The sequence below is a fragment of the Microchirus variegatus genome, assembly GCF_963457635.1.
Source record: "Microchirus variegatus genome assembly, chromosome: 4".
Classification (NCBI taxonomy): domain Eukaryota; kingdom Metazoa; phylum Chordata; class Actinopteri; order Pleuronectiformes; family Soleidae; genus Microchirus; species Microchirus variegatus.
Genome location: NC_139805.1, coordinates 8,418,498 through 8,535,782, shown reverse-complemented (window position 1 = coordinate 8,535,782; position 117,285 = coordinate 8,418,498). Strand labels below are relative to the sequence as shown.

The following is a 117,285-nucleotide window of genomic DNA, read 5'->3' as shown; positions in this document are numbered from 1 at the left end:
TTGTTATTTACTGAGATTTACTAAGATTCATAACACTTAAAAAAAAAAAAAAAAAAAAGTCTGCTCATTCAGCTGATTCACATCCTCCCTTTTGTGCATCATGTGAAATGTCTACCCTGGACACAACATTCCTAATTCATGATATCTTTTGGCTGTAGCTCACGCTGCCTGGAGAGAAGCCCGATTTGCATCCTCCCTTTGAATTTGTTTGCTGCCGTGCGTTCGGCTTCTAACTTTTGCTTTGAGTAGTGTGAATGCGCTGGAACCCTTTCCATATCCAGCATACATTTAGAGTATGCAAATGTTGTCTTTGTTTTTTCTTACTCTATTGTTTACAAAATGACTCGCGTGTAATCCTGTTTGAAATCATGGACGAGGTGCGTTGTCGCCATGGTTTTGTTTGATAGCAACTCCTAAACATGCCAAGTGCACCCCCTCTGGATACCTCAAACATCTCAAGGATGTTTACCTACCTACAGGGAAGGAGCACTCCCTGCTCCCCTGGAGGGAGTGTCTCATTTTAAAAGCCACCATTTTGGAAAACAAAACTTGACACCATAGAAACGGCCTCACTTAATTTCTCTCTCTCTCTCTCTGTATGTTTCTCCAAGAGGATAAAGGTGTGTTTACTTTCCGGACCATGTTGTTTCAGGCTGCCTTCTCACGCTTGTTTCCTCCTCCACCCATAAACCATCACATTTGCAGGGCTTGACCAGACGGCCCTGTAGCGAAAAAGGGAAATTAGGGTTTAAAGAGGTGGCTCTCTGCAGCGCTCAGTGGAATTTTACACACTACACCTACACCTGCAGCAGTGCAGACCTGGAATCTGACACATTACACCTATACCTGCAGGGGCCCGAAGCTGCACACAGAACAGTGGAATTTTACACTGAAGTGTTTCCGACCCCTATATGCTCGTGTTTCAGCCCCACAGCTTCAGAATAATCTGAGAAAATAAGTGTGCCGCAGTCGTGCTGCTGCTTCCAGGACCAACAAATCTGCAAACCAGCAACTTTGCATCATTCTATATTGGTTTTTGGTTCAGTTTTGTTTTTCCTCTAGTTGGTAGCATACTATGTTTTATTTTGTACCTTTTTTAAACCACTCTTTTATGGGCTGTTACATGCATAAAAAAGGTCCTCACATGGTGTAGTTTGATATAATAGCAATAAAAAAAAAATCACCACTACTGCCTTTTAAAATTCTTTTAATTGCAATGTCAAAGCAAGAATTAATGTAAGCAAAAAGTACTTTATGAATCCTGTCAAAACAAGCGACACTTTTCTTCGTCTTTGCCGCATTGATTTAGAATAAGCATCATGATGTTATTTTCTTTTGTATGTTTCCTCTTGTCGTATCACATTATTTTAAATGGTCTTTTACAATGTTTACAAATGTATTCTACAGAATCCAGACATGATATTTTACTGTTTGTATTATAACTGGCTATAGGCGTGACATATACGTAAAGTTTATATGAATAAAAATAAAAGAAATAAAATATTTGTTAGTATTTATTTAATTTTTAATTTTTAATTTTTTTTAAATACTTGACACCCTCTGTCTTTATCTATGAGACTCCTCCTGGAATGCTCTTCATATCTGAAACAGCCTGTGTTACTTCATATATTATATTATATCATATTTTTTTGTATTATATTATTTTATATTATATAGTCAAATCATTCATTTGATATATATGTGTCAGCTATTCTACTCTTCTAAGCAGTTTGGATTCCGAGCAGGTTATTCCACTGCAGACCAGTTACCTATATTACGCCAGAAAGCAAATGATGAAGCAAATGAGACTTGAGACAGGAAAGTCAACTGATCTGCCTTGAGGTAGGAGGTAGAGCTACCAATTCAAAGCGCAACCATATATAAGAGAATGGTGCGATCACGCATGGAGTATGCCCTTACCGTATGGGTGTGTGCTTGTGAAACTGAGCTTTGAAGAAGAGCCTTGAAAATGATGAAACTTCCCTCAGCTGCTCTGACCAAGGCACACGCATCCAACCTTTGGACCATCGTAGGAAAGTTGACTCCCTGACTCTCACATTGTCAGGCATAGGAGAACTTTCCTTCTAACAAAAGTGGGACTGTGGAACAAACTTCCAGAGGCTATAGTTACCATTAGAGATAGACAGAAGTTTAAATGTGAAGTAAATTCTTTCTTCAGCGCTCACTGACAGCGTTCTGTCTTTTATCGGTAGTCCAGCTGCTAATGCTGTATGAAAGTTGAAATAAATAATAATTTTAAAAAAAAGCTGCTGATGCAAGTGCAGGGCCAATGTGTTCAAAATGTATTATTTGTTAAATTAAAATATGAATAAAGTGTTCCAGCCCAAGAATAATATGAGAAAATAAGAGTGCTGCAGTCATGCTGCCGCATGCATGACCAGCTAATCTGCAAACCAGCAACATTTGTCTCTAATAATGTGTCAGCTATTCTCAGCTGCCGAGATACAAGTGCAAGGTTGAAGAGGCCAATGTGTTCAAAATGCATTATTTATGCATTTGAATAATGAAATATGAATAAAGTAATGGAACTTGATGAAAGCTAAGAAAAGAAGACTCTTTCTGCACATGCCTCCGAAGTCACAAGCACAACAAGCCACGATTTTATCTCAAAGCTTCACCGGCTCGTTCTTGTTCTCCTCCTATTACAGCCTGGCATATGTTTCGCCTTCAGCCAATCACTCACACGCTGTCACGTTCAGTCTTCCCCTCCTCACAGTCAGATGTCATTTCTAGTAATCCACTCAAAATATTCCACTGTCCAAACTTCCCGCTCACCCGCTTCCATGATGTCTTTGATGGTCTTGGTTTCTTGAGTCACACACACACACACACACACACACACACTTTCCTGGCCTCAGCACACACAAACTGGCACGGCACCAGTCCACCCAGAGTGGGGAGTCTACAGCAGCAGATGTGTGTGATGCAGTGGCAGTGGGCTCTGTTTCTCCTGCACTGTGTGTGGATTCTGTCACACACTGATGATCCTGCGGTTTACACTTGAATCACGCTCAGGTTTTGATTTACAGTTCCCAGTCCCATTAACCTGGGAAATGTCAGTCTGGATTATTGATTGGTTTCTCTGATGTATTTATAGAAGTCACACTCCCGTCACACTTAATCCATTATTAATCCCGTCATAGACATAATCCATCCATCCATTTTCTACTGCTCTATCCTCCACACGAGGGTCACGGGGAGTGCTGGTGCCAATCCCAGCGGACATAGGGTGAAAAGGTGGAGTACACCCTGGACGGGTCACCAGTCCGTCACAGGGACACAGAGACAAACAACCATTCACTCTCACAAATCTGCATGTTACACAGCATAAAATAAATATATAAACACAGTTCATATATGGTAACTTATTTCCAGTGTGGTCCTCTACGGGAAAACAGGATAGCAACACATGATACAGATGCACAAAAGCTCCAACCAGCAACAATTGGCAATTTGCTCATTAACAACCCAACGGCTAAAATCATACGCGCCGCTGGCACGAACGCCTCCGGAGTGGAAGAAGCCACCCACAGCCTCTCCCGGAGTGGAGACCTGCTGCTGCAAAGCCGCACCCGTTAAACCATTACACTGCCCCGATGAAATCACTATTGCGGGGGTAATATTCCTCTCATGTGAGACCACTAATTATGTGCTCAGGATACTTCACTATGATCTTATAGTCCTTCCTCTCTGGCAAGGAAGCATCTGGCCCTGTGCCCTGCAGATTGACACTGACATTAAAAAAGCTGAGTACACAGACACTTAGACGTGCTGCGTTCTCATCTTATCTCTTCTACGGCCTCTATGGTGTGCACTGTACAGGAAATTCTGTCCTTGTTGAAAGTCACCGGGGCTTGTCGAATTACACATTCACGTGAGGGTCATGTATGCGCCTGTATCCTCAAACTTTGATGTGCTGAGTCACTGGCATAGCACAGAAGGGTTGGGGCACTCTCCACAAAGCCAACAATGAGGACACTCATGTCCAAGGCACGCAATATTGTGTGTTTATGTGTGTGTGTGTGTGTGTGTATGGGGGGGGGGGGGGGGGTTATGGGGATAAACGACACTCCTCAGTTTCACAACCAGCTTACTATTCTAATGCCTTACCATCCTCTGTGTTTATGTTGAGCTTTTCTGGTCTTGAAGATCAATCAAAGCGAGATCAATCATTCCCACCCAGTCACTCACTCACAGGAGCAATTTAAATAGAGAGGGAAGTCGAGTGCAGTGAGCAACACTTTCTCCCGTGCTGTAAATGATGTGTGTGTGTGTGTGTGTGTCAAGATGTGAGGTCCCCAGTGGAAAATACATTCATCTGCACTGTGGTTCCTCCTCCAAAGGCAGATGAATAACTTAAAACTGCCACTTTTGACAAAAGGCAGCAGTGATACATTACGTGACCTTTCAGAATAAAAAAGGTCAATGTGTGACGCTCATTGTGCGGCTTTGAAATGGACTCATGTATATAATATGGGTCTGTAGCAACACCAGGGAGTTGTGTGTGTGTGTCTGTGATAACATCACAGGAGCCAGTGTTTAAAATTAGCTCATAGTTTTGGTATGAAAATAAGGGAGGGTTGCCAAAAACGTTCAGCTTTTTCCCAAATGTATTGTCTGCCTCATTCAAGAAGAGAGAAGTGTGGGAGTTGGAAAGTGCACCTTGCCTCCTGCAAAGAAGGGGTGAGGGGTGGATTGCAGTTTCGTGTAACTCAGGAAAACCCTGGCATGTGGGATCACCAAAGAATTCCAGTCAAATAAATACTCACCCCACAGCAATAATAATAATGGTCAATAAGTGTGTGAGTCAGCACACACACAAACACACATACATTCACACAGTATTCATAGTGAGGACTCTCATAGACACAATGCATTTCCTACGCACTTACCCTAACCATCATAACTTAGTGTCTAACCCTAACCATAAAACCAGGGGGTGACAGAAAGTAAGGACCAGCCAAAATGTCCTCACTTTCCCAAAAAGTCCTCACTCCATTAGGTTTATATGTGTTTTTGGTCCTCAGATGCCCATACAAGAACACACACACACACACACACACACACACACACATACTGAGGACCACCATTTCCACTTTATAAATCAACACAATTACATATATCTACTTCATGAATGACATCTATAAAAAACTACTGAGTGCAGTACCATAAAATGTCTGCAGGTGGAGCCGGGTTTTTGTACCAAATTGAGGTCTTCTGTTAAAAAACAGAGTATAGCATGTTTACAACCTCAGGAAATGATTTCAATGAAAACAAAGTGAGGACCGGACAAAATGTCCTCACTTTGTAAAAATGACCTCACTTTGTTGGTTAAAAACCCTCACTGGTCCTCAATATGCCACAAGTACAAGAACATACACACACACACACACACACAAATGCACGCACGCACACACACACACGCGTTTTTGTACAGCGTTCTTAGAGACACTCACAGCCAAGAAGTATGTAATACCACCATACCCATCACAACTAAATGCTTTAGCCTAATCCTCAAACCAATTCTCAACCCTAAATAAAGGTGACAGAACGTGAGGACCAGCCAAAATATCCTCACTTTTACAAAATGACCTCACTTCCACAGGTTTATACGTTTTTTGATGGTCCTCCCAAATATATCCATACAAGAACTCACACACATTCTGGTTTCCATCACTTCAGAGGGCATTACATTGAGTTACATTAATTTACTGGAGACTTACTGACCTAACACCTAACCTTAACTTAACCTAACCTCATTCTAGCCATAACATGTCTTCAACTAAAAAAAAAAAAAGTGTAATTTACATTAAGGGGACTTAGTTGTTGTCCCCATAATGATGACAAGTCCCTGTAATGTGACTGTGATCAGATAGATTTAAGTACAGTAGTCCCCACATAATGAGTAATACCTGGACCACACACACACACATTTTTTTATAGATAGTCATACTGTAATACTTCGCCTGTAACCGTATCCATAACAACTTAATGCTTTAGCCTAACCATTAAAACTAGTCATAACACTTAGAAAGCCCTTAAAAGTTGTGCAGCTCAACCAAAATGTATTTACAAGGTCAACATGTCCTCACAAAGACAGACAAAATATGTCCTTACAGCCTACGGCAGACATGCTCACGCGTGCACACACACAGACGTAGTAATGGCTTATATTTTTACAATAAAACCCAGATTACATCACTGCCATTTAAACGTTATCAGGCTAAGTGTTTATTCAGTCATAGAGATGACTTAATGCACACTTAGTTACCACACGTGCGTGTGTGTGCGTGTGTGTGTGTGTGTGTGTGTGTGTGTGTGTGTGTGTGTGTGTGTGTGTGTGTGTGTGTGTGTGTGTGTGTGTGTGTGTGTGTGTGTGTGTGTGTGCACAGGTCTTGTTTAGTCTGTAACAAAAAACGTCTTCTTCATCCATATCTGGTACAATCTTCCGTCATTTGTCAAGCCCTCTAAATGCCTCCTGAACATTCTTCATCATTGTGAAACAATTTGCCCACTGAGTATGTTTAAATGTGTATGTGTAATATACACACACACACACACACACACACACACACACACACATATATACATACATTAGTTTATAAGTGGTTCTTTCACAGAAATTCACATAACAACAAGTTTAAATAGTAATGGTGAATAATAAAAGTACATCAAATCATAGTAATAAAATAATTTTTAAGATATTCGGAATATTGTCAGTCATATTTATCACAAACTTAACTTAACTTAGAATTCCAGTCAGTGACTGTCATGGACGTGGTGTTTGTGTTTTAGTTTAATTTGTTGTTTTAAATTGTGATGAAAAACAGTGAACAACTATATATAGTTGGCAATAAAAAAAAAAAAAGAAGAACTGCAAGATCAAGTCCATGGTCAATTTTCTGGGTGAAATGTCACGTGTTTAATGTATTTTATGTTTTTATTTATTTGCTTGTTTGTTTTTACATCTGTTCAGTTTTAATTATTATTATTATTTTTTTTTTTTCTTTGGTCAACTGCTGGTGTTTTTGAATGTGCTTCATAAATAAATACATAAGTATATTGGACTGGATTGGTGCTAATTTGGGGGGGATTAATAATAAATTCATACCTTCTACAGTTATTTCAAATGATGAAATGGTTTGCTCGCACTCATTTGTTAGCTGTGATTGCCCTCTAGTGGCCAAGGTGGTAACTTCAGCCTTCAGAAAGTGAGCTGCCGTTTTGATATTTACCACCATGGGGCGCTGTCGTGTTCACGGAGCCGCACACGACGACAGAGAGCAAAGGAGAGGAAGTGTGGAGCTGTCTGTCTGTGGTGCTGTGACAGCAGAGAAAAGAACGTCCACAACAAACAGCTACAGCCTCGTCCGTTTAAAAAAACAAACCCACAGACCTCCACAGACATGTCGGCGAACACCATGTCTGCCCGCTTCAGGCGAGTGGACGTGGACGAGTACGACGAGAACAAATTTGTGGACGAGGAGGACGGAGCGGAGAACCAGCTGGGTCCCGACGAAGCAGAAGTGGACTCCCTCATCAGGCAATATCCTTAACATGGTTAGCTGTTAGCACGTAACGCATTCGTACATATACGACATGCTTACAGAGAGAAAACAGCCACAGTTCAACGATGCGTAGGTTTCACGGCTACTGTATATCTATATTATTCATTGTGTATGTTCACAGTGTAGTCACTGTATTGGGCGTCCCTGCAGCTCGGCCTGTCTCTGTTCAGACCTGCCTGACAGTCACATTCCAGGGATTTCTGCTCCAAGTCACTGCAGGCTGTTCATGCACTGTACACACAATTAAATTAAATGTAAATGAACTTTATAGTGTTGTTATAACAGTGTCTTTTACTCTTTGTTTGTTTTAGTAAATATTGCATGTCTTGTTGTGGCAGAGACATAGCAATGGCTACAAATTTTAACTAGTTACCTTTTATTCATTAAAGTAATATAACATTATGAGCTTGTCAAACCAAACAGCCCCACCCACAAGAAAACTCTTGGGCAAAGTTCCTGAACATAACATATGTGATTATTCAAGTGTATTCTACCAAGTTTAGCAGTTTAAACATCTATCAAGACGTAAGGAAGAGAATTATATCAACATCAATGTTAATAGTAGTAATGCAATAATATATATATATATATATATATATATATATATATATATATATATATATATATATATATATATATATATATATATATGCTACAATTCAAGCTTTGTTGTTTTTCTATAAGAAGAATAGGATTTGGACGACAACGGCATTTAACAATTAAAAAGGACCTGAACAAATTGATAATAGTGAATTTCCTCAATCAGGATAAATTTAATGGACAAATCTGTAAATATGTTTCATTAGTGACTTGAAAATGCTGTCTAGCTCACCATCATACAGTCCCAGTGGTTTAAGTTATGTGCCTAAAGGGAGGGGGGGCTTGTATGTATCTGAGCATTTATGATGGTATTTAAGATTCTTGTTGTATTTAAGATCACTTTGAAATGTTCACTAACAATATGTATCCTCAGTAACATGGCCCAATATAACAGTAACAACAACATTAGTTTACTCAAGCTCTATTTTCTGACAAACCACAATAAGTTAGATTACAGACAGAAGGCTCTGCTCGTTTATGTGGAAGAAACTTTATTAAAAAAAATATTATAAAATATTGCAAATTTCCTACTCCACTGAGGGCTTGTGTTCTGATGTCTGTCATCAGCTGGTCCTGTGCTGTCAGTCTCATGGTCCTTATAAGGCATGAAAGTGTTCCACTTCCTCATTGAATGAGACGGAAACCTCCCACCCAGTACTGAGGAGCCGAAGGTTACACACGTTTTACACAAGTCTGACAGTTTCAACATTTACGCTGAAACAATTTATCATTTCTCCTTTTTGCTCTGCAAAGACGACCATACTTTTATCATATCTATAACAGACATTGTATCCTGCAAAGTTGCATGCCAAAGTTCATTTAAAACTCTATGAAGTAAGATGAGTTTTAGTTGCGTTAGAATTTTTGTCGCGCAAGCTCTTCTTTAGATCTCATCACAGTCTGTTTGCTGGGTTTGCAATTAAATGATTATTAATCAAATACAAATTAACCAACAAATATTTTCATAATCTTTTTTTATTAGCGGAAACAATTGAAGCATCCTTATCATTTTGAGGAAACACTGTTTCATCTTTAACACAACTTTAACATATTTATTTATTATATGAGCTGGTTGTCAGTGTTGTGCATCCTTAACGTCAGTCGCACAGGAAATCTGACGGAGGCTTTAAATGCAGTCCTGAAGAATCCACCAATCAACACAAAGAACCAGAATGCCAAGGTGGGTTTAATTTCTTGCAAACCTACATGAGTTGTATAGTAATCAATGGTCTCCATACACTTTTGTGATTGCTTAACTGTAATGTGCATCCTAAATTTAAGGACGCTTATTAATAACTTTGACAATCTGACTGAAACGGCAGTTATTATTTGCGTTCTCGGTCGTTATCCCGTTTCACTTGTCTTCCCTCTGTTCTCTAGGATCGTGCTGAGGGTCTGGTGGTGAGAGTCCTCAGTGCCTTTAAGAGCAGTGACATTGAGAAAGCGGTGCAGTCTCTGGATAAGAATGGTGTGGATCTGCTGATGAAATATATATACAAGGGCTTTGAGAGGCCGTCAGAAAATAGCAGCGCCGTCCTTCTGCAGTGGCACGAAAAGGTAAATATTTTCTTCATTACTTGGATGAATGAGTTTTATGGCTATCACTATATGTCATTCTCTGAGGATCTGATTACTTATCCACCAGATAAGTCGGAGCTCTGTTTCCCCAAATGTATCGTCTGTTAAATTAAAGCTACTGTCACATTATTTATGATGTTTATTCCAAAAAATATAATCCATAGGAGAAGAGTTTGTAGGGATTGAAGTTTAATCCACCAGAGTTTGTGAAGGATGCTTTAAAGTTTTTTTTAAACGTGTTGACAAAAAGTTACAAAGTAGAATGAGCGACCACAGACTCAATCTTCACACATCTTGTGTCTCCTCCAGGTTCTGGCCGCTGGTGGAGTGGGCAGCATCGTCAGGGTTCTAACAGCGAGGAAGACGGTGTGAAAGAGAAACTAAGGATCGGCTCACTCCACGTCGCTGACAGATAACAGGGGACGTGCTCCACTGTAGTGTTCTCACTGTATAATGTAAGAGATGGCATCGGGGCTAAAATGAAAAACGGAGTTTTAATCCAATGTGATCCTACTGTGATGTAAGCTAATGAGAGAAACATCTGGGTCACATTGCGTTAGACGCTGTTTTTCCTTGTTTCTCCCTATGCATGGTGGGTGCTACAGAAAGCTTCTCGCCTCATGTCTCTGTACCGCTTCCTTCATCTGTTTAATCCCCCTCCAAGTCCCAGTACAGTATGTGTCCAATATCAACACCCAGTGGGTCTCAATATCAATCTGTGGGGTCAAATCCTCACTGAAGCCTGATTTATACTCTGATATTTTGTCATGCAATATAATTGGTAGTTACCAACTCCATGTAGATGTTTGATCTTCATCTGTCGGACCAAAACATCTTCCTCCTATTGATTACTGTCTGTGTGGTTACACAGAGATGACTGAAATGTTTCACTGGAGCATGAATTAGAAAACATTTTAAACTGTAGTGTGTAACCAAGGTGTGTTACATTCACACGATTGTCAAATGAAGTTTACACAATGCAGATTAAGCCTCTCAGCTCCACACGACTCTGTGTTTCTCATCTGAGAAGACTTAAGACTTTGCAAACGTATCATCCATCTGCCTGCGTTTGCCAACCACAGCTGCTGCTGTTTCCTTCACCGCGCAGCTCCAATTATGTTACGCATGATTCAGTCTCTAGAACTCTACGTTAAAAGACAGATTCACAACACATAACTTACTGAATTACTGTAGAAACAGCATCAGGAGACTTCACCTCTTCTCTGTATTAATCCCACTTAACAATTCCTCACATCCTGTGTCTGACTCTCTGTGCTACTGTACAGGGTTTAATGTGGCTCTGCTACCACTCGTCATCGTTTATTCTGTACTGTCATCGCCCTTTCTAGGATTTTTTATTTTATTTTAACAGAAATCTAATCTTGGATTGTACATTTTCCTATTGTAAACCAAACTGAAATTCAAGGCATGCTGTAAAGGAGAGATGATTTAATGGCATTTATGGTTTGGTGTCTGGTGAGAGTGACTTTTCAATTCATTTGAAAAATATAGTTTGCATGATCCCCCCTTTTTGACCTTTTGGTTATTTTCTCAAGCATTTTGTACTTTGGTCTCTTTTGTACATCGTGTCTCTTCTGAGGGAAAATATGTGTTTTGTATTGGAAGTTGTTGAAATCCTTCACACACAGTATTTGTCTTTATACAGTTACAACTTACTACTTTTAATTCCCAAATATTTTATGAAGTGAGGAACATTTGGACAGTTGTGTCTGCCTTATCAGGAGGATTATGTCTGTTGCCAAAATTTTGCTTTCATGAAAATATTAGTTGCTCACATTGATGATTCAGTCACCCGTTTATATTTGAGGAAAAGTCTTAAATTAAAAAGTGAACATGAGTCCATTCTGTTACATTTAATGTAACCTAAATCTATGAGATATGCAGACAGATGTAATCAGTCACTGTGTGAAGGTGAATCACGGGTGTTGCTTTGTCAGCTTTGTGTTTTGCGTGTTGATATTCAGACGTGGGCGATCATGTTTGAATACTGTCATCAGTGATGATGATGCATCTGTACATCAGATACTTTTTTGCTGTCATGCAGTAACAGCAAGTTTGACATGACATGACAGAGAGAAGTCAGAGATGCGTGGAAGCTTCTCAAACTGATGTACAAACTGCCTTACTCAAATATTCCTTTTTTATGTCTGTGCTATTTTAACAGAAAAATAAAAAGTATGAATGCTGATTTAAAAAAAAACATAAACCTGCTTGTTTCGTGTTGTTTTGGATGTAGAATGATGAAGGGCCTTTATTTTACCAACTTCTGAAAGTAAAAGTAACAAACACTCTTAATATAAACCGATTGCTGCAGTATAAAATATCATAAGTAATATAATTTACTTTTCATGCTTATAAAGAATCATAGTTTGAGCCTGTGAGCCTCCTAGCATTTCACTTAAAGATGTTAACACCAATTTTCTTTTTTGCATTGATCAGGATATAAGTTTGATTTCTGCTTCTTGTTTTCTATTTTAGTCGATTTCCTCATATTACATCCTCATTTACGACACATACACTATAAATAATTGGTGCAAATTTAGGCTAATTCATTTTGAAGTAAAATGTTCAAGTCAAATCTCTGTTTTTGAAAGAAAAAGTGTCAAAAGAGTTTCCCAAAGTTTTGCACACATCGATAGTTTGAATCATTACATAATGATGTCACCAACATACAGCACATTAGACTTAAATTCAGTGTATATTCATTTATTACATTTTTATTACAAAATGGATAGATTAAGTAAAATACAGCAAAACACGAGAAAGGAAACGTATGTACAAGTCATAAAAAATAAAATACATCTTGGTATCAGCTACTGGGTGGATCATTATGGCACATGATGTACTGTAGGTATGATGCGCCGATACCTGAGGACGTACGATAGGACGACGGTCGATGACCATCAGTGAGCACCATATCTGACCGGTCACAGCTCCACTTGTGGTGACCAATTTACAGGAGGGATAAACACACGTGGGAACATGTTCAAGCACTTCCCAATAAGTTAATAATAGGTAGATGTAAATAAGAGATGAGCAAAACATTTCTTGAGGAGGGTTGAAGCGTACTCTCTGAGCCAGTGGTGGACGTTTGTGCTTTGAGGAGCAAAATCTTGTTTACCTTATAAATAAAATTTGAGCAAGACAAAATATTGAATGACAGTCCCGACAGACTGATGTGAGTTTTACAGGATTAAAGCTGAAGAATAGCCTGTTTGATCCCAGTCTCCTGTTAATCCCCTTTGGCTGTCACAGACCTCTCTCTCTCTCTCTCTCTCACACACTCTCAGAAATAGTCTTTTTTTCAGTCTGTTTTAATGATGCAGTCTCTTTTAACAGCCACACCACACTCACTCGCATCATGTTGCTGTTGTCAGCATTTCTCTGCCTCACATCGTTTAAAGTGCTCTCAGTAGGGGTAGGCGGAGACAGCGATGTAGACGATGAAGGTTGTCTGGTACTCGATGCCTCCGTCCTCGCTGAAGGAGAGGGCTCGGACCTTCATGCGGTACGTGTGGGGCTCTCTTAAGGCCCGCGTCGTGAACAGCACTCCCTTCAGGTTCTCGTCTCGCAGAGCAAACGGTAGCGTGACGTCCTCGTCCACCACTATGAACGTGGTCCTGGGGTGCATCACGCCATCCTGTGTGTAGGCCACCAGTCTGATCAGGTCCTGATTGGCTGCGATGCCGAAGGGAAGAGACAGCAGCTTGTACTCCAGCGCGTAAGGGCTCAGCGTGCACTCCAGGTCATTTGGTGGACAGTTCTTCAGACAGAACCTATATCACATAATTAATTTTAAATGAATATATAATATAACAATACAAAATATTCATGTAATGTATGGAAAATACATCATTATTTAATATAATTGTATAATTTCAGTGTCAGTTCCATCAAATCCTCCTCAAATAGACAAGGCTTTTATTTGTCATTATTTCAAAAACAGCCAACCAACATTTAGCAACTTGCAGCAGTGGGCATTTTCAAAATGTAATTTAATCACCCTGCTCCGGGCACTAGTCCGGGCACATCCGGTTGCTTACATTGAACTACAGAAGAAGAATAACGTCCGTTGTGGAGGTGTTTCACGAGCGACAGTGTCTTCTCACTCTGGGTCTGACTCCAGGTCAAAGTCATAAAAGGGACTGTGTTGGGGAGTCGTGAAGAAGCTATTTTTAAACATTGTTAAAACAATGTTTTGATAATGAGGAGCAGTGCATCCAACATTCCAGAGGGGGGAGCTGCGCTAATGAGAGCGGGTGTGCTGATTATGTCACTTCCGGGTATTGGCCAATCACAAGACAGCTGGGAAGGCTCTACGCTGGCTGGCCAATCACCACACACTCTGTCTTCTGGGGGTGAGATTTATGTATGAAATATCGCGGCTGAAGACAGCATCAGAAAAGAGAGATTTCTATCGGCTTGTTTACAGCAACTAGGAGGTTTTTGACCATAAAAACAAGTTAATGTATGGAAGTAGACCTCCACAACTAACATATATGTGCAACAGGACCACTCTATGTGAGCTTTAAAATAAACCTTTTTTATACACATTGTTGGTTAAGGCACCAGAAATAAGTGGATAAGTGGAGAGAGTTGTAAAATACATTTTACATCCGTTTGGTGCGAAGGTCATTGTAATTTTCTGAAGTTCTCAAGAAAGCGAGGGGTGACTGCTCTCTGCAGTCTCACCATTAGAGGTCACTAATCCATACACACTGGACCTTTAACACAATGGCTTCTTAAAACATGTGTTAGAGACTTAATCAGAGGTCCAAAATTATCCAAATATATAAACTACTCTACAGCTTTTATATTATGTTTCCCTAAATTAGTGCTGAGTGTGTTTGTGTGCAGGTTTACCCTGTGGCAGAATCCCTCTGGTAGTTTTGTGGACAGGGTGTGTCAATGCACTGGTAACTTCCTCTCATGTTGAAGCACATTTGGTTCGCTCCACACTGGATGTTCTGCTCCAGACACTCGTCGATATCTGTAGACGCAGCACACACACACAGGTTATTATCACAAAAGAAAAGCTCTGCAATGATACAGTTGGACACAGACCATACTTTAGTATGTTTAGGAAAAGTTAAATGATCATTATGATCTCGGCTCTCACCTTGACAGGTCTTGCTGTTGGTCATGAGGCGGTAACCGAGAGGACAGAGACACCTGTGGCTCCCTGGTGTGTTCATACACTCGTGCTGACAAGCATCCCTCACCTCACACTCATTGATGTCTGTTGGTGACACACACACACACACACACACACACACACACACACACACACACACACAGACACAGATGAACCCTCGAGCAGTCGTGAAGCACACCTCTCTCATCTCAGCCCTGCCTGTCCTCCTCCATATTTACCTATACATCGGCCACCCTGGGACTTAAACCCTTCATGACAACCAAGTGGGCCTTGCTGTGAGGAATGTGTGCCAATCGCTCTGCGGCTACGGCTCCTGTAGCGCCCCCTTGTGGCGGCTGCGTAGGAGTGGAAGCTCTGAGAGGCCAAGTTGTGGTAGAGCTGTTGGTAGGAGCTACGCTCAGAAGAGGACTGGGACGTGCGGTAGCCGAATGAGTAACTTTCATAGCTGGGCAGACGCTCCAGGCCAGCGCAGGATTTGCCATCACCGAGCAGGTGGCGCCCCGGCGGGCAGGTGCACTTGAAGCTGCCAGGAGTGTTGATGCACTGGTGGGCACAGGGCTGTGGAAGCCGCTCACACTCATTTACATCTGCCCTCAGCACAAAGAAAGACCAGCACCATGAAGAGAGTGGGGGAAAAGAAGAGTGCAAGGAGAAAAAGGTGTAAAAAAAATAAATAATGCAGAGGAGAAAAGGGGTCAAAGGAAAGTGTATGAAAAGAACAAATGAGGTGGTGCAGTTCAAGAAAATAGAGGAGAAAGATGAGGATGAAGGGAGGAAAAAGGGGATATGTTAGTCACCCCACTGTACAACAACAATACATGTTCATGTCTCTAAGACAGAAATGTATTGAAACTAGAGTATAAACACTGGAGAGAGACTGATAGTATGTCCTCTTTTATTAAACAAAAGAGATGGTTTGAAGAAAACAACTTCATGTGAAGAAATTCATTCTGGTACAAATCTCAACTCAGGTCAGATACTGTACACATTGACAAAGACAGACATCAATGTCCAGGGTTAATGATGTCACAGGGAAACATGGAAAACTTTGCCATTACAAAGCAACACCAGAAATTAGCCAAATTCTAAATTTAAATATAAAAGAAGTGAAAAAGAGTGAAAAGTGAGGAGATGGTGCTGGTCTTTCTATGGTCGCCGTGTTTTTCAGTGTCCCTCCCTAAAGGCCGTTCTTACCCTTTCTTACCCTTTTCTCTTACTCTTATCTGACAGCGAAGACAAGAATCAACCCAGAGTTTTAACACCATGCATTGCATCTCTGGAATAAAACAGTCTTTGATTATATATTGTTAGTTGTTAAGAAGCAGTTTGCAGTGCAACATTTTAGAGGTTAACAGTAAGCAAGTGAGCGACAGAGTCTAATGCCTGGAGGAGACTGAAGATGACATCAGAGTAATGACTTCAGAGTTTCAGCAGGAGTGAGTCACCCACAAAAAGCGGGTAAGTGTGCCGGCAGAAGCGAGAAAGCTGGTGAAAAGTGCAGGCAGCAGTGTTTCCAACTGCTCAGCATGAGCTTTGCAAAGTGTCCTCAACTTAAAATAAGACTGTTACCTGCCTAATCAATATTAAAGAAGCTCCTTTAATGTCATGAGATACTATCTTATTGGTTGGCAGTGACATGTACATACCGAGGCAAGGCCGTCCAACTCCCTGAGATCTGTAGCCACGTGGACAAGTGCAGTGGTAGCTTCCTCTGGTGTTCTCACAAATCTGGTTGTATCTGCACTGATGTGTGCCATCTCTGCACTCGTCAATGTCTGAAACAACAACAACACACATCAGACAAAGACACAGTCACTCAATATAACTCCAGCTACAGTAATGCAGCGGGAAACACTAAAATCTGCTGTGCTGTTTCATTATCGTCTTGTGCTGCACACTCACCCACACATGTCCCGTTGGCACCCTTGGTCAATCCGTTGGGACACAGGTCAATGCAGGTGTAACCACCCCGCGTGTTTTTACACTGTTGATCTGAACGACAAACCCTCTGTCTGCACTCGTTTATATCTGAGGGGAAAATAGATCAGAACGATTACATATAAATAAAAGAAAAGAAACACATGGCAGGTTACAGGTATGCTCCCAATGACCTGGAGGTGCGATGGGCGCCATATATTATGTCAGGAAACAATATAATAGCAAATAGCATTAGATTGGAAAGGGGGGGGGGGGGTGTATAGAGCCACTACGGCTTCCTTAATTAAATAAAGCATTAGAATGACTAACTAAACCACCGCTGCCAAGTCTCAAAACCAGAAATGTCCAGGAGACCCAGAAAACACGAAAGAAAAGGCAAAGGCTGCAAGGAAGCACTTGTGAGGGGGCCCCCTCCTGGGTCTGCCTCCTGCTGTTGAGCCCCCTGAACCACAGTGTCCAACCCATCTCCAAGGTGAGTGGGACAAGGATGCGAGTAAGGGGAGAACTGTCCCTACTAGAACACTCGGTGAGATAGGGCATCTGGCTTCAGATTCTTCGAATCTGGACGGTATGAAAGGTTGAAGGGCCTAGCGAGCTTGGCGAGGATTTATGCGTTTGGCGTTGGATATAAAAGCCAGATTCTTATGGTCTGTCCAGACCTGAAAAGGATGGTCGTAACCCTCAAGCCAATGGAGCCACTCCTCCAAGGCCAACTTTACAGCAAGCAGTTCCTTGTTACCCACATCATTATTTCTCTCTGCAGAAGATGCGGAATCGTGAAGGAGGACCAGTGCTGAAATAGGGACATCAATCAAACTAAAGCCCCTAATGAAGCGCTGAACCTGTTTGACAGAGTCAGGTTGAGGCCACTCCTGCACCGCTTTGTCCTTGCTTAGGTCCATTCTGACGCTGCCCTACGCCACAATGTGCCCCAGAAACTTGACTGTGGGGGCATGGAAGACACATTTTTCCACCTTAACAAAAAGTCGGTGCTCCAACAACTTCTGGAGAACCCTCTTAAGATGAGAGGCCAGCTCTAGATAGGAATCCGGATGTCATCCAAATACACTTGACACTAGACAAAATGTTCAAGCATCTCCCTGAGGACATCATTAACAAATGCCTGGAAAACTGCGAGGGCATTCGAAAGTCCAAAGGGCATGACCAGATATTCTGATCTACTGAACTGGGATATTTTGAGGCAGAGGCGCTGGTGGCAGCAGAAGGCTCAAGACACAAAGGTTGGAGTTGAACAGAGTCTAATTCATAATATGAGATGTCTGGACCCCAGCTCAACACCTTCCCAGTCCTCCAATTGATGTGAGGGTTGTGTTGCTTGAGGTGTTCCTCATGGGTGTCCCAGAATGAGGGGTAACCGAGGTCCCTCAATAAGAAAAAAACTTAAATCTCTTCCGTGTGATTGCCAATGCTAATGAATCGGGCAGGTGACCTTCTCAACATACCCATACCCAAGGGTTGCCCATCCACTGCGGTGATCGCGAGTGGACAAAGAAGATCAAATTTTGGGAAATGGTTGAATCAAACTTGGACAAAAAGTGTGATTATTGGCCACAGGCGGAGAATTATTAATTCCTCCCCATGGTCTGACAAGTCTACTCTGTCTGCTGGCGAATGAAGTGGCCCACCCCCCCACAGTATAGACAAGCTCCACTGCTCATACGCTTCTGTTTTTCCGCTGAAGTAAGCTGTGTGCGTCCTATTTGCATGGGCTCCTGATCATCATTGTTAAGGGGTCCCTTAGGCAGGTTAGAGCTTTCATGAGGAATGTTAAACTCCTCTAACATTGGGCGGGTGTACGCCTGTTTTCTCTCTCTGTTGACAAAGAATCCTCAAGTGAATCCATAACCTTACGGGGAGCAAGCTCATCGGTAACCTTCTCAGACAAGGCATGGCAACAAGTGGTTACCAGAATCTCTGTTCCAACCTGATTCCGTAGCTAAAGTTTGGAATTGAATTGAAAATTCTGCTATGCCCGAAGAGCCCTGATGTAACCTAAGAAGGCTTTTGGCTGCTTTCTGGCCACTTAAATCATGGTCGAACACCCCTCTCAACTCCGCCATGAAGAGAGTGGAGTCAGCGCAGACAGGAGTCTACCTGTCCCACAAGGCTGTAGCCAATAAAAGGCTTGTCTGAAAGAAGGGATATTATATATGCTATATAGGCTCTGTCTGTGCAAAACACAGCGGGTTGTAACTCAAACACGAAACTACCTTTTGTGATAAATCTCGTACACCTTCCTGCATGCCCGTCATAGCGGACTGGGGTTGCCAGCTTGAGCTCCTGAACTACAATAGGGCCATGAATGGAAACAGGAGGTGCTTGGGGAGTTGTGAGGTTTGGTGCTTGTACTTGGGTTGGGGCTGGCCTGGGTGTCTGTAAACATACAAGTATCTCCCTATGCATCTTGTTATGAGAAACCTGTTGCTCAGCGAACGCCTGCAGCATTTGCTCATGACAGCCTAAAAGAGCTCCTTGTGCGGTGATAGCCTGAAATGTCACTGAACTTTTGCTGTGTAACAATAACAATGAGCACTCAAACACACCAAACCAACAATTACTAAACACACATACAAAAACAGACTTTGCACAGGCACTGCTCGAGTTGACATCAAACACACACAAAACTTCTAAGTTGGTGTTTATAGATACACCGACAACTTAAGACGCCACAGTGCAAACTGCTCACTACCTCTGAAGGTGAGACAATGAGTCACAGAGCACTGCAGACTCAGGGTATATGAACACTCCCCACACCTGGGCTTAATCAACACCATTCAGTGCCACACACACCTGATTTGCAGTGAGTTGATTCTCCCACCACTCTCACAGAGCCAGAAGACTGAGTGCCCTCACAATATAATCCCATATAACAGTGGCTTTAAACTACATTTTTCTTATAACAATGTTTGGAACATGACATACAGTGTGGTGCAGTGTTCTAAATCTCATATTTATATTACCGGGTGTACAGCCTTTTTGAGAGAGCTGCTGAATGAAATTGTTTTTTTTTTTTTTTTTTTTAAAGGCACTGCTACTTTAAGCTAAAACCAAGTCTTATGGAATCATCATGTCATTGTCTTCATTGTTTATATGGAGCTGGAGACACTTCAATAAAAAATGAATTGTTTCAATTGCTTCATGCACTGATGATGGCAGAGACATGTTTTTTTCTGTCTTTTCTTCCACTTTTGTTTATTTTAGATTTTTTTTGGTACAAACCTCACTGGAATACAAACTCTGTTTCATGTTTAGAGCACCAGATTTATTTTCCTTTCTTTCTAAAGCAATCTCGATGACCTTGAGAGGTATCGTATAAAAACAAGTTGTCTATAGTCAGTAGTAGTTGTCTCACCGATACAGCGTCTGCTCCTGAGTTGAAATCCTGGCTCACAGGCACAGCGATAACTCCCAATGGTGTTGAGACAGTGTTGGTTACATGGACTAGACTCTTGACACTCGTTCACATCTGAAAACATTCGACATTAAGCATTAAGACAAATGTATAATTTTAAAAGGCGGATAAAAAAAATATTCAGAAGCTGTTGTTGACCTGTGCAGCTGAGCCCGTCAGCCGTTCTCCTGAAACCACGGCCACAACGCATCACACAACGGTAAGAACCGATAGTGTTCTCACAGTCCTGTCCATCGTGACACACGTTCCCACCCAGCGAACACTCATCAATGTCTAAGAGAGTGGAGGGAGGCAAATTATTATCAATATTGTTATTGTTGTTTATAGTTATAATTCTTATTAGAAAATGAATTATCATGTGTATGTATGGAAATGTTGTTTACCCTGACAGGTCCTGCCATCAGCAGAGATTGTGAGGCCTCTGGGACAGGAGCAGTAGTATGTGCCCATGGCATTGTGGCAAGTGTGAGAACACGGATTCCCAACCTCACACTCGTTCTCATCTGCAGAACATAATTCATAATTGAAAACAAAGCAAAACAAAATGCATTAATCAGAACATTCTTAAGCAGTTATGTTTGGACAAGTTGTTCATTTAAAGATGTATTTAAATTCATGATACATCTTTAAATGCAACTTTTCTAAATAATGTTTTCCAGTGAAGACTACATTGTTGTTTAATTGATCGTCACTGAGGTAGAAAAATAACATAACACATCATTACCAGTACAGTAGGGCCCGGCAGACACCAAAGTGAAACCTTGAGGACACTGGTTACTGCGATCACCTGAAACATGTCAACATTTCACCATTGAAAGTAGAAAATAATACGAAGACTGAAGGACGATCATAACAACAAAAAGTAAAATACAGAATGTTAGATGCTGTATATTAGCCAACTCCATCTCTCTCAAGCACAGGTACAATATTATTGCCACTTTTAGTCTCAGAGAACAGTATCCTCTCACCTTTGGTGATACGAGCTTGAATGCTGTACTCTAACACCTCCTCCAGAGGGTGGTATAGAGCACTGATGGCCGAGGCCTGCAGCATCTCTACCAGGTAGGGCATCTTGCCCTTGGACAGATCATAGGTGATGGTGTGGTTCCAGGAGTAGGGCACACTCTGTCTGTCGATGCTGTACATGCGAGTGGACAGAGCATACAGCTGCCCTGGACCTGTCTGGATGTAGTCCTCTGTGTAGTCCTGAAGAAAATACATGTGAGGCACTCTCGGAACGACTATGCCTACTTTAAAGAACATATTATAAGTCAACCACTCAGATTTTTCCAAACAACCCTGCAAAAAGTAAGCAAAATATCACACATGTAACACACACACTGCTTACAGTATATCTGTACCTTGATGCTGATGTCAGCATGTGAGGGCAACTGTAAAATGTGTCCATTCACTACAATGTCCAGCAACAATGCTCCGTCTGAGTCCAGGCCTCTGGCAATGTGGGTCATCCTCAGGATCTCACCTGGCAACATCCAAAAATAAATAAATGACGTGTGTGTCATATTGAGTATTTAGATACCACATATTGGTAAAGACAGTAATTAATGCAACCATATGTACGCAACCTGATGTTAAACACAATACAAACCAACAACCAGCTTTGTTTACAAGTAAGTTTATGCCTGTGCATTCTTACCTGTAGCGAACTCCACCTGTGTCTCTCGCCTAAAGACGCCTCCTGTCAGTGTGTAGCCATTGACAGCCTCTCCTACCTCCTCTGCTGTGGTCCAGTAAATAGGATTTAGAATGGAGATGAGCTTCCTCATGGCAGGACCTTGAATAAAAACCCAGGTGGAAGATGCCCTTTCATTTATAATGAGATTTTTAGAAAACAGCTGAGATGCATTTCACATAAAAATTCTAGCTCAGAGCAGAAGAAAACTGACCTAATGTCCTTGGTACGTTAGTAATAGTAGCCTTGATGATTCTGCTACCAGACTTGCTCTCTGTGATGGTGGCATTGAGGATAGCGATGCCAAATTCAATATCATTGATGTTCCCTATGATGCTTCCTCGTGCCTTCTGGGGCCCACCTGTCAGAGAGACGTTGTATTATTAAGCATTCATGCTTCCAGCGTGTAGAAACCACATACACACACGCAGAGTAATTGTCAACATATAGCTTACCTGGACAGGCCTGATTATTACACCTGGAGAGTTGTGAGGAGTCTCCTGGACACAAACGACCACTGTTAGTAGGAGACGGACTGTTGCAGAGTCGCACACGTGTCCTCTCTCCACCTCCACACGAGGCAGAGCATTGACCCCATGGCTGCCACGAACCCCAGTTACCATCAACTGTAATACACCACAAAAACAACAGATTAAACACAAAGTACAAAGAAAAGTCAGCAATCAGTGCCATTTTACTTTCTCACCCTTGAGACAATGACTTGACCCCAAACTCTATTACAGTAATAAACATGCTGACTCACCAGGGCAGTTTGCTGTGCTGCATCTTTGTATCTGCGTGTCTGCACCAGCACACGCTCTACCGCCGTTAGCAGGTCTGGGATTGTCACATGTCCTGTAGCGCCTCATCTGTCCTCCATTGCATGTCTTACTACAGCTGCCCCAGCTGCTCCACGGACCCCAATTACCATTGACTGACAGAGGGTGGAGGGGGTGTAAAATGAGTCAAAGACGAGTACGTAAGCATTAACCAAGAAAGCAGATGAACGTTCTTACAACAAGATATAAAAGGTTAAAATAAAGTTAACTCACTGGGGCATGGCTCGCTGTTACAGAAGTCAATTTGCACGTCGTTGCCCTCACACTGCCTGCCACCATGATGAGGGGCGGGGCTGGCGCACAGACGTGTCCTCTGTCTGGTGCCACCACCACAGGAAACACTGCAGGCTCCCCAACTCACCCAGGATGACCACTTCCCATCCACTGGACAAATTAGAAGACACAGGAAGATCAGACATTGAACCCTTAACATTGTTAAGAGTAAAATCTCTTCAAGTCTGATGTTATCGTACTCACCAGGACACGGCCTCTCCTTGCAAACTTGTGTTTGGGTGTCTGTGCCCTCACACTGTGGCCCGTCAAAAGCAGGAGGAGGGTTATTGCACAGCCTGATCCTGGACTGCATACCTTTGCCACAGGTCTCACTGCAGTGGCTCCATGGTAGCCAGGACCCCCAGTTGCCTGCCACTGCAATTTAAACAAAGAGAAATTAAATACAGGTTAATAGACGTTAACAGGGCTGGGAGATGGAAGACTTTTGAGATTTTTTTCATTTTTAATACTCAAACCATTATTATTAGTTATTTTAGACTTTCTTGTGTTCACCTGGACAAGGTCTGACACTGCACATGATGACCTCCACTGCCTTCCCCTCACATGGCCTGCCTCCGTGCTGAACTGGAGGGTTACTGCAGGTGCGGATCCGGGTCCTGTTGCCCTGACCACAGGAGCGGGAACACTCCTCCCAGAGAGACCACTCTGCCCAGTTACCATCCACTGAGGAGGGATAACATTTACAGGTTCACAGTTCTGCAAACAACAATTGTGTCGAAAAGAAGAAGGAGAATCCTCTGCTTTAAATCATTCTCACCTGGACAAGGTTTTCCTTGACAACTACGCATTTCTAGATCTAATCCTTCACAGTGGCGCCCTCCATTGGCAGGTAATGGGGTGTTACACTGTCTCAGCCTCTTCTGGGTCCCGACACCACAGGACACACTGCAAGGACCCCACTCAGCCCACTCCGAGTAGCCTCCCTGTACTGAAAAAAACAAATAAAACCACACATTATTTTTTCCATTGGGGTGATTTCTTTCCTCTTGAGTGATAATGTATTTTCCTTTAGATATTGATATCAAGGACATTTTAACACGATTTTTACCAGCTAAAGTGGATAGTAGCTCAAAAATATGGTACAATAAAAATAGCAATGGTATATATGGGTATAGAGCTTTTCTAGTTTGACAACCAGTTAAAGTGCTTTACACTGTAGCTTCACACATTCACACCCTGCCAGCAGATCGAGTGTCACGACATGTAGACGCAAGGAGCTCAGGATCAAACCTCGGACCCGGCAACAGGAAAGACTACATTCTCTGCCTACTGACCCTCAAAAAGAACCATAACACACAGCTCACCTCGTACAGTCAGAGTAACCCTGACCAGCACAGAGCCAAGTAGGTTTCTGGCCACACATTCGTATTCAGCTGTGTCCTCCTTCTGAGCACTACTAATCCTGAGGGAACCGTCGTTCAGAGTAGAGAAGCGGTCGGTGCCCAGAAGAGGGCGCCCCTGACGGGACCACTCTATCATGGGTGTAGGTTCACCCTCTGCCTGGCAGTAGAGCACAGCCGTGGTACCAGCATCCACCACTGTCTCAGTTGGCTCCACAATGATGGTGGGTGCACCTGGAGGAACAGGACGTTACCATAATTGCATGTGGAATTTCACAAAAACAAAATCAGATGTAAACACAAGAAAATGTTAACAGCATTAAACTCTTACTCTGCAAGGTGAGTGTGACACTTCTTTCAACCACTCCAGCATCATTTGTTGCCACGCACATGTAGTTTCCTGCATCTTCACCCTGCATTGAAAAAAAACACCAACACATGAATATATATAAATATAAAGAGCATTGCACATAAAAAAGTCTGTTTTCCTACCACTGTGCCATAGATTGCCAGAGAGCCATTGTCTAGCTGACGGATTCGATTGCTGATCTGGATGTTTATTCCATTTTTACTCCACTGGATGGTTGGCAGTGGGTCCCCTCGCACCTCACAATTTAGGATGGCATTTCCACCCAGAGGTTCAATCCGGTTAGAGTGAGGATCGCCGTCAATGATCGGAGGCTCTGCAGGACGACAAAGAACAATGAGTCACAAGGAAAAACCTTGACATTATGGCTTCAGACCATGAGCTTAAGGACTAAAAATAAGTCAAAATGTTTGTGAGGTTTTACCTTTAACATATACAAAGCCCAGTGACTTGATGGTTCCAACACTGTTTTCTGCCACGCAGGTGTAAGTGCCCGAATCTTCTTTACTCACTCTCTCTATCACCAGCTCACTGTGGCCGTTCATATGGTCATGGTAAACTGCAGCATTAACAAAAAAGCAGAAACAGACAATATGAATCAATGTTTTATATTCTAATGTATGACATGGAGCCCCAGTTACAGAACATAAATGTCCCCAATAACTGGAGTTGTTCCCATACCTGGGACAATGTTGCTGTTGAAGACCCATGTGATTCTTGGTGGCGGGATGCCACTGACCCCACAGGCCAGCAGGAGGCGTTCTCCTTTGCTGAGCGCCACATCTCCGAGCAGCTCGGTAAAGGCTGGGTGCGTATGAACTGACAGCACTAACGTCCGACTCTCCTGGCCGACTACATTAGTGGCAACACATGTATAACTGCCAGCATCATCGGGCTAGAGTTAAGAGAAGAGACAAAGCATGCAGGAAAACATTATTTAACATGCATAGAAACATTTAAGGTCCACTGTTACATTTAGGAGGGTTTATTACCAGAAATGTAATAGTGCTACCCATCTGTATATTTGTGCATGCTTGCTTTAAAGTACAAATAGTTTGGCTTTCCTTAGAATATTATAGAATATTTTTATGTGTTTGAGGCAAGAACCTTGCTTTATGGAGGCCTTGCATCACCATTGTGTTTCTGCAACAGCTCAAATAGACAAACCAGCCAGAGCATGCATTTCAAACAAAGAAGAATTGCTCTCTGCACTTGCGATTTGTCAAATTAAAATTAAAATTGTTTTATTTATTTATTTTATTCAAGGGTGCGTGGGGAGGCATTAAACTGTATACTCAACAAAAAATATAAACACACAAAGTTGAAATGGTGAACAGAAATAGAATGTCATGACATTTGCTCAGATTCTTGATGCATTTGTTTATGGAATGATTTATTTTGCTCAAACCCAGTAGTCCAGTGTCACTTGGCCACTCCTATTGACTACAATCTCAGATTGAGTATTTCAACTCACGAGAATCATGGAGCATGGCAGAGTGGTGGTCAATATGTGTGACCAGTACACAGACACTCCTTATGGTCTGATCAATAAAAGTGCACACCAAAATGTGGACTTTTGTAACCTGTCAATATGCCACAGATGTCACAATTGGCATGCTGAGTGCTGGGTTGAGCGTTACAGCTGTGGCAACAAAACTGAATGTGCATCATTCCACTGTCAGCCACCTGTGGACTCGTTAGGAGTGAGTAGAGAAGTCCTATATTTGTTGAAATCTGCAGACCCACCTTTAGATGTCACTAATTCCTACACACTGGAGCTTGAACATGACACATTGTCTTTTTCTTCTCCTACCTGAGCTATGTCTATGACCAGTTCTCCAGAGGGCAGGATGGTGTACTCTGCTGTGCTCTCACTGAGGGGATGTCCGTCCTTCTCCCAGGACAGACTGGGCTGAGGGACACCCTCCGCCACACACAACAGCTGGGCCTGGGTGTTTTCCACCACCTCTACCTCCTGATATTCACCACGAATGGAGGGAGGGACTGTGAAAGTAAAGGAGATAAGAGATTTTCATAATCATAATATTATTTTGAAACAAAAGGTTCCTCTCAATGCACAATTGTTTTCATATAGTATATGACAGGATACTGACGTCCTCTGAGGCCATGTGCACTATATTTTAATCATATTTTAATGTGTTGATTTGGTAGAATAATCATGCAGTTTGTCATACAGACAATACAGAAGGCAAAATACAGTAAACATGTATTTCAAGTGTGACACATGGAGCGTCAAAAATACACAGTTAGATGACGGCGCCTTACTCTGTACAGTCAGGCTCATCCCAAGGCTGACAGTTCCCGCTGCATTGGCAGCAGTGCACGTGTATCGTCCAGTGTCACTGGGCTGGAGGAAAGTGATCTGCAGAGAGCCTGAACTGAGAACACGCTCTCGCACAGATTCACTCAGCTGCTGCCCGTCTTTATGCCATGTGACAGAGGGAGGAGGGGAGCCATCAGCCTGACACTGCAGCATCACAGAGGAGTCCACAGGTGCCAGGTACTCTCGAGCCTCTGAGCTGATCACCGGGGGCACTGCAGGAAAGTAATATTGCATGCAGATTAAAGAGACATCATTAAGACTAACCAATACAGACTTATTTGCTGGACAATATGGAACTTAACCACTTCTTCCCTGACCCTCTTTTTGGAGTCCCTGCTCGAGAATGACATGACCTAACTAAATAGAGTAAATCCCTGCAATATCACCTTTAAAATATGCAGTAGGAGCTTAAAAACACATGGAGGCCATGTAACAACATGTGAACATGAGCTGTGCAAAGTCTGATGCTGTTGAAATGAAGCAGAGTGAAATTACAGAGGTTTTAGTAAAGAGATGTCTAGGCGTTCTCTCTTTCGGCACAGTTTGGCACCATCTGTGCCATTTGAGATTTCTTAGGTACCAAATTATTAAAAAACCATTTAATTGTATTTATATGTCACTACAGATCTAAAAAGAACTAAAAAGTATAATAAATCGCTGTAAATGGATGCTCCCTGTGCGGTGTGTAATAACAACTCTGTGACTCTGCAGCGTCTTCAGTTACGCAGTGCCATAGCTCTGGCTTACCTTGGTCAATTAGGGTGATTGACAACTCGACAACTTTTTTTGTTTATATAATCACGCTGACACTCCGGTGCCGCTTTTCAATGTGTGCGCTGTAACATTTTTTTTCGCTCCTGCTGGTTTGATCCGTCGGTGTTTTAACTGTGTTTCGTGAACATAAGAATGGTTTATATGAGCATTCAGCTGAGTTTCTGACCTTTCTGTGGGTATGTAGCATGTCTGCGTTTGTTAAAGTTAGACATGGTGACGCTTTTGTTGCTGCGTCTGACCGTAAATTGCAACAATATTTCAAATTACTACTCGTTGCAACTTAATACATACAGAAGAACATTTGCACAACAAATTGAACCTTGAAGACCATTCCTAGTGCGACTCCTGTCGTTGTATATTAGGTGTCATCTGTATCTAATAAAGTGGGAGTATTAGTTTGCATAGCTATCATATTAGATTGCATTTGACCATAAGATATTACTTTGTACCAACCTTGCAGACAACTACATAGTGCTAAAACATTATGTCAATCTGACAGCCATCAAATGGCATGAGATCTACCTTGTACTTTGAGTTTTGTCTTCCCCAGTGCAGTGCCAGCCGGGTTTTGAGCCACACATATGTATGTGCCGGAGTCTGACAGAGAAGCCTTGGAGATCTGCAGACTTCCATTAGGTAGCACAGTGAAAGAACCACCTGGCATAAAACACATGACATGATTTTATGATATTATGTATATGGTCAAATTATTGACACACATAGATATACAGGATGAATTACCTGTGGTTGGTATGTTGATGCCCTCCTTCTGCCAGGTGATGGTGGGCCTGGGTGAGCCTGTGGCCCAGCAGGGCAGAGTGACAGGGTTATTGAGGATAACATCTAAGGTGGAAGGGTGGGACTGAATCGCTGGGAGCTCTGAGAAGACAGACAGAAGGACACAAAAGCATAAATAACTGCAGGTGAAGATAGATTTATATAGCAGTTGGAGGATAATGATATCATTTATACATATAATCAAAGTCTAAGTGATGGCTTTGGCAAACGTCAACATCATCTTTCATGGAGCAGACAATAATGTAATTTTTCCCCACGTAGGCATGCAGGATCTGGTGTGATGACGTCTAAAGCACCCTGTGATATTTTATCAATGTCAGAAGCTGGAATATTGCCAGTTTGAACTATTTTGTTGACGATCTAGGGAAAAGAAAATCTGTCAAGATGTCACCACAGCTTCCCCAACAGCACACAAATCACTGTTTTCTTAAGAGCCTTCACTGCCAGTTCTCAGAGGGCATAGACAGTCTGAGTCTGAGAGAAAAAGTCTGTCCGTGTAAGGAAAACCGAGAGTGTCTGATAAACGAGTGACGAGGCTTCAGATTGTCAAACACAAACAACGGGATAAAAAGCTACTCAAGTTTGAACTTGACAGTTTGTTTCTCGAGATGCTCTCACCCTGCACTGTGAGATGGACGTGGCGATGGGTGGAGCCTGCGGCGTTCTTCGCCGTGCATGTGTAGCGTCCAGCGTGACCGAGCTCAGCTGAGGTAATCTCTACTGGACCTGGGAACAGATTTACACAGATCTGATCAACATCTGGTTTATAAATCAGTCTTCAAAAAGGTACAACAAAAATGCTTTGAATTCTGTTTTATTATATTTGTTCTTCTATTTTGGTTCAGTATCTTCTCTATCACTTTTGAATTAACCTTATTTATTGTCCATAAATGATATGTTATTATTTGCATTACTGACCTGTGGGCAGGAGGCTGTATCCTTGTCCCTCTTTGGGAAGCTTCATTCCATCTTTGCTCCAGTAGATCGAGGGCTCTGGGACACCAGATGCAGTACAAGCGACCACCACTGGGGACAGTCTGATTACAGTAAGCTCTGTGGGTTCATCTGCGATTGATGGAGGAACTATAGAAAGACAAGAACAATTTTTATTCCATTGAGGTCTTCAATATTTGGGAAAATCAACAAAAGGAGAAGTTTTACAGTCAGGTCACATCACTGATATTAAATTAAAAAGTAGCTTTTTTGCTCACCATGTACAGTGAGGTGGATGGATCTGGAGTGTTCCCCTGCCTCATTAGAGACCACACACTTGTACACTGCTGTGTCCTCAACTGTGGGTGCTATAACTACAAGGGAGCCTGATGATAGTAATCTGGAAGCAATTACAAGGTGATGAAGTCAGGTTTCGGAGAGTCTACCTCTGTGTGCTCAAACAATTCATACATCGATTGTGTCTCTCTATAGAATAATCCTAAATTTTAAGATCTTGAATAAGGAAATAGAGAGGGAGAAAACCTGGATCAACCTGTACATATTCTGGTTCTGGTCAGTATTTATGGTGTGGCTGTTTTTTGTCCAGCTGACAGTGGGTTTGGGGATGCCGCTGGCCTCACAAGACAGGGTGGTCTGAATGTTGACCGTCACTGTTACGTTGGTGCGTCCGTCAGCAACTGAAGGAGGAACTGAAAGAGGAGAACCAGTGATCACAGTTATTACTGGTTATTACTTATTTGTGGCTGTATGGAAACAGTTTTGAAAGCACATTCGCAGCCCACCATAAACCTGTAGATCCACTCTCTTGCGCTGAGTCCCCGCCTGATTTGCTGCCATGCACAGGTATCGGCCTGTGTCAGTCACCTGAGCAGAGAGGATGTGTAAAGAACCATCCTCTGCAACTGTGTACCTGTGCACATGTATATACATACAGTGAGATAAGACTTTCATTTATTGGATCATTTATAACCAATGAGAATAAAAGTGTTTTGAGAGCAAACAGCACTTTACCTTGGGTGGTTTCCTGCCAATATTGCACCATGTTTCCTCCAGGTCACACGAGGCGGCGGGACACCACTAACGATACACTCGAGCACGGCTGGATTGCTGATGAGCACTGACACCGTCTGCGAACCTTCCTTGATAGTTGGGGCCACTGAGGAAATTGACAGACACAAGGATTATATTAATTTGAACTTAATATAATCACTTTGGAGGACATTAAATGATTTGCTTCGCTTCAGTCCTAAGTAGACAAGTCATTGATAAACGTTGCAACCCATACCATTAACAGCCAAGTTAAAGTGTCGCGTGGTCTTGCCAGCGATGTTGCTCGCCACACAGGTGTACTGAGCTCTGTCGCTAAGCTCGGCCATGTTGATCTGTAAGTAGCGACCGCTGGACAGAATACGCACTCGGGCAGAAGCCTGCACAAATGCAAATAGTTACAGGTAAATAATCTTCATGTGTTTTAAAGATAGATTGCGTTTGTTTGTGTGCTGGATTTCTGACCTGCAGTGGTCGGCCGTCTTTTAGCCAGGCCAGAGTTGGAGGTGGAACGGCATCGGACTTGCACTCGAGAGTCACCTGTCTGCTCTGCAGCACTGAGATATTGTGAGGTGTGCTCTCTCCCACGATGTTGGGAGGAACTTTAAGAGGGAAAAAAATACATAGCCTTATTTTCAAAAATCTCTTCTTTTTTTCTTTTTTCAATGTTCTGCTAAAGCATATAATCAAAAAATAAAATCAATATATTTCATTAGCTATATCGACCATTTATATACATGTATGTAGTCATAATCACTTTTTGTTTTTTTAGCAACTTGCTCTTTAGATTTGTTTTTAGACACTGAGCTGAGTTTATTTCTGTTAGTGTCTGTGTGTTTCTCTTAGGTTTACTTCCTGCCCTCATGTGTTTCTTGCTTCTCTGATTACCTGTTTAGTTTTAACTAGATTCATCCGTCTTGTTATACTCCAGTCCTGTAAATTAGCCTCTCTGCTTCCACTCTTCTACTACACTGTGGTCAAACCTTTCTTTGCATGTCTTTCTGTGTACAGCATAATTATATTTTACTCATTAGGATCTGTATCAGTTTACCCACCATGCACTCGAACCTGGAACTCCTTGTCATCATCTCCTGCTGGACTGTTGGCCAAGCAGCTGTATCTGCCTGTATCCTCCAACTGAGGATTAATGTTTTTAAAAAATGTGTAAGGATATTTTAAAGAACATAAAGAGCATTTAAATTAACTAATTTACTGTATGAAATGACACAATCACTGACCTGTGCAGAAGCCACTCGGAGAACCTCTCCTCCCCGCAGGAGGCGCAGACTGTCCGTCTGCGGAAGAGGACGACCGTCCTTCAGCCAGGTCAGAGAGGGAGTTGGAATACCCGAAGCCTCGCACTGAAGCTCCAGAACATTATTGACCACCACAGATACTTCTGTTGGTGCACCTGAACCTTTGATGCGTGGAGGGTCTGAACAAGAAAACAGCATTTTATGCACATTTTCTGCTCTAAACAAGAGACTGGTAGTTTAAGGATACTAACTTAAGCTGTGGTTTTTAATCAGTCAACACCTGCACAAAATCTGTCTTACTTTCTGCTCTTTATACTCACCCAGCACTTTCAGGTTGAAGTGGCGACTTGCTTGACCTGCAGTGTTGTTAGCCACACACGTGTAGCGTCCTGTGTCCTCGACCTGGGCCTGGGTGATCTGCACAGTTGTATTCAGGTTGAGAAATCGGAGGTGACGATCGGGAACTAGATACACGTCCTCTTTCATCCAGGACACGGTTGGGGTCGGGGTGCCGTCAGCAACACACAGCAGAGAAGCTACATTTCCTCTGACCACAGTTACATCCTCTGTGCTCCCTGCTCCATCCAGACTGGGAGGGACTGAGGACGGTAATAAAAACACATTGATTATTTATCTTTCACTGCTGAACAGAAACATGGGATTTAATGATCTATTCCTAAAGTTTTTCTCACCATACACCTGGAGGATGTAATGTCTGTTGTCCACTCCAGCCCTGTTTGATGCAACACAGGTGTAGGTACCACCATCAGACACCTGGGTTCGTGTAATCCTGACGGATACAGAATGGTACAAAATGTTAATATCCTGACACATTTTAACTGACACTAAAGATGAAAAAAACAAAAAAACAATAACATGTTTATTACACTGTCTGCCATAGTATGTTGCTCAGTCTCTATGTGTCCATGTAAAACACACAATAAATAAATAAATATCAACATTTAAAAATAAAAGTGCGACTTTCTATGTCCATACTAATATACAATTACTTTCAAAATAAGTCTCAGTTTCTATTTGTCCATGCTAAAGCACAAAAAGTCTTAATCACAATATTCTTCATTGTCATCTGATCATTAGCAAATACAACACCAGTAATTAATGTGTGTGACTTTTGGATTTCCATGTGGATTAAGATGTTTTTGAGAACTTACCCTAAACCTAAACCTTAGTTTTCTAAATTACACATCTGTGATTATGAACTAGGCCTACCAAAGAAAGTCTTACCCCCTGGACATTAATTTGGACACACAGTATTTCATGTCTGTCCACTAAAGTTGCATCACAATGTGTTACAAACTCTCCCTGTGCCCTGTCCACTGACCTACCGTAGCACCTGTCCAGCAGAGAGGAGCCGTATATGGGAGGAGACCGGCAGGGGGAGGCCATTCCTCAGCCAGTTGAGCTGGGGAGGAGGAGAGCCCATGGCAACACACTCAATGTTGACTGAACTGTCCAGAACTGCAGTCAACCCCTCAACTGTCTCACTGTTACCAACTATAACAGGAGGCACTAAAAGAACAAAGAGAGAAGGGTCAGTTACCAGGAGATTAATGTGTACGCCCATCATTAAGGAAATATTTGATAGTTTAACCCACCATACACATTTAGATTGAATATCCGGTCCTCTTCTCCTGCAGAGTTGTTGGCCACACAGGTGTATTTGCCGCTGACAGTGGTGTGAGCTGTGGTCACAGTGAGTATGCTGCTGTCTGGACTGATCCTTAACACAAAGGCAAACATTACATTATCTTCATATTCATCATAAAACCTCTTGTAACTACTTTTCTCTTTGATCTACCTGAGGCCGCTGCTTCCTCCACTCTTAATGACTTCTCCATCCTTCAACCACTGGATTGTTGGAGTCGGGGTTCCCTGGACTTGACAGACCAGCTGGAGGCTTTCGTTGAGCAGAACTCCCATCTCACTGGGCAGCTCTGATCCAGAGATACTGGGCGGCACTACATAGAAAGAATAATATGGTGTTGCTTGAGAGAAATGACTGTACCTTTTGTATCTCTTTAGTGGTTTTCGACTTAAACACGTGCATATATATACCTTGTATGATGAGGTGGTAGCTCTTGCGTGCTTCACCCTCCACATTGGAAGCTAAACACATGTACACGCCACTGTCAGGGAGCTGCGTTCGTGCAATCTGAAGCTTGCTGCCCCCTGAGAAGATGTGCATCTCCAGAGAGTCTGAATTCTCTAGGGATATATATGAAAGACAATTATTATATGTGTCCCATTCCAGTGGAATGTCAAATCATCAGATATTAAACCTATTATATGTGGTAGACAGAACAGAACAGTCTACCTGTCTTGAACTTAAATAATGCAGGTATACCTATGGGTCGCCCATTCTTCAACCAAGTGAGGCTGGGGGGAGGGATACCAGTGGCATCACAGGAAAAGGTGACTGGGTTACTAATGGTTTCCACCACATTCTCTTCTGCTGGTCCATCAATACTGGGAGGAACTGAAAAGTGAGTGTGTGAGAGAGAGATTATAATAATGATTTAATATATACGTTTTATGAATGTTACAAAATTGGAATATATCCATATAATATGTCCTACCATAAATATTCAGGTGGAAGATCTTATCCATCTGACCTGCAACATTGGTGGCTTTGCAAACGTATTGTCCTGTATTAGACACCTGAAGAAAGGAGGAGACAAGACGATTGACTATACATGTGATAACTGACAATGGTGCTAAAAAAATTAAAATATAATGTCTCACTTCTGATTCTTTTATCTCAAGCATCTGTCCCTCTGCCAGGATGTGCAGGTTGGCTGTTTCTGTCACCAACCTGCCGTTCTTATACCAGGTGATGGTGGGAGGAGGTACAGCATTGGACTCACACTCAAGGGTGACTGATTTCCCTACAAGCACATTCACCACCACGGGAGACTCCCCACTACTGTCACGGATACTGGGAGGAACTGGGAAGCCAAAGAGAGAGAGAGGAAAACATTTAGTGCTTGTTTAACTGGAGGCCAGAGTCTCAGGCTCTCAGGTTACAATTCACAATGAGAATGTAGACTGACCGAAAACAGTGAGATATATGTTTTTGTAAGCCTCTCCTGCTGCGTTCATGGCCACGCAACTGTATTTTCCTGCATCAGATACTTTTGCTTTCAGAATCTGTAGTGTACGACCACCTGACAGGATGAATGGAAACACATAATTAGGCATTTGTACTGGATACTGTCTTTATTCATTTACTGCAGTGTGGCTTCCCCTGGTTCTTCTTCATTTAAATTTGACCCTGTAGGTGTAGATTACTCTTACAGTACCTGGCATGATCAGTGCATTGGTGTTGCCTTGGATTGGGCCCCTATCATTCAGCCAACTCAGGGTTGGAGGAGGGAAACCAGTAGCTTCACAAGTGAGGGACACAAAGTTGTTCACCACTGCTGTTACATTCTCACGACTTGGACCAATGACATTGGGAGGCACTAAAAGAAACAAAACAACAACATTTAAAAAAAGCAAAGGGTGTATTTCAACTTAAGAGTAGATTCAAATATTGTTTAAGAGGACCGATTTAGTAGGGCAATTGAGAAAGTCCATGTGACTCACCATGAACATTGAGGTTGAAGGATTTGTCTGCACTTCCAGCCACATTGTTGGCCACACACACGTAGCGTCCTGTGTCAGATACCTGAGCAGTTGACACCTGACATGAAGACGTTAGATTAAACACAGATCGACCAAATGCAGTTATATATTTTACCATATCATTACTGCGCCGTGGTCCTCAGTATTGTGATACCTGAAGTATTCTCCCATTGGACAAGATTCTATGCGGACCGTTAGAGCTTATTGGCTGGTTGTCTTTAAACCATGTGATCTTTGGGGTGGGGTTTCCATCCACATGACACTCCAGTTGGGTAGTTTTGTTAAGCAGGACTGTGACCTCATCGGGTAAGTCGTCGTCTGCTCCCCGTATAGATGGAGGCACTGGTGCAATGTAGAAATACACAACAAGAGACAGTGAGTTCCACTTTAAATTACTCCTATCTGGTGCTTGTACCACAGAGAAGTACTTTTACTCACATAATACTCTGACTTCGTACTGAATGGAGTCTTCTCCTGCTTCGTTGACAGCTACACATGTGTATCTGCCTGTATCTTCAGCCTGGGCCCTGGGAATCTGTAACACTCGTCCACCTGAGGATAACATAGTAAAAAGTATAGTATACACATTGTTCTCAGTATTGTTCCCTCTATTTCTACCTGTTTTCTTCTTCTGTCTCACCTGGTAGAATCAGAACCTTATCACTAGAGGTGAGCATGTGTCCATCTTTGAACCAGGTAAGTGTAGGAGGAGGGACAGCATTGGTCTCACAATACAGAGAGATGGGATTGTTGAGAATTACATCTCGAATGTCTCCTCCAAAACCTGGAGTGGTATCACCATCTCCACCAGGCCTGGAAAAATTAGGTGGCACTACCAAGAGAAAAGAACATATTCATACATTTGTGACATTTTGGAAATGTGATTTCGTAGCCTGGTCGTTAACACAGTCAGATTCATGGCACTACATTTGTCACAAAATACATCTATTCACAAATGTTTAATATCATTGATATTATAAGAAATATCAGTGTAATATTTTAATGTGTGGCTTTAGCATCAAAGTTTAAATGTGTCAGTTAACTCTGCATCAGTCAACCCAGTTCACCTTGTATATTTACATCAAAGTCCTTCTCATCCTCTCCAGCTATATTAGTGGCTACACAGGTGTAACGACCAGTGTCTGACACCTGAGCGTGCTTGATCTGAACAATGCGACCGTTGGCTGTGATGGACACGTGATCGTCGGCCCGCAAGATCTGGAAAGATTCAGAATGACCACAGAGGTTATTTTAAGGACAGTGCAAAAACATTTACTTCATGATTTACTTTACATATCCAGTAGAAATCATTCCACATAGATACAGTAGGCAAAATGTCTACCTGTCCGTCCTTAAACCACTGTAGTGCTGGAGTGGGAAAGGCCTCTGCCACACACTCTAGGGTCAAAGTGCTGTTGACCTTGATCTTGACCTCTTTGGGGGCCAGTCCTTCCCCTGGGATATCATTTTTATTAATCTGTGGTGGAACTAGAGTAAAAACATCAAATTATTTTATTATGGGTAGTATATATATATATATATATATATATTTAATATGCATTTATAGGCACTTGCAACTCAGAGTTTATGTAAAGGTCAAGTGTGTAAAAATCAGGTGAAATTATTTTCATTTTAGGAGAAACTGTAGATAAAATAAAGAGTTTTGCACAGTCACTTAATTACATGAGTATGTAACAGGTTGTGATGGGTTTGGCCTGTGAGTTTCTGTTGTTTTTATTTCCATAGTGCAATCTCCAAAGAGTCTCAGCATGTGTACCTGCGGTAGGACTGTGACGTAATCATGTGCGTGCGTAGGTATGGGAGCAAGCATGTTCACCCCAGCCAGCATCTAGTCAGCATGGCTGGAGATGGATGGTGTCATACGCAGGGCAGATGAAGAACTGTGATTTTTGTTAATGATACAGTTTGAGAGAAACGCTGAAGTTGCATCCTGTTCTTTAAAAAAGCAGAGTTGAGCAGAAATACTGTTACCGGTTACAAGCAGTTGTTTTTCATTACCCCAGAATGAGCCTTACATACAGTAGGGTCAGCTCTATGGAGACTGCCACTTTGGTCTACCATGTATTTACAATGGCACCATATTTTGAGTTTTGATGCTAACTGAAGGGTACAGTGAGTATTATTCTACTGCAGCATGCAACTTTAGCAATACAAGTTGCAGAGTTTTACTTACTCTACCTGTTTATCAGCTTTAAAAGTTCCAGTATGTAACAATTAGGATGATTGGCAGAAATTATAGTGTGCAGAGCATGGTGCTCATAAGAGAATACACAATAGGTCAGGCAGAAATTCGATCTGCCGTATAAAAGCATCTTTCAACAGTCCAATACCGGAAACTTACAACTAACTCATCTCACCATAAACCTTGACCTCGTAGTGCTTCAGTGTCTCTCCAGCTTCATTAGTGGCCACGCAGGTATATCTCCCAGCATCCTCTTCTTTGGCATTAAGAATCTGTAGGGTTCGCCCACCTGTGTGAAAGCCATAGAAAACGATGCCATTGAATTCAGTTCTATTTATTTCAGTCTCTTGTGTTACATAAGCGTACTTGCGTGTGATTTAAAAACCTGGCAGCACTCGGACATTGCGGCTGGACTCAAACACTGTTCCGTCTTTCAGCCAGGTGATGAGTGCAGGAGGATAGGACTGGACTTCACACACCAGAGAGGTGGGGCTGCTCAACGTTACTGTCACCTCCTCTGTGGAACTATCTGAACCCAAACCAACAATAGTGGGAGAAACTGGCGAGAAAAGGACAGAATGAGAAACTAATTAGAAATCAAATAAAAATCTGGTTTGATTTATTTCTGGAATGGACAGCAGAGTTGTCTTCGTACCCAGAACATTGAGGTTGAAATGCCGGCTGCGATCTCCTGCACTGTTGGAGGCCAGGCAGCTGTACCTGCCCGTGTCTGCAACCTGGGCTCCAGAGATCTGGAGGAAACGGCCATGAGAAAAAACTCGATGGCGTCTGTCAGGCACCAGTGGCTGTCCATCTTTCAGCCATTTGATCTCTGGTACAGGGTTACCTAAGAAATCATCACAACAGGTTCAGTCAGGAACAGGAACAGGAGAACACTCTTGTCATTGCATTGATTTTTCTATTCTTTAGACTGGATAAGCAGCATGTTAAACCAAACAGGGAGTACATAAAACCCCAGTTTAAGAGGCAGCCCAAGGTAGGAACTTTATTATCTGACTTACCTGATGCCTCACAGGTGAGAGTAATGTTGTGTTTCTCCTTGACTTTAGTGTCCACCACAGTTCCCTCATTCACAATTCTCGGTGGGACTGTTGAATGAGACTAAAAATCAATGAATGGTTCTCACTCTCTTCTCTCTGTTGATCACATCTCTTCAAATTAAAACGTAAAGACCTAAACATAAGACCTTAAAGACAGATAAAAGTACATACATATATCAAACTGTATCAGTAAAATCCATCATGCTGGACAGATAGGATCTCCTTACCAAGAACATCAATGTCAAAGTTTTTCCTTTCCTCTCCAGCACTGTTAGACACAATACAGGTGTATCTCCCAGCATCCTCTACTGCAGCGTGCATGAGACGTAGGCTTCGCCCACCTACAGATTAAACAGGCCAGTTATTATTATCTTAGTATTCAGATTGTATTTGTTGCAAAAATCTCCCCCTTTTTACTAAAGGACAACATTCCAAAGATTATGTCAACAACACTTAAGGTTGGTTAAAAGAGAATCACCCCAAATGAAATCCTGAACGAAAATACATTTTGTTGTTAAGAGTCTCAGCTGTTAAAGCATTTACAAACCACTTAAATGAGAGGGACAACTCTGCGGAAAGAGCTTTAATTTTTTTAAAGGCAGGGTTTTTGGCAGGGAAAACACAATTGTGTGCTACAACTTCAATTACTGTAACTGATATACACCTCAACATGAACCTATAATGCAAATGATCATCTCTCCAAAGAATGTTTTCATCAGACTGATGTGTTCAGTCCTTGCAAATGTAATCTATATTATCATAAGCTAATGTACAAATATATCAAAAAGGAACAAAGGCGACAGCTTGGCAGATCATTGTTCTGGTATTTCTGCAAATGCAATTTAGGTTGTATGCCAAAGTTCAGGGGTCATGGTTTACGTTGGAAGAACTCCATACATCTTGTTAAATGTGTAACAACACAATTGAGAGCAATTGCTGCTGCTTGTCTTCTTCTCACAGATCTGTCCAACTTTGGCTCCACGAGCAATGATCCCATTACATCTTATTACTGATGATGTATTGCATCTGCCTGGCCTTAGAAACCTAGCTGAGGGTGAGATAGTTCAAGTTACTATAATTCATATGCTTGGTGGTTTGCCTTCCCCCGGTCGGTGTGTCCTTTCATGAATTTTATAGGCATTTGAAAAATATATGAAATTACATACAACATAGAGAGGCCAGGAAAAGTTTTTTTTTTCTCCACATTATCAGAAAAAACCCCAAAAGCTTCAGTGGGAACTCACCTGACAAAATGCGCACAGAGCTGGTAGCTTTGATTGGCCGACCGTCCTTCAGCCAAGAAATGGCAGGAAGGGGAATGCCAGAGGCCTCGCAGTTTAGAGCAACTGGGTTCTTCACAACAACGCTGACATTTTCTGGCAGTTCTACTTGACCCAGTATACTTGGTGGAACTGAATAAGAAGAGTGGGAATGAACAAACAGAACATTTTAAACCTCCAGATGTGCTACAATTCTGGAAATGAAAGACTGAAAAAACGTACAATATAATAACACTTAATTCATACCATGTACACTGATGTCATACTTGCTGTCAGCCTGTCCTGCGACATTTACGGCGATGCAGGTGTAGCGTCCTGTGTCTGACACCTCTGCGTCTTTAATCTGTAAAAGTCGTCCTTCATTCAGAACCTTGGCACCGCGCTGTCCTGCGATGGGACGTCCATCTTTGAGCCACGTGACCGCTGGCCGTGGCACGCCCTCCGCAGCACACTGAAGGGTCACGTCACCTCCTTTTGTCAGGATAACGTCGTCATTGTCGCTGCGTTTGATGGAAGGGCGGACTAAAGTGGCAGAAGAGAGAGAATAAACAGCAGAAGAGTTAGCACAAATTCAACTGGTCTCATGCTCTCAACATCACAGCAGTGTTAGCAGTGTGTTAAACATTTGACTGTATAGGCTGTATAAACTGTAATACGACTAAATGTATTACTGTTTGTCTTGACCTTTCTGGTTAACGTAAACATCTCAATGTGTTACAATCCATGTGTGTTTCATAGTAGAATAAGGGTATGCGATGTAAAAAATCTTTACCAAATCAAATATGTGGATCATCCTCTAAGGTGGCCCCTATGGACATAAACGGTCTGTATTTTATATAGTGCTTTTCTAGTCTTGATGATCAGTCAAAGCTGCTCTTTCCATTCACCCATTCACTCACACTTCCGTACAGTGCATATATGCAGATTATTTTTTACCAATGCATCAAACCCACAACCTTCAAGTTGAAAAATGACCCATCACTGAGCTACAGGTGCCCAAAGCCAAAAGCCAAAATAATTGTCATTATAGCATGACTAAAACCACAAATCTAAACTTTTACACAGTATTGTGCATGTACCATAAACCTGCAAGCTGTACTCCTTAGAAGTGGTGCCGGCTGCACTGGAGGCTGTGCAGGTGTAGGAAGCTGCATCCGTCCTCTCAGCGCTGGCGATCTGCAGCTGTCGACCTCCTGACAAAACTCTGAGCCGCTGGTCTGACTTGAGCTCAGAACCTGGATCAAAGACGTATATGACATGGAGATGTGAGCATAAAACATGTCATCTATACAGCATTCAGGGTATTAAACATGGTTTCATAGGATATCTGATTCCTTCCTTTTGTCATTTTATGTTTCTCACCAAACACACTTACCGTCTTTTCTCCAGGTAAGGGCTGGAGGAGGTATGCCACTGGACTCACACACCAGTGTGATGAGACTTCCTTCAGTCACTGTCAGAGGAGACACCTCCTCTGAACCACGGATACTGGGAGAAACTGTAATGGTGACAGAACACCAAAAGGAGGCGCACAAATCTCAGTCAAGAATACTGCTGAATGTTCATTAAAGCTCATAGTTTGAACTATGAAATAACTCTGTGAAAATATTTCAGTTTTGTCAGCAGTCAATGGTAAACACAAATTGAGATTAACATCCTAGCAGACAGATATCCTGTCATTAGCTGGAAATAGAAATTAATAGAAAACTCACCCCAAACATTAAGGTTATAGTTCCTCTCTGTTTTCCCGGCAACATTTGTGGCTTCACAGGTGTACCGGCCTGAATCCTGCACCTGAGCTCTATCGACCTACCAAACAGATTCACAGACAAAACAAGATATTTTGTAACACTTCACTCACATTAAATCAATATAAACTGTCAAAATATTTCTTTAACTGAAGGTTCCAAACAAACAGTTCAGCCACTGCTGAGAACGCTGTGTTTTATTGAAATCTCGGGCTCAGTGAGATCTCTGAAAAAACCTGTTCTAGTTACGTAAACAGCAGTTCTCCTGAACAGCAGATCCTCCTGCTCTGGGCACTAGTGCGGGCACATCCGGTTGCGTACATTGAACCGCAGAAGAAGAAGAATGTCCGTTGTGGAGGGGTTTCACGAGCGACAGTGTCTTCTGACTCTGGGTCAAAGTCATAAAAGGGACTGCGACGTTGTGACAAAGCTATCTTTAAATGTTGTTAAAGCAATGTTTTGATAATGAGTAGCAGTGCATCCACCGTTCCAGAGGGGGGAGCTGCACTTTGGGGAGCTGGTGTGCTGATTATGTCACTTCCGGGTATTGGCCAATCACAAGACAGTTGGGAACGCTCCCATTGGCTGGCCAATCACAACACAGTCTGTCTTCTGGGTGTGAGATTTCAGTCTGAAACAGCGCAACTGACGAGAGCTTCAGTGAGGAGAGATTTCTATTGGCTCATTTACAGCAACTAGGAGGTTTCTGACCATAAAAACAAGTTAATGTATGTAAGTAGACCTCCATAACTCACATATATGTGCAATAGGACCACTCTATGGGAGCTTTAAGTCACAAAAATCTCTAACAATATGATTACGGTGAGTGTTTATGGCTGTTTTGTCGTATTTGATTTCTAATTCCTACCTTAAGCAAACTCCCGTCTGCTAAAACAGTCAGACCAGGTTTCCTAAACAGCGGGCGGCCATCCTTGCGCCAGGTGAGAGTAGGTGGAGGGATCGCATCGCTCTGGCAGTGCAGCTCCACCGGACGACCAAGCAGCACTGTGGCATTCACCTCCTCACCCTTGATGTTTGGAGGGACTGAGGAACAGACAGGAAGACGAGCCACTGACAGTGTTCCTCTGACAGGTGTTATCATCCAACACAATCAGACTTGACTTTGACACTCTTTTACAAGAATTGACTTTGAAACCAAGCTATTAAGTTTTCTAATCTTTTCTTAATGGTGAGCAATCTTCCCCATTACCTCATAAGTGAAAAGACTAATTGCTTCCTGAGATACAAAAGACTCTGTTAAGTTGAGCATCTGGTGTGTTTTAAGCCCTCATTCTATCTTTGGCTATGACAGCATACATTTAACAAGCTCAGTATTTGTTTGTGGTGTTAACAATCAAGGTAGCTGCATTTCCAAGAAGTTCACGAAACCTAATCCCTTTGAAAATTGCTAACACGCATTGAGATGTTTACTGACTCAGGAGAAAAAAACACGCCACAATAATGTGTGTCTCAGTATCATCACTGTCACAGAGGGGTGTTGCTGGCTCTGGTTAACTGGATTCCCCACAATTTGAATGAGCATTGTCTTTTTATGTGGTGCTGAACCTTTCAGAGTTCACTGCCCTGAACCAAGCAAACCACAAGAAAAATATCAGAAGAGAAATTGTTTGGAGATATTAAATGTTTAACTCATGAAGTACAGCTTCAAGTGGAAATTTAATTTGTCTAAGCCTTTGTTCATCAGCATTTCATGAGAAAATTTTGGTCAAACTAATCTATTCTCAAAAATAAGTGCAGGCTCACTTTCCTCAGAGTTCTAGTTATTGGACAAGACACAGCATAAGTCATTGGGGAAAGACAAACACAGGCCCTCAGCTCAGTGTTTGGCCAGACACAGGAAGCTGCTGAAGAATGGAAGCAATTACCACAACAAATCTGCCTTTATTTCTCTAGACAAGCTCCTTTGAAACTATTTAAGGAAATCCACATCATAAACATGTTTGTATTATGTGTATTCCTGTGTATATGTAAACTGCATGTATCCTGTTACCTCGGTGGAATCAACTTTGGTTAGACTTGTATAACAACTGATTTACCATCATGTTCGGATCTGAGAGGGAAACTGACAGGGTTTATTGAAATGCTAAACTCAGTCAAATCATACTACATCGAGGTACAGATGTTTTGCTCAAATATTTTTTTCCAGTCTTTTAATGTTTTCTGCTGGATCTGCTGCTCTGTTGAAAGACACAGTAAAGTTGACCCTCACCGCGAGTGAGTATAACAAGAAGTAAAACTAAGAAAATAAATATCAAACCAAATCAGAAACATTGCCAGCCACAAATTCATACATTTCACTACTTAAAGGTGCATTATGTAATACATCTAAAGCAACTGGCCATAAAGCCAGACTCATGGCATGAAAAACTGAACTCACCAACAATAACAGTACAGCCAAAATATTTGCATTAAATAAAATATATTTTGCAGACTGCAAATCATGTTTTGGCATGTGGCGCCACCTACCGCCGTCTACCAATCATTGCAGTCAGTAGAGTCTCAGCTGCCGAGCAACCACGGGTTGCCAGTTACGTCAGAAAACGAAACCTAAAAGACCTCGGTATTTTGAATTTGAATGTAGTAACCGTTTTTGGCCACATTCTTATATATGGCACCTTTAAAATGTAGAGTAACTCAATGTTACAACGACCATATTAAAACGACCATATTAAAAAGTACCATATTATGGTATTACATAATATGTAATTCAAAGTGTAATTACAACATGTGACCCTGTAATATTACATGTTGTAATTTCACTATGAATTTCACATTCTCATTGATGACAATTTGATATAACCATCCATTTACTCACCATACACATGCAGGTCATACTCTCTGTTTTGCTCTCCACCGGCATTGACGGCCACACATGTGTATCTGCCTGTGTCACTAACCTGAGCACTGCTCAGAGACAGGACTCTGCCACCAGACAACACCTGAGAGTGAGACAGAGACAGATCAGAGGTCAGATCACAGCACAGGCAAACAGGGCCATTGATAAAGAAAATTCTAATGTTACTAGGTTAGAGTATTGCATATACATATGAAATCATCTCTAACAAATTAATTGATTTGCTAATTTTGCTGATTAATGTGCACCTGTATGCCATGTGACACACTCGCCACTGGACTGCCATCTTTGAGCCACGTGAGGCTGGGCAGAGGAACACCAGTGGCCTCGCACTGCAGCCTGGCTGCTTCATTCACGACCACTGACACTGTGCCACCTCGGCTGGAGATGATGGGAGGCACTGTGAAGCATAAAAAACAAGTAAGTGGTCAATAATATGCAATTGCATTGATCCATAAAAGTATTTAGTTTAGAATCGCAACAATGCTGATGGAGTTACAAGTAGGGATATCTTCAGTGTCATTCAGCCCTTTTCTAATAAATAATTCACACATACAGGCAACAACAATATTCATGAGATTTGGCCATTGATTAGATACAACACTATATGTAGCTGTATGTAATTAAGTTCCCTGATGTCACTCAAAAAAGCTTGTCATGAAAACAGCAGAAGGCCACAAGTCCCATGTGGAACACCATATTTAATTCAAACCCTTTCTCCTGAGGAACAAAAACCTGTTCTCAACTGACAGGCATCAGATGAGCATTCTAAGAACTGGATGCTGATTACAAAACATTTATATCAAAGGTTCATCTCACACAAAAGTCACTCACCTAACACCTGCAGGCTGTGGGATATCTCTGCAACTCCAGCCAGATTGACGGCTACACATCTGTATATACCAGCATCCGACAGCTGAGCCCGTTCGATCTCCAGCACCTGGCCACGCTTCAGCATAATCACCCCTGCAGCACTTGTCAGGGCTCGGCCATCTTTGTACCACGTAATAGCTGAAGCACAATGGCAATTTAAAGAGTTCACATGATATAAACTATTCATAAAAATGACAATAAAAAAAATAAGTGATGACAGAAACAATATAACATTTAGGAATTCAATAAAAAAAAGTTATGTTTTTTATGTTCAGAGTTGGACCAGATGTAAAACTTTATGGGTATTTGTTCCAGATAACTGGTGCATTTAAATCAAAAGTTGCTTCACAATGTTGTTTTAACTCTGAAGTAAGAAAAATGTTTCCAGGTGACCTTAAATAGGAGTGATTCTAACACAGATGCAGAAAGTGCAAATATGGCTTTTCACCATTTTCTCATTCAGCATTGTATACAAAAATAAAATAATTTTTATTACCATCTAGATCTTTATGCAAATTGCTTTCATGGATATCAGATCATTATATAGTTGAGATGCTGCTGTAAAAATGCACACACATGCCAGGAAAAGTGCTCATTTATACTGGAATGTAACGTCTTATCTGGACTGAACTTTACACTGTACACTGTGCATTCATGTGGAAAGAGAGGCGGTGGGAAGAAAGTGCAGTCGACTGTAGGGAGTCATCTGAGATCAATTTTCCACTGCTCCTCTAATGGTTAAAGATAAGGCAACCAGGTCCAGCTCAGCGGTCAATCTACGCCCTGCAGCCTGTTTGCTAACACCACAGGATGGGAGAAGAAGACGTTTTGTGAGGTGTCTTACCAGGTAATGGGCTGCCTGTGGCTTTGCACTCAAGCTCAGTGGAAAACCCTGACAGGATGGTCTGGTTGATAATCTCTCCAGAGGAGGGAATACTGGGAGGCTCTGAAAGACACACACAGTAACACATACTGTACAAAAACATTTGGTAGATGATATTCTCATGCCTCCGCCTAGTCCCTTGACACAGACCAAAGAGAGGAGGAAGACATATGACAGAATCAAGGAGATGAGCGAGGCATGGGATGGAAACATGCTGTGTTTAAATTTAAGTTACCATGGACACTGAGCCGAATGTGCTGTTGAGCTTCACCGGCTGCATTGGTGGCCAAGCAGGTGTATCTCCCAGAATCCTCCAGTCTCGACTCTGTGATCTTCAGTATTCTGCCGGCAGACTCCATCTGCACAGATATTTGATTAGGAGCGTGAATGTAAGTAATCCATTGCTCTTGTAAGTTCATAAATGTGGAAGAGGAAATTCTGTGGCGGTCACAGGGCGTTGGAGAAAACAATGTTATGTTGTTATGGTGAGGCAACATTCAACCAATCCTTTATTTAACTCATCATAATTTAAATAAAACTCTGTTGAAGTTTTTGGTGGATGTTGAAAGCTTGAAGCTGTCACATACTACAGAGATGTATCAGATTAGATGAATAAATCAACCTTCAGGTGCTCCTGTGTCGTGTCCACCGGCCGACCATCTTTAATCCAGGTAATGCTTGGAGGAGGAATACCACTGGAGATGCACTCCAGGCTGACGGGCTTGTGGAGAACCACTGAGCGTTCAGCAGGCCCGGTGGTACGGATGGATGGGGGAACTGGAGAGGAGCAAATGATGGTGACTTATTTCCTCATAAAAACTTTACAACATCTACTAAGGAGGACGTAAATTACACACAGAGTGGTATTTACCCAGAGTGGGAGTGTCCCTGCAGGTTGCATGTGAAGTGTAAATCACATTTATTACAATAAGAATGTGTATAATGATTCATCATTGAATTACACTGAAGTGTTTTACCATGGACAACCACATTGAAGTCCCTCTCATGGTCCCCTGCTTCATTAGTGGCCACACACTGGAAACGAGCCGTGTCAGAGACTTGGGCGCGGGACACAATCAGCTGTCGTCCACTGGCTGCAACTCGCAACCCCTCACCCTGTCTGACCGGCTTTCCGTTCTTATACCACCTAAAAAACACAAGAGTTTTCACACTGAGTATTTATGTACATCATGTGTGTGTGTGTGTGTGCCTAGGTTTGTGTGTTCCTGAGTGCTTACGTGATGGCAGGTGCCGGAGTTCCCGTGGCCTCACACTCCAGCTCCAGGGGGCTGTTGAGTATCACTGTGGCGTCAGTCACATCATCCGCTCCATCAATGAAAGGAGGAACTAAGAGGAAACATTTCACGTAATCAGATTATAATATTTAAGAGAGGAAATCCACATCAGAGTGAGCTGACTCATGCCATGAAACAGTTCTGTTTTTCTTTTTATAAAGCTTTAAAAAACTCAGTCCAATGATTTCTTAGTTGTTGTTTTTTCCCATTCATCCTGTTTCTGCTTGACAGAGAAAGAGTAAAAGAGAAAATCAGCAAATGCTCTGACAAAAGGAAAAGGGAAACAACGCTATCCTCTGCAGAGCCACAGTTGAGTGAGCAGGTGTCGGCTTCCCGTGAGGAACGACCTACTTAAAAAACCTATTTCTGAAAAACGAAAGAGGGTGGGGCTATGTATAGTGCAGGTTATCGTGGCCGAGTGGTTAAGGCGATGGATTAGAAATCCATTGGGGTATCCCCGCGCAGGTTCGAATCCTGCCGATAACGGCAACAACTGTTTTCTTAGCTGTCACAGTCATTACTTACCCATGGAGAGTCAGAGTCAGTGATCAACTACAAACAGATTTAATCTAAGTACAACACAGATAGCAATAACACATACACAGAGCAGCTGGAGGAAGAATTAAGTGAAAAAAAAAAAGTGTAATGCAGTAATAGAAAAATACCTCCTATGTGTTGGTTAACGTGGAACAATCTTTAGTGGGCTTATTGTGTTTTTTATTATAGCTATTATTCAAATGGATACGACTTTATAATAAGTACACACTATTAGCATTAGTTAAGCATTAATAAATATTGATTTCATCATTTATAACGCATGAATACACGCATGAAAACTACATATTAGTATGTAGTTTATAAACACAGTTATAAATGTTTTACTCATGTACTGAAGTGTTGGCATGTACTGAGCGACTGCTGGACACAGAGAGATGAGAGAGAGCAGTCCTCTGTCAGTCGATCAAAGAGCTTGTTTGTTGGAGGTGGATGCTGGTTCAGCCGCTAATTTTGGACACTGTTTCTCAGCTGATGGGACGAGTAAAACATTTATAACTGTGTTTATAAACGACATACTAATGAGTATTCATGTGTTATAAATTATGAATTCATTAATGCTTAAATAATGATACTACTGTGTACTATATTATAAAAAATGGCCACTTAAAGAGTTTTTTTCTCTCCACTGATGCCACCTCTCCACTGAGGTCATTCAGTCAATTATTATTATTATTGTAAAGGTCTATGAAATCCTTTCTGTTTGTTCTGTTCCAGTTGGCATCGAATGAATTAACTTTTAACTTTTATTTTTAAATGTCTTCAGGATCAGAGGTGATGGAGTGAATGCTGAACTGCTGTCCACACACAAACTGTGAGGAGAAGTGATTCTTCTATTTTTATAAATGGGATTAGAGATGAAAACTAACGAAAAGAGTGAAAAGAACAGTGAGGAAAGGCAAATTACACATTTTTTGCACATTAGATTCAATACTTGACTACAAGTGCAACAAAATCATTTTTGTGCTTGTGTTTCCGTACCTAAAACTCGGACGTCATATTTGACCTCCTTCTCCCCGGCGATGCTTGTAGCCACGCAGATGTAGCGTCCCGAGTCCGAAACTGTGGCCGAGATGATTTCTATTTTTCTTCCCTGCTCCAGCACACGGACACTTTCACCATCGCGCACAGGAACTCCATCCTTTAGCCACGTGAGGGAAGGAGGAGGATGTCCCCCTGCCTCGCAGTCCAGGATCAGAGGCTTACTGAGCGTCACTGTCCTCTCTGTTGGTCCATCATCCCCGCCTGCAATGGTAGGAGGCACTGGGTGGAGGGGGGGGGGGTTTGAAAAAGAAACAGAACAAAAAGAATTAACGCTTGGGGGACTTTTGGCTTGACTCATATCATGTAAATCATAATGATCATCAGCCAACAACATGTCTAATTGATTGAGCTTCAAATCCACTATTTTGCATCACAAGGATCAACAATCGTTGTTATTAAATTGTATACAAACTATTTCCAAAGCTTTATGAAATTATTTTTAAAATGCTATAAATGTTAGTAGAGTAAAAAAAAGATATCTGCTTCAAACAATAATAAGGTTTAGAGCTCTGCAACAGACACAAGAATAAGTATTTCATTAATTTATTGTGCTAAACATCTGCTCTAGATTTTATGGCCTCTTTCAGAAACAGTATTAACATCTATCCTCTGTGATCTGATCACATGTGGAGCCTGTGTACACATGTGATGATCAGATCCGGAAAATCACCCTTTATTCAAGTACACACAGACGTCATGAGTGTTTGTGAGAAGAAAATGATGTTTTCATGAAGTCTGATCTTCCAGATGTGTTAGCTGTCCGCCTGTTTGTGTGTGTGTCAGTGTGTTTAGAAGACGAGGCAAGCAAGAGTGAATGACCCTTAGAAAAAAGAAATGATGCAACGATCGATGTTAATAGTGGGGCAGTGGCAGAAAATAAATACATGTATGAATGCTAATTAATCCACATACCAGCTCAGTGTTGTAGTCACATGTATCCTCAAACCTTCTCTGAATGTGATTTTGTGATTGGATTTGAGACACACAGTGCAGATTAGGAAGTTGCCAGAGGTTCTTACAGTAAATGTCCAGCTTGTGGGCCTTCTCAGCACTCCCAGCCACACTGGTCACCTTGCAGGTGTACAGTCCGGCATCTGACGCCTGTGAACGAGGGATCTTCAGGTAGCGGCCTCGCTCTATGTACTGAGCTTGTCGGTTGGAGAGGATGGCCTCTCCGTTTCGGTACCAGACGATGGTGGGAGTGGGCACGCCGCGCGCCTCACACTCCAGCGACACTGCTGTGTCCACCAGGGTGGTGACCTCTGTGGTTAAGTTACCACCTTTAATGGAAGGGGGCACTGCAGCAACAATTTAAAAGAAAAGAAGCATTTAGACTGATGATTGAGCTGTATTGAGGCACGTGGGGCTTTGCAGGCAGTATCTGACTGTTTGTCCTCCTCACCATAGACACTGAGGTTGAAGTCCTTTGACTGTTTCCCAGCTGTATTCATGACCGTACACTGGTACCGAGCCTGGTCCCCAAGACGGGCACTTTTTATCCTCAGAACCTGACCTTGGTTTGTCACCTCCACATTTGGATCTCCAAGAAACACTAGCCTGGATAGAGGTAATAAATGTGGAGAGGGAGTGAGGTGGTTTAAAGAGTGAATCTTTTATCCTTGTCTTTTTGTCTTCTGTGATAATCCACACACTTACTTCCTGTCCTTGTACCACTGGATTGTGGGAAAGGGAACACCGTGGACCTTACACTCGAGAGTGATCTCCTGTTTAAGAATGGCTGAAACATCTTGGAGAGGACCAGACCCTACAATGGTCGGTGGGACTGCCACACAAAGGAAGAAATCGTTCAAGTAAAAATCTTCAAGTACACGTTCTGATGTAATAAATGGTTTAAAGCTTTAATATGGTATTAATGGTGTGTCCCCAGTCTGCACTGACCACTTTTCTTATAATACTTGGAGTTGCTTTAGAAAATTACTCACCCAGAACATCCAGGAAAAAATCTTTTTCTTTACTGCCAGCGATGTTGATCGCTATACAGCTGTAGCTGCCCGCATCTGCCGTGTCTGACTTCAGTAGCCTCAGGGTTTTCCCCGTATCGAGAATCTGGATGCTGTTACTATCAACTACCTGTGAATCAACGTAAATAAAAACAGCAAAACCTGAGAAAACCAGGGATACGGTAAATCATGGGGTAAGAAATCACCCACATGGATCAAAAACAAAAAAAAAGCTGCAACATATAATTTGTGCATAACTTAAAAAACAAGACCCACTTAACAGTAAGAAATGTACAAAAGTTGAACATTTAGGAACCAAAGTATTTTAGATTACTGGCAATTAGCAGATTAAAGTAAGCACACTGATATTCCCATCTGTGCCTTGTAGGAAAAATTAAAAAGGAAGCCATGGGAATAGAAAGCAGCCAACTTAGTGGGCTGTGCAAAGCCTTTCATATCTATTCATCATAATTATTCTGTCATTACAGTTTTGAGCATATTGCCACCAAGGTTGGCCTTGAAAGTCTCTACACACACACACACACACATATGCAACACACAACAAAGACCACAGAGGTTTACAGTCTGCACTCATTCAGTCTTCACGAGAAGAGATAAATGAAATCATCCTTTCTCGTTCTCTTTTATTCATGAAGATGACTCATGGCACTAGACCACAATTTAAGTATAGGTTATGCAAATTATAAAGCAGCATGTTACTTTTCTGACTGTATCTGTAATGTGTGTATTGATCTTTTATAGCAGGAACATTTTCTTAGTTCTTATTTCAAGATGTTATTTAACCAAATAACCAGACTGACTCACGAGAAAGATGGTAGGGGGCATATTTTTGAGTTATGGCAGAGCATTGTTTTCACTCCTTGAGGGTTTATTTGAGGATGCATAGTTGGAGGATTATGATATTGGTCATGGGTTTTAATGCTTTTTGGACTCTGGGCATTATGCTGGTGCTGATTTACTTTGTCATTTATCAGTTTCTGTTGTTGGTGTGTTTGTATATGATTTGCATACATAAATGAAAGGAAGAAAAAAAAGATAGACAAGAAAAAAAAGATAGACAGGATAAAAATATAAATACGTTTTTAAGCCTGCATCTTGGCAAATGTCTGCTAAGATTGATTCCAACCCTCTAAGACCATGAAAGGAAAAGCTATAAAGGATGGATGGATGGAAAGCATATTCAGAGGGGTTTCACTTACAGGAGAACCATCCTTGTACCAGGTGATAACAGGGGTTGGACTTCCTGTGACATCACACACCAAGCTGGTTGGCTGACTCAGGACCACCGTGATGTTGCCCGGTGTCTCACCGCCATGAAAATCTGGGGGCACTGCAAACGTGTCAAAAGTTAATATCACATATAACTTTTCATCAAAGGGGAGCATTGACTATCAATCACCATTGACTTTGAGCTGGTATTTCCTCTCAGTGGACCCTGCGTCATTGACAGCAGCACAGGTGTACTCTCCGTTGTCCAGCGGTGACACAGCGGACAGAATCAGCAGAGTACCGTCCTCCAGGATGGACACACCGGGCTCATTACCAGTCAGTTCCTGACCGTTACGCAACCACCGAATGACTGGCTTGGGAAGGCCTGTAAGAAAAGTGCGGGCAAGGAAAATAAAGAATAAGAAACTTACATCAAAACTGTAAAGGACTTGTGAATTTTAAGGAGATTATTGGTGTTTTTAAACATCCTTTATATTACCCATATTACATTTGATAGAAAAGTACATTTCTGGTATTACCCTACCTTTGGCAGGACAAGGGAAGGCAATTTGCTGGTTTGCGACTCTCTCCTGCAGTGGACTGTTGAAGGGTGGCTCCAGTACCTCTACCACAGGGGGCACTGAAGGAAAAAACAATCAATAACAAACAAATACAACAAAGCAACTGTAACACCTTCATTCAACTATAAAAACTACAAACTCAGCAACACATCTTGTACATTTTGGTTTCAATGACCTTAAAGGGGCAAAAAGTCCCAAAAGCTTGTTCTTAGTGATGTGTGGCCTTAATTGCAGCCTCATCACTATGCTCACATCCTGGGCATCCTGGGCTCCAGACAAAACTGTGACAGAGGAGACTGGAGTATTTTACTCAAGGACAAGATGAACACTAGTGAAGTAACTAAAGGGATATTGGTACTTTTGCTTCGCTTGATACAACTTTCTTTGGCTTTTTATGCTTTTGTGAGGTTTCTTTTGGAGTCAGTGTTGGCAGACTGCTACGACTCTCTCACAACTTGCTACTCAATGTTTCGGGAGGCAGAATTCAGCCACTGATGTTTACCTGAGGCAAACAATCTGACCTGATTTCAAGTAAAAAAAAGTCAGTGAGGTCATGTTATTGGCATGAATAGTTTTACAAACAGCCCCTTTAATAGACATGCACAATATTAACACCCTGAAACCATATAAACAACTGTAAAAAGAGCAGACAGCCTATCACCTCAGCAGGGTCAGGCTTTAAACCAACCTTGCACTAGAAGCTGAACTCGTGCCTCGTCTCTGCCTGCTGTGTTAGTGGCCGTGCAGGTGTAGGTTCCTTCATCATCCAGTCCGACACTTCTCAGTGCTAGACTGCCGTCGTGTGACACTGGATAAGCATTACCGTCCTTAGTCCAGGTCAGAGTCGGGAGTGGAACTCCTCGCACGACACAGGGCAACTCCACAGGGTAGCCCACCTGTACCTTTATTACCTTTGGACCAGCCTGGATACTGGGGGGCACTGAAAAACACAGACTCAGTTTTTTGATCTAACTTAATTTCTTCATGATAAAATTCATTTTATTCTTTGGATAACATTTGTGATCTTGCAAAGTGTCAATGTTCAATATTTTAGGTATCTCGGGGACATCATATAAACATCAAATCCCAATTCAGTTACAGAGCGTCATTTACCAGGATAATAGCAGCTGGTATACAAGAGTGAATTTGGTGGCTCTGCACATGGCACATTGTATCTGAGAGCAGCAACCTGAATTACAAATGGATGGCTCAGATCAGCCGACCTCATCCAAAGACCTATCCTTATACAGGATGTCATTGAGGTCATTCAGGGATGTCCCAGCCATTTTGCTGCACACCTTCATGATTCCCTGGGAGAACGTACCTAAAACACTCAGCTCAAAAGACTGTGTGAGATTTCCAGCGATGTTAGAGGCGACACACACATATAGTCCACTGTCTGAGACTCTGGTCTCCAAGATCTTCATAGAGCCTGAGGCAAGCTGAGTGTGTCTGGAACACAAACACACAGACACACACACACACACACACACACACACACACACACACACACAAAAAAAACCCAATAAATTCCACTTTAAGGCGATGATACAGTTTGAGTGCAAAAGCTCTCGCTGAGCATGCAAAGGAAAAACAAGCACACACTCACACAGTTTTTTCCACATCGTGACTTATTGGGTCATTACAGTAAACACATACTCCAATAATTCTTACTAATCCACCACCAACCACAATTACAGCTGCCATGGGAGGTGCAGCGTAGGTACAACAGATCATAGAGAGTGAGTGTGTTTACCCAGTGATCTTACAAAAACCACAAACTACACCCCGAGGCTGTGAACAGTCCACAAACACAGAGCACAGCACAGCGATCCAGACAGCGCCAAGTTTGTTTCAGTGTCTCTCACTTAAAGATTATTGCCAAGATAATAGGATTTTGCCAGAACTTTGATTATAATCTTGCAGATTAACAAGACGCTCTGTGCCTGTGGTGGGGCTCTGTTTGAATTGTGGAAAATTTACTGTTTACTGGAAACTGAAAAATGATCATGAGTTGTAAGAATGTTAGAAGGGGAATCACCAGGCTTTGTGTGCAGTCACAGACAGCACGTGTGTGTTTTACCTGGGAGCGAAGGGGGAGATGAGCTGCCTCTCTTTAGCCCAGCTGACAGTGGGAGGTGGGACACTGTGGACCTCACAAGGCAAAAGAGCATCCTCACCCTCAATCACTGACATACTCATTGGCTCTGTTGAGACTCCAGCACCATTGATGTTGGACCTAGGACGAACTGAACAAGACAAAGACAGAACCAGCACATGTGTTCATTACGTTAGCTATTATATTACACTTTACATTCATTCATTTTCTTCCAACTGGATGTGACATACAACTGATTTGGTCCAATCATGATTAACCCTAGAACACTATCACTCCAATTCAAAAAACCATCACTAACGCCGGGTGATTTTTACCCGAGATAATAAATACACCCAATAAAAAGTAATTTGAGTAGTGTTCTTTTATTTTAATCTGTGTCATGTCTAACAACATGAAAGAAAAGGGGATATCATGAGGGGACCATACAAAATTATCCAAAATTACTGGAAAATTAGGAATTTGTGAACAAAGCATTTCTAAAAAAAAAAAGAATAATGAAGATGAAAACTTGGTTTTCATGAAAATCATATAAATGTATTTGCTTGGGTGAAAACCATCCGGCAATGGTGTTCTAGGGTTAAGTGACCAGTGATATGGTAATTTGGCTGGTAATGATTATAATGCTGTCATCATTAATAATAAAACTACATTTACTAATAATCTATATGGATAAAAATCTATATGTGGATAAGCATAGTTAACCCAGACACTTCTATCTAGATTTTACCATTTTACAATTTTATTATGTTATATTATTTTAATGTTTTACCTGATTTTTATGTTGTATACCTTTTATGTTGCTGTGCCTTTAACTCTGTAAAGCACTTTGGTTAACCTTGGTTGTTATTAAATGTGCTCTAGAAATAACGTTGATTTGATTAGACTTGAGACATGAAATTCTTCTTTCTTTTAAAGCAGCCTTTAGTTTGGTTATACGGCTCACCATAGACAGTGAGCTGGACCTTCCTGGAGGCGTAGCCGGCAGCATTGGTAGCTGTGCAGATGAACTCTCCAGTCTCATTTCCAGAAGGGGAGGTGATGTGCAGGCTGCCGTCAGAGTCAAGTGAGAAGTCTGGACCACCCAAATACAGCAGCTTCCCACCCTACACAAAAAGAAAAAGAAAATCACAGCAGGGCCACAACATATTTAATTAAATTATTATATAACATTTGACATCCTGACCATATTTAAGACCAGAAAGGGTGTTAACTAAGCGTTCTTGAATTGATTTCATTCACTTACTGCTGTGAAATAAAATGTTAATGTTTACACAACCAAGGACACATGATGTCAATGCATCAGCACGTGTCAAATCTGGACTCTCCTTTTGCATCTGGAGTGAAATACCTGACTCGACTTGATCAATTTTACAGAGAACAGCGAACAAATTGGAGGGAATCTCTTTTTAACATCTGGTTCATGACTTAGCAGGGTCTAGTTTCATGTGTCCCTGCAGCACTGTTCGCTTAAACAGCAAGGCTTTTACAACTCTGAGAGGCCAAGGGATGGCAAAGAGGGAGGGGCTGTCAACATGCATATACAACCAGGCTCATAGTACATTATACATGCATGCAAAAATAAAAACATTATCCTATAATATTCTATGAGGAGGAATTTGTTCACAACTCAGTCTAGTGACAGAAACTGCAAAAAACTGCATCTGTGGGTATTTGTGAGTCATTAAAGGGCTGATGCAATGTCTTTTGGATGTCTGACCAGGATGTGATGCAATGTAGATTATTATGGCTGGTGTAAATTTGGCCCTTTGGCACATTCAACCCTGTTTCTTATGTTTTTTTCTCTATTTACCTTTTATTAAATCTGGCTACAAAAAAAGAAAATGTCCTTTAATGGCGAGAGCAATGAACCTCTGCTCACTGGCCTTTCTACATCAACAAATAAAGTGAAGACAGACCTTGGCCCAGGTGATGTCTGGAGTGGGGACTCCACTGGCACGACAGGGCATAGAGATGGGAGTTCCCTCAACAGTGCTGAAAATCTGAGGGCCATACTGAATGGTAGGAATCACTGTGAAGACAAGAAATGTTGCATTAAAAGAAGCATTTCATGTAATTTATGTGTCTTAGAAGCATCTAGAGAAAGCCTAAGTGAACAATTTTTTCCCAATTATTCTCTTATAATCTGCAGTAAAGATGAAAGACGTGACCTAACAACCGAGTCAAACCAAGTGCACACAATAAAAGCCATTGTTGAATGTTGCTCTTATTCCTGCAGCCTTTCCATTGTATAATCTATATAAAAGTTTTTTTCTGAAATGTAACGGTACAGTGAACTAAACACCCACTACTTAGTGTAAATATCCAATGCACCGTGCATGTACATCTGAAAAGCATTGACCTCATTTTAGGCACTTGCAGAGCAGGAAGTTTGCTGAGGAAACATTTAAAGTTGGTAGATTCTGGCAACGACTGAGAATAAGTGGAGAACACATTTCACTGTGCTCAAGAATGTGCATTAAGCCACACTGCAAATATTAACTCTATTCTACTCAACGGCCTTTTACATTATAAATGAAGGAGGCAGTGAAAACTAAAACTATGTGAGCACCGGAACTGAGGCCATTGTCAGCCTTTTTTTTCTGTGGCACGTTTACTGTGTTAGCATTCTAACTTTTGTCCTCTAATTCTCTTTTTTTGAACAGCAACTTACAACTATTTCACCTATGAAATTATTCATAGGCTATTCATATGATGTGTTTTCTTTCATGCAAATTAAAAGCTTACATTTCAATCGTATGTATGAACTCTTTCACGTGAGAACTTGAGCACCAAAGTGAAAGAATTTACTTAACATTTTCATCACAGTTCCACACATCTATGACACCTATATGACATCACAATTTAGTGAGTACCTTAAAGTTAAACAGGGTAACAATATCAGCATGTTTTCTACTTTGGCTGTTTTTTCAGCCTCTCTTCTGGGACCCATCATGGGTCTGTGCATTCTGCTTTACGGTACACAAGGAGAACGCCATGGCAGAGCCAACGAAACCAAAGGATACTTTCAGAAGTATTCGAGCAAGAGACAAAACAGGAGTTAACTTTGTGAAGGTGGGAGTGGTATTCACGATCTAAAATAATGCTCTGTATTACTTAAAGACTGAACATGCATGTGGGAAGTTTTGTGCACGCTACCATAAACGTTGACAGTGGTGGTGTGGTTCGCAGCTCCAACGACGTTTTCCGCCAAACAGGTGAAGTCGCCCGCATCGTCCAGCCGGACTCTCTCAATATGCAGACTGCCGTCCCTCCTCACTGTCAAGTACTGGTCTGATGTCACCTGGCAGATTGTAAAAGTTTAAATTAAAACATGCTTGTCCTACTCGCATTTTTGCAAACTTAGCCCTGGGCACCAGTCCTCACCAAGCCGTAGTTATGCAGCCATTGCCTCTCTGGCAGTGGGTTACCAGCCAATAGCACACAAGGCAGAGTCAGCTGCTGGTCCTCGATCACGCTGAGCACAGCTGGACTCCTCGCGAGAACAGGCAACACTGATGAAAATAAACCGTTATAATGTCAGAAAATCAATGAGACTAATCTCATGACAGCTAAGTACTCCAATTTATATTAGCTGGGTAATGTACACATTAAAAGCTATTTAATTTTGTGATACAAAAAACATACACAAACCAAAAAATAAACATACGATCAGGACAAATACCACTCAAAAGAGTCCAGTTAATCACATTTCACATGTGCTTTTCTGTCATAAAATGCAGAAAACAAGACCAGTATTAAATATTTGATATCAAACTCCTATGTCCATATGTTTATACAGTCAGTGTGTGTCCCTTTATGATGAATGAGGGAAGCTTGGTTGCCATAAACACAGTAACAATACAGCATTATATAAAAAAAAAAATGATATCACTTTTGTGCAAACAGTTTGGCTGTGGCAACTGTGATGTCATCTGGGTGGGCTGTGAACGGCATAATATGTGCCATATTATGGGCGATGACATTGAGAATTCATTGACCACCCTGAATGGCCTGACAACAGCATACACAACATACAGACAAACTGTCCCAAAGAAACCCCACTACTGTGCACATCCCCGCGCTTTTGGGCGCGTACGCAGCACTGAGACAACAGTGTCAGCAGGGAAATGGGGCAGTGGGGCAGTAATATATGAATGTCATGTGGGTGGGTCAGCGCCTTGTGACCTTTGGCACACTTTTAAGTGCTCAGTTTGTTTCCACTGTAGAGCAACAGTGAAACAGAAGAAACAGTGGTTTAACAAGGCACATGTGTTCAAACACACCCACTGGAAATGTGCTAATGAAATCACACTCCTGTGCTACGACTGAAACACACACACAACACATGCACAAAGACACACACAAAGGTATAAGTGGGTGTTTTTTTTAGTTCATCTATGTTTCTTATTTTCCATAATCACACAGTGAATACGTGATGGTTGTCTTTTTGAGACCAAGGGTGAATTCCAATTCCTTGCTTAACCCTCAATCTCAAAAATGTGCGCTCCCGCTAGTGTAAGTGCTGTCCAGATTCTCATAAAAATTAAGTTGAGGGACAAGTTTAAGGGCTGTGTCGCCCTCAATATTGAGATTTTCCAAGACCACCCTTGGGAGCAAGGGCTACCCAGAATGCATTGCAAAGACAAAGATGGCGCCGAAAGCAGCGAAACGAGTACGCTACAAATTAAGTATTTTCTTTGTTAATAGAGATATAAAAATTATGAATTTTTGGTTGTGGTATTTCCGTGGTTGTGGTATTTGTATGAGTATCATTTTATAACTAACTGACAACCTAATAACTTGACTGACAAACAGATCGTAATAAATAATTGTGACGTAAATGTGTTCTTCTTTTTTTGGAGTTGACAGACTGGACGCAGCTTTCGCGTTATTCTGCCCCCCACAGTCTGAAGACGTATCTACATTTAAGGGGTGTCCCATTTCTAAGTGACAAAATAACCCTCAATACTTGGTTTTGAGGGCCAGTTAAGATTAAGGGTTAAGATTGAGGGTTAAGATAGGAATTGGAATTGGCCCCAGAACTATGTTCAGATTATCAGCTACATTGTTTAAATCCGATTAAGCCTTTGCAATATTTTAAGCCGTGTTCTTACCCAGTCCAGTCACGGTGATGCTGGCCTGGGTCTGGATCCTGCCAAAGTGGTTATGTGCCTCACAGATGTAGACTGTCTCATCCTCCACCCACAGGTCTGACAGGAAGAGGAAAAATATAGCATAGAACAATTTACACCCGTTGTATTTAATGTATATACAATTATGTCTGATTATTATTATTATTATTACAATTACTGATTTACTCACTAGTAATGTGTAGGCCTTCCCTGCTCTGTGTGACTGTGCCGTGTGTGCGGGACAAATTGAACAGGGCCAGTCCGTCCTCTCTTTGCCAGGTGACCTCTGGTTCGGGATAACCTTGTGCGTGACAGTGTAGGCTCACGCTGGAGCCGATGTCTGCTGCCACATCCGATGGCTCTCGAGTGAACTTGGGTGCAGCTAGAGGGGTCAAGTTTAGAGATTGTAAGGGTCAAAACATTTAGGTGCATCAAGTGCATCATGTAGGCTTGGATTAGATCATAACACGGCGTCACAAGTCGGTGTACTGGCTAGCACTGTTGCCTCACAGCAAGATGGTCACTGGTTTGAATCTTGGTGGATTTTCTATGGGTTCTCTGTCTCCACAGTCCAAAAACATGCAGAGGTTCATTGGACAATTGGTCTAAATTGTCCTTAGGTGAGAATGTGTGGGATTAGCTCCAGTTTCCCTCCGACCCTCATGTGGAGGATAAAGTGGTCAATAATGGATGGATGGATGCTCACACAGTAATTACACCAGGTCAACATTCATCTCCATTGTAAACTGTGTGCTTGAGTATTCTGTAAGTCCACCCTGCCATTGGGCATCACCGAAGACTAATTTATTATGTTTGCAAAAGACATCCTATGTATCTTTATGACAAAAAACATATTCTAAAAACACTTTTTGAGTTCACAGAGAGAGACAGAGATGAGGAGCTTAAGGATTGGCTTATACTTACATTTGGGTTCTTTGTGTCACTTAAAAAAATGTTACTGTTCAGCTCTCACCTCCTACATCGAGGGTGATCTTTCCTGATGATGTGCCTGCAGGATTGACAGCCACACAGCTGTAATCTCCAGCATCTGCCATCTGAGTCTCCTTGATGGTTAGCGTCCCTGCCAGAGTGTCCACATCCATGAGGGATGATGGTTGTAGCTGAACATCACCTAGTGTCAAATCAAAGTGTTATATTTGTGAGCAGTAGATGTTAAAACTAAAAACTACTCAAACCTTCTACATAATAATGACAAAATTTCAGCTTCACTCTAATTTCTTCCAAACATTTCATCCATTTTGTTAAGTTGGACCAAAGTGTTTTGGATCGCAATCAGCTTTGCATTACCTTTGTACCACCAAATCTCAGGGTGGGGGACTCCAGAGGCTGAGCAGGCCATAACTGTGGTTTCTCCAACTCCGATCAGTATTTCACTTAATGCCACAGTCACCACGGGAGATTCTGTGGACAGAGTACAGATTACAATCACAACAGGGACCACATCATGCAAACAGCGAAGCTTATCCTGTGTGAAAGTGGACGTCACACGGCATACAGTCCACTGTGTGAGCATTGTGCCACTCACCAATATAAGTGAGCGTGGACGTCATTGAGTCCGTTCCAGCCAGGTTGCTGGCTAAACAGCTGTATGCGCCTCCATCCTTCTGCTCCATGTTTCTTATAATAAGTGTGCCATCGGGGGTCAGCCTGTGTCTAAACATGCACAGTTCAGTGAAACAGAAGGCTGACATGAGTTAAAAGTCCCAATTCTGGTTTGTTAACGTATTAGAAAACACACTTTTACACACACCATGGTTTTCACATTTCTTGAAGTTGTACCAAATATCACATAATAGCATTACTTTGTCTTCAGATCTGAAAAAGCATCCAAAACTTTCACATGCAAACTTTGTAGAATTACATTAAAAAAGAAAGATAAAACAGATGTATGTAAAAGTATTATGCTTTATTATATACCTGCTGGAAGCCATGATGAACATGTCATTGTGGGTCCAGACCAGACGGGGTGGAGGATACCCGCTGACTGAGCACCTGATCCTCACTTCATCTCCTCTTATAAAGGTTTGAAGCTGAGGCTCGACAGAAACACTGGGCACCTCTGGAGGACAACAGAAAGAAAGAGGGATAATAAAAAATGATTCAGTTAGCTACTGTCTCTTTAAAGTTATAATAGCTGAGGTTAGTAAACGCTACGAAGGAATTTGTGAGCTGTAACGTTGATTTGATTTGAAGTTTTGATCATAAAGAGCTTTTTTAAACACTACATGGTCATACAACCAATTTGATGGTGATATGAGTGAATTTTAACTCATATCTTTCACCCCCATTTCTTTTCTCCTGGCAAAACATGGACGGATATTGAATCCAGACTGTGAGAAGTGGAGGAGTCTTGGGAGATTTTCCAATTGATTCATGATTTGTAACTCAGCCCGTGAAGTGTTTGTTTTCTATGCCATATTCCCACAGCTAAAATGATCTCCAGACCTTTCCCGAGCAGCAGTCACAGCTTCAAACGTTTGAATGACACAGACAGGTATGAAGGAATGTATAGACCTGTGCTGGTGTTTCCACTTCAATCAGCAGTGATGCCGCATTTTCAAACCATATACAGCACATTGTGCCAGAAGCTGTCAATGAATTTAAAGGCCTTTCTTTTGATAAATTACAACCTTGAGAACAAATTGAAATACCTCAACTTGCCACTCAACTTGATCTTTATCTGTGTGGCACCTGAGGCTGATCACAAAACAAACACAAGGTCAAAATGAAGGACGCCGAAGGGGACTGCAGAGTCACTGTCCTTGTTTTAAAGCTCAACCGAGCCTCTCTCTCTCCTGCAAGGTCATGGTGCCCGAGGGGGCAAGGACACCTCAGAGTTCAGCACAAAGGAGGTTCCTGAGAGGGAAGACACATTCCTCTTCCCTGACTCAGCAGCAGCCTTAAAGAAGAAGAAGAAGAAGGCTTTCTTTATCTGTCCCTACATCACCATCTTTCCTTTCTCCCTCAACTCTACTTGTCAACTATTTCAGAAAACTCTTGGGAAGCCACCATGTCAGACCACAATCAAGCATGCACTAACTTTGAAAATGCTGTCAACAATGTGCACATTTCATTGAGACAATGTAACAAACAACACAGCGATAAAACAGCTACTTCTTCAGCTAACTTCTGTTGGAAAACAACCAAACAAAGTATCACATCCAACATGTGGTGAAGAATGCAAAGACACAGCTGGTAAAACCTGCTTTCTTCCCCCTGCTCGCTAACATAATCCAAATCTAGTTGGCTCCAGCAAATGAACAAGCAGGAAAAAAGAGAGTGATTTGATCAAATGCTTAACCAAACACTCATGTGCTACTGTGGTGAGATTACGTATTTTATAATCAGTACAAACACATCCTGCATGTGAACATGTAGAGCCGGTAAGTAGAGGGACAGGATTTCAGGGACACAATCCTTGTGGTTTCCATTTCTGTTTTGTGTCCTTGTGGAGAATAAGAGAGATGGAACCCATTGACAGAAATGAATCAGCTGTCTGCTTTCTTAATTTATCCAGATTCGTTTGCAGAATAGATTCATTTGTTTGGAGAAAAGAAACCTTCACGCTGCTCTTTTGGACTGTAAGTGGCAAACGGAAAACAGAAGGCTTGGCCTAGATATCAGCTGTCTACTCAGGAATCTACAAAATACTGTCCCTTGTCCCCAGATGCTAATTCGTCATCAGACAATATAACCGATGGGTTATGAGATCACATAGTTTAAAACTGCAAAGTTGTAGTTTCTTGGCTTTGTGTGGTTAACTTGGACCCGAGATGAAAAATGAAAAGAAAGGGAAATTTCGCTGGCTCAGTGTGGACGTGCACTCTGTTCCACAAGTTTTCTGGACAAGTGTTGTAAGATGTCAGCAAAGTCGACTCACTTCAAAGTGAAACTAATGACTATGATAGGGCTGACCAGTGGGAAACCCTGCAGGGCTTGCTAACAGCTGTTAGGGAAAAAAAACAGATCATGCAAAAAAAAAAAGCACTAACAAATTGTGTTAAAAAGCATTTAAAAAAGAAAACTGACATATATGTGATATATAGAGGCATACATGTGAAGAATTAAGAGTAAAATTTAAATATACAGGTCAAATCGGGAAAACCTTTTAGGGTCAACTGTGCAACTTATCACTCAGCGAGGCGAGCCAAATGACAGACTTCCCCTGCAATCCTGCCTGCAGCACTGGTATTTAACCAGCAACTTTTCAGGCCATATCACTGAAGTTTGCTTTTCAATGACAACATTTCAATCCATGTTAAACTCACAATGAACTATTCCCTAATTCACCCCTGTAAAGTGTAATGATTTAGTTTAAAATACCTTTTTTGCATCAAATCATTAGGAAAGCAAACACAAGGGGGAAAATAGGCCACAGTAAACAGCATATGCAGTCTGTCTCAAGTCTGAACTCCACATTAAATATAGGAGTGGATGCAAATTGCATTAGGTACTGGTACTTGCTGTCTTTTATTTCTGTTCCTCGGCAGGTTCTGTCTGAATGATGGATTAGCAGATCTGGTATATTGGCTGCCATTTTTGTGGACAAGCACAGGAAAAGGAACCCTCTGTGGGCTTGACATAGTCAGCGATGCTCTACCTCCTCTATGACCAACTACTCCAAATTCATGCTCAGTGAAGTGTTAGGAACAAGATTATAAGAACTGTCCAGAGATGGAAAACTGCCTAAGAGACAGAAGACACAAATCATTTTCACACTTCTGAGAAAGAATTAGGGTGAATTATGGGGAGCAGGGGAGATGGCGGCACATGGGAGAAGATCGTTTATTTGGGTAGGAGCTTTTGCTCGCCAAAATCCATGCTCTCCCATGGTTTAAACACACAGAATATGTCAGGACACACATACCGAGGGTGAAGTCACACAAATACGTATGTGTGCATAAACAAACTCTGCTGTGCTAAAGTCTGCCACCACTGGCTTTGTTGTTGGCCTTGCTGATACTTAATTATGACTTAATATCTGTCAAAATATGTGACTAAAATTTGACCATATGTTAGCAATCTTCCAACATGTGCGTGTAATGCTCAAGCCCAAGAGAGTCAGGAGTTTTCTGAATTTGTTTTTGATATCTTAATACTGCAAACATATGTATTTTCTGGTTGTAGCCTCATAAAAATATAGAGAACGTTTATATAGTCATAATACCACTGTTAAAACTACAAATCTAATTGAGGCTTTTGAACACTACTGTATGTGGAAATAAAATATTCATATTTACATCATTAGTTCAACTTCTGCTTAAAAGGTTTTCTGTTTCTGAAAACTCAACATCTTCCAACATCAAATGTCTCTTTCCACCACTCTTTACTCTTCCACTCACCTTGCACACTGAGGTAAACTCGCTCTGCAGTCACCCCTCCTTCGTTCATAGCAATGCACTCGTACCAGCCAGCGTGGTCTGGGGTCACAGGGGACACCTGCAGGGAGAGGTTGGTCAGGACCTGCACCTTTGAATCCAGACGGGCCTCCTGACCGCCTCTCAGCCAGGTGAGGTTGAAGTTGACTGTGCTAACAACATGGCAGGTAAGGACAGCACGGGAGCCAGGGACGGAGGTTACGTTCCCCTCGACTGTGATGGCTGGAGGCGGCTCTGCAGAATGAGGACATAATGTTGTGGTCAGAAAGTTTGCATCGTTACAGGAGTCATATTATACCCTATTTTTCCAAGTTAACCTAGTTCCCTGGTGTCCTAATGAACATCTCTGTGACATGCTTTGGTCAAAATACCATCAGGATGAAGCACCACAGCAGTTCAATCACCCTGCTAAAACAACCCTGTTCAGAATGCTCTGTTTAGTAGTATCTCTTTAAAAAAAAAAAAAAAAAAAGAAACTTAAGGGACAGGAAATGACATCAGTCACAGAGGCTACTGGGAGCTAACAGCAGTTAGCATTTGGAAAAGTGATCATTTGCAGGCTCTAGCAGGCACATTGCCGTCATACTGTATATAACATGTATCCACTGGAAAGATAAATCCTCTGAGGCTGGAAGTGTAGAACTCTGTGTTGCACTGTGGAGCCAAGAATAGATCTTTTCCTGGACTTACGGTTTTCAGATACCGTTGCACCCACCAACACTCTCACATTTACGGACAAAGCGGAGCTCTGCGAGACAACAATTCCAGGAATTTAGCGCACTGTGACGTCTCAATGATCACGGAAGTCAACATCGTGTTAGTTTATCTCCTGTACTTAGACTGAGGAGGACCACAAAAACATGAGTGAGTCATCTTTTTTCACACTTGCCGAATGATAGGACCTCCAGAGTCCCAAATATAAGGATTTAAATCATTGGTCCAGGAGCTACTAAGCTTGTTAAATGTTTATTGGACATTACTGGATACAGACCAATAAGTGTAAACTGTAGAACTGCGATCTGGTCATTTAAATTATTACAAATGGGATTTATTTCTGTTTTTTTTCCTTTGGCGGCCCTCAGTCCAATGTTGGGTTCCTTAATTGGTCCTCAGGTATCAAAACTTAAAGAACCCCTGATTTAAATGATTAAAAAGTTGATTTTGCATAATATGGGACCTTAAAGAAAAGTTCAGAGCAAACACCTGTACATGAAGTATTTTTCACTCATGAGACACAACATTACAGATTTCCACATTCAAGTCTATAACAGATTTTTTTTAACCTAAATATGTATTGCTTTATTCCTAAAAACTACGAACACAGAACATTTAATCACACATGGTGAGAAGCTGCCTCACTTCATGCATTTGACAGCTGCTCAAATTTGACTAAAAGAGAACGACACAAGCTAAAATTATGTGAATCAATGATTTAGCCCATGTTGATCATCAAACACTAAAACCCGAGCAGAGGGTTTGGCTCCGTGAGATTAGGATGACATTAATTTGGCAGATGAACGAGTTTCATGTGCGTACTATGTGAGAGCCTTTCCTTCTGTAAAGAATATAGCTGGCCCACTAACAAAGCTGTGGCTGAGGAATATTCATTTCACCTCCTTTTAGAGACGTGATAAGTGGTAACAGTTGGACGCATCTGCATCCTTGGAGTGTTAGCTGCAGTGCCGAGGTTAAAATCAAACATTAAACAGATCCTCTGTCCTTCTACTGTTTCAAAAAGCGTCTTTCAACCACCTCTCACTCTCTTTATTTTTCTCCACGCACCACGTCTTTCCTGCTGCTTGGCATTCATCAGGTTGATGGTGTTCCAGTGAAGCAGAGGCTTTTTTCTTTTTTTTTTTATGAAACTTTTGAAAAGGAGACTTGCTGACTCTGTTTGGACTCATGTGGTGTCAGTTCTGGTGTCTCATCATGGAAAATGGTTCTGATTGAAAAAGTAAATGCACCACAGAGAATTTCGGGGGAAAGGCAAAATACATTTACTTCGCCCAGTGATGGAAATCAAGGAATAAATCACTATATATTCCCTTTGGTGTGCGCTCAAAGCTTTAACAACATACAGCTCACAGAGTCATAAATTGTTACGCGTTTATTATTGTGGTTACTGGTGAATAGTTGTGGTTACACTCTGCTGTTGAGCTGGAACTGTGTTCCCGAGCTATAGCATAATATTCACCTATTTTTTATTTTTCTTCTTGCACAACCTGGAACCCTTATTTAAGTCCTCTCCTCTTACGTCATACCCACACTTTACAAATGAGGCACATACACCACACATACATAAACCCTGTGACATGATCACTGTGAGGCATGAATTACATGGTGCTGTAAGATGGGCTCAAATTGTCCATAGTCTCATATTAAATCAGCCGTCAAACAGGTTCTCTGCTTGAGATCCACAGCAAGAGACCATGACGGAGTAAAACCATCATTGACGGGCACTTAGAATCTCAGCATGTGTGCATGTTTGTGTGTGTATAAACCTCTTGAGCGTGACAGAAACATAATCCTGAAGCACCATTTCACTCAAGGTATTTTGTGTCTTAATATCCAAGTGTTATTTTCCAAACACGACACAGGACATTAATAATGACAAAACCTTAAATTAGTAGATTAATCAACCACTCGTTATACTGTGAGTATAATAACAGTCATGGCTCATTATGGGTTACCTCAGCACAGACTGTTAATTAACACAAACTACAGTTGACTGCTATCAACACTTCTTTTGCAATACATTACATCTGCTATTCTGCCCTTTTTTGTTTTACTTACTGTTATGCTTTTGTTAAATGTTGCATGTGTGTATGCATGTTGTTGCACGTATCTTAGATTTATAATGGACTTGGTGCAGTATAAATAATCAAATAAATACTAAATACTTGAGAAAAGAGAACACCAACCTCCACAACTGTTGCTCAGTTTCCCACATTGTTATGACCTACATTCCCAGCACATATTAGGCCACTCACTAACAAACCTGGTCATAAACACAACACTGTTGGAGGAGGTAAATGATGGTAAAGTCACCTATTTTGTATGTGTACATACCTGAAACATCCAGAAAGGTGCGAGCTCTTCCAGTTCCTGCACTGCTGACTGCAATGCACTCGTAGAAGCCCTCGTCCTTCAGCGTTACCTTGGCTATTTCCCACGATGCATTGTCAGACTCACTGGAATCAAGTGTCGTGGGAGATTTAGAGAAAGAAGAGAGTTCAATACATGTATTTTTAGATTATTCCAAATGTGCTACTACCTCATTACTTGATTTGGTGAAACTCCACTACTAGCTTTTAAAATTAACAAACTATTTGTTATTAGCTACAGAGGTAATTCTCCTGGTCAGAACAGCATGTCTCTTGGCGAAGGCTATGAGTCTGTGGGGAAGGGGATCCCCGCAGTTTGAACATGACTGTGTGACTGATTTTTTTCCCCTTCCAAACCTGCTCAGGTAGTAGAGGAGCAGTAACTTTGCAGAGTACAGCTCTGACTGGCCACATGTTGCTGAAATAATTGAGTGAAATGCTAACACGATGGCTGGGACAGATGTTTGCCAGATGTGTGCAGCATGCATAAATGATTTTTTGACAAAAATACATTATATAGAAGAGGGATACAATGCTAAGCAGCGCAGAGGTATGCACTTTTCCACCAGACCTACAGCCACGTCAGGATTAAGTTGTTCCTTGTGTTGTTGCTCTGTGTTGTCTATGCGTGTTCCTCTTCATCCAAACCCACTTTCTTAACCACAGTATATCAACCATTGAAACCTTTACGTGTATCTCAGGTCTGTGTTCTGTAATTTCTGTCCACTAGGACAAATACAGTAAGTAACTTCTGGGATCTTAAACCTTGTTTCCACCAAGTGGTACCGTGTAGTTCAGCTCAACGGTGCTGTGTGGGAAAGTGCATCTTGATCTGGCTTGAATTTGCATGACAGAGTATGTGGGTTGAATGGTGATAGCTGCATCAGCTACATGAATAGCATGAAGTCATACTCCTGCGTCACAGCATGACCCGCAATCGATTCCACAAAAAAGAAGAATGCAGCTGACAGAAGGAAGACGGTAGACATCCAGCATTGTGTGTTTGTTCTTCTTGACATGTGACTGTTTATTACAAAGAGAAGACAAGCTTTATTTGAAAGAAGGCTGTGGAGTGTTTTATCGATCGCACTGAAGTGATTCTCTGGCAGTCTTGTCTAGCTCTAACCTCTAGTAGCAGGACGCCATGACGTTGTTTTTTATACACAACACAAACGACGAAGGACATCGAAGTGATGGTGCACTCGGCTGTTTTGTGGATAGCAGCTATATATGCTCGCAGTAACGCTCTTCGCGGGCTTGATTCTTGTGTTGGACATGATTCTTCCAGTGACGCCACTCTCTGACCAACCTCTGTTGGACGTCTGTCACATTTTAGTATCGGCTCAGCTCGCTTGGAATCTCGCCAGAGCAGGTACCAAAATAAGCATCAGCTAGGTACCAAAATATTTTGTAGCGCCAAGTTGAGCAGAGCCGGATAATGCTAGAACCCCCCCCCCCCCATAATATATCGACTGAACCAAACTGTACTGCTTGATATAAAAAATAAAGCTCCTGAGCAGCCTTGCTCACCTGAAAAGTTGGTCCACACCAAGACGTCTTCCATCCCTGGTAAAGCGCAGGGTGAAGGGGATCAGGCTCTCTACCTGACAGCTAACAGCTCCTCTCTGCAGGTAGTAACCATGAGTTGTTGCTGGCATTTGCACATTTGGAGCACCTGAGAGAGAGATAAAGAAAAACAGCTTGGTATGTACCATAAATGTATTTTTAACATGGCTACTTACTAGCATCACTGGCTACTTACTACTAGCATCACTGGCTAATTACTACTAGCATCACTGACCTGGTATGATACTGGAGAAAGACACACTTGAGACTCGTTGGAACAGATAACCATCATGATCATATCCTGTCACTCGCAGGAAGAAGGCCTCATTGGGTGGAATAAACTCTGTAATGTTCCACAGGCCGTACGGCTGCCGTTCAGGGTAGTAGCGGATTGGCAGGGTTTTGATCACGGTGCCCGTGGTTGACAGGAGCTCCAGCCTGTCAGCCCGCGCAGGAGGGGAAAGTCCAGTGGTGTTGATCAGGATATGGGTGGGAATACCTGGACAATTTAAATGAAATTCCACAGACTATATCAACTGCTGCTGACACAGCTACAGTATATAAGTGAAGACAACAGGTGATAGGGAAAACAGCTGTGGTGTCCTTTTCTTTTACGATTTAGAAAGGTTGCGCTCACTGACCTTGAACTGGCCGACTAGAGGTCTTTTTTAAGTCCAGCGTGGGTTTTCTGGAAAACCCGGCTCGGAAGTCAATGGTGCTGAGGCCAGAGATACGAACAGAGTGTCTTCCATCACTAGAGGTCTGCATTAAAAAAAACAGAGATTCAAGTCAATATTTTGCCTAGAACCTTAATATAATACTTACAATTTATAGAAGGACGTAAGAGAGAATTAAGCGATAAGTACAGTTGCTGCATCTAAGGCATCAGAGTGCTTTAAATGACAGACACTGGGATTGTTGTCTGTTGCCTGTTGTGTGCCAACTGTCTCCACGTGTATAGACAAGACACTTAAGATACGACTGGCTGTCAAGTATCTCACGCCTCAGCTTATAAAACATCCACAGTTCAGAGGTGACCCATTCAGTCTGACATTCATACTTTAATTTCACAAACACGACCACTATAATCAGAGAATGGTGGGTGGCTTGTGTGGTCCTCATTGCTCAGAGTTCTTTTGAAGCCTTTCAGAAATAGAGACAGAGTAATTACAGTGAAGTATAGGTTGGTGAGAGGTGGAAACTCCTCACCTTAAGTCGAACACCTCGGGGGTGTCACAGACATTGAGTCACAATGCACGGTGAGGCATTCAAACCTAAACTGTCATTTGCAGTTGCATGAAATGAAAGACACCGTGCAGATTTATTGTATTTTCAGATGACCGACTTTACACTACCGCACATTAACTTTAATTGCTGATGATGAAGAAAGAAAGGTCCACTGAGACAGACAACAACAGCTCAGCTAATCGTGAAATGTTCAAACAGGATGAGGTAACACCAGAACAAAGAGGAGCCAAACTAAACTTCAATGCTAATGCCGGCCATCATAAAACACAATGCAAGTTGTAGTCATCTACCCTGCCCTAATAGCTGCTGTAGAATCCCGGGTCTTCAGTTAGTTGTAAATGAGGCCATAATAAGGGGAGAGGTCCTTTAAAGGTCATGTCTTAACAAAAAAGAAGTCCCTGTCATTAAAGCTCTCATTTCCGTTTCACACCCACCCAAAAGTGAACTGCTCCGCTCTTGGTTCCACAGACCTTGGCTGCCTATGATCACATTTATTCCCACAAGTATTTTTATTTTATTTATTTAGTATAATTATTATTTTTAAATATGAGGGTCAGGCACATTTGGCCTTTGTCTATTATTTAAGTAGAAGAAAACTGAAAGCAGGATTTCTCACTCATGGTCCTAGAGACCCACTGGCCCACATACATGATAGATGTTTGAGAAACCCTGCCTTAAAAATGACCGCATTGCTTATTCTTCTTCCTCAAATACTTAAATTATTTGAAGCATTGATTACCCCGCCTTTCACCCTATGTCAGTTGGGATTGGCACCAGCGACCCCCACGACCCTTATGTGGAGGATAAAGCGGTAGAAGATGAGTGAGTGATTGATTTGATTGTGTCCTATGCTAAAAGATAGAGAAAGTGAGATCGTGGGAATGGGAACATGTCAACCCCATTTGTCTTTTCTGTTTGCCTGTGTGCTTTTACAACAGCAAGCTTCCAAAACTGCAATCATGGGCAATAAAATGGACTATGAAGTTTAAGTGCACATGACAACGTTGAGGTCACTGCAACATGAAGAAAATTCACCTGGATGCCTCTCATCTGAGAACATATTTAAACAAGCAGGCCAACACACGGAATCAGGCCACTGTTACAGCAAAAGTGTAAAAAGAAATCTTTAAATATGATGGGGAGAGTGAGTATCTAATTAAAGGTATATTAAAAAGGATTAAATGTGATCTGGGTTTGACACAAACATGTCATGGCTCATTAGTGTTACTGAAAACCAGCATGGAAGAACAGTAAACTCCCACTAAAGCATTTATCCACATTTCTTTGGATATCTTGGGAAGCACAGTTAAAAAAAGGGAGATATTTTTAGTATGGAAACCAGGTAGTGTTGTGGGGGGCTGAAGATGGAAAAGACAGTGTCCAAGAGGCGAAATGGGAAAAACACAATGAAATGGGGCCAGAGAGAGCGAGAGAGAACAGCAAATCCCGATGCACTCCACTGAGGGAGAGTATGTGAGGAGTGAATGTGTTGAGAGGAAGATGTATGACGAAAGATGATAGTGACAGGAAGTGGTTAAAGAAGACGCACAGAGGGAGGCAGAAATAAGACGACATGTGCACCGATGCTGTTAAATATTCCTCATCACATCTGTAAGACCAGGTCACTATAAAGTCTGAAAGCACAGCCCTCAGTCAGAGGCAGAGGACACGGTCTATATATAAAGCTTTAACAGAAAACAGTGCTGTGCAGCCAAAAGAATCCAATGTAAGCAATCAATCATAAAATGAAAGAGGTCTGCCAGTGGTTATGTAGCACACTGGGGGAAATGTTTTGCAGTCCTCCTATCATACAGGAGGAAAAAACACGATCAGGGTTTGGGTCACGTAATGTTTTAAATGTTAAGTGAGAGAATCCAGCATGGAATGAACCCGAGACATAAATTGAATAAATTAATCTTATCTCCCAAATCAACCTCAGTCCATTACACCAATGTCTTATTTCATATTCAAATTCTGAATGTTGTTGAAAACACAGGTGAACAGATGAATGCTGCATTATGTGCAGTATATTATGCTCACAAAACTGCCTGTAATGTCTCTTGAAAACAGATTATAAAGATGTGAAAAGGAAACATAAGAAAACAAGAGGAGACAGCAAACAGAGTAATGAAGGTCTTAAAATAATGGGAGTATCGAGAGCAAATATGCAAATCAGCATTTTGATCGTTGACACAGATTTTCATCCCGTCTGAATTCCCATAAATCAGCCGAGTGCTAACACAAAACACAGCTATGTCGAGATGAGGGAGAGAATCCCAGCAGGGGTGTACAGAGAATACAGGGTCACTGAGGCCCCTTCAACAAATCACTCAGGTAAAAATGCTTGTCATTTCCCAACATCTGGATTCGACAGTGTGGGCAGTCAAATGTGTGACCTTTTTTTTTTGCATTACCCCAGCAGCAGGGTGCCAACACTTGACACTCAACAAACAAGTACACAACAGCAATCAGGGCCCAAACAAGGTCGTGTTGTAGAAGGTCGTGTTGACAGTCGTGGTGTTCGCCTTAAAAATCTTGGGAACTCAAAGACTCATATGTGCATTTGTGGTCACGGTTTTGTTTCCTGGGAGATGCTTTGACCACACAACATCAGCATGTTAAATTGATTATGCATCACTGTATTTGAACATGCTGATTTATTACTGCAGTTATTCAACTAAAGATCTTCCTCATAGGGTGTGAATCATGACCTCATTCCATAGTTGCACTACTGAACCAGTAAATAGCTTTTGAGGAGAGCCCACTTCTGGGAAATGCTAGAAGAAGCTTAAAACTTTTACTTTACCTTGATAGTCCACATCCCAGGCTGCGGGTCCTTGATGTTGACGACTTTGGCAGAGTTGGGGATGTGCAGGAGCTCGGTCAGGCTGTCACCCACCTCCACAATCTTTCCTAAAGGCCAAACATTAATTATTTGCGGCTATACTGTGCACTTCTGTCGTTGAATGAAAGATCTGGAATGGATTTTAGTTTATACCACATAGCAGTTTCTACCCTCTGTGGACACCAACATCAGAAGTTAACTCTTGGTGTTAAAAGAGTCAACACCTCTAAAGCTGCAGTGTGTAACTATTGGTGATTGTATTTGTACGCAGCATCCTTCACCTGAAAATGGACTCTCCCAAGCTATATCAGACATGACATGAGTTTGTGTGTACTGTAGATACTGGCAGCATTTATCCCATCAAACTGCTGAATGACTGCATTTTCTGAGCAGTAGATTCTTATTCTGAAACTTTTTGTGTGGGCTTCCTTGTGTTTTCAGTCATACTCCAACCTGTTTACAGCTGTCATGCTTTACCAAAGTTTCCTTTGCCTCAGTCAGTCTTGGCAAAAAACAAATCACTTTCTATGTGCAGTACGGGAAGGAGATCTAAACACTGCTCTACTGAGGAACACAGTGAGACTGGCTTAATAGCATTGTGTGAACTCATTTAACAATGGTTTGAATGCAACAGACATTTGTTTCCTTTTAGAACTTACCAAACTACAGTTTTTCAACCTTTTATTTTTCATGTCTTGTCTTGCCCCTTTGTAACTTATCTGTGTACTATGTGCTAATACATACATACATTGAAGAATACCAATACAGTACAGTTCTGTACATATACTGTCTGCATAGAGCAATCATCTTACCTTGAGGGTTTTTAATCTCAATATTAGGCGCTGGGCCACTGAGAGCCACAGTGATTTGCTTGAGGCTGGGGTCAAAGGGCATCTGCCAAGTGTTGCTGACCCCAGTGGAGTGATCAGTGGACAGCAGGTGGACCTTGGATGACTGCACGGCTTCCTCCACCCATTTGAGGACCTACAGCAATGGATAGGAAATGCAGATCATTTTTAATGTACACACACACATGCACAGATAGCCCATTCCCAACAGCAGGGCTCCGTGCCGGTTCTGCTTCCAGATCCTAATTTTGAACCAGCCGGTGTGTTCAAACCAAACAAAAATTGTTTCTCAACCTGAAAAGTTGGTTCCCACTTTGTTGGTGTTGTGTTTACTTCCGCATGAGTAACGCAGAGTAACATCCTCCCACTTTGGTTTCTCTTAAACTGGTGTGAACGTGGGCTGGTTCACCAGAATGCACCAAGTTTCTGAACGGAGCCAGAGCCATAACCACAACCGTGTCTCTCTGAAAGCACTAACAGCTGCTTTTGCCTCATCATCCGAACATGTACAAAGTGTTCATCAGGAAGTGTCTGACATTCCCATGTCCTTCTCCTTTATTTCATTCACGTCCCTGTGGAGAATCCCACTGCTATTGTGTGAGTGAGACACAGACCCAGTTGAAGGTGAGGGAGCAGTGATTTGTGATTTCAGACTAATATCCAACAGAGTTCAGTAAGCTCAAAACGTCATAGTATCAAAGGAATGCAAGAAAAAAAAAAAAGATGATCTGACTCCGAAAAGCCGAGACCAGATCTGGTGCTCAAAACTTTTGTTTCTGGAAGATGTTCTCACCTCGTTGACCTGTTTCTTATCTAGATGGAAGACCTGCCCAGAGCTGGTGGAGGCAATCTCCTCGTACGCCTGGTATCCGACATGTGTCCTATCATCACAGTCCCCGGTCAACACAAACACCACCTACACACAAGAACATGCACATATGAAAAATGTGATCTCTTTAACATTAAACCGTAAACCAAGTTTAAGTAAAACAAAAAAATAAACCTGTGATTGTTTCTGCTGAATGAGCTGCAGGACTTCATGGGTCAGCTTGTAGTCTTTAGATCGGGCATCTGTGAAGACGTAAATGTAGGAACCCGGCAAGGAGATCTCCAAAGCAATCTTAATGGCACCAATACTCATCTCTGGACAGTCCCCACCTCCCTGAGAAAGAGATGGATGTCATGAGCATATGGCATTCAAATACACATGTATGGATGTGTTTAGAAGATGTGCACAGTGTTCCGAATTACCCATCAGCAACTGATGATTTAAATCTTAAATATTATGTTGTTTATGCAACAGTCACTGAATCAGTAGGATCTGGACATGTCAATGTGTCACCGGTCATCAAAAAGGCTTCAGGCTGATCTTCAATGAGAAATGCCTCCAAGAAAGTCCAGTTGCAATTGATTCAGTGACTTTTATGTCCACCCCAGGATGAATGAGAATCTGCAAAGCTATGTGTGTCCATAATGTTTCTCTAGGATGCAACTTCTCTAACTAAATAAGATTTAATGAAAAAAATAAAATTAAGAGCAGACAAAGGTTCTTGGCTTTCAATCGGCTCACATGGACGCACCTAAAAACTATAACTAGTGGTCTGAAGCTTAAAAGTAACAACATGTAATAAACTTACAAAAAGACAAAAGGATGAGAAATAATCTTGATTAAAACAAGCTCTAAATATAAAAAGTATTTTCTTTTTCTTGTCCACATCAACTACTCTCTCTCTCTGACTAATGGGGTCAAAAGGAAATGTTTTCGACAGCATTCCTATGGGCACGCATCTGTCTGTCTGAGGGGTTCAACAACTATCTTTGATGCATCACCCCCAATGAGTAACATCTGGAACGAAGTGACTCATTTTTTTTAGACCAGAAGGGCAGAAGGTGAAGAGACAGGATTCTTCCATTTCCTCCAAACCCCGACATCTCCAATTTGGCCAAAAAGCAACTCCTCATTTCACCTCTTGCCCCCCCAGCACTAAGCCTGATAACCCCATGCACTTGTGTTCTGACTAACATCTCCTCCCTCAAAGGGTTCATATATGATATTCACTGAAACTTGCACCAGCACTCAAGGGAAAGGAATGAAAGGGATCTTTATTGTCATTTTACAACTGAAATTGCACAACAATATAACAGATCAGACCTGCTGCAACTCAGTGAATCGCCACAATAGACCAACTTGTCTGGAAGGTTGGAGGAAACCAGAGAGCCTGAAGGAAACCCACGCAGCCACAGGGAGAAAATGCAAACTCCACACAGAAAGGTCCCAGACAAGGAATCAAACCCAGCACCTTCTGGCTGTGTGGCAACAGTGCTAACCACTACCACTCAACAACAGTTCTACTCCCTGCCTTTGTGGCTGCAAGTGGATCCTTTGTGTCTCAGATTGCAGCAAATTAGAATTGCTTCCATCAGTCTGTGATGTAACTGTCAGATTCTAGACTTTGTGACTGCACTGTATGTGTTGATTGTACATGCTCCAGATAATAAAATGTATTCGAATAGAGTGTGGAATTAAGTACACATGAATGGCAATGAGACATACTCTCATTTTAATATGACTGAACTGTGTACACAACTGTCAATGGTCATTGTGCAGCCCATGGCGTCATGGTGTTTCTTATAATACCACTGAAACGTGTGCAGGTGGCAAGATGTCACATCGCAGAATCCATCTGGATGTTATGTTAACATTGTTATGCTAACCACAATTGGGGTTATCTTGTTTTGTAGTTTGCGCAGTGGTTTCACAATCGTTTTAATAGAGACAGACCAACAGTGACAACCATAACAACAGAAAATGTTAAATTTAAAGTCAATTCCTATCAGAATTTTCCATGCACTACTTTCAAGGACTGCCCAGGTGAGATGAGGAAAAACAGACTTCTTTATGAAGAAGCCAATGAGACGAAACTGAATCTCTTCCATGCTATGCAGAGCAAACACTCACAGACTAGATGAAGACAACACCATAAGCCAAAAATGCACAAAAACCTGCCAAAATCTTTATTAAAAACATATACTGTATTTCTGAATGCTACTGGTCTCTGTCACTGTCATTCATAAACTTAACAAATACTGGTTTTGCAGTTTCACTGCATGCCTAATGGGTAAGGAGGAAAAGTTCCTGCACAATGTCTTCTTTTCTCTCACACAAACTTGGCAGTACTCTGTTTAGTTGTCTAGCCGTGGTATGTTTTTGTTTAGACATTTGTTTGCAATGGCGCAGGAGGGGAAAATAAACACGATAGAGAACAATGTTTTCCACTTTCAAATTCCTGGGTCAACATATGACGAAGGCTTCGAATGTTTGACCCTCTGGCAATATTATATGAAGTGTGAACACATTAAATTGTCACACTTCATTGTATAAATCATGTACAACAAATAAAATGTGTTTCAGTTTGAGATGTCTTTTAATTGCACAATGTTGACTGATGAAAACAGTGCCTTGCTCACAAACATCCTGACCCACGTGTCTGGCATGACCAGACTTTGCAGCTTTTATCAAGGCCCTATGACCCTCTGTGTCCAGACCACGGTAACTGTCTCCTCCATTTGATGAATTTCATCTGTGAACCCACCTGAACGTACAGCTCTCTCAGCTCATACTGGAACTTCTTTGGGTCTGTTGTGATTGTTACAGGTCCAATCTCTGCAGAGAAACAACAAAAAGAAGCGATGTGATTAATATAGCCACTGGCTGGAGTCTCCATCTGATGAATAACATTCAGGCATTCTTGTTTCCCTAAATTCTTCTGGAGAGCCAAATATTAGTTTTGGCAAATGCTCACGGATGTCCAGATTAAAGCTGCTGAGGAGAACTGCAGGAAAGAAAATATATTTATTTGACAGGGAAAGGGAAGAATAAAGGAGGATATGTGAGAAAGACGGACGGACTAGTATTGAAGGAAAAAACATAAAAGGAAGATTAGAACTGCAATCTTGACATTTTTCTCAACTTAGATACGATGATCCATACTTCCCTTGTTTATTCATGTTATTTACAAAAGGTGTTTTTTTTGTACCTGATAAGAACACGGAGCTCTGAAAACACATCCAATTATTTCTGTCACACATGACAGAGCAAAGAGCTGATATAGCTCGTGTTGACTCAGAACTCTGAAACACCATATGTGGCGCATCGTTTTTTTAATTCCAATCATAGTCAGATGAGTTCGCACAATGCTTACTGAGCCTATAACTGCTCCACATGACTCTCTCTTTGTATTTTTCAGTACAGCAACAGTCTTGCAAGGTTTATTTTACATAAAGACAGATAGATGGCAACAGCAGTATTGTACAAGTAAAGTGAGACCATCCATGAGACCTGCCCATCCATGCACTGCCAGTTTATACACAAATGTTCCCTCAGTCTGGTCTGATAGTATTGCTTGACAAAAGTTGCAAAAGATGTATGGGTGGGTGATCGTGATATCGCAATAACAATATTTGTATTCAGCATTTCACAGAATTTCAAAATAAGAGTGTCTGTGTTAATATGGAGCAATACATAGTTCAAAATTAAAATGTTTTTAAGCTGAAAAAAAAAAAGATTATATTATAACTTGATATTAAGTGGCGGGCCGCATGAAGTCGAATGAAGGGCTGCATTTGGCCCGCGGGCCACATTTTTCAAACTTTAGCTCTACACCATTAAAGTGTAGCCCCAGCACAAGAGAGTGAAAACCTGTGGCCTGTGGTGTACAGAATACATGTAGCTCTTACAGTGTTCTGTCGCCGCTGTTGCTTAGTTTACTTTGTTCTATCCATTAATGAGAAGCTAAGCCCCCTCACCAGTCAAACTGTGAGACTTTAGCCACGGCAGCTGTGCTGTGGAATGAGCCTGATGAGGGGCTGCAAACAGACACACACACACGCACGCACACACGCGCACACACACACACACACACACACACACACACACACACACACACACACACACACACACACACACACACACACACACACACACACACACACACACACACACACACACACACACACACACACACACACACAGCAGTCATGCACATTGTAAAACAAGGGTTCCATTGTTGAAGAGAGGGCAATTAAAAAGGATCCTTGCCTTTTGAAAAAGGATACAGTTTGAACTGTTTTATGACGATCCTTCAAGTTGTCTATAGGTAAAAGCCCCAAATTAGAAGTTAAGATTAACTTTAATAAAGTGCTAAAATGCCCTAAACAACTCTATTATGGAGAGCTTTCTGTTGTTTTTCTTAAGTAAAACATGTAAGCATATTGTCTTTGCCAATTTTATGCAATTGGCAATGAGGATTTTAATTTATTTTCTTAGCAACCTATATGCGACCTGTTGAAAAGCACACAATAACATACACAAAAGGACAAAGTCTTTTTCCAAATAACCCAGATTTTGGCATCCTTGTAAATCCTCAAGGTGGAGTGTAGGAACATTTGCGGTGATGAGAGACGCTTTTTAAAACTAACATGGAAATGTGTCTGGCTGTTCTGAATGGAACGCGGCTCTCAGGCCAAACTTTTCAGAGATGGAAAAGCTGACATCTCTTTCCTTATGGGACAAGTTCCCATGGCTGTTGTAAGCACTCTTTAGACTATTTTGGCTGTGGTTCTCTTCACCATAGCCACCTTCTCTGCATCGGCACCTTGGAAAACCATTGCTGCTCAACATCTGTGAGCAGATTAAATAAATGTAATTGGTTAAACTCTATCTGACATATAGTGATAAGGAGTTGGCTGCTGCTCTATGGTCCCTTTGTTTTTTAAAGGGATTGATTTTTTATCCAAATCTGAAAGAGCTTCTATACACTGTTAGATACAACCGCACCAGTCAAAATAGTTATCAGACATGAGAGCATCTTCTTATTCTGCCAGTGTCTGTTGAAAGCCCTTGGGGAACTGGTGCCTTATTCAAGGATGCATCATTTGTGCTTAAGAGACAATGTGCCTGGTTCAAATTCTGGTTCAGTTTGCCTTTTTTATGTTAAGGGTTTGCATGTTTCCTTTGTCTGTGTGGGCTCTGCTCTCCTCCCACAGTCCAAAGTTAAGCAGATTCAGTTTAGCTTAATTGGAAACTCTAAAATAGTTCAGAAAATCATCTAGATGGAGCGTATTTTAGTATTACCCTGAGCATCCAGTGAGTTCCTGGTTCCTGTGGTGGAAACAAAGTTCCTGGGAAGGTACAGTCCCTGGTTCCTAGTACTAGTTCTTGTGCATGCATGTTAATTTACTGGTGTGAATATGAGTGTGAATGGTCCGTGGCCCTATCACAGACCAACAACCTGTAGACGGTGAGTCCATCTCCCTAAATTTCAGGTGAAAAAATGAAGCATGTAAAGAACATTGGATACTGACAGGAAAGTAACAGCGTATTTTATATGGTCTTCTGGAAGGTATATAAGAAATCATTCTAATGTTTTCACCTAAATGGCATTACAGATGCAATGTGAATGACTTTAACGTGAACAAAAACACTTTCAAGTCTGATAAAAACAAGAGTGGGAACGACTGAAGCAAACAAACAATCTGGATCCTGTCCTGTTTCCTAAATCTGTTATTAACGTCATTTGTGGACCCAACTGGGCTCAGAATAAACAATTAAAACCAAATGCCTCCTCCTTGCATCATTCATCTGTGAATGCATGCATCTGCAAATCACATGCAAGTAAACATACAGGAAGTCTAATGGGATGGAACAAACTGGGCAACTGTCCAGTGGCAAACTCAGCTTTACCTCCACTGACATTCAGGCAGGAAATCAATCGCGCGTTCACCCTGGAGTGATTATCCCTTCCCTCACAACAATCAGCACCAAGGGATTCCAAGGCCAACATGTTGATAAGGCCAACATGTTGATAGGTCACAGCCATTTGTGTCTCCAACCAAATAAACTTTGATGTTTGGCAGCAACAGCGGAGGTTCACAAGCTGCTGCATGGCAGAAGCGTTGTCATTGCTGTGCTATGTACAATACTGTGTGTTGTGAACATGATAAGATGTGGCAGTATGGGAAAATTATGCTCTTAATATGCTGGCTTCTTCCAGCACCCTGTGGGACACTTGGACGAGTCTTTATTGCAGTGGAAGCAGTGACATTTACCATCTGCAACATTTGCTTTCATTTTTTCATTCCTGAAGGCAAAGACCTGGCAAAGACCTGACTCGTCATTACTCTAGTTTATAAAAGCCTAATTACAGAGGTCCAGCAATCATGTGTTGTGACAATACAGGCTAATAAAAGCCCAGAGGAACCGGTAAACCAAACATGTTGTTCATCAATACCATTAGCAACACAGAGAACACTTTGTGTTCTTTTCCTAATTTGAAGGAATACATTTTTAAGGGTCTACTTTAATAGTCCTTTGTACGTCACAGAACCTCTCAGTGAAAAGGGGCTCTGTGGCTTTTCCCCATTCAGCAGGATACACAACTTGAAGCTGTTACAGCCCTTAACAGCAACAGAAGCTATAAACACACACACACACACACTGTTTTCTGTCATTCTGCTGACTAAGGTGTAAGTCTGCCAGAGAGCAAACCACTGTCATAGTGTGACCATCAGCTACAGGGCATAATTCACTTGTCCCCTGTCCCCTAAAGACAACACACGTGAAACAGCACACAGTGCAACTAGTACGGCACAATGAGAATGAGTGTCCAGGATGAAACACACTTCATAAAATGAAGAAAACAAATGTGTACATGTTTCGACACACAAATGAATCTACACTTGAAGAATATAAATGCACACAAACATAAGCAAGTTTACTGTAGTTTAAATGTCAACATTGTCAGCTGGGATTAACTACAGCCACCCGCAACACTCATGGAGGATTCAGAGGTAGCAAATGAATGAATGAATGGATGAATGAACTATTCTTTGTTAACTTTTTTTCTGGTTTATTTGATTTGAACCATATTTGCCTGAATATGCTCAGGGTACTCAAGTATAAAAGCAGCAAAATCAGAGTAAAGGGTTTTCCCAAACAGGAAATTGCACCCTTGAGAAAGGGTGATTCCTGCGTTTTACCAAGTTTATGTGTTTTGCCCATTTGAAATGGGGCAGCACACTGCACAGGAAGTGGTCAGTCCCTCTGATGAGATAATAATGTATGTGAAGGGGAAAAAACAGTAAGCCCCTCAAAATCCAAATGGTATGTTAAAAAGCATCATAAATTGAATTTTGCTGCAAGTGGTTTGCTTTTGCTCCATGCACATTTAACATGCATTTTCTAGTATGTATGACATCTGACAAAACACTACTTCAGACATTGTGTTTCTATTTCCTATTATACATGTTCTTAAGAGGTGTGAGCCAATATGTTATTCAGTATTGGTCCGATACAGGTCAAAATGACCTGTATCGGGTATTGGTTAAAGAAAAACGTGAAATAAAACCTAAAACCTTAAACATCAAATAAATGGTGCATTAAGTGCAGGCTGTGAATAAAGACGTACGTTCCAAATGTCATGTGACCAACATGTGAGTAAAGAATGTAGTAATCATGTGGATTTGTGTTAAGATAAAAGAAGATAAAAGCAAAACAGACAAGTGTAAAAACTTTATATCAGACTAATATGAAAAAGTGTGATTAAACAATCCCTAGTTCTAATAAACTGAGCAAGAAACTTTCAAGTCTGTGCTACACAATCCATGCTTCTTCTGCCTATAATATATATCTTTCTAATTTCACCCCTGAGTCCACCCTTTCCCTCTGCCTCTTTAACCATGCCTGACTTCACCAACTGCCAGGGATTAGCCTTCAGCGACAGAGCTGATGATGAGCTTGATTTCAAACCACCACCACAAACTGAACTTGTGATGCAAACTTCTCACCACAACCAGAAGAAAGAAAGGAAGAAAGAAAGACCACCAGGCTCTTGTTCCACTTCAATTGATGCGACCAAATATGTGTCAGGACGTTAGGCCACAAAACCTCAGACCTCCATTACTCGGCCCATTCATAAGTTCAAATGATCACACACACACACACACACACACAGCCTGGCACACACAAATATAAAGTGAGAACCGAGTAATGCTCATGCACCATACACAGCCATGTAATTTGTCCCAGATGAACGAGGAGGATGTTCTGGATATGGATGACAGCGCTTAACCTGCCACCAGTCATCCATCTGCCATCTGGTAGAAAAAACATACCAGTATACAGCATGTACTATATGTTTATGTGTGAATACTGGTCACGTTAGTTTGTGGGTGAAGTTGGAACAAATTAAGATATAAATAATAGATCAGCAACACGCCTCTACTTCCTTCTCCCAAGTGAAGCAGCAACATCAAGGTTTAGCCGATACATTATTTTGACCAATCACAAGGCAGCCTTAGTGTCCATCATTACATTTGACCTTGTTTTTATAGCATCAGATAACAATTGAGTCTAAACATCATAAAAATTAGCACTCATTGATTCATTTTCTACCATATCCTCCATATCGTGGGGGATGCTGGTGCCAATCTCAGCTGACATAGAGCGAAAGACACCCTGGACAGGTCACCAGTCCATCACAGTCCAATTTCCCTAATTCCTAAATCTGTATGTGGGAGGAAGATGGAAATCCCGGAGAAAATTCATGCACACATGGGAAGAACATGCAAACCATGTTCCACCACTATCTTACTTTTTGAGAAGTTGTCATGTCCATCACTATACCTTGCATACGTGATAACACATTTTGTATTGCCTCGTCTTCTCCCTTTCGATTTATTTCAAACAACACAGTGAATAGTTTTTCAATCAAATGCTACCTTGACGCCAATGAAATGAACAATAACCTGAAACTGCGACATCAAATGTTAAGTGCATGACATCGGATGCATACCTCTTGACAGCTGTAACTCAGTTCAAATCATGGTTGACCATAAACGAAGGAAACACATGACATCCTCTGTGCCATTATCACAAAGTGCTGTTGTAAATTTGCTGAGACATCAAAACAAGACCAATTTAATGCCTTTGGATCGCCAAGACATCAGTGAATGAGAATCACCACAGACATTTTAAGCAGAAGCACAGTAGGCAGTGATGGTGAAGAACCGAGTGATGACTTCCACAGCACGCTCTTTGAACCTCCCTTTTTCCATCTTCTCTGGGACAAAGTGGGATCACATGCAATGATCACAGTGAACACAACAAGGACGTGGATTCATGAGGATCCATCCGAACTCTACCACATGTTAACATTCAAAACCTTTAGCCTAATTGCCACCAAAAAGCTCGGTATGACTTCAGTGTGCTGTTGGGATGAAGTGAATTTCTACAAAGGACCACATAAAAGAGAGAGTTGAGTGCAATCTGTCAGTGTGGTTTTGGCGACCGCCCCTAGACTTTCTGTCTGAATTGAAGCCATTAGAAATGATGAAGACAAATATGGAAGGAAGAAAACGGACTAAAGTAAGTGGATAACTTATTGCTCAGAAGATGATGGAGAGCTGTTTGGCAACAACTATAGTCATCACTGTCTGTTGCATTGTCTTCATGAAGATGATGTTGAGTCTTTATCATCTATACATGTGACATGAGATTATATTTTGGCCAGGCGTTACGTATAGAGAAAACTATGCATCATCAAAATCCATGTATTTCTTGTTGTTTGCTGTTCAAAAATAAGTGATGATTTGGGTAAAAATTTGATATTTTTGTAGAGGATTTAAAGAAAAACAGCACAGCAGTGAGTTACAACCATATCTTTCAGGCTGACTTTTGACCGTTACAGGTTTTTCAACCATGGTCATGAAGTCCATGATCTGTTAATGGTCTGGTGTGCATTATAGTTTCCTTTTTTTCTAGAGTAAAGGGTCATTTTGTATTTTGCCAGAGTTCATGCGCTGAATATTTATTTTGAGGTCTCTTTAGTTTAGTTTGAGCTTATTGTACTGTGCAAAAAACCACACAGAATGTTTCTGCTCACTGTTCACTGTTCTTAATTTGTATACATAAAGGCACAACTCTGTTGTCTTTTGTGCTCGACATTTAAAAATTCATGTTGTATTGTCACTTTTTCAGCTGGCATGTTATCAGGATATATTAGTCCGTCAATGTACAAAAACAAGCTGTCAGAATCTGGATTGTATTAAGACAATCCGGGTTTGTTTGCAGCCACCATTTTGGTTGCTCGTCCCAATTACAACAAATGTGATCTTTGAGCTGTAACATTGAACCAAATGTCTGAAGAGTAAACAGCATACACACAAACCAAGTTGGGTTGTAGTCAAAGGAATGTGACAGAGGATGAAAACAATGTCCAAATACTATGGAAGAGTTCTGGTCTGTTTTATGATGAATGTTGTGAGAGCTGTGCTGTCAATTACCCGCTCAACCCCCTGTCAATACTGATTGATAGTGGGGTTTCTAGGTCAAGCTGTAATAAATCTTTCTTAACTTCTTCATCAACTACACACAAATGTCAAACACAAATGCTAACAAACCATGCAACTAACAAAAGGAGTAGGTGGGACATAGCTTCAGAAGACGACAGGAGGGAGCGGGAATATCTAAAAAAAAACGATGTCAACGTCAACTACTCCATGACTTCACCTATACCGTCTTTTCTTCTTTGATATCTCAGAGCACAAACAACAGCAACAGCGAACCGTTTGTCGCCCATGTTTGTTTACCCTTAGTACTGTGACTCACGTAGACTCTCTCGCAAAGTTTGCACAAGCGTTTGTGTTCAGTTGGCTTCAAGAATCATGTAGTTTGTGATCCCTTGTCAGTTGTTAAATGTGTCATCCCGTCTTTCAGTCGTCATAAAATTGTTTGCTGAAACCAGTCAGTTCATGTGTACTCTAAGTCTGTTCAAAATTAGGAAAAACTAAGAAAGTTATGCTGTGGTTCCACAGCTTTAGGCAAAGGCATAAGGTTGTATTGCCTTGGTTAAGACTCTAATGTGCCCAATCCCATTCTCCTCTTTGCTCCGTTCCACTTGGAACTGAGTTAGATAATGGTCAAAATCTAGCTCTTAAGAAAGGACACCACTTCAAGAGTGTCACATGTCATCACATAAGCAGACGTGACATATCTTTGTTGTTATATTGCCATCGCTATTGTGGAGTACTGGGATTGTTATGTGCTTGTCTGCAGGAAAATGGAGACCTGTTGGAAAACAGTGGACCAGTTCATGGTACAAGAGTCATCATACAAGTTGTTGTGGTTAGTTACTAACCAGCATTAACTGTATGTGGGTTAAATTCGTTTTTCTTGGATTAGGTTGATCTGAGAACGATCACATTTTTATCTAATCCTCTGTCTGAAGTGTGCCCATGACATCTCTTTGTTTGAAGGACTAGTTAGACCCTAAAGTTTACTCTAGCCCTCTCTATCTCAACAAGTATAGGGACACCCTATGTCAACAATCACAAGAAGCTCACATGCAGCAGATCAGCAGTGTCGACCACACACACACACACACACATGCACACTTGCATGTCTGAGGAGCTGGTTTCCTACTGGTGTGCCACAGCAACCATGAGGGCCTTCAGATTTGTACAGGTATGTTGTGAATATTTACAACTTGTTACTTGTTTACTACCACCACAGTCGCTGTAAGAGCTGTAAGAGTAGCTAGAAGAGTCCACACCACATTGCGAGGCTGCGTTCTTCCTCCTGTTGTTTGCATTCTTACCAGAGAGTAACAGGTTCATGAACTAGGTGTCAACTATTTTATAAATCTCAATTGGTTTGTGCAGTGCAGAATATGTAAGCATCATATTTTTTTGGGAACATTTGTCTTGAGAGGTGGTCTTCATGATACATGACTTCACCCGATGCATAACCCTCAGAGGTAGAGGGCAGAGGGCACCGACAGCCTGACCTATAACCTCGCAGCCAGTAATTCCCTGAACACTTGTCTGGTTTGGACACATTTGTCACAGTTAAAGGAACATGCTTCCACGTCAGTTAAAATTCTCCTCAGATTCTTTGTTGTTGTCCCTTTATTGGATTCCCCTAGAAATACATTTGGTGTGAGCTAAATGATCCACAAATAAATATTAATTAAGTGATCATTTACTGTGGGTTTCTCACAACGATAAATCCAGTGTTAATAGAAGGTACAAAAGTGTCTACTATTCAAATCTGTATCAAACTAATACAAGTTATCATGCTGTTCCGTGCTGTTACATTTACCACTGTCTTGTTTTACATGATCAAACAACTGTGTCCATGGGAAGAAGCACATGACATCGGGGTTCAAGTCTCAATGTCATTTTAAAACACACATATTTCAACTAAACACTACATGAATAGTTCATGCAGTGTTGAAAAAAAGCTTTGGAAGACACAACCAGCAAGAAGTCGTACCATAACAAATCATGGAAATTGTCGAATTTGGCACTCGATCTTTGTGGTTAAATGTGTCCTCCAGATTCAAGTTAAAAAACTAATAATTAATGAATCTGTCTTAATATCAATATGTAGTGATTTAATTGACTATAAAACAAAAAACAAGGGGCAGCAATAGAAGAGTTAAGCTGTCTGTAACATATTATGGATAACAAAGCTGAATTGCTTTGCTGTAGACAATTAATTTGGGTTTTAGTTCAGTTTAATTTTGAAGCAGTGATTTGGAAACCGAAACTCTGCTGAAAAACAGGTCAGCTGGACACTGGACACTGGACACAACAAACTAAAAGAGCAGCATTTTTTAAAAGCTGCTCACCACAAACAACAGGTGACCAGTGAGCAGCTGATATGAAGAATCACCTGGTTGTCCTCAGGTCCTCAACACTCTCACTCTCTCTTGAAATGACAGACTGTTTGTGCTGGAGACACATGGTAAGAGTTACAGATAGGTCAGAGATAAGGAACATGTCTGCCCCACAACAGTAAAACACATGTTGGACGTGCAGCAAACATGCATGTTGAAACACAAAGTTGACAAGAGCAGTCAAATTCCTAGGGGAGGAAAACCAAGTTTAGAACACATTTTAGTTCAATATATCAGTTAAAAATAAAAATAAAAAATGTAAAAAAAAGATTGATAAGTTATCCTGATTAAATCCACAGTACCTGGTACAACACAGAGCCTTTTAAATGGATATGATGTTGCTTCGTGTGTACCTTATTACTATGTTGTTATTTTACTTTTTTGTTACTCTTTGTTTCTCTGTTTTTGTTGCCTTAATGTACTAGTGCAGTGCCCCTAGGAAGTATGTATTCCTATAGTAGGAGCTGACACGCCCATACTGACGTGGCTGACATTCACAACAGCTAGCTACGCTAATCGAAAATGAAAACATTTGCGTTGTGCAAATGAGGTTGCACAGTGTTTGTATTATGTTAGCTCTGCTTTAATGGTAATAGTAGCCTCGCTAGCTTACCTTTGGAGGTAACAGGTTCGCCAAGTTAGCCGCAAAAGTAGTAGCATGCTAATGAAAAATAAATATGTGCTTGAGTATTGGTGAATGGACACCTCGTCGTTCCAGTATAACACCATGTTCTGCGTGTGAAAATGTCTCACCCACCATGAGAACAGCCTCTTCACTCCCACCTCCCCGCTCCAGACAGCGCAGCTGCTGCTGATGAGCCGCTGCCTGCCTGGTGTAGTGTGATAAATCAGGGAAAATTTAAATTTCTCCAAAAAATTTGAAAATCAAGGATGCACACCATCGGGCCATGCTCAACCCATATCCAAAGTCTTAGGGCGATCTGACTAACGATCAGCAAGATATGCCCGTCACAGAGACACAGACAGACAAACGCAACTTGCTTCATAGATAGATGTAGATCGCCATTTAGTGAAAACTAAAATAAATGATGTGATGACTGAATCCACAGCCACAAGGTTACATTAAGTCTGGTAAAAATGCACTTTATTTGACATACCCATTTACGTAAACACACAAGTACAAGTACAACTTGCTTTAAAACAAGTTGTACTTGTTGCAGGTGTCAGACATACAATATGTTTATTGCTGTGCTTAATTTGGGGATTCACTTTCTGAGGATTTGATAACCAGCTATATACACTACAAAGGCGTTACTATCATATTCTATACATTTAAATGATATGGTGCATATATATATAATCATTTAGAAATGAGCATGTTTGCAGAGCACTCTCATTTAGGTCTCCAGCAGCCTCAATCATCATTGTTCTCGTTCCTTTTCACTTTTTTATGCTTCAAATATAAGCTTATATTTTACCTGCACAGACTGTCTCTCCTCTTTTGTTAAGACATACAGATAAAATAAATAAAACATACTGCAACACAAACTAAACACCAGATATTGAGGGTGGTTATCATCACTCAGTATATTTATATGATGTTAGGAAACAACAAACTATTGTGTAGTTAGTAAGGGTTAGATGTGAAGTGATGTACAATTTACGAACAGATTCTGACCCTAACCCGATACAAAATTGAAACTATATTTATTATATAAACTATATAAAACAATTTTCGCTATTAACCAAACACTACTTCTCTGTAGATTGTGTAAGCAACTTACTTATCATCTGCTTGTTCAGGGTTTGTCGCTCCTGGTCCTGGACACACACTGACCTACATGTTTCCTCGCTCCAACACACCTGATTCAAACGATCAGCTCGTCAGCAAGCACAGCAGAATCCTGATAACGAGCCATTTATCTGAATCAGGTGTGTTGAAGCAAGGAAACATGCAAGCAGGGCAGTGAGTCCAGAGGACAATGATGGAGAAGTCCTGCTATAATTGACAATCAACAGACTATTTGTGTGTGTTATCATTATTATTATTATTACTATTATTATTATTTATTTATTTTTAATGGTGAATTTTATTACCAGGAAAGTACCAGGTGGTAATGGGGGTGTTTTAGAGCACCCGTGTTTCACAGGTAACAGCGTGTCTTCAGATAACACCCCCCTGGTTTTCCACAGAGGTAAAAAGTAACAAAATACATTTCCTCAAGTTACTGTATTGAATACTTTTCTTGTGTATTTTGTATTTTTTTAAGAACAATTTAAATTCAGGATTTTGTATTTTACTTGAGTACGTATTGACTCAAGTATTATACTTAGTTACTTTATAAATCCTATCCGTTACTGAGTAAAAATACAAATTCAGCACAATGAAGACCTACAGGAGGAAAATATACACCAGGACCAGACGAATGATGATGTGATTAGCACCAGCACTGGCGCGTGAACATTGAGAGTTTCTTTGGTTGATTACAGCCTTAAACAATATATCTATACATCTTAATCCAACTGAAATTATATTTGATAGAATTCCCCATAGTTGGATTATCACACCCCGGTAAATTGGGAGTCACTGTTGCATACCTATGTTCAACTGTTTTGCACATGCTTCATAGTTCCCACCTCCAGGCTTTGACCCAGAAATAAAAGAAGAGGATAAACGCGATGGGATCCAGGCCAGAGCATTTTTCAACTGATAAGTTTATGCCCCGCCAACCCAAGGAATTTAATATTTGAAGGTTTAGGGATGGTAGGAGGACTCAGAACGGAGCTCGACATCAGGACCGTAGTCCAATGGTGCAGTCTAGCTACAGTTCTTGTATATTAAAATGTAGTGACAGTTGTATGGGATGTTGGTGAAAGGCCTAACAATGATGAAGGGCTTTAAGGTCACAACCATGCAGGGGTACATGATCCTTAAGACGTCAAGATGGAACTTGGTATTCAACAGAGAATGGAAAACAAACACAAAGCCCAGAGGGAAACCAAGCGAACACAGATAAGAGTACAAAATGACAGAAACGTTTGACAAATGCCTTTGGAATGGGCCATTTGTTCTGAGTGGATTTGTGTCACCCATTGCATCAAAAGGTCAACTACCTGTGACCTTTCTAAGCACCGACTCCATTCTTTATCCATACATTGTCTTGGATTCTCTCATATATTTGCAAACGGACAACAATTTAAAGTGTCCTCGTAGAAACCCTCAGGTATGTGCTGCCTTCAGACACAGATGAAAGGGGGGATAATCGCTGAGCACCAATTACAAAGCTCAGCGGAGTTAAAACCACTGTGCTAAAAGCACCTCGGGGCATTTCAGCATGTATGATGGCCCTAAAAATTAAAGGCCATTTTAATATTCTTGGGTAGGACTATTAGAACATGAAACACAAAGGCCCACATTGTAGTCACACTCCGTTCGCTTCCTCTAATTCTCCAAAGCCTCCACCTCTCTCCTTTGGCATTCCTGCCTAATAGCATCATTATTGACTCCGTCCAGCTAAACGCAGGCTCCTTGTAATCTCACACGGGTGGGACAGAGCAGACGAAAAAATGCTGCTCTAGATAGAAGGAAACAAATGGCAAAGGGGAAGGTAGGAAAGGACGCCGGACTCCAACAAAGGGAGCTGAGTGATGAACGTCTTTGATCATGCAGAGGAGACGCAGGCTATCCCGCTATCACTCCACGCACAAGGGTTTGCTCCATCCCCTTCTAACTAAACACAAATGGCAGGAAAGCTACACTAGATACCCTAGTGCACAATTAAATTATGTCAGTCACTGATTTCATTTTGAAACCTCCATTGTAAATCTTTATGTTCAGGAAAAAGCTGATGTTTGAGAGATATCACGCCATCAGCCCAGCACATTGGTCTGTACGTTTCCTTGGAAACATACAGTGCAGCCAGAAAGTATAAAGGTAGTAAGTACCTCAGCAAAATGGGTGTTTTATGTATGCATAAGAGGGTTTACCAGTATGACAGTATCGAGGACCACACTTCAAACCACCAAGGTTGTAAATCGTGGTGGAAATTGCAGCGCGTGTCCGTCACCATGACGCAGAAGTATAAAGGCTCGAGGCGTCTCCGCGGTGACGCAGTCGGATAACGCATACGCAGTCGGAGAAGTATAACGTGGCCTTTAGCCTGACGTTGCAGCATGTGAATGGGTGAATAGCAAAACTGTAGTGTGAAGCAGCTCATCAAGACGAGAAAAGCTCAATACAAATACAGACCATTACCAACTCTTCTTCTTCTGATTTTATTTGGGAGTAATGAGTAACAAATATAGGTAGAGGAAATGTAGTGGAGTAAAAGTAAAAGTTGCAAAGTTAACAAAGTGGAGTACACAAAGTTCTTGTCCCCCGACCTCTGTCGAAATGAGCATCCACTACAAGCATGAGACAAATGTCTTCATGGCAGGACAGATGGAGCATCACCACCGAAGGTAATATGGATCATGGACTTTGTTTACTCCAGGGTTTGCAACAAAAAGGTTAAAAACATTATTAAAACACCTTCAAGTTATGTTAACTAATCCCTTTGCTCTCACAGAACTTGCTGTTTAAAAGTCAAAAGCAAAAATCCAGGTAAATTCCATTTGCTGTGAACACAGACAGCCTGAAATTAAAGGTGCGAGTCAAACATATACTGTAGCTCACAGCCACTGCTCCATTAGGGCATTATGTAGAGTGCTCAGCTAACACAAACAAACAAAAAAGACATCACTGTCTCTGACAACCCATCTCAGTGTCAGCCAATTAAAGCACTCACGCACAAGCACACACAAGAAACACACAAACACACTCTGTCACAGCAAGGTAGTATTTACAAGGATAAGCATGTGTGTGTAGGGAATTGTCGAATCGCTGTGGAAAACACACTTACTCATCATATTTTTGGTCCACTGCCAAAAGCACTTTATTCACATATTCTACAGCTTCCATATTAACAGTTGATTGGGGAAAGCTGCACATTTTGACATAAGCTCTGGGATAAAGGCCACACTTCCTGACTAGGGAATGGCAAGAGTGCTGTGAAATAAAGTTTATTTGGCTGTAAACTCTCAAATAAATGTTCCACGAGTCCAGAGAGTCTGTTTGTAATCTCAGCCCGAGACTGGACTCTATAACGAGGGATTACTCGGCGTTCTCAGGAACGAGACGCTCATGTTCACGTCTGAACATCTTCTGTCTGATTCTGTCATTAAGCGAAAGCCATTTTTTAAGAATAAAAATAAGAAAGGTAAGAAATGAAAACACAACGAGGGGGGAAGCTGTAACTCAAACTCCACCGCGGTTTCATTGGAGTGTTCTTAGACCGTAGTGTTAAGCACACAAGGCTGCAGCTCAGTAAAGTGACTTGTCAAGTGTCCTTTCTCTCCCCGCAGGATGGAGGGGGGGGGGGGGGGCTTCCTGACTGATCTCCCCACACAAGCCTGACCCCAATATCCAGGCATCCTCCTGACACTCTCACTTCAAACACACACACACCCACACACACACACACACACACACAGGCTGACAGAAACACAGATCCGCAAACACACACGCCAATGTTTACCATGTCAGATTGCAGTGTAAATAGAGCTGAAGCTGATTCAACAGGAGCCAACTCAAACAGTAGGGACTGCAGTTATCTCACTGGGTCGGATGGAAAAGTGGAGAAAATGGATAGTGAAACAAAGCCTAAATAAAAAAAAGTCTGGAGGAAAACAAAAGTGGGACAGAGAGCGAGAGAGAGAGAGCGAGAGAGAGAGAGAGAGAGAGAGAGAGAGAGAGACAAGAGACAAGGGCAGGACAACATTTGGGGTTAATGTCCAGCTGCCCCTGCTAACAGTGAGTGAGCTCTGCTAATCATTCCTCTGTTTCCCCCGGGGATTTTCTGACATCCTCGTTAACAGTTTAAGGAGCCAGTGAACGTCAGTCTGTGTCCAGGGACGAACACAAGGAAGGACGTGGTTTGTGAAGAGCAATGCAGCTCAACCTGTTGCATGATGTGAAAAGACTAACTTAAAGTTAGATTCGAGTTATAGTCACTCCATCTTCTTCTCTTTACACACAATGTACCACAATCTGAGATTAACTTTCCCCCCCGGGAGACGTGCAATAATGAATTCATCATTTGCAGCACTTGTGTAGACTGTGCATATTTCTTCTCAGAGTATAATTATTATTCTAGGCGCAGAGACAGAGGGTGGATTGAATCAGTGATGGAGAAATTATGCTTCGTAAGAATTTGTGACATGCTGACATTTAGCAGGAGGAGAACAAACATCTGGAATAGGAATTCGCCTCTTCACCTCACACATCACCTCTGTCGTATCATTTATTTTCCTCTCCCAGATCTACATAGATGTTATATTTAACATATGCGTGTACACAGTACTATACATATATATCATATATTCTAGATATAGTGAAGCTATAAGAAACTACATAATCTAAAGTTAAAGGTGCCATATGTAAGAATGTGGCCAAACAGTTACTACATTCAAATTCAAAATACCGAGGTCTATTAGGTTTCGTTTTCTGACGTAACTGGCAACCCGTGGTTGCTCGGCAGCTGAGACTCTACTGACTGCAATGATTGGTACAGTAGGTGGCGCCACATGCCAAAACATGATTTCAAAACATAAACATGATTTGCAGTCTGCAAAATGTTTTTTTTTAATGCAAATATTTTGGCTGTACTGTTGTTGTTGGTGAGTTCAGTTTGTTATATGAACATTATTCCTGAGTCTCTGTGATATATTAGGAGGATTTTATGGCCAGTTGCTTTATATTTATTATATAATGCACCCTTAATTTTGGCAAGTAATTACATAAAATCTATAAAACCATGGGTTTTGGCAATAAATAGTCAGGACACGGGACATAATGGTGTCACTTCAGATTTCCCCTCATCTGTCAGTGATCTCTGTCCTGTTGCCTCTCTCTCTCTGTGTTGACCTTTATGAGATCTACAGCGGTGGTCCTGGAAAGCGCTTTGTTGTACAGCTCAGTTACAGTGAGAGCCTTCCCCTCCCCTCGCTCTTGTTGTTGAATGAGCATTTTTGCAGGTGGACACCTTCCACTTTTCACATCCAGATCCACACACACACACACACACATACACCATGACACGGCATGACAACAGCCTTTGATGGTGTTTCTGAGAGCAGGGAAGTGACCCTTCTTTCTCCTGCTTTTTAAAAAAATAGTAATTACAGGACCTGAGAGGCAAAAAAAAAAACTTTGAAACGTTGACTGTTAAAGTCAGAAAAGCTGTGGATGATGATGTTTGATGCAACCACGGAGCAACTCATTTTAGCCTCACTCGACTGGCTGCACAAATTATTTTTATTTATTTTTAAATCCTTTAATGGCCCTGCTACACCTTCACACACCTTCCCAGCCGATCAGCTGCTCCTGACTGTGCCAAAGACTAAACTCAAGCTCAGAGGGGACTGTGCACTCACTGTTGTGGCCCCTTAACATGGAATGATCTGTTTGCACATTAGACCGGCACATTCTTCCCTGTCTGTTTTTAAACTATTTAATGATTTTTTTTATTTAATCTGTTGTTATTGTGGTTTATTGTGAATATGGCTGTTACTTTTATGCACGTTTTAATGTCTTTTAATTAATTGTAGTTGTTTTAGATGTATCTTAGTGACCTTCTATATGCCTTTTATTTATTGTGACTTACAATTATTATTCTGCACAGCACTTTACAAAGAAGGTTGGATTGGATTGGCACTCAAATCATATGTAGGTCTGAAGATAAACAGATCATAGCAGCTTTAGTACATTCGTGTGTGCACACAATGTATATCCAATAACTGCGTTTGCATTGTTTTGTCCAGGAGAACTTGACAATTACTGTTTCAATGTCAGTTTTAATGTGAATGTGTGCATGCACCTCTGACCTTCAAGCCAATGTTTCAGTTTAAAAAAGCCCAATGACAGCGTCTATTGCCCAGGCATTACAGGTTCAGAATGACAGAGCACCCGGTGGTGATGATAATCATCATGCTGCATCACAAACCTACAGCTCCACACTAACCCAGGCGGAATGCTAATGATAGTGACCGTCAGAATGAACATCTGTGCGCTGAGACCAAATCTCCCCCTCCTCTGAAGGTGTGAGGAACATTAGGTTTTCACGGGGTGAATTGTGAGTAAACTATGACATTTCTCGCTTTTCTGTGTGCTTTTGTTTCCCCCTGGCTGAGCGCAAACTTCAAATAAACCCCAACGCAGTACAAATAAAGCCGATAAATGCCGTGCGTAAAGACGAGATCAGTACAGGTGAGCGTCACACAGCTGCAGCTTCCATCTTTGCATTACCTGGGTCATGGAAAGGCACCAGGGCGAAGTTGTAGAGCGGTCTCTTGGGTCTGCTCAGCGATGTTTCCAGGATCTTGGACGCGCCTTCGATGACCTGGACCAGGTCGTCGTACATGGAGCCGGTCACATCGAAAACGAACGCCAGGGTGGATGCGCCCTCCGGGATGTCTTCTTCCTTTGTGGCCCCTGCGGTCCCCGCGTCTTCCCCCGCAGAAAGAGCCGCTGTCAGCGCAAAAGACAGCCACAACAACGTGGAGCCCATTTCACAACCAAGACTTTACTCTGGGCACACTTTTTTTGGGGGGGTATATTTTTTTTTCTTAAGGTGAATCTCGAGCCAACGGCAGAGACATGAGGCTCTGAAACGGGACTGAAGAGTATTTAGAAAAGTCTACACAGGACACAACAGCAAACGCCGGTGTTGTGTTGTGTTGCTGCAGTTTTTCTTGCGCCTCTTGAGGAGTGTGTTGAGGTCCTGGCTGCTGCAGAAGTGTCTGCTGTCTGCTGGATCTGCAGATCCAGGAGCGCTTGTTTCAGCTCAGTCATACAAAGACCACCTCTCTCTGTCTCAGCTGGTACGAAGCATGTGAGGCGCAGAGTAGCCCATGCAGAACAGCAGGGCTGTGATTGGACGAGGACTTTTTGGGTTCTTCAGAGGAACCGCGTGCAATTCACTTTGATTTAGTCACTATATTATTTGTGGAGATGTCATTCTGTGTCATTTTTTCCCCCAGTTGTTATTTACTATATGCACCACTTTTTCTTTTTTCACCTTTTTTATGAACACTGTGCAGTGACTACATTTTTGTTTCCTATTATCAAATAGAATTGTATCAAACGTTGCACCTGTTGCATCTCAGATATGAAACAAAGTGGAATATGAACCTATAAATGTGTCTGTTTATCAAAACATGAACATGTGTTTAATCTTGAAGTATTTTCAAATCGACAATAATCTGACACACAAAGGAATAAATGCAACGTGTAGGAAAAATTAGACAAACTGCTCCCCGTTGACTTTGTGCTCTGTATTGCCACCTAGCGGTTTTAGTCTGACCTTACACTGACCTTACAATAAGTGATAGTGAATTTAAGGTGTACAGTAATGAATGACATCCACTCGCGTTACTGTAATTGAGTAGTTTTTTTGTTTTTATATTTTTAATTTGTAATTTTTACTGTACTTCACTACATTTTAATATACATTCTACATTCACATCTGTTACTGAGTAAAAAACTGATGGTTACTGATAGATTATATGATAAAATTATATGATTATTTTATTTTGTCAACACTTTTTGTAAAGGTTTGCCTTTAAATATATAATGTATACACAAGAAAGAACCCCAACCTTGTTAGAAAAGTAACTAAGTAACTTTTACTCTGAGTACATTTTAAACAAGCAACTTTTTACTTTAACGTTCCATTTTTAGATCAGTACTTTTACATGTACTTAAGTAAAATGTCATCAAAATACACACCTCATTCAAATAAATGGCTCGTCATCAGGCTTCAGCAGCAGCTTACTGAAGAGATGACCATCTGAATCAGGAAACATCTAAAACATGCAGGACAGTGGCTCCACAGGACCAGGAGTGAGAAACCCTGGTTTAGAACATTAACACATCTTGAACCAATTCAGTCTGGGACGATACAAACAAACTGATTTCCTCTGTCAGATATTTCAATGTATGGATGCTGTGGGACAGAAACTTTTCCTTTTATTTATTTTGGGACCAAATGGGTAAAATGATCTGAATAAATTTTAGACTAACCCTAACCCACAAAAACAGGACATACAACATTATACCGGTTTCTCGCTGTGTGATTGCAGTTGAGTTTACACAAAGTCAGTCGTGCATCCAGACCATATTGATTGTAATATTTTGAACATTTACCCTGTATTTTTGAACATCACTATACCTCTTCTCCCCTGCATCCAGTTTCCTGACCTAATCAGCACTGCACTACAAACCTGCTGCTAACCTTTTATTATAAAACAATTTCCATTCAACTGAAGCTCTCTTTTATCCAGCCTGTGTCATATCGGTGTTCTGGGTACACCATCATCTCCCGTAGCTTTTACGTTGCATCTTTTTGAAAGTAGTTTTTGTTTTCTGTTGTCCTGCTTTTATAGATGAAGTTTGACCCTGACAAATCTGCCTTGACCCATTTATTTGAATCAGGTGTGCTGGAGCAGGGAAACACCAAAAACATGCAGCACAGTGTCTCCCCAGGACCAGGACCGAGAAACCCCTGTTATATTGCATGATCTCTCACGCTACGTAAGCCTATTTTTTCCAGTGTGACTTGTGCTTCTTTACTTATATATGGATTTTAATGCAGCAATGACTTATATACAGGTATTTATCCAATCCAACTTTATTCATAAAGCACTTTAGAAACGAGAACAACCGAAACAAAGTGATGTCCATAAGAGATAAATAAAACAAATAACATTTAAAGAGATAAGACCCAATATACCCAAGAACAAGTCACACAATAAAACTATAAAAAAGACTTTTAACAAAAAGTAACATTTCATACTGGAGTAAAAATGTGTTTTAAGGTGGGTTTTAAAAGTGGACAGTGAAGGTTATACTGATTTACTGAAGCAAGAGTGCTTTTCCCACAATGCAGAGTAGATAGTTTTCATTTTAGTTTACTTTTCAAACCATTTTAATAATTATATGACTGCGCAATATGACTGTATTAAAATGGTTTGATAACATTAATGCCCCAAAATACAGAATACATTTTATTCTGTATTTTGGGGCATGAATGTTTCTACATGTTGTTTTTGTGGCCTTTTCCATGCAGCTCTTAACTATTTGTCCAAAGTGGGACCAAAATAAATATCAATATAAGTGAATACCTCCACTGCTATACACACATTTCCTCCCCTCACAGATTCACTGTGAACTGCAAACAGCTGTGAGCACATTTTGCCACTAGGGGGAGCTAAGCCACCACTGATTTCTCATGTATTCATTCATTGTGCTGTTGTGACAAGGCTCTGGTTATAAGAAAAAGATGTATTTTTAAAATGTACTGTAAATTAAAAAAAAAAAAAAAATCCCTGACCTGTAAGAAACCTTACATGTAAGTAAATGCTACATCCATTAAATAAGACACTGAACATGCACAGATAGAGTCGACAGATTGAGAAACCCTATTCTGAAAGCATGTGGTAGATTATTCCCAACATCAGGGAGCCATAGAGTCTGGACTGTGACTGACTTGTGTGCTGATGAGGAAATGAACATTACACAGTCACAGTGTAGTCAGCTTTGATAGACAGCAGTCTTGTATAAAGTACCTTAAATAGATACTTTTAGAGTACAAGTACAAGTATCTTATCTGAAAATAGCTTTGGTAGAAGTTAGAGTCACTTTTTTATGATATTACTTAAGTAAAAGTCTTAAGCATATGACATTTACTGGACTTAAGTATCAAACGTCATTTTCTGATATAAAATGTGCTTCAGTTTTAGCAGTAAAAGTATTAAAAAAGTGAGGAGTTATGGTTGTGCAATGGTAGTTCAGTGGTAGGGAGAGTTGTCTCTCAACTGGAAGGTTGTGGGTTAAATTCCTGGCTCGGCTAGTCTATATGCGTCCTTGAGCAAGACACTTGACTCCATGTTGAAGCGTATGAATGAGTGAACGGCAAAATAGCAAAACTGTAGTGTAAAGCAGCTCATCAAGACTGGAAATGCTGTATATAAATACAGACCGTAACCAACTCTTCTTCTCCTGATTTTATTTGGTAGTAACAAAGATAGTTAGAGGAAATGTAGTGGAGTAAATTTAAAGTTGCTAGAAATATAAATAACACATTAGGTTTATTTTTTTTTACAGTAAAAAGTACAGTAACAAAGTATCTGTACTTTGATACTGTACTAAAGTTACTGTACAAAGTATTTGTACTTTGTTACATTACAACACTGATAGGCAGCCACTTGGTGTGTATGTACAGGAGAAAGTGAATGGAAAGTTAGATGGAAATATTCAAATGGAAACCCCAAACCTCAGTACGGGGGTCATACTCAAATGATGACGACTTTGCATGGCAAACAAATCCGGAACCTGAAGCTTCTTGAAAATGCACCACGGCACAGAGGCTCGCAGGCCGTGCTTACATAACACGTCCTTCTAACATTTGAATAAATCAGGACTTAGTGGTACATCGCCTTCCCAACAAGCTCAAACAAGGAAAGTAAGAAAAGGGATTGCGCACTCATTCACTCACGTCAGGTGTTCACTGTCACCTATGTAGAAATGTCATTCCTGTCTGTGTGGGCAGCATAGCAACTTGATTGACTCATCAGTTCACAGGAAAATTGCTTTCTCTGTAAAAACATACACGTTACACATGTTACACATGTTATACATGTTACACATGTTCCGGGTGAACGGAGTGCAGAGAGATCCATTATCAGCCGTGTGAGCAAAAGAAAATAAACATGGAGTTCAGCAGCGCAGACGATGACACAGTCATTTCCACATCATGGCCCAGATCAGAAGATAGGCATTGACACAGGGTCACGACCTTGTGACTAGAGTTGTGTCAATGATTAAAGACATTGGAGAGTATAATCATTATATAAAGTTTTGATTTGTTTTATTTGTTTTTTTGTTTTTTTTAACTAATAAATGTGGTTCATATTAAAAGGTTTTTAAAACACTTCCAGTTCAACAACGTCACCAACGGCCAAAATCAAACATGCATGAATGAGTCAGTGACTTGACTGACAGTAGTTATGGGTATTGTATTGTTTCGTCTTGTTGGTCTTGCATCTTGTTGAACAATGACATCACAGTTTACACGCTTGTTTGACTGGTTTATTTTTCTGGAAAAATCCAGATGACGTAACTGTGATTCTATGTGTAATAGTTTCTTGTCTTTTTTTAGTATACTTTTTCAACTAAATGGATACTGTAGTTTCTGGTGCTGTCAGGTATAAACACACACCCAAGGGAAGTTGCACGAGAGATTTTTTTCTTTTCATTTTTTAACGAAATCAACAAAACCACATCACCCAGTGGACGTGTCATTATATTGCGTAACTTCCTTTTCCATTGCATAACAAACCTCAACCCCAATTTTCAGACTAAACTCTCTCCTTCAAAACACGAAGGTAATGACAGGAAGGAAAGAGAGAGCTGAGCCATAATAAAGTTCTTCTGGCAAAATCACTGCCCTCTCTCTCTCTCTCTCTCTCTGCCCAGGGTTGTGAAACGCTCCTCTCTCTCTCACACGTGTTGAGTATCTCGCTCTGTTTGGATGTTGATGCTCGTGTTGTTGTTCTCTGTCTGTCAGCTGTCAGGATGCAAATTACTGGAAGGCAGCATTGTAATACACAAACATAAGCCCATCTGTCCCATTCCATTAAGCCAACCAGTAAGCCCGGCCCAGAGGCCTGATGCTCTGTTTCCCAACAGACCTAATCCCTGGATTTACTGCCTCTCATCACACTAAAGTCCCTCTTTTGTTGTGAACATAACTCATCTGGCCAATCAGCACCACTGGTTTGTGCGCATGCACAAACAACATACCCTTTCTAATTTGTGCCTTTATTCTCCGTCTGGTCTCTCGCTTTTCATGAAGGCACATGGTCACGTGGCTACCAGCATTCATGTTCCACAAACGCTTTATCTCTTAGTGTCTGTGTGCACACAATCAGACAGCAGCCACACACAGGCGGTGCTGTTCCCCCGGCTAGTTTTATCTAGATTCTAGAATATCTAAAAAAAAGGAAGAAAGAGAGGAGTTTGAGAATGGACAGAACGAGAAGAGAAATCATACACAATGAGTGTAATCTGTGCCTTTACAGGCAAATTACTGCACACGGGAGAGGTAAGGACATGTGATTTATGGAAATGTAAGACTGTGTAGTTCATCTTCACTTTAAATCAGGTGATAATGAAGAAGAAGAGACCGCTCTCTGCCTTTACTTAACTAAGCTAAACTGCATGTGTCTATGCTTCTTTTTAAAAGTGGTATAGACCCAGAACATGGGCCTTTTAGTATGATTACTTCCTGACATTCAATTGATTTATTGGTTGATGAATCAACTCTTAAGTCTGAGTATATTTGTCAGTACTACAGTGCAGTTTTTGCTTTGTTTTAATTTTTTGTGAGTGTGTGCGTGTGTGTGTGTGTGTGTGTGTGTGTGTGTGTGTGTGTGTGTGTGTGTGTGTGTGTGTGTGTGTGTGTGTGTGTGTGTGTGTGTGTGTGTGTGTGTGTGTGTGTGTGTGTGTGCGAGATCAACAAAATAACAGTGAGCACATGTGAGGTGCAAAACAGGTACAACGTCACGTGTCCTTTGTTGCCATTAACACATACTGTGTATATTTGCTGCCTCAATGCTGCTACGCATGCATGCACTAAGCAAATCATGAGCTCAGTTTTCTCACGTAGTAATTGTTATCACTTGCCATTTTACACCAGCGTGTATTTCAACATGAACGCTGACCCAAGTACTCACATATCTCCATTAAAGGAGTTTTGCTTTGGGTCGACTCGATGCAGGAACTAAAAATAGACAGAACTGATGATAAAGTGATCAGGTGCACGAGAAGAGAAGAGAAGAGAAGAGAAGAGAAGAGAAGAGAAGAGAAGAGAAGAGAAGAGAAGAGAAGAGAAGAGAAGAGAAGAGAAGAGAAGAGAAGAGAAGAGAAGAGAAGAGAAGAGAAGAGAAGAATCGAGTATCGAGTCTATTCTCCATCTTTCTCCCTCCCTTTCACCCTTATGTCATCTTTTCCAGTCAATCTTTTTGTGCTTATTTTTCATTTTTGCATGTGTGATAGAAGGATGAAGGTTCGAGCACTAAGCAAAATATGTGTGTTATGCAACAAAATACGCCCCGTGCGCCCGCCTCAGTCTGACAACCACTTCCTCTTCTTGTTTTAACATAAACCCACACACCTGCATGAAAAGCAGCAGCCCCCATTCGTTCACACAAAACAAGACGCAGGATATTATGGGAAGTGAGTGTTTGTGTCTTCCCACAAAACAGCGCCCTGACCTTGTCCCACTGAAGGAACATCTGCTGATTCTTTCAACCCTGCACCTTTTTAGACTTTCTCCAGGCAGAGGGCGTCTTTGTGTGCATCTACAGCGTGTGACCTCTGTGTGTTGAGTGTCTTCACACTGTTCCTCCTCCACCACAAAAAAAAAAGAAGGAACAAGTTTACTCATTAAGTCTCACTTCCCATGGCCTTGAGGAAGTGGATGCTGGGAAGAACGCGTCGAGTCTGCACATGAAAACACTTTATGGTCGGACAGGCAGCAGCATTGTACGTTGGAAAATTCAAATCATCATCAGTTTATTTATATTTTCCACATGAATAGACCTATATTCAGCCTATTTCTTTTCCACTTATTGGCACATTTGTGTTAAACTTTTTATATTTATGTAACCAAAACAAACACAACCTGTCGCCTTTGTTACTTATGCCCCTACACTTTGGAACACATTAACCTTAGATATCAGGTAATCCAGCTCATGCGATATTTTTAAAATAAGACTCTTTTTTTACTTTTTAGCCTTCAACTAGCACCTTTTTATTCCACCCTGTGTTGTGTTTTATTTGCATTTTTAGTTTATTTTAAAAGGTACAACAGAGTTTTAACCTCTTAAATTTAACCTTTTCCTATTATATTCCACCCTGTGTTGTGTTTTATTGTTGTATTTGCATCCCCTTTGTTTTTTTAGATTTTATTCTCCTTATTGTGAAGCACTTGTGAGCTGCAATCTTTGTGTGAAAGGTCATTTTCTCCAAACTCAAAGACAAAAAGAAGCAGAGGATAAAAGAGTCATAATGTTGTGTCTTTTAAGGGTTGCCTTGAAGTCGAGAGCTACCAAACCAAATTCTGCTTATGTGTACACATAATGATAATGAAGAATTCTTGAATTTTTAATATTGAACTGACTTTTTGTGTTGAGCTAAACAGTTCACATGTTTTAAAGTAAATGAAACTTTAGTGGAGGAGCGAGGAATACATATTACGTGTATGAATATTAGTGCCAAACTTAAAATAAAAAAATATTTAATCTTCCGAGAATAAAGTTGTAATATTATGAGAATAAAGTTGTAATATTACGAGAATTAAGTTGTAATATTACAAGAATAAGTTGTAATATTATGAGAATAAAGTCTTTATTAATAAGTAAAGACAATCCACTACAACCTGTGACAAGATGAGGAACGCGAAAGCAATTCAATTTTAAAATTAAATTAAATAATGGTACAAAATCTCTTGATATTACGACTTTATTCTCATAATATTACAACTTTATTATCGAAAGATTAGGTTTTTTTTGTTTGTTGTCTGGCTTCCAGTGTTCACAATTTGGTTATGTACTGTAAGTTAACAGGTTCTATAGTCATCTTCTGTATTTGACCGGACTTCCTTTTTGAAAAACTTAGCCTTGGAGGCTGAAACCTGTCAATTGTTTACTATAGTTGACTGTTGATTCTTTTAGGAAGAGAGCTCAGGGCAGTGTTGGAGGTGGCTGATAGTTGCCTTGTTTGTCCATGTAAACACCAAATCCAACACAATAGCAGACTCTCAGGTGACCCGGAGGACCCCCTTCTCACACCTCGACTCAGTTGAACTATAATACTTCAACTATTATGACTCGCCAAACAACCTCAGGGGCTAATGAATGTTTTTTTTCTCCCCACTATAGTCAAAAGAAGCCTCTTGGATATGTGGTTAAACATATTCAACTAAACTCAAACAAGTCCAACAAGCTAACCACTCTGCACACTACATCAGATAGTGAAGAAATGACCCACAAATGCAACATCCACAGGCTATATATATATATATACATATATATATATATTCACAGCGAGCTGCTGTATAAATGATGATGCAACTCTTGAGACCTGCTGTAGCTAAGCTTCGACTGTCATTTTACAGCTTTGACACCTGAACCTGAAGGTGCTGGGAACAAAAATAAAACTGTGATCCACTCTGCTTTATGGTGTTCCAATGGCGTTTATGAATCGGGTTACATGGAAAACATTAACTCTGCAGCAGGTTAAAGATTGTTCTCCTGGGCTGTTTGTTTCTGTATCAAAAGTTAATATAAAACTATGATGGGGCTTTTGAATGTCTTAATGCAGTTACATGATTAGTATAAAGATAGTTTCACCTTGCCAGTGAATGTATCATGAGTATTATGTTAAGATGTGTCACAGCTAAAATATAACAAGTAACAGTAAAGTAACTGTAGGGAATGTAGTTGTTATGCTGCCTAAGTGACAATAAATCTGATTGGTTTAGTGGTTTAGAGACTATAAATGTTAGCTCATTGTCACACTGATGTCTTTGATTAATCTCTGTGCATTTAAATGATCAGTCGTTCATATTTTGTGGCAGTACACTGGACCATTAATCATGCTAATGAGTATTAATGAATTCCATAAATGATGGTCCTGTTATATTTTCTGCCGCGCTGCTCCATGTTGCGGAGATTTGATTATAAAGTGAGTCGACCAAAGATGGAGTTTCCTGGAGTCAGAGATGAGTTAAGTTGAAAAGCTTTATTGGAAGCAGCTCAGATCTGAGGAGAACTGAGACAATGCCGAACATAAACCAAGTATGTTAACAGTTGGGCATCCTCTGTCAGTCTGCCTGTGAGTCCCAGAGTTAGGATACTTAAAGGTGCTTCTTCTGCTGATACATGGAGCTGACCTTGGGGAGGACTGCGCAGTAGCGTCAGTCCTCTGCCCCAATCCGGTCAGGCTCAGCGAAAACATGAAGAGACGAATTCTGTAGACAACAGTGCTATACCGAGGTCAATGTGACAACAACAGTTTCAGCAGGCGCTGTCCTGAAATGTTTAGGCTTGTGCTTAGGAATGGGAGCTGATAACTTTAGAGAAGGCCGAATAATATTTTTCACTTACACTCCATATCATCAACGAGTGTCTGACTGATCGCAGAGAAATAGGTAATTTAATCACGTTCTTGCACATTCTCATTCTCACTCAAACATGAACGTGCAAACACACATGTTGTAAAACATGCGACTGTAGGTCTTCTTTTTCCCACATCCTACTGCATTTGAAAGACACATTTATACTACAGTCCTGTTCACTGTACACATACTGCTCACATGCAGCAATTTATATTATACTGAATGTGACTGCGGTAACGGTGATGTTGACTCTAGCAGCACACGGGGAAGGCATAATATTAAGAAGGTTACTGCAGGATTTCCTGAACAAAAGTCACAGTTCCTGCTGCTGCTGCTGCTGCTGTACATGTGTGTTTGTGTATATGCACGACCTTTCTGTATATACTGAATGTAGGTCAGTGTGACAGATGACTCTCTCTAGTGAAGCATTGCACAATTTCAGTTTTTGGGGGGAATACTTTACTGTCACAACTAAGGTTAGACAAAACCCATGAACAGACAATAACATATGAACATACACACATACAGCTTCCCACCCCCTCATACTGTTACACGAGGGAGGGATAGATCCCGTACTAGTATAATAATAATTGTGATTACAAAAGAGAGGAAAATGCCAATATCATAAGAATTTTTCATGCTTGGCATAAACATAACACTGACAGAGCAGGTGGAGCATGTTGCAAAAATAACCATGATGCCAGCATGCTCACCTTTGCTGTGTGTCATCTCTGTGGCCTTGGTCATCAATGAAAAGCAAGGATTTATTCTTATATTTCAGTGGCCTGCAGGTCAAATGAAAATCACTCAAGTATTTCTAGTTTCTTATCCACGTTTATGCTTTTTAATCATTATTTTGTGTCTCGTTCTCCTTCTGTGCAGTGGAGTATGTTTGTACATGTACTGTATGCCCCACAGTAGCCCAGTGGTCTATTTAATGTTGAAACAGCTTGACAAGAGACCTTTAGACTAGACAAAATGCAGATTCTAAAAAAAACAGTGATTGTTTTTGGCCAAAACACAGGATTGTGGTCAAAATATTAACGCTGCTCTTCAGTATTGGAATGTGACACTGAAAAAAAAATATAAGATGTCTGTGGAACAAAGTCATAATAAAGTATGAATACATGTGTCAAGGCTGTAGATTTATCTCACAATGCTCTTTCAACAAAACAATGTTCTTCCTCGCTCTCTTCACCATGACCTCTTTTGCAGCATGTAATGTCCACTATCTCGTAATAACAATTGAACATCTCAGATCCTTATATAATGCATTTGTTATATGATATTTTGCAAACCTTCATAAATATGTGATTTTCTTGAAATGGCAGGATTGTTGTGTCTTGATGTGCAACCATCACCTATTTGTTTTCATGATATAAACTCTCATATAATGAGACTGCCATGGATTTCTAAGGATCCCATTTCTGAAGTAAATATTATGGTCTGCCACAGTGGAATACACTGATGACATTTGCTGTTGGTGCCATAACAAAACCCATCACCGACAGGGGTTGTTTGAATAACACAAAACACAAATCTGCCAAATTTTCCAAAATACAAGGATGTGATGAGCGATGAGTGCAGACTCACATCCAGGGCCACTGTGTCAGCCTCTGCCGGAGCCACTGAATTTAAAGAGGAACATCTGTTCTATTTTTGGCCTCTGCAATATGTGTCTTCAGCAGAATGTCAAAAAACTCTGTGTTGAATCACACCAGCTCTGAAAAATCTCTTATGAGACTTGATGTGATGTAGTGAAAGACAGAGGCGGCATAACTCAGTATGTTGATGTGAGAGAGTGTAGTAGAATATGTGAGTATTGTTGTTTATATAAGAGAGTATAGTAGAATATGTGAGTATTGTTGTTTATATAAGAGAGTGTAGAATAATATGTGAGTATTGTTGTTTATATAAGAGAGTATAGTAGAATATGTGAGTATTGTTGTTTATATAAGAGAGAGTAGAATAATATGTGAGTATTGTTGTTTATGTAAGAGAATATAGTAGAATATGTGAGTATTGTTGATTATGTAAGAGTGTATAGTAGAATATGTGAGTATTGTTGTTTATATAAGAGAGTGTAGTATGTGAGTGAGTATGATTGTTTATGTAAGAGAGTATAATAGAATATGTGAGTATTGTTGTTTATATAAGAGAATATAGTAGAATATGTGAGTATTGTTGTTTATGTAAGAGAGTATAGTAGAATATGTGAGTATTGTTGTTTATGTAAGAGAGTATAGTAGAATATGTGAGTATTGTTGTTTATGTAAGAGAGTATAATAGAATATGTGAGTATTGTTGTTTATGTAAGAGAGTATAGTAGAATATGTGAGTATTGTTGTTTATGTAAGAGAATATAGTAGAATATGTGAGTATTGTTGCTTATGTAAGAGAGTATAGTAGAATATGTGAGTGAGTATTGTTGTTTATGTAAGAGAGTATAGTAGTATGTGAGGGAGTTTGATCATCAATGCGTGTACGGTATTGAATGCTGGAGAGTATGAGGAGTATGATGTTTGTATGAAGTAATACTAGTAAATGTGTGAGACAGCATTAATTATGGCTGTTTAATTTATACTGTCTCACACATTTACTGATTCAGGTACAACCACATCACAGGAATGAATGAATTACCATTACGTGATCGGCCTAAAAAAGTAATGACGTAGGTCAAAGTGACTTTGTTTAGTAACTATTGCTAACCTGTAATCTCCCATTGCATAATATATGTGTTTGCGTATGTCTTAACCTACTGAAGTTTGACCAGTGACCTTATCGACTGTATCTTTTCCCCCTCATGAGGTCAAGCCTTTTACAACAGCAGCTGTTCCACTTGGTACTCTGGTACTTTGAGCAACACTGAGTGTGAACAGAACAATGATTAACTCCAAATAAGGCGGCGATCCAAATTATTTCAGTTAACTCTACTTGTTATCGTCTTAATTATCCAAATTATTCTAATTTAGGAGTGGATATGCACCCTTATATGCAATCCAAGTGTTTGAGATGGATTGACTAATAATATTAAGTATGACAAAAATCTGATAATGACACAGAGAAAATGACTTTGATGTTGTTAAAACTGTTCATTCACCATGGCTTTAAAAAACTAATTTCGTCAACCATTTCCAGAAATGTGTCTAATTGTACTGTTAGTCAAAGGGAACCACGCTGCTTATACTGGCTCATTATGGAACGCACAGTGTGATGAGCTGCTGATTGGTATACACAGCTCATTAATTAATGCTGGCAGCTTTCTCTCAGCACTCCGTAGTCACCATGGGCAAAGTGCATTAAGAGGAAAACGTGGTAGATATTAAATTCTCATTATGAAAGACAATAATTAAACAATGTGACGTAGACTGAACGGCAAGTGCACGACTGGAGCATATCACAGAGAGAATTTGAATATAAAGGATTTTTTTTTTTTTAAAGGGACACTTTGTAGTATTTATGGGTTTATATGACCCAAAATCCACTTTTTTATACATATTATGTGCTCCTGCATTGTCTAGTCGATGTATAATAGTTTTTGTTTCATTTTCGTAGTGTTTCAAAAAGTCATGTAAAATAACATGGTCGCGGGCCGCGGTTGCATAGCCACTGTTAGCAGCGAGACGCCATGTTTCTACCGGAGCCTGTAAGGACAAACGCGAGAGAACAAATCAAGCGTCTCTTTACTTGTAGCGGAAGTCCCGCCTCCTCTCTCTAGCTTCGTCTGCTACGGCCGCGGTAGCTCGCCCTCTCCCTCACCTCACGAACCTCATCTGCTGACACGGAGAAAGACGACGAGGACGACATTTGACCGGCTGCGGATACCGTAGCGCTCAGGGAAGGGAGGGGGTGAGCAGAGCAGCAGGTCTTTTTTTAAATTTCAGCCTCTCCTCTAGATGGCACTATAAACTACTTACTTCACCTTTAAATATAGTAATTGCTGACATCTTTACTAATGTGTGTTTATATATTACACAGAAGATGAGAAGATAACTGTAGAAACAGTTTATTAAGGCCCACTGTTTGCTTTAGGTAAGGGCCTCGCTTCATGGATGCCAACATAATTTGTGCAGCCATGTCTTTTCTGTTTTGAAGAGGAGGATTACCATACACAAACAAAGACGAACAACATCCTTTGTGATATGCTAAGGCCACAGTAGCTCCCTGACATGTGCTTGGCAAGAGAAGTCTTGGGTTTGTTTTTAAGTTTCAGTATCAGTGTCATCCCTCCACTCCTCACTACTTGTACTAAAGTAAACTCAAAATGTAGGAATTAAGGATGTTACAATCCTGGGATTTATTAAAACATGTATATAAAAAAAAGAAGTATCTCTGAGGCTGTGGTTAATATTGTGATTTGCTCCAGACACTGTGTTTTTCTGAGTAAAAAAAAAGATAAGAGAGCTCAACGACAGAGACAGAATGAGACCGAAATAGTGTTAAACTGAAATAGAAACACGTAGAGTATAAAAAGAAGTGAGTGATATTATTTATGTGTTTCAAAGAAGTGAGCATCAAACAAACTGCTGACAGAGCAGGCAGAAGCCGAAAACAGAACAAGGAAGAACGAGGAAGAATGAGTGGCTTTAACAGAGAGATGAGAGAGTCTGGACCAATAGTAGAGCAAAGGTTACACTGATCTAATCGTTACATGTTAATATGAAATACTGTACTTGACTGTGAGCAGCATACACATTCTGAGAATGTAGGTTACAGCAGTTATTTAACCTGCAAGATTTGGGAGTGTGTTGACACTGTGTTTGTGCTCTTTCTCTTAATGCAGTTTGTTTAGTTTCATGAACTCTGAACAAGCTGTTATTTTCTTTTCGAGTCCAGTGTGTAAAATGTCAGAAATGTAAGATAATATAATTATACCTAACTTTTTTAAGTGAACAATCACCCACTTATAGCCATGTTGGATCACCATGTTTTTTTTCTGTGAAATAGGGAAGGGTGCGGGATAATCAGCTGCAACTTCATCATTAAAGGTGCATTATGTAATAAATCTAAAGCAACTGGTCATAAAATCCTCCTAATATGTCACAGAGACTCAGGAATAATGTTCATATAACAAACTGAACTCACCAACAACAACAGTACAGACAAAATATTTGCATTAAAAGAAATATTTTGCAGACTGCAAATCATGTTTATGTTTTAAAAACATGTTTTGGCATGTGGCGCCACCTAGTCTCAGCTGCCAAGCTCGGTATTTTGAATGTAGTAACCGTTTTTGGCCACATTCTTACATATGGCACCTTTAAATGTTACAAAAATGCATAAATGTTACATTTAAGGATGCTATTAGTTTCTGAACTTCATCTTCAAAATCTAGTACTCCTGACATATTTTGAAAAATCTGGTGAAAACTTTTTTTTTTAGATATACTGTATCTGTATCGTGGCCAGGTCTCCCTTGTAAAAGAGATATGTGATCTGAATGGTTAACCTAGTTAAATAAAGGCTATATCGAAAGGATTGGTTGTGCTAATTTCATGTTAATCAGGGTAATTCAAAGAGATATGGTAAGAGTTGTATTGTATTGACACACCACTGTCACACATGTGTCTCATGATGTCTCGTGGCTGTGTCTTCTTCTCCAGCGCCTCTTTGAGAAGTCTAACTAGGGCGGTGTTGTCTCATGAAGTGGTTTGAATCGTTCACAAATGGAAGAGCAGTGGTTCGTGTTCACATTGTGATCGTGTCCTTGGACAAGAAAATGAACCCAAGTTTGCCCCGATAGCTTTGCCAATGGAAAATATGAAGATAGAGAAGAACTAAATATAAAAGCACTGTATGAATGTATGACTATATATAGAAGCATCGTGCAAATGTTATCTGTGAGGTGAAGCACTTTTGAGTGGTTGTTGAGAACAGGAAGTGCTTCACGAACTCTCAGTTTAAGAACAGGGTGAGCGTTCAGTGCAGTTTTTGGGACACTTAGGACAAGGTTATAATAGTTATAGTAGTTTTTGGACTTTTTGTTTTTAAAATTAGTTAGTTTTAATTCGTTTTAGAGTGGGTTTGCAAGTTTTTATTAGTTTAAATGTTTTGTAAATGCTTAATTTTAATTTAGTTTTTTAGAATAGGGAGTATTTACCAGGTGTAAAAAGGTCATGATAAGTATTGTGTCATAAAAACCCAACAACAGATGCCATTTTAACTGTTTTAACCGCACAGGTGCACCCATGGTAATGATATACAACTCCTTATAAGGACACGTGTGTTTATAGGTCACATTGTCAGGCTTTACAAAATTGTTGTTAATACAGAGTCACAAAATACAGCATTTTATATTTTAATTTTGTTCTTAAAAACGAGACAAGCAAATGTCGAACTTTGGCGTACTTCCAAATTTCACAAATTCAATGCAATTTTTTTTTTTTTATGTTTTTGCTCAGGTGTGTTTATATAATTGGTGAAAATCAAAATGAAAATTGTGCTGGAAAAAAAAGACAAAAACGTTTCACATTTTTGACATAATTTTAGTTTGTTTTGTAAACACACATTTCCTTTTTAACAGTTTTTATAATTATTTCAGTTCACAAAAATGTTTCTATTAAATTTTAGCTTTGGTTATTTAGCTAGCTTTCATTAACTTTAATAACCTTGATGTAGATTTAGGATTGTCAAACTTGAAAAGTGGTGGACTCTGCACTGTTTGATTGAGGACACACAGACTGTTGTTTCTACGTTAATTAGAACACCGAGTACATTAATTGGAAGTCAGCACATCCTCCGGGCAGATCAGTGCAACAAGTTAAGTCTCATTACAGTTAAACTGAGCTTATACGTGCATGTGTGTGCTTGTGAGTGCATGATCTATTTCCCCCTTGACTGACCTACTTTCTAAATAAGTAAGTAAGTGAGTAGGGCAGACCACAGTAGGGTGGATGGTTAGAAAATTGAGAGTCTGGGTGCCACTAAGGATTTTCTTCTCTTTTTTTACATTTGTTCATGGGGCACAGAGATTATTGTGACTCTCTTGTGACACTTCCTCTTCCTCTGATTTGAAAGCGTGTCTGGCACAGTCCTGTGAGGGAAAACCTCGAGACATGTTTGAGTACAGTGAGATTTCGTAGGTCTGCATAGTCACATAATCAGTTAGAGCAGACAGAGTCAGCTGAAAGTCATCTTCACATCAACTATCGTATTTGTATTAGGATTACATGTGACAGATTCATTAGGTACAAATAACTAGAAGGTTTGCGCATGGACGATTCATTTTGTATGCACTTAGATCAGATAACACTTTAAGTGGTTATTACGGTTATTTCAGTCCTGCTGTTGGAGGAAGCTGGACAATCAGCATCTTTGTCACCAGAGAGGAGAGAGTGCGAAGAGCACCTACAGTTTCTATTTTTTGGCCTGTTTTTGGAGACAAAAACTCACAGTATCATCTCAAATATGTTTTATACTGTTCAAATTTCAAATTTAACACGCAAAATCTGGTGGTCGTGTACAACTACAGTGTTTTTGATTTTTGTTTTTTTTAATAAAACTTTTTGTTTTTCTTCATTTTAAATAGTTAACATGCAGTCAATTGGAAATAACTGCCATATATTGAAAGTTATTCTGGGGACAGTTATTCACAGGACATTTTTTGACCATATTGTGGTTAAAATAAGCAAAAAAAACATCTAGACAGACATTTTGAGGCTAAGGTGAAGGGAAGATAAATAAATTGAGGGGTGAAGGGAAGTGCCACAAACCTTTACTTCAGTACAAGAGATTTCTTCACTAAGTGCATATTGAATCAAACTTTACCCATCAGCTGAGCTGTGACACTGATTCTGTGTCTGCCTCGTAGGATTCGGGACATTTTTGGGACATGGAGGTTTGCTGTGGAAAATTCAAAGTCCTTGTTCTGACCTCTGGAGCCTCTGTTTTCTCTCTTTTACGTTTGCAGGCATCGCACCAACAAGACCAGACAAGTGAACATTAACAGGGCCTAAGGTAAGTGTAGTTAAAGGTGAGGGAATGCACAACTGGGTGACCTGGAACAGTGAGCTGTGGCCTGTGAGGACAGAGAGGAACATGGGATAAAGTGGAGTCAGATGCACCTCGTGGTTTGTGTAGGTGATTGGATTATCAAGGTACAGAATAATGAGACAGTGATTAGTGAGATAGTGAGGAGCCTTAGTCATAAGGTTTATTATTGCCAATTAGTTGCCATTTTCTCATACAAATCAGTGAATCTTGACAGAATGCTGAAGCCCAAGTTAAACCCTCTCCACTCCTTCACAGACGTCTTCTTTTATGTCAGTCCATCACTTATTAGACAAGAGGGTATGAATCATTACAAATACCAATGTGTCTTTGCAAATACTGTAGGTGTCTAATGAAAGGGCATTCCAAAAAGAGAGCGAGGAAGCGCAATGAATTTCAAGCCCATTTGGAGGATTGAGAGCACTGGTAACCACTCACGTCAAAATCAATGCAATGAGACCAAGGCCATTTGAGGCTGTCCTCATTGAAATGCTGTGGGCCAAAACACTTTGTGTTAATGTTTATACTGATTTGTCAAACAGTCATGGTCCATAAACTCAAATGTATAACTGACACACAACTAAGCATAGTTCTTCAATCACAGAAGGACACTCCGTTATTTGTCTTTATCTTTTTAAGGTTTAACACATGAAACATGATTTATCTTTGGTAACAGTAAATGATCGATACTCTTGTTAGAGCCTAAGGCTTCACTTGGTTTCCTTCTCTCCATGGATGAAGCGACTGCAGTGAAAAGTGTGACTGCCTTTGCTCCACTAATCATCAGCCCGTCATGAGAAGGTTGCCTCATTGAGCGGTTTATCTGAACCTTATCAGAGGACTGTGTGACTCCACATTCACATTTTTCAGAGCTGCAGAGAAGCAATGAAAAAAAAACCAACAACTTGCCGCCGTTATGCGGTTGAATGATTCGGAAAAAGCACTATTTTGGTGTTCCAACTACAATAATAAAAGAAAGAAAATAATGTGTATATATCCAAAGTAAAACATAGAAATACTCTGCTCATAGATACATGTAACAAGACCTGAAGTTTGGCTTTTAAAAGTCACTTTGTAAAGGAGTGAGGAAGTTACACCTTCTGTCTGTCTGTCTGTCTGTCTGGTTCTAGCTCCATGATCACAACAGTACCAGCCACGCGTCACAGCTGGGCCCAGATATGTTCATAGTGTCCTTGTCAGAACACGTTCATGCAGCCTCACTGAACAAATCTCTGTAGGATTAGGGAATGGGGGGGGGGGGACGGCAGAGTCTCCAATTTGACTCAGCAAAATGAAGGCTGTGTCCTTTGTGTGAGAATTAGCTGTGGGCAACACACTCACCAACAGATTCTTCTTCAAGACGGTGACACGGCAAGGTTAAGATGTTTCATAAAAGATGTTGATAACCACATATATATATAGATGTGTTTCAATTTAGTTTTAATTGAGCAGTTTTAGTCACTTATGCATCCATTTTGCTTCAGTGTACTCAGAGAAGGACTTTTATACTTTAGTTTTTAAAAATTAATGTTATGTGTCTCTTTGTGTATGTATGTAACCTTCTTTTATGTGTCATGTTTAAAAATAAAATGATATACACTACTCACAAAAAGTTAGAGATATTCAACAAGAATATACCTATGAAAAGTTCATGCTACAGTGATATTGTCCCATGAAAGCAGGGCATTTAATAGAAGGACGCAATGGTCATTTCTTTATCTCAAACAAGAGCTAACAACAGTGGTGGTAATATCACAACAAAGCATCTCAATGTCTCAATAACCTGATCAACTTTGAAGTGTTGTCT

At 40.9% G+C, this 117,285-nt stretch overlaps 2 protein-coding genes across 2 annotated transcripts; one reads left to right on the top strand and one right to left on the bottom strand.

Moving 5' to 3' along the window:
- The first annotated feature begins 7,324 nt into the window (after positions 1-7,324).
- Positions 7,325-11,970, top strand: arpc5b (actin related protein 2/3 complex, subunit 5B). Its single transcript, XM_083887643.1, has 4 exons — positions 7,325-7,570; positions 9,291-9,369; positions 9,570-9,746; positions 10,077-11,970. The coding sequence occupies exons 1-4, from the start codon at positions 7,428-7,430 to the stop codon at positions 10,137-10,139; spliced, it is 462 nt and encodes a 153-aa protein (XP_083743769.1). The 5' UTR covers positions 7,325-7,427; the 3' UTR covers positions 10,140-11,970.
- Positions 11,971-13,197: 1,227 nt separating this feature from the next.
- On the bottom strand, positions 13,198-97,818 carry hmcn1 (hemicentin 1; the record flags this gene model as incomplete). The annotated part of the gene is made up of 107 exons (XM_083888370.1): positions 13,198-13,564; positions 14,652-14,778; positions 14,908-15,027; positions 15,162-15,530; positions 16,590-16,718; positions 16,846-16,971; positions 20,255-20,368; positions 20,453-20,587; positions 20,698-20,817; positions 21,039-21,101; positions 21,283-21,520; positions 21,676-21,797; positions 21,972-22,109; positions 22,222-22,368; positions 22,463-22,633; positions 22,771-22,941; positions 23,060-23,230; positions 23,324-23,494; positions 23,633-23,803; positions 23,898-24,068; positions 24,445-24,714; positions 24,812-24,893; positions 24,973-25,163; positions 25,272-25,406; positions 25,529-25,742; positions 26,661-26,851; positions 27,134-27,403; positions 28,488-28,622; positions 28,707-28,844; positions 29,382-29,489; positions 29,682-29,846; positions 29,975-30,096; positions 30,250-30,406; positions 30,500-30,627; positions 30,729-30,873; positions 31,003-31,144; positions 31,230-31,366; positions 31,820-31,901; positions 32,003-32,199; positions 32,341-32,619; positions 32,713-32,810; positions 33,367-33,550; positions 33,637-33,761; positions 33,840-33,999; positions 34,097-34,246; positions 34,386-34,517; positions 34,618-34,699; positions 34,784-34,986; positions 35,092-35,205; positions 35,341-35,502; positions 35,627-35,723; positions 35,820-36,007; positions 36,104-36,217; positions 36,306-36,497; positions 36,733-36,883; positions 37,008-37,153; positions 38,044-38,157; positions 38,254-38,427; positions 38,524-38,715; positions 38,891-38,977; positions 39,157-39,270; positions 40,174-40,341; positions 40,456-40,731; positions 41,289-41,444; positions 41,585-41,707; positions 41,922-42,018; positions 42,826-43,001; positions 44,794-44,917; positions 45,081-45,232; positions 45,667-45,843; positions 46,550-46,651; positions 46,824-46,947; positions 47,211-47,365; positions 47,566-47,735; positions 47,827-47,935; positions 49,420-49,701; positions 50,502-50,780; positions 50,885-51,039; positions 51,139-51,265; positions 51,426-51,573; positions 52,664-52,794; positions 52,864-53,058; positions 53,218-53,313; positions 53,943-54,194; positions 54,579-54,706; positions 55,338-55,503; positions 56,317-56,476; positions 57,290-57,402; positions 58,530-58,674; positions 58,758-58,885; positions 60,488-60,583; positions 60,696-60,887; positions 61,479-61,637; positions 61,814-61,927; positions 62,052-62,179; positions 62,444-62,585; positions 65,869-66,138; positions 68,974-69,095; positions 70,539-70,683; positions 70,810-71,073; positions 71,216-71,336; positions 74,629-74,735; positions 75,480-75,651; positions 76,309-76,431; positions 76,519-76,677; positions 79,109-79,179; positions 97,557-97,818. The coding sequence occupies 107 exons, from the start codon at positions 97,816-97,818 to the stop codon at positions 13,198-13,200; spliced, it is 16,869 nt and encodes a 5,622-aa protein (XP_083744496.1).
- Positions 97,819-117,285: the final 19,467 nt, after the last annotated feature.

Excerpts from the sequence above, each read along its gene's own strand:
- arpc5b (XM_083887643.1), top strand. The coding sequence starts at position 7,428 with ATGTCGGCGAACACCATGTCTGCCCGCTTCAGGCGAGTGGACGTGGAC. Across the intron at positions 7,571-9,290 it reads GACTCCCTCATCAGGCAATA|TCGCACAGGAAATCTGACGG; the intron begins TCCTTAACATGG and ends CCTTAACGTCAG. Across the intron at positions 9,747-10,076 it reads TTCTGCAGTGGCACGAAAAG|GTTCTGGCCGCTGGTGGAGT; the intron begins GTAAATATTTTC and ends TGTCTCCTCCAG.